Below are 117,450 nucleotides of genomic sequence, written 5' to 3'. Positions count from 1 at the left end.
ACTCGACATATTTTCGAAGTCTCAATAACTCTACGGTCTACCACAGGCTTATGGCAGGTGAAATGATGGTAATCTGGAAGTATATGGATGGTAGTAAACGCTTGTAATCTTTTGATTTCAAACTTTGTCTCGAAACACCGGAACTGGTGTTGTCGACGCTATGGCGACCTCGTATGACACCGAGCAAAATCTGATGACGTGCAGCAGTAAGACTGAGAATGATAACTTTGTGGCAGCAGCACCGATCGCAGGAAAAGTGCCGGTCAGCGTATCATGACGTCACAACGCATTTACATCTTGGGAGTACTGAAACTGGTTCGTAGAATAATTTTTTAGGTTAGGGGCCCAGGGGGGGGGGGGGGGGGGGGGGCGACGCAAAGCGAGCGCAGAGAGCCCACAATGGAGCCACACCCCGACGCTTGGGTGTGGCTCGGAAACCCTATCCTAAAATACCTTATAGTACGTTATTAAGGGCACTTTTGTTTAACGAAAGCAATAATGGGTATAGTCGAGTATACCATATCAGTATTCAGAGATGTAATGAAAGCTTGCACGCTTCGAGTGCTGATGTTATCTGCCCCCGATGCCCCGCCCAGAAGGACCACATTGCAACACGTGGGCCGCAGCTGTACTACACGCGTACGTTGTGTCATCAGCCGAAGGGACCGTGGACGACGTGCCAGCTTACCTTGACCGGCCCCAATGTTGGCGCTCATCCAGCGAGCAGGTTTTTTTTCTTCCTTTCAGCATACCGAAGTCAAACGCCACGCCGCGTATTTGGAGAATTTGACCCGCCTTTGGACTCTCGGTACCCCTTTGTCATTCAGACCGCGCCTGCTGCCCTAGGAATTTTCGGTGCAAATTAGTATTCCTTAGAATACCTATCGGCTGCATGGTCAGCGTGGTCTCGTGATTCGTATTCGTGGGGTAAGGGATAGCTCCGGACCACAAACCGTTGTTGAAAGGGACACTCAAAGAGAAACACGGAATATAGACTGATGTATTCTTTTAAGACTCTGTCTATTTGGTTAACTCCGATGTGATGGGTTGAACATTAGAAGAAAAAATAGTGGAAGTTCAATTTGATTTTTTTTTATATATATTCCTGCCAGAACTCCCGTCCCAGTACGTCAGCGTGATACACGGATTTCAAAGCATTTTATGTATTCGTAATTTGTTGACAATATCTCAAAGGTCTCAGAAACGGGACATTACATTTCTTATATTTGGGCCGACGTGGCTCACTGAAAGTTCTCGCAACTTGCCAAGTTCAGTTTGGCTCTTTTTAGAGTAAAACGTAGACTATACCGATAAAAAAAAAAAAAAAAAAAAAAAAAAAAAAAAAACTGGTCAGGATGTACAAGGGACGCAGCTGCACAGGGTGCATATAGCTACATAGGGTGTATGGGCACTATAGGGTAGAAAGTACGTTACCAGATACACAATTTAATTTTTTTTTTTACGCATTGGACAGCTTGCATGCCTAATAACTTAGGAGACAGCTGTTGGGGGGTATTACAGTTTAATTTGCAATCGTGCTAGCTATCTATTCGTAGTGGGCCCGTTTGTTCTGCACCGGGTATTTGGGCACTATAGGTCAAAGATGGCTTCCCTGCTGGTGCACGGTGTCTGAGACTCGTTTCCGCCGCTCGAGCCCGCCACCCTCGTAGATGCTTGGGGTACCTGCGCTTGCGATCCCTATGGAGACGGACACTTTCCGCCGCGATCAAAGGGTTTAGATATCCCTCTGTCTCGCTTCCCCAGTTTTTTCACGTCACTTCCTAACACTAACTGTCGAATGCGGGAACGCCATGTACCTCCGTAAGCTTGAAATTTCTGCGAAAAAAAGTTGCACGCTTCTAGGTCTTATAACTATACTGATGAGCATAGGTTTGATCTTGATGGATTAAAGCTACTATATGGCTGAGTGCGCTCCCTCAAATGCAACCCCTGACGCTCGGGTCGGTACACGTACTGCCGAATTATGCCTCTCTGAACGACGGGAGGCTAAATTTAGCTCTGATCGCGTCATGCGTGGCGCGACGACAGCGCCATCTGTGGACGCGACACACGCATGATCGAGTAATGGCTTCTTTCCTCTACAAGTCGATACCGAAGCAAGACGCGTGGGTAGTACGGTTGTAAACTTATACAAGCGATAATGCTATAATTTAACGTGTTTTCGCTATACGTGCGATTTTAGCAAGCGACTCCTTCTGCCCAATTTTAAACAAGTTTTATGTCAAACTGAAACTAGCAGGCACCGTCAAAAACTGTGACGTCACGGGGAACTGGTGCGGGAACTTGGAGGGGGCGGCGCCGTCCGGGCTCACCCTTGTCGAGTGACTCTTTTGGCATTGTGGAATGGTAATTTATTAATGATCCAATAATTATTTATTTTTGGTGTCCCTCGAATGTGCGCGTGAACCTAAGTGCACGAGTGTTTCCGGAAAGCAGCCGGGAATCGAATTCGCGACCTCGTGCACGTCATAACCACTACGGCTGGAGGCCGCGACACTTCACCTGAGCAGGGTGAAGGTGTTGATGCAGCGGGACCTGTACGGAGTTACGAAAATGTTTAGCTCGGCGTACATCGCTAACGCTGCTGGCGACACTTGGTGACTTCTTCCAACCAAAGAACGCTGTACTCCCATTAAAATTGACAGTTATGCTTGCGCAACAATCGTTCCCACCCCCCTCTGCATTGTTAGGATACTTATTCACGCACTTGCCGGTGTACATCGGTCCATCTAACCGTTTTCTCGCCAACTTGGGTCATGGTACGTTAGTCCATGGCTTAATGGGTAGAGCATTGAGGTGCTCTGCTGAAAGAACCGGGTTCCGGACCAACCGTCAGACCAAATTGCATCACAGGGTATGGGCCGCTCCTCCACGAACGTGCCGTCCTTTTTGTAGAGCAAACAAAGCCCACAGTATATATCTGCACCGGGGAATACCCACACCCTCCAGGCTGCCCCCCTTCTTCCTTCAGCATCACCATCCCCCCGTGGGAGACTGCGCAGATCAGCTCAGAGCTGCAGGGGCAGCGACGGCTGATCCAACGTGGAGTGGCGTGAACCAATGGAGCCCTGAACTAAGGGCCCCACCCTAACAAATAGGGTGGGCGTTGCATCCATCCTTTTGACGATTGGCAACGTTAAAGCTATTAGCAATTTATCTTATGATTAGGGCGTAATGATTATTATGAAAGGTGAGGTAGAACTAGTGAGCCAAGTTAGCATCGAAGAGGCTTATCTAAGAGCGGCACATACACAGTGACTATAAAGTTAACGTCAGGGGTTCATTCTAAAGCACCACATACTCACATACCAATTAAGCACTTATACATACCTATTCACCCATGTTGGTCCGACCGTTCGTTTTCAACACGATTCCCTGGGCACAGCAGCTCAATGCACTACCTATTTGATCATGGACTTCCCGGTGACCCAAGCTGACGGCAAAGAGGTTAGGCGCGGACACACAGATCATATTACATAACCCGAGCTGGCGGGAGATTCCCAAAGAATGCTAATAGCATTAATAAATGCTTATCTCTCTCTTTCATGCGTTACTTGGGTTACTGCGCATGTGCCGCTCCTCAATGAACTTGGGGCAATGGGTACGTGACGTACTTTTCAATTACAGCGAAACCTGCTTATAACGAACCTCAATATAACGAATTCCTGGATATAACGAAGTTTTTCTGTTCCCCGCCGTCACTCCATAGAAGCACATGTATTTGAGACCTCTCCGTAACGAAGTGGCAGCGGGAGACCCCCTCGAAATAACGAACTTTCCCCGCCGACAACCTAGAGATTTCGCCCCAAATTTTGTCATTTTTGCGCGAGCAGCAACCGGAAGCACCTTCTCCGCCGCGACGGAATGCGAAGCGGCGGCGTCGCGCTTGGTGCGCTCGAATTCATGGCGACTGCGAGGCGAGAGCGAGCGCACGTGTGCGTGCATGCGAGCGTGCGCAAGGCGGGCCTGCATCCCTCGACCTGGCGATCTTGCCGCCGCGGGCGTGACCTTTCCCACTCCCTTCATTCAAACCTGATCCCGCCGCTTGCTGCCGCTGGCCTAGCCCGCCAAGCCGACACTCTCCTTTTCCTGTTGATGTTGCCGAAGGAAAAAAAAACTTTTTTTTTCATCGCGCTGGCAGCGCCACTCTTTGGTTACTGCACATGTCTGCGCTTCACTTCACTAACCTGACACTAGGTGACACTATACGACGTCATCGTGTCGCTTCTCTCGCCTCGCGCTTGTGCGAAAGGACACGCGTCCACGCATCCAGTACCTGGTGTGACATTCCAAGAATTAATGCTTCGACGAAGAAACGCAAGATATTGACCTTGTCTGCACTTCGCTTTGAAGATAAGCCCGCGCGGGCGCACACTTTTTCCACATCGCAGATCGCTTTCAAGATAGGGCAGCTGCCGCCGAAGTAAACTCTTCCCTTTCTCGCCTCCCCCGCTCTGCCTAGCGGGTGCGACTGTTTTCACAACAAATCCGTCTAGGGTCGGGGCCTCGCCTCGATGACGTGGTCTCGCCTCGATGACGTATTACCATTTCCTTTTTCCCCCTCTCTGTTTGGCGGCGTTGTCGGTGTGTGGCGCCTCAGTTCGGATCAGCTCATTCCACGTGAGCGAGAAGTTGGCGCGCGTATCATATTCGCGGCGTGCGTTTTGTTTCGCTTGTGAAAGCGCGGAATGCAACGATTATCGAGCCTCCTGAGCGACAGAAAATGATCGAAAAGTACCTCCATGGGTTACATCATCATGAAGACGGCTACTCCCATGGCTACCCGAAGTCAGACGATGAGCTTAAGCTTTTTAAAAGGTCCTTGGCTGCCGTCAACGAGAGGTATGCTGTGCGGACATCAAGAGACCTGAACAAGCCGTCTAAATGTAAGGATGTATCGACTGCTTCTTAATGTTTCGCTCTGCGCGTAGATTTATCATTGAAAAACGCAGTAGTAATTTTAACCAGGGACTCAACCCGGCAGAACGACTTGTTTTCAGTTACGGTTAGTGCGCAACACTAGACAATTGATTTATCTTGATTCGCCTTATTGAAGATCGGGTTATCATTGTTCTGGTTATCGGTTCAGAGTTCCCCTGGCACCGATTTATTTCGGTTTGAGTGAAGTATTGTTCTTGTTACCACGACATGACCCGATCCTCAGAAATTTTGATAATCGTAAAAATAACTGCACTGTTATTTTTCGGTTTCAGTTACGATTAGAGCCGCGCACGCAAGCTAATTGTGACTTTAAAGAATGAGAAAGTCTGCCCCCTGTACACTTACATAAATGCTTCAGAGCTGCGCTTGGGCGTTTGTTTTGTAAGCATCTGCGCATGTCACGGGCCCTTTCAGTCTACTGTGCCGGATCACAAAGCGCACTCCTGCTAATCTATACCACCGTCACTGCCTTTCTTGCTCACTATAGGTAGCGGACTACGTCATTGAGCCAAACCGGAAGCCGTACAGGGCGCATGTTTGTAAACAGCGAAAAGGTCTATACTAGTCTTATCATCCACCACTCACGGCCGTCTGATCCCGTTGATAACGCGAGCGGACCGTCACTATGACCACTGACAAAGCGCGAAAAGGCATTATTACCGGAAAGGCATCGCTACAAAATACGGGCCCTAGTCTGTCGCCGTACCGAGCGGGCCACAGGCCCAGGAACGAGGCGACGATAACGAAGAAAGCCGCTATTTAAGATGGATTCGCTCGAAGGACCCGATTCCGCAGACGATTGGCGAGCATAACGAGGCTGGACCGCTGCGAATTGCGTTGCCGACAACTTATCTGCTTCGTCATCGTATGTAGCGTGATTAGGCGACACTTTAAGCCACGTAATGCTGGTCTGCGGAATTTGGTCCGTCGTGTTAATTCAGCTTGATATGTTGTATGTTCGCCGGGCCCAGCCAACGCCTCCTGATAGCACAAGGCCTGTGCACTTCGATCCATGACGTCATGCTCTACCCTACCCGACTGCAGAGTGCACAGGCCTGCTATCTAGGAGGCGTTGGCCCAGCGCGCCTTGGCGAAATTGACAAAGCTCCGGCGCGTCTTTTAACGTGCACTGGTGGCCGGAACCGTCCCATCGGAGCGTCACGGACTCCTGACGCGAATGATCGCACGAGGAACCCGATGCGTCGGCGCTGCCTCGGACGAGGTGTGGTTCTTGTAACTGCAGTGAAGCCGGCTCCCAGGAAGTGGCGCTCCGCTCCCAGGTGGAGTTGCAGCGGAGGCTTTGGAGTGAAAACAACCTGCCTGCGGGTCGGGCCGTTATCCGAAGGACCGCCGCCGGCCGGTAGTTTGGAGACCCCTGCTTTAGAGTACGAGCGTAAACTACTCCGCGAAATTAGTATATAGCCACACACGCAACTTCTAGGCGGCGGCGCCAGATGACGCCACGTGTCTAGACGTAAGCGCAAGAAGAACCCTGCTGCATACATGCATGCCTCATACATAATACGTCTCATACGGTACGTCACTACATTGCTTCAACGCTAATTTACATTAATGTAGACATTCATCGTGTGATGGGTTCTGCGGGATTTTTCTTTTCATACTTTCACGGGGCGCATGTGACGCATGCGTATAATTGGGACAGAGTTTCAAAATTGCCACTTCTTTTTAAGAGTGGTGGCTATCGTCTTATGGGGCTACCGTGACATTATGTCGCATATGAAGACCTAAGAAAGTGTACGGTGCATGTAAATTATACGTGACGTTAAACATTTTCGCGCCTCACTTCGCGTAGGTGATAATTGGGTCCATATGTATGTAAAGCACGCAATGTACCGTATAGGTTACACCAAACGCCGCTGCATTAATTTTGGTGCCTTTATTGCCGTGACAAAGAAGAAGCAGATTTCTCGTTTGCTTTGTTGTTGATCGTTCATTGATTTTATTTCAGTACCACTCTACAAACACACTCCGTACATATGACTCGCTCGAGTGCAAAGGGAAAAAAAAAAAGAAGTAAATGCCCCACAGCTTCAAGCTGCAGTGCAGTTGTGCGCAGAACATAGTTTCGCTTCACTTCTATGAGCAGTTTTTTTTTTTTTTTTTTCGGCGTGGCTGCTACAGTCATACTTCACACGGCAAGCGATGATGTGTTTCAGTGACTCATTAGACAACCAGAAGGCGCCTGAAAAACACTTTCCACAATAACTTTGCATTTTTAGTGCTTTACCACGCATCAACAATTCTGCTCAAATTATTCGGTTTAATTCTCGTTGATCGTCTGCTCAACGCATGGTTGTGTGCACTTCTGCGAATCGTCTGTCGCATCAAAGGCACTTCGGCGGTTTACACTCAAGGCGGAGCTGCTACATAGCTAACCATCCATTCTTGTTAGTTAAGCACACACCGCGCAAACGTACATACATTATCGTCAACACAACACACACACGGAACACGTGACATCTCTCTTCAGATCTTCCGCTTCCGGCCGTGTCCTCTGGACGCTTTGTCGTCTGCGGCGTGTTGAGCGAGCGCGCGCAGACCCAAGCAAAAACGCGCGCAACACGTGACACGTTTACACTCGCGTGATTAAAAAAAATACATATATGTATATATATAACTGGAACACCGAACCCTAGTGGTGAGTAACGTCCGTGGGACCTGTAAAGCGAACACTCTACAATGGTGTTGCCGCACACACAGGGTTGGTGCGTAGCCAGGGCGACCGGAGGCTGCCGGCTGTTCCCGCTAGGTGGCGCCACGAGTGCACTCATGAGTATCACTGCGCCCGGACGCTGTTAGATGGATCCCCGTAGTCCCCGATGTTTTTTTTTATTACCTCTGAATTAAATTACACACACATAAAAGAAGCGCGTAGCTGTGTTCGGGTTGACAGAAGCGGCTGACTTGGGGTACAGAAAAAAAGGCGTGACGAGAAGGAATGTTTTCTTTTTTTTTTTTTTAAACGGGAGGCCAAGTCAGCGGCTTCGTTTCTCCGGTCGCTTGAACAAACAAAAACTAAGGAAACATATGCGGGATCTAGAACTAACGGTAACAGAATTTGTTTGATGTTGGCACGAAGAAAATAAAACAAAAAAGGTCGTAAGAACATGAGCGTTTCGTTTCCGGAACCAGCGCCGAACCACGAAAGGCGGACGGAACGACTTGTTAGTTTAACATACTAGGCCACAGATCATGCGCATCATATTGTATATCTTTTACCACACACCTGCAATTAATATCGAAAAGGAAAAAAAATGACATATTTCTGGCAGGCTGTTTGGTTCTGCCAACTGTGCGTATCTCCAGGCACGTCAACTCAAGTTTGCAGCTCTTGTGTGTTTTGGTTTCGGTTCGAGAAACGCTCAGCTATCTACTTCCACATTTATGCCGGCACGTCTGGGAGGTTCGCAGAAGGGTGACGACATCGCTACACTGACAACTCACCGGCACCTCCCTACAACGCAACCTTGTTTACCGCTGCAAGCTGAACACTATACTCCATCTCGTAAGTTGTTTGCAGCGCTGCCTAAGGTACGAGGCGTACACAGGTAATATCCTTACGCAGCGGAATGTAGTTCCGGGCGTAACTGTCTCATTGTTGGTGGTATTAGAGAGTTTCATTTTTGCTTGATCTATGATACGATACAGCGATACGGGGCATGTTAGGACCTTTTCGCACGCGCGTCGTATACCTCGGATTACTCTGGCGGTGAGCAGATGACGAGGCGCAGATGAACACATCTCGAGGGGCATTAGGCCTAACTATTGGCTAAGGAGTCCTGCAGCTGCAAACGGCTTCTGAGATGGAGTACACAGCGACTGCCTGATGCAGTGGGGTACGCGGGAAGTTTGTTAGCGCGTATGCTCAGTCAGTGAACTATACGACTTCATTTGTACGTCCGCAGAAGGGACAAGTCACCATAAGCCTAGTCACTGACTCACAGCCGAGGTAGGGTCCAACCTACTGACGACAGACTTGTGACAGACGTGTCAAGCGAAGCTATGCGTGGACGGCGAGTGCAGTTCCGAGACTGTCATCTATACCGTAATTCGCCACAGCCGCACGATCCGGTAGCTGCTCTGCATGGTCGTGGGATGGCGCTGGGGTTGCCCTTAAACTAGAGTTAATATATACTGTCGGCAGTAACTCTACCTTAAGCCACGCCTTGTCTACTGAAAAAAAAAAAAACGAGAAACAACAGTACATCGCCCTAGATAGGCGATAAAGCTACAGAGATGGGGGACCCGACAGGGACGGAAAGTAAAATGATTAGAGCGTAAAAGTGAAGTGAGTGAAGACTATGTACAAAAGGGGGGAGGGGGAATTGCTGCGCGGGAGGATATTTTACATAGTGACGCAATCGGGCATGAAGTTGCATTCATGTTAAGTCACTCTCACGCAAAAATACCCGGCAGGCCATTTTCTTTTGTCTTCTTCTGCCTGCCACAAGATAAGAAGTTATAGCCATCTTTTATTTTTCAGCCGCCTATGTCGCACAACACATCTTCCACCCTCGGCTACTCGTTTTTTGTAACTCTAGCGGAAAAAGAACAAAAAAGAAATTCTTTTCGACCACGTGGTGCTGGCCTAGTCTTAGGAATGTTTCATTTCGATTTACTTCTTACTACATCTCGCACTGTGTAGGAGGTGTTTTTGGGCGAATCGCGATTTCTGCAGAAGTAAGGTTTTTTCATATTCGAAGGTATGGCTCTCCTATCCTACCAGGTCTGTGAACACGTCGGATGCTAAGCCTAACGTCTATTGTACACACTCTCAGCTTGGAGGCCGGATCTACGTGCAATTTCATACAGCGTTGCTCGCTGGTTTGTATGCGTACGACGCATATGTATGTCCCCGCTGCGCCGAGACTTTCATCAAAGGCCGGTGTACTCCGCATACGCGAATGAACCTACCCGCACTTCCGGGTGCCAAAAGGCGTGGTCTTAGCCTCTCTATCGCTCATACCCCAACACCACGAACGTCTTTTCCGAATCTTCGAATAGCACTAAGACTAACGCGATTAGAACAACGCTGCGGTACACATTTTTTTTAATAATACCCGAGCAAGGAAGTAAGGCTGCCCTTCCGCTCAGACTGGAAGAAGGCGTACCAGGACGGTACTGCAGGCTCCGTCAGCATCTTGCACTGCGCACTATTACCACAACGCTTTGCATAGGTGCTTCCGTGGAAGCCAGAGCACGTCGCTTGTGCATGCTTCCTTCTAGCCTAAGCCTCAGTAGAAACCGGAAAAGGGCGGTCCAACACAACGGAAGCGGACGCTAAAGGCAGAAGCGGAAGAGACACTTCAGCAACGAAACGCCGCTGACGTGCCCTTCAACAACGGCCAAGAAGCCGCTATTTTTAAGCCCGTATAGACCGATATGTTACAGGTGGAATACGACTTCCGGTCTCGTCTATCCGAGGTGGTGGTGACGTCACTACCGCCGGTGAAGGCAGCCGAACTGGGGGTGGTGTGTGTCTCGCGGTGTTGTGCGCGCGCGCGGCCTCAGGACTCTGGTCTCAGTATCCGTACGGCCCGTACTGCGAGCCGTGGTGGTAGGCGTAGGGCCCCGGGTAGGCGGCGTAGCCGTACGGCTGCCGCTTGTCCGGGTAGACGGGCATCAGGTACTGCATGTTCTTGGCCTGGTCGGCCTTCTTCTCGCGTCGCAGGCAGCGAGCGGAGGCCAGGAAGAGGATGCCGGTGAGCAGGCTGGTGCCGACGCCGGCCCAGGCCAGCATGTAGGACCAGCCGTAGGCGAAGTCGGTCACGCCCTTGCGACGCAGGATCTGGACCGCAGAAAGGAAGGGGGTTAGCCATTGACAACACACGCATGTACACACACATACAAGAAAAGGCATTCGAGAGCGTGTTCCTATAGGTACGCATGGTGTGATCTAGTTACCGGTCTCAAAAACCCCCCACAGTCCTTACAGCCCGTCCCCTTTGATCCATAAGGGATAAAATAAAGTGGGTGATCGTATTCAAAGAAACTTACTTATTCACGCAAATATTTATACATTCTTTTTCTTCTTTGCAATATTTGGCCCGTAGCCGTCCTTGCACCGCAAAACATTATATATAAGTTATTATATCAAACGACTGAGCTGATTAGTAAGAATTAATCACGCCTGTAATTGCACGTATACAACGCTTCAAAGAACACATGCGGTTTGCCTTCGTACAACATTCTGCGGCGATAAGATAGATGGCAAACTTTACATGCTTCGCCAATTCTCTGACAAAAAAAAAAAAAAAAATCTTTGCATGTCGCTCTGTTGTACTCGGCGCTTTCAGAGACCCTCGATATTGCGTCGGACACAACTTGGATCGTGATCCTTAGGACGTTACTTGAGCTCGAGAGGCTTGAGCAATATTCTGGTTTCGTTCTATCGTGGCTCTTTTTCAGGCTCTCAAGGTGGCAGCATCTGTTAAAGGCGCTTAAGAGTAACGGAGAAATAGACTCACGGCTGGCCAGGAGTAGACGGACTGGCTGTCGTGCAACTTCTTAAAGTCGTAGTATTCGACGCCGTGCCACAGTCCCATCGCACCCGCCACCGTCAGGGCTGAAACGAAAAAATAAATAAAAAATGATTGAACGGTCACGCGCAATGTCAACATTCTGTCATCCCTCTGCGGCCTTAACATAAGCCAGAGGCATGCAATACCATGTGTTTGTGGTAAGCACAGTTCCTTTGAATGATCCTCTGCGTCACCATTAGATGGGGAAAATATGCAAATTAACGTACTGTGGGGAACCGATGATGTGCGAACCATTTTACAGGTAGCTGGTAAACCAGCATCGTTTGGGGTTCGGCAAAGCGTCACCAGATCAACCAAAGTGTTTGTGTAAGACGAGCAATTGCTTATGAAAAAAAAAAATGTCGCAGTTTCGCCCTAAAGGCGAAGCATCAATTGCGATAGCAAATTAGTAGAGAGCTATTCGGAGTAGGGATAGTAGTTTTATCGGCTACATAAACTTGGACACATTCGCTTACTAACTGAATTAACAAGCGTGGTGTCAGCGCGCACAAGCAAACATGAATAGATCACACTCAATGATCGCAGACAACGACTATCAAAACGCTGACAGCAAGCACAGCCGCCGCAGCGGGCGAAGTTTCGTGCGGTCTATCGCTTCAACGGAAACTGAACGGCGAATGCACAGCGCATACAAAGGTCAGAGTCGTGTGGAGATAAGAGACGGTGCGGGCGACCGCCACAGCGGGCCAAAGTATGAGCGCAGTTGTTGGCAGAGTAGAAGCTGCGCCCCCCCCCCCCCTCTCTCTCGCGCTGCCTTCCCGCTTTCTTGCTTTCGCGTGAGATTGAGTGACCAGTTCCCCTTGCGCCCGGTTGCAAGATAAGCCTTTGGTGCCGCAGCACGCCTCCCTCCCTCCCTCCCATACCCCCACGGCCTATCGCGTGACGGTCGCGTTTGCTTTCCGCCGTGCGTTCGCTCTCCGTGATAGAGCACGTCCCCCGCGCGCTTTCGCACGCGCATACGGCGCGCGGCAACGATTTTATCGTCCTTGGACTTTATACGGAACCTCACGGCGACGGCAGAAATCCGGTTGAAGTGTCCATATAATTGCTATCGCAATAAAACGAAAAAAAAAGAAAAAAGAAAAACACATTACTGCAGAAACCATCTCACCATACACGTCGACGTTAATGCGATTAGCTTTGACGCAATTTCGCGACATGCTATACTGCCACCACCAAAAAACTCCCGTGCATTGTGCATTAGTTGCACGTCGAAGAGCCACAGGTGATCGAAATTAATCCGCAGTCTCGCACTATGACGTGCCTTATCATCAGATCGTGGCTCTGGCACGTAAAAACCCAGAACTTTATTACAAACTGAAAAGTGTCTCCTCCGTTGGCGATGGACTGCGTATTACGATGCTGCTGTTGGCACGTGAAGTTTCAGCGCTTGGCTGCCCATAGCGAAGCCGGAATGTGTAACACCGATCAACGGTGCCGTGCTGGGGGTATCACGTGTTCGGACACGACAAAAGCAAAACGCGTTTGCGAGTGGCAACAACGTGCCGTGTCAGGGCCGCCGGCGGGCTGATTGACGGGCACCTGTCCGCCCCATGTGGACGAAGGAAAAAAAAATAGACATCTAGAGGAAGAAAGAACGGGGCGCACTCAATTTAGAAGACACACCCCATCCGCCGACACGTATTGCATCCCGAGCGTCACGTGAGTGCCGGCCCGCTGCGAACGTTGGTTCCGCTCTGGTGCGAGCCAATCGTTCTCCCAGAAGAACGCAGGGGGCGCTCTCACTCACTTGCTCGCTGGAGCCCAATGCTGGGCGAAAAACAAACACCGCTGCGTATCCTGCCGCGAACGGCCTTTGTTCGTCCAAAAGGAAGAGAAGTGACGAGATGGGACACACATATCCGGTCGATTGTCGAAAATCGGAGGGAAAATAAAATACAGTGACAGATATAGACTACCGCTTTTGCTGCCTTTGATCTTTCGAAAGTCGCTTAAACGGCTGAACGGAAAGCAAACTATACTGCTGCAGATATATAATGAAATATTTGACTCGCCATGGTTATGGTGTTGGGCTGCTAAGCACGAGGTCGCGGGGTCGAATCCCGGCCACAGCGGCCGCATTTCGATGGGGGCGAGATGCGAAAACACCTGTGTACTTAGATTTAGGTGCACGCTAAAGAACCCCAGGTGATGTACAAAATTTATTCCGGAGTCCCCCACTACGGCGCGCCTCATAATCAGATCGTGCTTTTGACACGTAAAACCACATAATTTACAAGGAAATATTTGCTGCATATCAGTAAAAGGCGACCACTGCATAATCTGAATTTTAACAGTCGTATATACGATAATCGTATTTGACGTACAGTCACGAGTAATACAAGTCTGGAACCACATATGCTGCTAAAATATAAAGGGGCACACCTTACGTTCGCACGTTCGATCATTGTAGTGCGATAATTGTAGACTTCACGGCTGTGCAAGAAGAAATGTGAATTTTTTTGCTGATGCCGTGGCCTCCAGACTTTTGCTTCCGACTGTATACATGTTTTGTAATTGCTCGACGCTGTCTAACGCATAACGAATGTATGAACACATAAATATCAATTAACAGGAACGGCACTGTTCTTTCAAGCAGCAAAATCATTGGAGACGCGCAGTGCCTCATTTCTGCGACTCTGCGCAATCGTCTGCTATAGAGCACAGGAGAGCAGACGGCGCAAATGGCCTCAAAGGAATGCTAAGCACCGGAATACACTGATAATTATTCTCGATATTAGGCTGATGATTTAAATACTGGGAGTATAACTTTACACAGTAACCCAATTTTCACTGATACTTACATTAGTCCTCGCGCAGCGACCTTATATGCAGAAGCTGTACGCTGCATCGTAACGTATGATTCGACGCTAGAGGTCGCACGTACGCACGCACGGATGCATGCAACCACCTTCTGTCATTTTATTCAAGTTTCCATCTACCTCTCTACTGTTTTTCTGTTATTTTCTTTTTTCGCTCAAAGCGTTTTGCAACACCCTCGCGCGCGCGAGTTCGCTACGAATTGCGCGCCTTTCGAGCGTCGCATTGTTCTGGCGTGCTAAAAACCCTGCAGGCGTCGCCGTTCGCGCTGCCAAAAGGCGCGTTCTCGGGGTGTGTGTGTGTGTGTTGGCCTCGATGCAGACGAACAAAAACTGCGCTTACGCAGACGACTGCGGCAGCGGCGGCGCTGGTCACGGCTTCGTTACGCGCCGATGTGCGTCTGTTGTGCACACTGCGCCTGTGTCGGGCAGTTGGGTGCAGCAAGCAGACGACGGGTTTTCGGCGACGGACGACAGAACAGACGACAGAACAGATGGCAGAACAGATGACATAACAGGCGATAGAACAGATGACAGAACAGACGACCGAACAGTTCACAGAACAGACGACAGAACAGACGACAGAACAGACGACAGAACAGACGACAGAACAGACGACAGGAGATACGTCAGAACAGACGACATTTGGCTGACGCTGATATGGCTTTGTCATACTGGTGAACTGCAGCGAACGAGCAGACGGCAACTTCTTTCTTTTGTTTTGACGGCTGAAACAGACGATCTTTTCTTTCGTTGTACTCTGGAACATCATTTGTGTGTAGAGTTGCATTCAGGTACCGTCTTTGTTTCCATTCCGTATAACTTTACGAAAAGTAAGCGTGCCTTCCCTTTCGTCCGCGCGATACACTGTTGCAACAGTGACGCATTTGCGTGAGCTTTTTTTTTTTTTTTTCGACGGCTGAAACATACGATCTTTTGGCTGTGCGCTAGAATATCATTTGTGTGCAGAGTTGCATTCAGGTATCTCTCTCTTTTTTTTTTTTTTTTTTTTTTTGTTTCCGCGCCGTAACTTTACGAGAAGTACGCTCGCTTTCTCTTTCGTCCACGCGATACATTGTTGCAACAGCGACGCGTTTGCGTCAGCGTATTAGTTAATACTGCTCTCGGTTACTGACAATGCTTTCCCCCCACCCCTCCCCCTATTTTTCTCCCGCATTTGTGTTAGCGGCACTGAAGAAAATAGCAATACATATAATTACATCCTTTGTTATCTGCACACTATACGAATAAACAGACGCAGTCTGCAGCAACTATTCTCTAGGTATAAGCGCATGAATGGCTCAAGCTTTTGCTGACTTCGTACGACTTTCGAATGGCAGCGACGGGCACAATTTGGAACACAACGTGGTTGTTAACTGCTGTGCGAGGTCGGTCGAGTACTGCCAACCAATAGCGCATCTGGACGTCGACTTTTATTAGTTTCTACGTCGCCGTGTTTGGTATGCGCATATTTTACGCGTTGTCCCCATTCAGCTTGATGTAGTCGAATTACCTCAAGGCAGCTCAACAAGAATTATCACGCTATTAGCTGTTCAAGCTTCAGATGCATATATATATATATATATATATATATATATATATATATACTCTAATTGCTCTGGTCTTCCTAACACATATCCACACTTGAGTCTCTACGAAGCAATACGCCTTGCGCTGTATGCTTATAAATGCCCCCACTGCGATCAATGCGCAACGCTTTACCACATGGTATGGGCTTGCGCAAGCACACCAGAGCTAACACCCATAACAAACCCCACCACACGGCAATGGGAGGCAGCGCTGTCCGGCTCCGACTCGACGGAACAGCTCAACCTGGTCAATCGAGCTCTGAAAAGGGCAGCTAAGACCAATGGACTCCTGGACTAAGGGGACCATCCACTGCAGAGTGTAGGAGCTACCTACGCTCGCGTGCTCTTTTGTATAAAGTGTATTAATGCGAAAGCATCATACGTACCATGAGGCAGAAAAGCCGGCGTTGTAGGAAACGGGTGGTACCAAAGATCATCAGTGACGTCATACAAGAAGCTGAAGACGTCAGTAGTAATGTAGAATTAAAGTTGGAACAAGTTAGAGTAAGGCGTCTTGAGGTGAAGTAAAGTGAATGAACGTGAATTAAAGTGGATTAAGGTTGGTACAAATTAGAGCAAGGCGGGTTAATGTAGAGTTGTGAAGGACACGCGACAATGCATGACGTCACGTATCATGGAAGTAATTAATTAGAGAAGTCAATGTTTTCGCATTCAAATCACGTAAGCAATACTTAAGTGACTGACATTTTTTTGCTCTCTCTCTTCTTACCATCTTTGTTTTAGCACCGAAGACACGTGACGCTAAGTGTCCCAGCGACTTCCTAAACTTCCTGTCGAGCTTCTAAACAGCAGTAACGTCACCGCTTGCGGACATATAAATCGTTGAGCCAAGATTAGAACTTCGCTCGTTCTTTGAAGGATATGTACCTCTCTTTGTATAGGCAAATTAGGCACACATCCTCTATTCGCCAACTTTGGTCCTCAAACCGAGTATAGTCACAAATTTATAATACTTTATTTTCACGTGCAGATTACGCAGATGCAACACGTGAATGTTGCACGCAACTCGCAACATTCTACACGCGTATCTCCACGGCGTGTAGCGAGACTCGCGGCTCACGCCGACGTCTTTCTGAAATGTCAAGGTGATCGCGCGCGTTTTGAGTTCCCGACGATATACAAAAAAGAAGAAAAAAAAAGAAAATAAAAGAAACAAATACGTGGACCGGCTCCGGAGCGAGCTGGAAAAGCGAGGGGCGTACGCGTAATTTGAGCGCGCCAAACACCGATTTTTTTTTCGCGTTGTTTCTCTTTACTTCTTTTTTTTTCTCTCGAAACTCCGGAAAATACGAACTCATGAGCGCTTGCGCGCCTCCACCTTCAACTCGGCTCACGTTGCTTGTTTGTTTGTTTGTTCTTGACTTTATTGTTTTCTTCAGTTACTGTTGTCGACGTTTCGTTGGGCGCAGCAATCCGCCTCCCGGTGTTGTTCTTTCAGGAATGTTCTTCCAGCTGCGCTGCTGCATCGCTCCGGGCGCCCGGGACTATATACTACACGTATTACGCACGCGCGCTCAATCGATTTTACAAAGTCCCTGAAGTCACCAACGCCGCGGCGACGTTTGCGCGCAAATCCGTAGGCGTTCCGTATTTCTCTCGAAAGCCGCTGCGTACACACGGAGAGAAAAACAAAGAGATATACATACACCTATATAAAACGCTTTGCGAAAGCGAGCCGTTCCGATTGGGAGGTATACATATACAAGGTCGAGACAAGACGAATAGGACCCAAGACCGAAACGTCGTGTGTGTGCGCGTTTGCCGTAGTGTATTGTACCGTGGGCGCGCAAATCGCAATTGTTTACGCAACAAGCTCGCTCGCGTGTGTGTGTGTGCATTCAGACGGCGCGTTACGAAGGTCTTCTGCGTGGAATGCGCGCAGAATTGCGAAAGCTACATGTACCGTCATATGCGGCGCTGCTGCGCATGCATGCGTTGATTTCGCTAGCGCGTGAAGAAATAAAGAAAAATATAGCGCCGACCCCGATTATTACCGCATGTTGTGGAAGAAACTGCGAGTTCTTAAAAACACCGCAGCCTATATGCGGGCAAGAGGAATGGACGCAGTGACTCTATACGCTGTCGTGAAAAAAGAAAAAACTGCTTAGGGTTTAATTTGTCCCGCAACGATAATCGTGATCCCTGTTGCGTGCGTTTCCGTTATGTAACGCGCTGTGTCCGCTATTTTGTTCTGTCAGAAACGGGAAAGGTTCCGTACAGTTCGTTCCAGAACGGACCGCTCTGCGCATGCTCCGCCCGACCAAGTGTCGCCTAGCAACGGGACCCGCTCTGCGCATGCTCCGAGCAGCCAGGTGTCGCCTAGCAACGGAGACGCGCCTCTTGTGTATGTCATTTTTATTTCCCTTTGGTTTTTGCAGTACATGTTCTCTCTCTCTCTCTCTCTCTTTTTTTTTCAACGAATAATGACGCATTGTTACTGCCAATTTCATTTACTGTAACCTATCTATCTCGCGGTTACACGCAAGTTCATGTTCATGGCTGGCCAGAGCGTACGTAGTACGTTCCCTTCTGGAATGTATACTGTAAGGAACCTCTCCCGGCCAGAAACGCTCAGTCACGCTGAAGCATGCGTGACGCTCCTTCGTACCGGAGGATGCGTAGCGTGAAATAAACGAAAGATTGGCGGCGATTGTTTTGTAGGACCAAATAATTGCCTTAAGTGGTGTATATAGTAATTAGGAGTGCTCCTTGTTGGACTAGCTGGTGGAAAATAGCTGCTAGAAGAGGGGCGCGAATCAACACACATACACAGGCCAAGTATACACAGGACGAGCGCCTGTCTGCTTAGTATATAACAGTTTATAGTGATAGTAACTGTTCCTTCCATACTTCACTCTACATAGGTTTGCGGGAGTTCGTGAGATATTGTGAGCTTCAGTGTCTATGTGTGTCTGTGAGTGTGCATGCTGCTTGTGTGGTCACTTCGAGTGCGTCCGAGAGCGCGAGTGCAAGTGAGCGAACAAGTCGGCGAGAGTGGCATTTCGACGCCGTTTCAGTTTGTATGCGTCTACGCTATGCGTGATAGTGTGCGTTAGCGCTTGTGTGTATTTGTGTGTGTGTGTGTGTGTGTGTTTGTGTTTAGCGAATGACGCAGGAATGAACGTGATAATAGTACCTGCGAGTTGCGCGTGCATGTGTTAGTGCGTGTGAGTTTGTGTGTATCTTGTGTGTTTGTGTGTGAGTGTGTGTTTATTTGTGTTTAGTGAATGACGCAGGAATGAACGTGATAATAGTACCTGCGAGTTGTGAGTGAATCTGCGTGTGTGCGCGCGTTTGTGTGTGTATGTGTTTGTGCGTGCGTGCGTGGGTGTGTTTGTGTTTAGTGAACGACACAGGAATGAACGTGATAATAAAAAAATTAAAATGAAATTATGGGGTTTTACGTGCCAAAACCACGATCTGATTATGAGGCACGCCGTAGTGGGGAACTCCGGAAATTTGGACCACCTGGGGTTCTTTAACGTGCACCTAAATCTAAGTAAACGGGTGTTTTCGCATTTAACGTGATAATAGTACTGCGAGTCGTGTGTGTGCGTGTGCGAGCGTGTGTGTGTGGTGTGTGTGTGCGTGTGCTGTGTGTGTGTGTGTGTGTGTGTGTGTGTGTGTGTGTGTGTGTGTGTGTGTGTGTGGTGGTGGTGTGTGTGTGTGGTGTGTGTGTGTGTGTGTGTGTGTGTGTGTGTGTCTAGTGGATGACGTATATAGGGATGAAGGTTATTGACAATAGCCTCACCTGCGAGTATCTGCAGCAGTCCCGTGGCGATGATGTTGCTGTTGGAGCGCTTCCAGCAACCGGCGATGCCCGTGAAGAAGGACAGGAAGGCGAAGAAGAAGGAGATGATGAACAGGGCCACCACGGAGCGGGCCATGTCTGCGTCATCAGAGGAGGAGCATGGTATAAGGAACACGACGGCGATTGCTCGCTGATTTGCATATTCATTTGTAGCGCCTGAGCAGGGGCGGCTAATGAATGCAGTGATGACCACGCTTGCATACAACTCACGCGTGATATGTCTAACGTATTTTTAATGCGAAAGCGTTACAAGTGCCATGAGGCAGAAAAGTCGGCGTCGTCCGCAACGAGTGGTACCAAAAATCAATGTGACGTCATCAGCGTCTTGTATAGCGTGGTAATACAGAAGATAGTAAACAGTATAACTACGTTAATTAGTAGTAATTATGGGTAATTTGTGTGAATTACAGTGAATTAAAGTTAGAACGTACAAGTTATAGAGTAAGGTGACTTTTGGCGGAGTAAAGTGAATTGAGGTAAAGTAAAGCGAATGAAGGCGAATTAAAGTGGATTAAAGTGCAATAAGGTTCGTACGTACAAATTAGATCAAGGTGGATTAAGGTAGAGCTGTGAAGGACACCTGGCAATGTATGACGCCACGTATCATGGACTTAACCAATTAATTAGAGAAGTTATAATGCATACAAAATATGCGTGACCGACGGTGGAACCGAACCTCTGCTGGAAAGCACAGCAGCTCTAACCACTAGGCCACGATAGCTTTTTTTATTTCTTCGCTACCATCTTAACCACATTACGTGCACAAGTACAAAGCAGGTCACTTGGCGCGATCGTATACTTCTCTCCTTCCAAAAGACAACCAGCTCATTGAAACACGTCCGGCGCATGCGCCACCTGGCGCTTTCTCGTCCTCTTTCCTCGTGACAGCTCGCACGTCCTCAACACTTTCATCGTACACTGGGAAATAATTTACTACCCTAACAGTGAGAAATGGTGTAAACCAGTCCATAGGTCACACCCTTACACCTAAAAGGGTGCACATCTGCCCAACCTCACACTCTTTTTGTGTAAGGGTGTGAGTTATGGACAAATTTACACCCTTTTCACTTTGAAGGGTCTAAATTTTCTACAGTGAGCAGTTTTTCGCTACGTAGAAACTGTGCGACGTTCCGTAAACTTCACGATCGCACACGTTAATCGTGCTTTAACATTTATTCGCCGGAGTAAAAACGCTATCGTCGTTTATTTAAACATACACGACATAGCCATAGGCACGTATACGATTGTGTAACCCATAGTTGTTGATGACGTGCGCCGCAATGCGTGTTTCTCTCGCTTGCGATCATCCCGACACAGGTGACATTGTCTGTACACGCTGTAAACACTTGCTCTTCCGAACAAGAATCGGTGTTTTACCGTGCTTCCTCTGTGAAAGCGCGCGCGCATCGATGCAGGGATTAGCGAATCCTCGCTCATTGCAGTCAAGGTTATCAGGGCGTTTCGCTTCGAATCGCAGCAGCGGCCAGACGTGCACAACTTCTTAACATCCGCCGAACGAGAGCGAACACAAAGGGACAAATAAAGAAAGAAAGCAAATAAGGTAAAGTCGACATAGCACACTGCATATCCCAGGAACGCTTTGCATATAGACTGCCTTCCCGCTAGGCGCGCTGCGTTCCTGCGTACACATAGGGAGCCTATACCACGGGCGGACTCGCGGAGGAGAGGAAAGTCGAGTCCGGCCGTGCCTACACATACAACGCAGCGTTGCGCGTAGGCTCCCTAGTGTACACATAGGGAGCACTACATACAACGCTACTATGGTGTACACATTTACGCTCACGCCGTTCAGATATAAGCGCGAGTTCGAAGCGCCGCACTAACGTGACAATGGCGCCGCGAAGCGAACGGTGCATGCGGCGGCGATCGAAGGAATCGAGAGTGCGGCGCGTAGCCCCACTGTTGTTTCTCACGGCCACGGCGTAAACTATCTGAAGCGTTCATCTTCGGCCCGCCGAGTCACGCTGGAGCAATTTCGATTCTACTTTGTCCCTCGGAGATAGAGATCGAGGCTCGCGTGCCCTTCGCCTTCGATTCCGATGGCGTGCATCACGGTTGCTCGTTGAGCCTACCTGGTTAGTTACGTGACAGGGGCCGTCGGTTGGGGGTTGGCGTCGGTTAGGTGTCAGGAGGGGGGAAGGAAGGGAGGCTCCGGAGGTAACGTTACTTAGCTACATGGGTCGGTCTACATATACTACTCACGCGCGATTACGCTGACTCGTTCTCGTTGCAAACTCATTCGAAAGGCGTGCGATGGAGCGATATAGCGAGTGACGAAGGGGTGTCGGTGGACTTGAGTATGAATAGGGGTGATCATTGGTCATGACGTGAGTCCGGAATGAAGCTTAGCGACGGTGAGTCTTGCGTGGACGGGAGTGTCGACGTGAGTCGCTGTCGGCTGAGTCTGAGTGTATACGTGAGATAACGTGCGGATGCGAGAAAGTGCCGGTGAGTGGAAGCTGACGCGAGTACTGAGCGTGAGAGGGTGGCCCTCGCGCGATCGCAAATTTTCGAGATGTGCGCCATATCAAACTTGCGGTAAAAATGCACTGTCGTTCCACTAGGTAACTTTTTTTTCTTCTAACAAAACGACGTTTTATGCATTGGAACACAAAAACAACTGGACAGCACATGCATTTCTTCGCAATGTTCGAGAATTAATATCTCAAAACTGGTGTCATCCAGAGAATTCGTTCTAACTAGATCTGCCTTGCGAACTCCCCGGCTACAATTTGTAAGTTGAAACATGTGCCATAAGGTAGTTAGTTGAAAAAAAGCTTAATTAGATAATTTTTGGTAATTAGTCGATTATGCATTTCGATTTCTGGCGCAAGTAATGTCCGCCTTTTCCAGTAGACCAACTCAACGAGTAGAATAGCGCTATCTGCCACGGGCGATTTCTAAAAATGAATTAATGTCTTTGCAGAAACGCCCTGTATATTATTACGTCAAGTTTATACCGTGTGTCCCAGCTGACGTTAGCCAATCTGTTCAGCGAAAAACAAAACAAATACGAAGATAAATATTAAGAACACACGGTGCAGGATACAATTACAGTGGAATCTCGCTGATACGATCTTCAGGGGAAACCCGCCGTGGTTGCTCAGTGGTTATGGTGTTGGGCTGCTGAGCACGAGGTCGCTGGATCGAATCCCGGCCACGGCGGCCGCATTAATTTCGATGGGGGCGAAAACACCCGTGTACTTATATGTAGGTGCACGTTAAAGAACCCCAGGTGGTCCAAATTTCCAACGTCCCCCACTACGGCGTGCCCTCATAATCAGATCGTGGTTTTGGCACGTAAGACCCCACAATTTGATTTTAATGTTTTCTTCGGGGGAAGCGGAAAATAAAACATATCATCCGAAAATCGTATTATCCTAAAATAACCGTACATATGAAAAAAAATTGTATATAAGAAAAAAAGCGTGTTATCCCGAAAAACGTATTATGCAGAATTCCACTGCAGATTCCACTGTATAAAACCTACTGTGGTCGGTCGTAGGCGTTCTGACAACCGCCGAACACGGTAGGTATAAAAATTGTATCTCGCACCGTCTTTATATATATATATATATATATATATATATATATATATATATATATATATATATATATCGTTTAACATCTAACGCTAGCTGGGACACCCTATATGCGCTACGATGACTCGCCACGGTCGAATGAGAAACGAGCGCTTCACGGCGTGTCGCACATAGCCGTGATGGAGTGCCTCACAATCTGCACTTAGCCTATAACAGCAGCACCTTCCGGGCTACATTCAGGCTACACGCGTGGGCCCTCGCATTATCTACACGCTCACACGCTGTCGTCTCCGTGACGACACAACCGAGACCGGATGTACAAATCGCGTTCCGAGGTGGTTTCGTACAACACGGCTACCGCGCAACGTCGCCACTCTCATCGTGACACCAAGAAAAAAAAAAGAAAAAAAAAAACACCACGACGACGTACGACGCAAGCGTACACAGTCGTTCTCGATTTCAAGCATATTATACGCTATACACGACAGGAGTCGTATGGAACGCTCGACGCATAGCCACTTCCGCTACCGTGTCCCATGATAACGCGCGAAGCCCCGCATGCAGTCCTGGACAACGTCCATTAGAGGCCTTACACCCCCCAAACTCGCTATAGCCCTTTTTCCAATATGGCGCCGCATGTGTATGTAGTACGCATTGCGTGGACAATTGGACACGGTGCGGACAGTCACCGAGACAGGAGCGGGGGAGAAAGAAAAAAAAAATAGTGACCGAGCATTCCGTTGCGCGGGAAAGCGTCGCGAACGAGGCTGATGATCCGCGAGTGACGTCACGTGAGGGATAGCGCTTGTGTCGCTGTATGCGGAACCCATAGAGCTTCCTGCTAAAATTACTGCAGATAAATCTGGCGTCTAGGGAAGCTGCAGGTATGTACACCGGTTCAGCCGGCATGGGATATCTGCCGGATGTACGTACAGTACGTGGATTCGTCTAAACATCGCCTTTCCGGCTTCGTACGGCTTTGTGACTTTGCAAATTGGCGATTTTAACGGTGCCTCTCAGGAGCATATATGCCGTGTTATAAGTGCAACAATTCGCAATTATTTTGCAAGTGGCGCAGAGTCTACATTGACGTCATGCGTTTAGAAAAATGTGTTTGCTTGCATCATTATCGTGATATCGCTGAGCAATGGCAGCGCCCGATATCCCTCCTAGTAACATTAGTAGGAAACCTTATGGTCGAATGGAAGCATATCTCTGGCATTTACACCATAGAAATGTGTTACTGCGTGCCTATATAGTTCCGTACATTCACCAACGTTGATTATTGGTAAAACGAAGCGTACAGGTTTAAGGACAGGAAAACCCCCGGATACACCACGGAGAAGCTTCGCGTCGTCGACTCCTTCACGGCTACCGCCCCTGAACATGGTCGCGAAAATTGCGCGCGCGCCGACCAACAGCAAAATGTGACGCGCGTTAAGTGCCTGACGGGTAAGTATACAAGCAATAACGCCCCACAGACGACCTCACTGCCACCACTTCAGCTTTGATAAATCCAGGGTGTGTGTATGTATCCTCTTCAACCTCTCCAAAAGAAATGGGCTATAGGAAAATCCGCTAAGTGGACGTGATATACTCGTACAGAGAGCACCCGGACACACACATCTCGGCTTATATGTACGTGCATTGCCCCGAAATGCCCAAGTCAGCGTGTCGTGTTTATTATACGCTAAACACCTCGCGCTCGAGTTTTGTGCCGTAGACGTCATATAGAGGGAACAGAGACACCATATAAGGCACGTGTCTAGAACGCACCGTGAATATCATTTCAAGTTTTCTTGTCCACGCGAGCGTGCCTCTTTCCCGTACTCTGATGGGGTGTCTTGGCCTGCTCGCGTCATCTCTCCAGCTGTTCTGCGATGCGTGTAATCTATTTACGGAGAACCGCGCCTACGTAACGCACACCTTCCTTGCCTCTTCTCCTGCTAGGCGCGGAAAAGGTGATGGCTTCTCTGCGCGGCACTTGTTTGTTTGTTTGCTTGTTGCGATACTCTTTTAAGTTCTCGAACTCTCTCGAAGACTGTTTCTGCGAGAGGGGCACGATGAAGTATAAAAAAAGGCTTAGGACGAGGAAAAATGGCGCCGCAGGCGAGCAAGAAGTTCACCGTATGTGCACATTCTCTCTCTCTTTCTCTGTGCTGCCCCCTAGCGTTGGGTTCTCCTGAATAAGATCCGCACTGCCAGCGTTCCGGGCCAGTGATGATGGCCGAGACACGCTCCGGCGGTCCAATCCTGGCGCGCGCCGGCGCATGCGCACCTAAAGATATAGTCAGTATATATATATATATATATATATATATATATATATATATATATATATATATATATATATATATATATATATATATATATGCACACGTGCACGTGCTCGAACTAGAAGCGGGGTGGCCCCCTTCGCTTTTGCGGACAAAAAAGAATAGAACAAAAAAAGGAAGCAGAATAAGGAAGCAGAAAGCAAACATATCGCATTGCCGGAGCTATTGGGTCTTGATACATGCGAGCTAAGCCTAATGGCGACCACACGGGGGTTAACTTTCGGAAGACGATCGTTACAACCCATCGATGGCGCGGCGGGGGAAAGAGAAGACGCGCGCTGAAGAGGTGAGAGTGAAGAGGAAGGGAGTGATAGAAGGAAAGGGAATGCTAGCTATGCGCGAGGTATAAAAGTCAACACTATTAATGGATATTTCATGGTACGCGCGTACAACGAGCTAAGCCTAATGATGACGAGGGGGTTAACTTTCTGGCGACGACGTCCCGTTGCTGGCGCGCGCGTGGGGTTGCGTATGGGGGGAGTCATCGTATACGAGGGAAATGGAGTGGTATAGAGAGAGAAGTGCAGAAAGGATGAGACGATGAACAGGAGGAAGTAAGACCGTTATACGCGAACGACGCAACCTTCGGTGACCCAGCGTTGACCTTCTCGTCGGGACCAGAGAGGCACGCCGGGGAGGCCTTCTTTCTTTTTCGTATCTACAGCCGACGCAAACGTGCGCTTTCAATATAGGCGCTGAAGGAAGATCGTGCCGAAAGCGGGCGAGGGAGGAAATGGGGTGGGGGGGTTCGCATCGTTTCTCGGCAGCTTTGGGTCGCGTTGCGCAGGCATGCGTGTTCTTTCACGCGAGGATGTCTTTTCTTCCCTAATAACCTCGGTCGACGCTAAAAGCGCGCGGCGCGTGGAGGCGTTTAGTATACGAAGCGCGTGCTGAGAGAACGGGACGTAACGGTATAGAAAGGCGGGCGGCGTATAGTGTATAAGCTCGGATGATCGTGGCTTCTGTCGTTACACTGTTGTTTCCAGGGAAGAAAAAAAAAATACGAGGAGGTGGGCAGACAATGGGTTCCATCGCCAACTTTGGATGCGCTGGACGACACGACACAACACTTGGTGCTTCAGTTTTTTCCGTCGTTTCTTTCTTTCTTTTCACGTCTCTTCATTTGTTTGTGTTTCTACGGGATGCACCAGCCTGCATGATATAGACACGCTTCCGTGGGCAACCAAAGGCGGCGCTGCGGACGCTTGCTGCTTCTTTTTCTTTTTCATTGTCGTCTGCTTCTGCGTTATGGCGATGCGAATGTGGCGACGCTCAGTGGCGGATTGCGAACCTCTTGAAACAAGAGCCCCTCAGGGGAGGACTTCTGGAGTTTTGCGCCGGGGTATTATGTCGCTATTGTTGTTTAACGCTGAGTGGTGCTTCACCTCGTTGGCCTTTCGAGGCTGCCTCCGTTCTTGCATTGTGCGCGGCGCGCGTTACCGACAATGAGCTACCGTCGTGCCGACATCGTTGCTGTGGCCGGTGCTTTGGCGTGTCGTCGTCTGCTTATTTTTTGGCCTCTTTTCGTCTGCTTATTGCTTGGTTGCCTGTTTAGACTTTGCTTATAGGCGTCGTTTTTTGTTGCCGTCTGCCTGCCTACTCTTTCGTCATAGCGTACGTAGTATTTTTGTTTCAGTCGGCTGTGTAGATTTCCGTTGACTATTAGGATGGAAGTCTGACAACGACCTCTTATATGACAGCCGCATTAATGACCTGCAATAAAGGAATGCTTGCAGAATTTACTTAGATTTATCTATTTATTTAAATAACATTATTAAAATAAATGTTTACTTAAATACATATGACAGCGTCATTAATGATCTGCACTAAAGAAAGCTTAAACGATTGATATATGATTTTCCTCAACGTCATTCTGATATTGATCATTAACGTTTCTATTAGCAAATAACATTTTGTATATGTTGTTAATTGAACATTTAAGCTCGGAACTAGACCTATATCAGAGCAGCTCAATGTTCATGGCAAGTGATGCAAGAAGCACATACTCCTTACACAATGACGACTGTCCCTCTTGAGTATCACTCTTGGCGACACACGTAGGCCTGAACAATCGTCGTTTAGTTATTGCACGAAAGTTATGTTATGCTGAACACATCGTTGCTGCAAGTGAAAGGTAAGGTGGAGAAAATGTTGACAGACACATTCCGACAGTCTCCTACGGCTAACACGAAAAAACTAACGAAAACAACTTATGGTATTGTCAGCGCTATCATGCGTCCAAAAATACGTACCTGAGTAAAAGAAGCCGCAATTGAGTACGCGTTATCAACGGTCACTTAATCTTCAGGTGCTTCCCACAGTTCGATAAGTGGATGATAACAGAGCTAAAGATCGTGAGTGCCCTATGCAGGAGAATCTACATGAAACTCTGTCGTGCTAACATTTCGGATGTATCCAGGTATGGTTACAGCTATGTAACTTTGGGCGTGGCTCGTCTGGCCCATTCCGTAGTTCTCGCCTGCGCATTCTTTGTTCGTCTGCTAGTACACGTTAACCGTCGTCTGTTCATCCATTCTTCTACCCATCTGCTTATGCTTTACCCCTCGCCTGCGTATTGTTCCTTCGTCGTCTGCTTGTTACTTTTCTTCCGTCTGCTAGTCCTTTAACCGCCATCGTCTGTTCTTTTCACCGTCGTCGTCTGCTACGCAAGCACGCCGGGAGAGGCGTTCATTGCATGCGGCGCAGACGTGCTACATAGTCGCCATAGCGACCGCGTGAGGGCGCTGCATGCCGGGCGGTCTTAATGGGAAATTGAGGCCAAACGGCGCGCGCGGGTCACAGTGTCGGCGCTGTTCAGTCGCTCTTACGTAGTGCATACGCGGTGCGTGCAACCGGCGAAAGTGGGAGCAGAGACTTACGGAGACACTGGATAAAGCGGCTGGAATGCGGACACGGCGGAGAGGCCTAGGCTATCAGCGCCCTCTTACCGGGCACTTGCATAGTTAAGGCGAGGCATAGCCTCCGCGTGCAGTAAATTAATTACGCGATTATCAAGTGTTACGCCTCGCACATCCCATCTGCGTTTAATTGTTATGCATTGTTCTTTGGGACAGTAAAGTGTACCATTAGATTAGTTGAAATTTGGAAAGTTTGGTTTCAAAACTGGTTCTGTGTACTTGAGGGGGAAAAAAAAAAAGCTAATAAAAGGGTGATCTGGGCAAGTTGGTATTGATTCACGACGAAATATTCTGAGCTAGAAACACATACAGATAAGTAGGAAGGAAATCACAACACTGCTGTCTTTTATTTAATGTTTGATTGAAACTGACAACCAGAATTACAATTTTTGAAGTTCGCGCTCTATAACTGTTGTGCCAGTACGTCATTATGACGTCATGAATTTAAAGGCATTTTCCTGCGTTTGTACCACTTTTTTTCCGCGAGTTTCCAAAACTCGCTATAAGCTGAGTATTTTTGGTTGATTTAGAATGCAAGGCAATCACTGTTTATTGGTAAACTGTTTAGACCGGAGTAGAAGTCACTGAAATCATGACGTCACAAACAGCCTGTGCGGGAACTCCAGGCGGCGCTGCCAACGTTTTTTTTTTTTTTTTCGTTTATGTCCTTTTCTGGCTTGTTATCTCACAGCGCAAGATAAGGTTTATTTCATTGGTGTCCACGAAGTGAAGTTTACCAAACAAGCTTCACTTCATATTTAGAGTTAGTATAATCTGCATTATAGGCGGCATTGTCTACGACCTCAACTGTGTTTTTTTTTCTTCTTCTTCTTCTTCTTCTTTGAAGCGCGTGGTGCAGTTTGCGTCAGAACATGAAGCGGCATCAGCTCTAGCCGTGTTTAATCCGCCATTTTATATACAGTATAGTTCGTAAGACACCTCGTGATTATTTTAGATCCTACATCTGTAGTCTGCCTAGCAACGTTCCTTCACAACAATTAGGCGTCTAACGCTTGCCGCTGACTCACCGACGCAGTTTAACACATTTTGCCACCATTACTGGCAGCACTAATCATTGCTGCATAACCAGTTTACAGTTACAAATTATTTACCCGCGACCGCCTGTAGTGACCTAAGAGAAGACGCTACGACATTAGGCTGCCTACAGAAAATACTGGTACAGCTTCGGTACAGTCGGCCTCAAAAGTATATGCCGTACATAGGTATCGTGATAAATGTGCATTTCTGCTTTGTTTAGGCGATCCTATTTAATGAATCACTTCGTAAGGTCGCAGCTACTACTCACTGATCTCACCACTTTCAGAGAGCATGCGTAGTGTCTCTGTCGGCGCCATGATGACAGTAGTCCTCACTGCTTTCCCCCAGTGCACTTGGGTGGTAACATCGAGGGAAACGCATTTTACTGTATATGGTAAACTGCATGATTGCACGTTTACACGAAGAGCAACTAGAGCTGCTCTTCACCCCGCTAAGGACTACTACTACCGGCATGCTTTGCGACAGCGGTGGCGTAGTGAAACTCGCCGCGGAATTGGTCTATAGCTCCATCGCGAATCCCCTACGTGTCCCGTAAACTTTTGCGTCCGAGTGTACGTCTCGATTTAGAGGCGCAGGACAGTTCTCAGAAGTGCAGCAAGGTGGCCGAGTTGATAAAATTGCGTAGCGACGGATAAACAGCGCGAAGAACGACGTGGATTTAACGAAGAAATGGACGTTCTCAAACACGTGGCAAGTCTATACAACCGGAGCGTCTATAGGATACCTACAGTGAATGCAAAATAGGTCGACAGTTTTCTTTTTTTTTCGTTCTTCCTTTTCTCTACGCCTTGTACGCGTCACGGATACGAGGCCTCGCAGCCCCAGACAGGTCCGTCAAATGGTTCTTTTGTCTGCCGCCGTCGGCATCGATGCGATGTCAAAACGAACAATTGCTCGAGATTGACGACACTATAAAGGCCTTCTCGTGAATGCGGTATTGTGACACGTGAGGCCGGCCTCAGCGTGCGCGACCTCGTCACCGAGTCACCGCGTTCATTTTAACTGTCGAGCTGCGTGCTCGTCGGTTTGTTTTTTCATACCTATAGCTCTCTTTAGAAGTACGAGAGTTTGCTACCTGGACGAACTTATTTAAACGCGCATTTTTTAAAGCGATAGCTTTAAGGGCCCCGTTACGCAGAAAGCACGGCGTCGCCGGCGTTGACCGTGAGCGAAAATTGTCTACCAATCATAGAGCGGCGCACGCCGCGCACTCTTCTCGGTTCTTTAAACCATCACCAGATGGCACCCACCTCCGCGCATCTGCGGCATGCGGCGGCGCCGGCCGTGCGGGGGAAAGAAAAAAGAACCAGAAAGCTCGCCTTCGTACATAGCGTTCACCGCAAGCGCTTCCCGGTAAATATTACGGTTGCATAAGTTGCAGTTGCCGGGAAGCGTGAGAAGCAGTCAAGGACCTTTGAATGCTATCGCGTTCTACTCTTAAAGGCGAAACTTTTCTCCAAAGTTTTTTTTTCTCCCCAACAATTTGTGAAAGGAACAAGCTCCTTTAGGAAATTGTCTCAGCCTGAGCAGCGTTGTGCGTGGTTGTTGCTTTCTTTTTTCTGTTTGCGGTCGTTTATACATAACTCATCCTGACCACAATGGCTATCTATTGTTATAATTAAGCAAGCTTTTTCAACATTGTCCAGCGCATAACATGCATAACTCCGAAATGAAATTGTCATATACTCCCTCATCGCTCTGTATATGTAATATCTGTAATTTTAGTGCTATTACTCCTACGTCAAATGGCGCATAAGTGTTTAGAAGGGTAAATAAGTAAACTTTGCATTTCACTGAAGTTTTGTCAATATTTCTAATTTGTGTTCTCGCGCGAAAGCATATCTGGGAGAGGGGGAGGGAGGAGTATTCTGTAAGTGTCCACCTAGTGGACATGTCCATTTCGTCTGCCGCTGAAGTTCTGATTTTCCTAGTGTTGCTAGGTCCAATACATTTTCGTAAGTCTAAGGCAATACTATTGCCTGTAAGACAGGTAAACAAAAACGGCAATCGGCTAACTTTTTCTGATCAATTTCAACGAAAACAAACGACGAGCCAGCCCTTCTGTATTAATTCAGATAAGCCATACTGGGGGGGGGGGGGGGGGGGGGCGGTATTCTGTAAGTGTACATTTCGTCTACCGCTGAAGTTCTGATTGGCTGGGCTGGGGTATACGGTTAAGAAGGAGACAGGCGCCCATAGCCAATCGGCAGTTCAGCAGCAGACAAATGACATGTCCCCTAGGTGGACCCTTACAGAATACACCCCCCTCCCCCCTTGGTGGATGCTGAATCCCTATAACAGTGGACTTCTGTACACAGTGGGTGAAATGTATTTAGAACTCACGGAGTCGCTCCCAGCGCTGCTCGGAGAATCCGTCAGACTCTTCGTTCTCGGGTATGTAGTAGTTGACGTTGACGCAGTCAGTCTGCACTGGGGACATGAAGGTCTCCACTGCAAAGAGGGCACAAGAACAATCCATTATATTCACCGAAGAACGAGTGGCACGGCTTCGCAATGTGAAATAAGTTCAGTAGAATATGATAGCTTATGGTAACCTCTGCTGTCGGGCTAGTTGGTGCAATGGCTAGAAACGGTTTGAGGCACAAAATAAGACAGGGACTAAGAACTCCCGGGCTAAGACTAAGAACGGACTAACACTGTCCGTGTCTATTCTTAGTCAGTGTCTTATTTTGCGCCTCAGACCGTTTCTAGAGTATGACGGTCACTGCCTGTTTTAGCTTTGTGCGCTCTCTGGTTAAAATATGCGTCACAAGATGTTGGTAGCAGCGTTGGTGCTGCCGCACACCTATCCGGTAACCCGGTATCCCGAAAACAGCAATGTGTTTACCCGACTAGCTAAAACTCTCTGCTACTACCACCGCGTGCCTGTGGTGCTGGAAGCAACCACTGCAAACTGCCGAATCTTTAAGCAAACGCAGTGAAGCGAAGTTCTTCTCTCAGCAAACGCCTACAACCAAACAACGCGCACTGCCGCCCCTCAGTTACCTACAAGATCTCAGATGTTTTACGCGACTCTCCTGAATTGCCCTTAGGTAATTGTCCAGATTCCTGACACTGGCCCAGTCGGTACAGCCTCTAGTCCAGGTGTAAGGTCTGGCGACACTCACGGGGCCGAATAACCACTGACGACTTAGAAGCACATAGCACGCATGGTGAGTATAAGGTGCATTCTACTCGTATGTTTCTGCTAAACTGACCTGATCGACTCACGGTTATAGACATCTTTACTGGTATGAAAAGACACGCTAAGGCGGAGTAATTTCCAGCCTATAGCCTGCCAGTCTAACCCTGCCTCCAGCAACAACACCGCCACCAACACGATCACGTGCATGTCTAGTTGTTGAAATGTTCTAGAGTTTACTAAACTTTTATTTCTTTTTTTTTTTTGTGCAGCAGTTCGCATCGTAGAGATCGTATCCTATATAGCGAAAGAAATATTTGTGGAAAGGCAAGAAGAGAGCTGAGTTTAAAAAATTATCTGTTTCGTTAAAATTCTGAAAAATTTAGTACGGCGGAAAAACACAGAATGAAATTAAGATTGCTCCTTTTTTTCGATGGTAAAGCACTTTGCAATTCAATAGTTTGTTAACACGAACCACGGATCTTAAGGGCGAATAATAAACATAAAGGTAAAACACAACCAGCTTGCTGGCATCAGCCACCAATCCTTTTAAAAGAGGATGCTCATAAAATCCACCCATCGGTCCACTATTCCTCCACTATAATTAATCCATCCAATCATACATCCAATCAATATAATCAACCCGATCCACTTATCCGTCCAATTCAAATCATCCGCCCTTCGTTCAATCTATTCCGTCCCATTCGTTTATACCCTACAATTAATCCATCCAATCCAATCCATCAGCCCAATCCGTCTACGTGCCCTCAATTCTAATCCTCCGCCGTTCATCCAATAGTCCATCTCATTCGCTTATTGTCCAATCCAATCCATCAGTCCAATCCGTCCACCCTCCACCTAATCCAATCAGCCCAATCCAATACGTTGACCCTTCATTCAATCTACACTAATCAACCCCTCAATCCACCCATCCCATCCACCGATGATGATGATGAAATAAATTTTAATTTTCGAGACGGTGTTCCCGAAGCTGTGGATCACTCTAGGTGTGAGGGTCCCTCATTCCAGGAATCCTCTGGCCGCGATAGCATCTCGGGCTCTGGCGACAAGACGTCGTTGTTCGTCCAGGGCCGGGGTGGAGATCTTGGCCTCCCACGTCTCGGCGAGGAGGTTCACGTCTTCGGACGTTGTATGTTTGGTAACGGCGTCTTCGGGGCGCCACGGGCACTCGAGTAGCAAATGAGCCAGAGTGTCTGGCACGGCGCAGATCGGGCAGTTGTAGGTGTGTAGTGTCGGGTGGATGCGATGCATGAGGATCCCATGGGTGTACGTGTTGTTCTGCAGTCTTCGGAATGCGGTGCTTTCCCCTTTGGTCAGTTTCGGATGAGGTGCCATGCACCGAAAAAAAAACAAAAAACATTTCGACCAATTTTCGCGTCGGTCTTAGGGAATCACGCAATGGCCCACGACCGTAAGGCGCTGCAAGAGGACCGACCAAACAAACTCTCGCGTTCACACTGATCCCCGGGTATACTATTCGCAGTCACTTTTTCTTCTGCACGCGCCGGCGGCGACACCTCGTGTTGGAGAGAGAGAGAGAGAGAGAGAGCGGCGAGGATAGGCGAGAGCGACGCGGCAGCAACAATGGGGACTCGAATCGTGTTTAATAAGGCGTGTCCGAACGCAGTGGTGGCCCGAGCGAACCGCGTACCGTTCGCACGCCCGTGAACGCCAGCGGCGGGCAACCTTCGACGCAGCGGTGCACACAGCCCCGTACACCATGCGCGCATACACACACACACACATGCCCCTTCGGCGCTATATTAGTATTCGCAGTAACCCCGCTGTTGGTCCAAGGGCGCGCGCACAGCGTGTTTTGTCGCATGCCGCGGGGCGGCGGCGAGGAGCAGTCGTGTGACCCGGAAGTCCTTGCGTGTGCAAAAGCAAGCAGCCTCTTTTTTTTTTTTTCCGCGTTGTATACTGGGCTGAACCATATATAGGTTACAATGGCAATACTGCGTGGAGCAAGGAAAGAACTGTATAGGAGGGAGTGCGTAGCACGATAAATATTGAAAGCCAGAAGGAGTCGAGGGATTCCTTCGGGCTTCAATCACGATCATGACCCGACACGTCATGATCACGTGTCGACACGTGTCGACACGACACGTGATCATGTCGAGGTTGAATTTGGTGTCTTCCACCGGGCCGCGCTATTGGGACTGCAGACACATCGCGCGGGCGCCGCCGCTTTGGCAACTCTCGCAATATTCTTAGAACACACACACGCACACGCACACACACACACACACACACGCACACGCACACGCACACACACACACACACACACACACACACACATCAGCAGCAGCAGCAGCAGCAGAAGGAATTGCTTGGCGCACGTACGAAAAAGCGTCCGTAAAGATAGGCTTCGCTTTAAAAGAAGAAAACAGTGACTAAGTAAATCAAGGTCAGCATATCGGGGTTGTTGCAGTCCCGTGCAAACAGCAATCGATTACTTTTGCTTCTGTGGACAATGCCTTAGCAGCACGCATAGACGTGGCAAATCAGTTTTGCGAAAACCTTGGAAGTTTCGTAAGATCCTTTTTGTCAAAGCCGGATCGTGCGTTTGGAGTGGCGAATCGAGTAAGATTCGGGTGTAGCAACGAACGCACGACGATTGAGCCTATATAGATGCACGGACAAACCGCCCCGTCAGGCGTGGACTGAGAGGGAAGGGGGGGGGGGGGGGGGTCACGCTCTTGAACTCCCGCTAGGTAGCGCCTCGGAACATCATCGTCGCCTCCACGCTGTGCAGTCACGGCCGCCCATTATCGTCTCGGAAAATGACGCAAGCGCAGCCGCCGGAAATGGCAGTTACACACACGGCAAACCCGCGGATGCGTTTCTCGTTGTTGCTGTGCTCCACTTCCGTAAACACTGCGGCAAGATCTTATTTCCGTTTGTGTTTTCTTTCTCTGACTTTCTTTTTTTTTTTCACAGCGTCAGCTGTTTAAGGGACAAATGGCCTGCAGTAAGTTTAGTCTAGACCAGCGAAGTATTATAGGACACTCTTTGAAAGCCAAAGCGCCAGAAAACGAAACTATGCGATGGAATCGTCTGGCCGGAACTTTCCGGCACGTTTCTGAGTGATTCCGAAATACCTCACCAGTTCTTGACAGGCTGTTGGTCTATTTCCTTCTCTCCCTCTTTTCACAGCGTCAGAAGTTTAAGGGACAGTAAATAGCTGCAGTAAATTAGTCTAGACCGGTGACGTATTCTAGGACACTAGTTCAGGGACAAAGAGCCACAAAAAAAAAACGAAACAATGAGATGGAATCGTTTGACCGGAACTTTTCAGCAGTTTCTGACGGATTCCAAAATCTCGCGCCAATGCTCAACAGGTATTGAACGCTCATATAATTAATTCAAGCATATCCTAGTCGAAATGGCAGCCACACACATGACAACCCGCGGACGCATTTTCGGTCTTCCTTCGGTCCACTTCCTTAAACACTGCACGAAGATTTTATTTTGGCTTCTGATTTCTTTCTCTCTATTTTGTACAGCGTCAGCAGCAGGTAAATATGCAATAAGCAACAACACTATATTAATCTAGATTCACGGATTATTGCTGGGTACTCGTCCAGGGACAAAGTGTCAGAAAACGAAACTATGCGAAGGAAGCATTAAACCGGGAGTCCAGCCATTGCTGACGGATTCCGAAACCTATCGCCGATACCTCGACAGATATTTTTTTTAATTCATAACATAACGCAACCATAACTAGAGCTGGCCAAACCATGCGTAATGCATCAACCAGGTAACCGGTAGTGTGTTAAGGCAGCATAACGAGTACCGCGGGAGTGGAGCTGCAGTCGTGGACGACAGAGACCTCGGCGATGTGATGAAATAAGGAAATTTGCAGGCATAGGATCGGTTCTGCTGACTAAACACATCCCTGCGTAATCAGAGGTCGCTGGGAGAGATCTTCCTCTAGTCAGTCATCATCATCAACCTATATTATGTCCACTGCAGGACGAAGGCCTCTCCCTACGACCTCAAATTAACCCTGTCTTGCGCTAGCTGATTCCAAACTTGCGCCTGCAAATTTGCTAACTTCATCACTCCACCTAGTTTTCAGCCGTCCTCGACTGCGTTTTCCTTCTCTTGTCTTCCCTTCGCTCCAGTAGTGGAATTACAATTGGGCCGATGATGATTAAGAAACCAAGCAAGCAGAATGCATTCGCACAATGACAAACCAAAAGCGTCAAAGCCACGTTTGCGAGACAATGGACGCCTCCCACAACGTGAAGTACGAGGTTGTAAGTGGAAGTTTATCGCACTCGGAAGGGAGCAAAAGGCAACCGGCAATCTGCGAAATTGCCCACGCTTTTAGGAGAATCGCCCGCACTCTATCGCTCTGCTGTTCACAGCGATGCACGCATGCCTTGATCTGCAGAATAATATAGTTTTCTAAAAGGAACGAATAACACCGTGGCCGCGTATCGCCCGCACTTGGCCATCAAGCAAAGAGGTTGGCCCGAAAGCCCTGGCACCTAAATTCCCCGTTTCTTGAGCCCAACGTGCGAAAAGCAAAACGAAAAAGAAAGGGTAGAGACCGCGGGAATTCAACCCATTTATAGAGTGCGCTGCTATAGCGTCGAAAAACACAGAACCGGACTTCTTTTTTTTTTTTTTTTTTGTATTGGCACAGGAATGTCGTCTTTCTTTCTTTTTTTTTTTTTTTTCATACACACCCGTACACACACAAGCTCCACTCCTATGTAATTTGCGCCTCTTTCAAACGTCTGCAGGCTCGCTTCGGTCGTGTTCGAGCTAGCAGACGGCTTTTAAACGCAGACGACGCCATATTTCTTTTTTTTTTCACCCACGGAACAGACGGCCCGAAAAAGCAGACGATCTCTCCAAAATGGTTTCTGCATCCACTCCACACAGATCATACGTCTCGCTTTTATTTATGTCTTCACCGTATTTTTGTTTTCATTACCACCACCCCTTCGCCTTTCTTGTCTTTAGCCCCGAAGTCTGCGTGTCTATATATAAACTCCCAAAATACGCCGCATGCTTATGTACTGAGCGCGCAGGAGGCCGCACATTTGCTCTCGAAAAACGCCGAAATTCAGGGCCACTGGAAATGGGGTTCCCAGAAGAGAAACACACTCGCACACACACACGTAGATGGGAATGAAATTACGGCTCGACGAAGCAACTTTGAAAACGGGAATGGACTTAGCCACACCGCGCCAAACCTCCTTTTCAGAAGGCAAAAAACATATAAAGAAACCAAGCAAAAAAAAAAAAAAAAACAACAACATAGGTGTGTAGTCAAAAGTATGTACGCTAGAAGAGAAACGCCCCTTCTCCCCCCAAAGAAAGTAAAAAAAAAAAAAAATAGCACAGAAAAGCAAACAAACATGCTGTTAATAGCAATGAAAGATGTGAGAGAGGGAGAAAGAGAGACAAAGGGTTAGGCTTAGCTCTTTCTCTTTCTTTGTGTCGCCCCCTCTCGGCCACTTCGTCTCGCGTGAGGTGCCGTAAGTGAGCGCCACGTCGCGGGTGAAACTGCACGCGTCGCTGGGCTCGCAACAGCCCCCCGCGAGGCACAGACCGAGAATGAAACTAGCACCAAGGACAATGGAACGGCACACCACCGCCGACGTTACTGCTTCGCCCAAGGAAGGACCGGGGTCTCTTTCATGCCGAGAGAGAGCTCCCTTTCTTTTTATTATTTCTCCTCTTATTTATTGTTTGTCGCCCTGTCTTTTCTGACCGGGCTCTGAAACGTGTGTACTGGGCTCCACCGCCAGACCCCGTTATTATATGACGCGGTGGCCTCGCTTCTTCGCCTGAATGAAGAAGAGCCAGGCAGCTTTATACTATGGCAGACGACGCGCACGAAGAAAAAAAGCGCCGCTGAGCAGACGACCAAGAGAATACAACAAACGGTGGGCAGACGACGAAGAGAATACAACAGACGGGCGGACGGCGAGATGTGCCGGTTCGAGGGTATTCGCAACAGCAGACGACAGAAGAACGAAAAGCAGACGAAAACGGTTCGAAACTGGATAACACAAGAGAGCAACGGGAGGAAAAGAAAGCTTGAGTCCACGTGTCTTTCAGCGCCGTCTCCGCAGCGATGCGCGTACGCGGACAGCGGGTCGCAGAATTACGTTTTGTGGGGAGAGCGAGAGAGAGAGAGAGAAGTGTGAAAAACCTAAATCACTCCTGATGGCGGCTGGCTTGTCGCGTAGTTCATTGTTACGGCAGGTTATTCTGCGCTCGTTGCGTCGTGCGGTTACGCGTAAAGTGCTTCGCGCAGGCGCACAGCGCAGTTATGTGACAGGGCGGAGCATTCAGGCGCAGGGGCGTGTGGTCGGTGTATATAGCCGTTTCTTTTGTGGCCTAAATGTCGACTGGACACGAAGAGCTGCTTAGAAGCTCGACCCCGAAGGGGGTAGGGCGATGTTCGCTGTCGCGTCAGACGCATCCGGGTCTTGTTAGGAGTTGCGGAGAAAGTTCTGTCCATTCTTCCTTGCCTCTATAACGCGTCATTCCTTTCTTCTTTAGTAAGGATCGTGGAAGACATCCGTGTCAGTGAAAGAAAACGAAGTTGAAATGGAAAAACGTCGAGCAAGTAGCACGGAAGCGAGAGATTGTGGCAAGAACCTGGCACCGTGCGATGGTTACAATAAAGGGATTACTTAAGAAAAAGAGGAACGCGGGCTCGCAGGGACTTGGATCAGACGTGTCAGGCGAGACGTGTATAACGTGTATACCCGTCTCCGTGACGTTCGAGCGACAAGTGCGCGGGTCCGTATCAGCTGCCAAAGATCGCGAACCTGTCAAGTCCGCGCCTCATGGGAGCGTGACGTTCTTCTCGGACTAGTCGAGAAGTATCGTCTTCACGAACCAGAACAATATGAGTTCATTCTGTTTTATTTTATTTTTTTCTTGTTCCTTGGCTTTTGGTTACAGAAAAAGTGGACGATCCATGAAGCGCGGTTCTCAAGCCCCACGGATGCCGCTGCAAGTGACATATATAAGGTGTCCCAGCTAACGTTAGCCAAGGATACAATAGTTAAGAAAACACGGCGGTCTTAAAAACATCGTAGGGCTTAAGATCGCGTATATTGCGCCGTGTTTTTTAAATGCTTTGGTTCCCTGAACAGCTTGGTTAACGTTAGCTGGGACACACGGTAGTCTATAGATGAAATTGAAGAAGGGGGAACGGAGAGGGCTCAAATTTTGTTGGACACAACCATCTGAAGCCAGCAGACAACGAAGCCAAAGAATTTTTATTTGAAAAGTGTAGTAATGCAAAAGTGTGTGTGTGTGTGTGTGTGTGTGTGTGTGTGTGTGTGTGTGTGTGTGTGTGTGTGTGTGTGTGTGTGTGTGTGTGTGTGTGTGTGTGTGTGTGTGTGTGTGTGTGTGTGTGTGTGTGTGTGTGTGTGTGTGTGTGTGTGTGTGTGTGTGTGTGTGTGTGTGTGTGTGTGTGTGTGTGTGTGTGTGTGTGTGTGTGTGTGTGTGTGTGTGTGTGTGTGTGCAAGAGGGAAACGAAAGTGGACGAAAAAAAAAACAACTTGCTACCGGTGAGAGCCGAACCCACGACCTTCCGTACTGCGGAGATGCGTTGCACGTACGCCGTATCGTACACTAATAAACGACCTGAAGGGTTTCACTTTATCTTTCCCCCCTGGGCGGCAAGTTGTCCTCGTCGTCCACATTCATTTATATGACAATTCAACGTTGCGGAGAAGATATCATACATACTCGTTGCCAACATTTCCAGTCCACAATAAATAAAAAGCAAGTACCTGTCATGACGTGACAAGTACGCGTCGCAGACGGAAGGGCAGTATGGGGACGCTGGCATGATGAGCGGCATCGGAGCCAGCTGTGGAAGCAGACGACGACGAACACGTTAGCAGTGGCGCGAGCGCGTCTCTGTGACCACGTGACGTTTTACTCACGGAAGCATTGATCGACACGTTCTTTTTGTTTTAAGTTTGTTTGAAGGTCACTGTGCGATGAGGCATATAAGGCTTTTCGCCTTAAAAATAAATGAATAAACGTACGCCCAAGCTGAATACACTATAACCACTGCGTCCTCGTCTTTGAGATTTGTGGACGTCTTCTGGCTAGCGAAATGATATGGATTGAACAAGCGAACGTCGCGGCGTGAGGCAGTGTTTTATAGACGTGAAGAAACCTGCCAGGGCAAAAATAATCGGTCCGGCTTTCTCTCCGTGTTCTCGTGTTTTGAAGAACAAAAGAGAAAGTTTGATCTAAAAGAAACGGAAACGGACAGAGCCTACGTCGGAATTGTCGTTTTCCGGTCAAGCTGCAGATGTGGAAGCGTGCGCGTGATGAAAAAAAATGCAGCGCTAATCCGCAACACACGAGAGTACAGAAACGGAGGCAACAGGCGCGACTTGTGCTTCTTAGTTCCTTGTGTCATGCGTGTTAGCTGGAGTTGCAATATACGCGCTTCACCGAGCACACATCAAGCGTTCGCACATCGGGGCAAATGCCCATAACATTCGAATAACTATCAGCCGGAGCAAAGCCGGGAAATATATCTATATATATATCTCTATATATATATATAACTATATATATTACGCCATTAATTCTACCATTACTGTCACTTCGCCCCCAATGGAGGCTGGTACCATGGAGTCATCATACTGATGCTGTATATTGTACTCGCAAATTAGTGCTGCCATTGTGCTTGCCATACAGACGCTCCACTTTCCATATTGTTATTGTACTCGCATGCTGACGTCAGTTTTTCTTTTTTTTTTTTTTTTTTTTGTGTGTGATGTATTCTTGACTAATCATATCGGCGATGGATCCAAACGCTCTCACAGACATTTTGTATGTATTTTATGAGCTAGCGTCGTTATTTATTTTTATGCACTGTGCTTGCCCCTCGGCACTAAAATCGGATGTCGGAAAAACAAAATGTTTCAGCTGCAAGCCCTTCCTCTGGCCTGTATACGTACAGTGCCCTACGCGTCGCGCTTCCTGGCACACGCCCTGTACCATTTGACGTGCGATATCGGCAGGAGCATTGGGCGCCACTGCGTAGTAGATGCTCACATCCAGCGAGTTTGTGGGTGCAGTAGCCCGACTGGAGGAAATCAAAACAGCGGCAGTTGGTCCAAATGGGTGGAGGACGAACTGTACATGCGCGCAGGCCGTGGAAAAAAAAAAAAAAAGACACCGAGGATATACGGTGTACGCACTTTCCGCGCATCGACGCAGCTCTTCGACGGCCGGTGTTGACGAGGAAGGAAGCCGAGGCCCGAAACGAGGCGGGTGACCCGCTTTTTCGAGCGATCACTCAGTGTATAGGTGTACACGTGCGTTGCACCAATATAGCGCGCGCGGAGGCTAAATGCGAGCCAACGGTAGCCAAGCTCCACCCTGCGATCGGCTCTGTATTACCACCGCCCGGAGTGTGCGTAGGTGCATGAAGCGAGAAAAAAAAAAGCAATTCGGCAGAGACACTTAGGACTGCTTACGTGTGGGCATGCGCAAGCATTATACCGTTTGTAGACCTCGGAACGTCTCGAACGCGCTCATGTTAAATACACTCATGACGTGGCGCCACCTCCTCCCTATTGGCTGCGCCGTCACGTGCCCTATGACGCACGCACTAGCGGCACACGTTTAGTTTTGTTTACAGGAACCTCCCTGAGACATTTGACGTCAATCCGTGCCTTTCTTGGCGTGGTTTTTGCACCGTCGGCCATTTTTGGTACCACATTTCGGTCACGCCGACGGATTTTCGCGCAATAGGTCATATAATGCTTTCGCATTAAAACAGGAGGGAGGCATTGCGCTACGCGATTGAAGCCAAACGACAGTCGGCCCAACACGTGATCGTCACGTTGTAGGGACCATGGTCACGTCAGCTCCTGGGTCTGTCCGCGGCAGATCACGTGACCCTCCAACACCGCGGCGCGTGGGTCTAGTCAGCTCGGCGGGCTGGGCCACACGGTCGGCGCATGCGCAGTACGAGTCACCCGGGATGCAGCACGCCGTAGGCGGCGCCAACGGCAACGGCGAGCCTCGAGTGTCCGTGCAAAATGCTGTCGCACTAAAAGATAAAAGTGCTATTCCTCGGCGTTCCTATAATAGATCCTACCCTGACGCAAAATGCAGAACATGTACAGATAGGTGAACACACTTCTGTAGAACGCGCGAACCACGTTCTCAGAACTGTGCTAGCGATATCTGAAGGCATGTGGCCCGAAAGCGGCTGTATATGAGATCACGTGACTTCACGTACAGTTTCCACCGATTGCTCTCGACCTGGCGGTCGGCTTAAGCTTCGTTATACCAGCTTTGGCGCTCAGGAGTGTGTTCTAGACAAGTGTGTTGACCTCTGTACGTATGGACACTGTGGTGGTCGGTCTCGCGCTTTCAACGAAGTCAACGAAACCCAACACCAAGCCAACTAACCTAGTAGCCCTCTCCACTCTATTCCACCCCTTTTTTATGCACTGTGCGCACGCGCTAAAGAAGCATTCTTCGAGGAAGCTCAAGAAATTGCCCAGTTCCTCGGTCTCGACTCATAAAGACGGTCAAACTATGCGCGTACGCGCCCGCCAAGCACGCATGGTTCCCGGCTGGGAAAAAAAAAAGCTTTCGCCGAATAATCGCATCCTCGACGGGGGTGAACGCGCGCTTTTATTGCGGTCGTATAATACGAGACCTTCCCGTAACACAGTGTGTTGTTCCACGCACAGTCTTGAGGAAGATCAGCGGTCCATAAAGAACCGAAGGTTGGGGAACGTAGGTATATATGCGTCAGCGAACTGTTCCACTGCTGCCAACACTGACGGTTTCTTAGGTGTATACTGCGCTGCATTTCAGAGAAAAGACCAACCCAGCCTTTGTATTTTTTACGAGGCCGCCACGTTTTCGCTTCCCGAACGTGCAATTTCGCTTTCGTAGCTACGTATGAGTGGCGCAGATATGGCTTAGAAGCGAGCAAACGAACGCGAAAGAGGCACGGAACACTGCGTTTTAAGAATTGGGTCGAAGGGTCTTGCCGCGCGAAATACCTCTTTGTCAGTGTCACGCTGACGTGTCTATAGACCGCCCGGAGCCGTCAAGTTTGCCCTTGAGAAGCGGCCGGCTGTGGGCGTTATTTTAGTTATACGGTTTATATCTAAAAAAAAGTATGCACTAATGAGTCATGATTTCATTATATATAATATATATATATATATATAATATATATATATATAGACGCCCAACTGGGGCATAGAGTAAGCGGGACGATGCGTGAAAGTTACACATAACAATCATGAGTGAAAAGAGCTAATTTAAACAACTTAAATAATGTAAGCGCAGCAGGATCAATTGACGTAAACTTGAAGCGGACAATTAACATACACAGCAAATACATTAGTAAAAATGCAGTTAGCATTTTTATAGTGAGCAGTACAATGAAGATACCATAACACTACAAGCAAGCCTTCTATACATACGACACGATCATCTCTATCTATCTATCTATTCTATCTATCTATCTATCTATCTATCTATCTATCTATCTATCTATCTATCTATCTCTATCTATCTATCTATCTATCTATCTATCTATCTACATGTATGTATATATACTGCATTGCGAAAGAGGAATGCCACGCTACAACAAAGTATGCGACGCAAAAAAAAAAAAAGGAAGAAACAAATGAAACGAAAATAAAGAACTGCAATGAAAAGAGAACACACAGCTGTCTGTTGTTCTCGGTCAGAACGCTTAAGCGCTCGAGGAATGCGAAAAATGAGACGAGCCTGGGAAAACAGCTCGAAGCCTTGAGGGAGGAAACACGGAATATGGTGTGCGTATAAAGCGGGCGAAATTTCGAGGAAAAGATAGTAGAAAGGAAGTATCCTTATAAAAAAAAAAGGGGGGGGGGGGGAGGGGGGGAAGGTTGGAGATGCCGTTAGCCAGTCATCAAGAGATGCCGGCTGGACATCAGATCCAGCAGGCCAGCGCGAGGCGGCCGGTCTACAAAAAGGAGATACGGCTATGGCTGTGTGCGGACCGAAATCCGTCTCTTCAGGGTTAACTACGGAGAAAAGAGGAAGTAGGAGAAACGAAAAATAAAAGTAAGGTAAAAAAAACAACAACAACAAGAAAGAAACCCAAAAGGAATTCCTTCTCTAAACCGGCCGCCGCTCGAATGTCTCGGTCGCCCGCGAGGTGCAGGGTACCGTGTTTACTCGTACAAAACCCACACCCCCCGCTTTATACGTCTAAAGCTTGGCGGAGAAAGAAAAGAAAAAAGGTTCACCAATGATTCGATTTCTTTTTTACTGATATGAATTTTAAAGGAGAGATGGCGCCGTTAGTGAGAACTTACTTTCGTTCGAGGTAGGTTCGATAAGTAAGTGAAACATACTTGCAAAAAAAAAAAAAAAAAAGAATGTTCCACTTAATAAGAAGAACATGTCATTGAGCTTCGGCTATTCGGTCAAGCTTCTTGCCGCTATTGCTGTATGATATCACCCTCAATAACATATGCTGCACTAAGTGGAACATTATAATCTCGTCACACGTACATAGATTCCACCAGCTACGAGAAAAATATTTGCAAAAGTGTCCCACTTAGTGGAACTCATCTGGAATGAGAGGGTACCGCCGGCTGCTGGCTCTTCGCATGCAGGCAGACAAAACTAAAAGCACTACAAACGTTGAAAAACACCGAAAAAATGTCACGGACATTGACGAAGTTCCGCACACTAGTAAGCCACAATAGAGGGCATATGAAGGACACTCAGATAGTTCCTTAATCAAGTGATAGCGCACAAGAGAGTTCCGAGTCTCCCCCATTTCTAATGTTTTTTTTTTTTTTTTTCTGTGTATAGTCCTATGCTTCGTTGTATAAAATGCCTTGTTTAAATTAAGTACGATTTCTGCAAGCAACTCGTGCACGTTAAAATTTAAAATTATTTAATTTTTCCCCCTGACAGTTTTTAACTTTGGGACAACCCTATCGCGCTACTTATTTTGTACTTGCTCAAATGGAAACATTACTGAACAAATCTGCTGTAAATCTGCTGAAAGCACGCGTAGCAGTTGACAGTTTTTGCAGACAAGACGGCTAACGGCTAAGATTGGATTTTGAACGCATGTCGTTGTATGGGTATCGGTTGATGCGAACCCTGAAAGTGTCCTTAAGTTGCTGGAATAATAACACGCATGACAGCACCGAGTACGACCATATTTGGGAGCGTGCCGATGAGGCATATGTGTATAACAAGCTCCGTTGGGAGTGGTAAAGAGTTGGTGAACAGTTGGTAAGCAGGACTAATTGGTTCTCGCGCTGTTAGTCGTAGTAAACATGTTGTAGTTAACGTCGTAGTTGTAGTTGTAACGTGATGGAGTCAGCGTGTTGCAGTTAACGATGACGCTCATGGTTAACAACAGCGGCAACGAACAGGGACGGAGAGCGAGTCAAGAACGACAGGAACACGACGCCGACTCTATCAACTGACGAATTTATTCGTGACTCTGCAAACTTCTATTGGCATGCACCTTCACGTGCTAATTAATTCTGGCCATTGAAAAACTTAGTTTCACCACATTTCTAGCATCTTTAGAATCGCGAAGAGCCTACAGCTGCAGAACACATCGACAATTTGGAATTCTTCAGTGAGTTTTGTACAGTGTGGACACCGTGCGACAACTCTCTCCTGCAGGAGCGTAATATGAACTGTGTCATGGCTCTCGCATACTTGGAATGCACCCATCCAGCCACTTGACATATATGTATATATGCCTGAGGAAAAAAAAATAATAATCGAAGAGAACCCACCACATGACAACATACTGACGTCGCGAGAGCAAACGCCCACTCATCTAGTCTACATTCCGAAAACTCGTTTTACTAAAACACTTTACGCGCATTATTCAAACTTGCCACGCAGTTCCAACAACAAGAGGCGTTTAAAGGTGTGTGCGACACACTTTGAATAAGTCTATTTCTGTCGCTGGGCTTTTTTTTTTCTTTATTTCTTTTGATGCACTACCTTGGCATGCCCAATTGTGGACACAGCGCCTATAGTGAAGGGAATGTGTGCGCATGTGTCCTCTTCACTTTTTCTTGTGTTCCTTCCTAAGTGTTTGGCGACGAACACGCGCCCTGCAGTGGCACGTCAGCTATAAAAAAAAAGGAACAGCGACAACGAATGAATTCGTCAGTTGTTGATCAGCGCCCTGTAGTTCTTGCATCATTCTCCGTGCCTGTTTGTCGCGCTGCCAGCACTGCTGATCCTACACAGCTCATACTACTACACCCCACCCTACCCTATAAGCTACTTTCCACTACTACTGCTACTACTACTATTACTATTACTGCTACTACTACTACTACTACTACTACTACTACTACGACTACTACTACTACTACTACTACTAATACTACTACTACTACTACTACTACTACTACTACTACTACTGCTACTACGACTACTACTTACAACAGCTACTTTAACTACACGACTTGTGTTACTGTCGATCTTGAGCCTGGCTCCGTCCCTGTTTATTACGCTTTTGTTAATTACGAAGCTTTATTGGCGACGAGCGCAACACCCGCGAGCCCGTAGAGCGATGAAGGAAGCAGCGGAACGTGATCAGGTGGGTGCTGAAATCTCGAACAAATGTTTGCGCACATAGTGCGTAACCAGTGTCCGGATTATTCTGTCGATCATTCGATCGTGAGATATCGTACGCGGTTTTAGACGGATAGACATATACTATGCACGCCACTCGCGCAAGAAGTCGCACCCAGGCGATCGAGATTCCGAAACAAACAAGCAAACAAAAAATTCACCGCCCACGCACCCAGTACAGATGGTAAAAAAGCGAAGCTGAAATGTGTGGCCCCGGTATGAGCCACACTTTTCTTTCTCTCTCTCTTTCTTTCTTGTCCCTGGCTCATAACCGCATATCCCTGGCTCATACCCGCATATCCAATGCGGGTATGCGCCACACGTGATTTTATTATCGTCAATCGTGACGTAACTGCATGACGAGCATGTGACGTTAATGATGTGATGACCTACCAGTCATGTTAGTCCTACATTCGTACCCTTCCATGCCAATTTTGGTATATTCCGGGTGAACGAGACGCGAGCTTTCGATAGGTTTTCGATAGGTTTATTTCCACCGGAGGGTTTCTGTGGCCGGACCGCGAGTGTTTCAGCCTATAGTAAACACTACTATACCCCACCTTACCAGACAAGACACAGCTTCGCTGTAAAGGACGCTGTGGCTCTTACGCGAGCAAATACGGTATATTTATATACTTTTTTTTTTTTTTCTCCCTGGAAAGGCTCTCGGCGCGTCGTTCGTGAGCAGCGTTCTCGTCGTCGCCTGCGGCCGAACCGACGAAGTGAGCGAGGCGCCCCCTGGCCGTCTTGGTCGTCGGCTCGCTAGGAATCGGGGTGACCTTGTTCGACGGCCGCCACCGCCTCGCGGGCTCTATAAAAACCGGCATTTTAAATGCGTGCAGCGCTGCTGAGAGTAGCGCATCTCTTCACTGAAACCCTCGTAAAGATGCACGTTAATGAGTTAACGGTACCTACAACAGTCGAAGCAAAGTGCGATACGTCCTCTGTCTTGGGTATTTGGATGGAGGAAGCAAAGGACAGAACTAGAAGGAAACATCGCTCAACGCGATTGCATAGATCCATACGAGTCGGCCCAACACGTGGTCGTCACGTCAGTGCGCGCGTCATGTTTTAGTGCTAGGGCAGAGCCACTGCAGGGCTACCGGGGCAGCTAGAGAAGTGCGCCCCCCCCCCCCCTCCCCTCCATCGGGCTGAACACTGCCGCGAACCAAACATTCGCGGACAATACGCGTGAGTCTCGGAGGACACGTGTTGGGCCGACTTTCCGACGAAAAAAAGCGACCGGCTGGCTGCGTGGCTTATTTCCTTACTCCGCGGGTATTTGCGTGTGCGCACTAACTAGATCGAGTCCTGGGAGTGTTAGCCAGCGCCTCTGGCGGCGCTGGCTAACACTTCCAGTTGCGTGCGCGCAGCCGTCGGCGATGGCGGCGCGAAACGTAATACTGCACTCCCATTGGTGCTCTTTGCGCACGTCCACTACGCGTGCGTGCATGCGTGCGTGCGTGCGTACGCAACTTCGTACGTGCTGGGCAGTCTGCCCACGAGTATACACAGTAAGCAGGCTGAGTGCGGCGTACGACGTGCACGCCATTGAGACCGACGCAAGTTTCGACCGAGCAAGAAAGAGCAATCAAACCTCCGGGGCAGCTTCGGCGACCGGCTCCATTTCGCGTTGTAGCACCGAGCTAATTTCTTGAGAAATAAGTCAGTGGTTGCGTGCAAAAACGGAGTGGTCCGGGCTTGCGACTTAATCCCGTACCACCGACGATATCGCCATAAGGGTAGAAGCGGTGTTTAGTTGGTGGTGGTAGATCTAGCAAAGTGTGGCAATATTTAGTTATGAGTAATAGTTCAGCAGCGTAGTAGCAGTAGCAGAACGCACTAATGACGCGGTTTAACGGTAGCAGTCTTTAGTACGAAGCAGTGGCAAAAAAAAGTGCACCGCAACAACCTATGACAACTACGGCTACGTACTACTACGACGTAGTGCTGCTACCACTGCTGCTACTACTACTATCACTGTTTGCTAGTGCCACTGGTGTACATGCGAATGCCTTTATTCCCAGGGATGTCAGCACAAAAATCAACGCTGCTCGTAATGGAGTAAAAGAAGAGCAAAAATATCGCAAAGGCTTCACACGAACGAATGCATTATTCCCCCGGGGCGTTATAACTCGCTTATAATAAGCAGCTGCTTCGTCATACCAAAATTTTATTGCGGTTGAATAAGGCGTAACCCCGATTCGAATGCTTATCGGCCACTTCGAAAGCAACCGGTTCTTCCCTCAATGTTGCGGTATATAAGCGGTCAAAAACAAACAAACAAACAAGAGACTACCAACCGGGAGGCAGGAATGCCTAAAAAAAACTCGTTCCACTAATTACAGCGTCAGCCTGTAACAACACTCGATGCGCGGAACCGGACTGCATTCCCATTAGCGCGGGAAATATTTTCATCGCCGAACGACGTCGTGGTGCAAGGTGGACCTGACCTGCCTCGCACCTACGGTTATACGAAGCATTGCGCCGCTGGAGGGCATCCTCGTTACAGTGGCCGTACGCCCTCAGTGGTACCGTTACGGCGCATCGACGCCCTAGGCTTATATGTGTAATCGCCGGGCCACCGTTAACAAGTGGCGTGATAACGAAGGAGTCCTCGGCTATATCGATCAACATCGCGAAACGAGCGATACAGCAATGCCTATACGATCGCATTTGCATCGTAAGCTCGCGAGCTACGTCCAGTGCTCCGTTTAAAGGAGTTGTTCCGAGTCCCCGTTCTTATACGAGCTACGTGTTGGTAAACAAGCATGCACAGTGCAGACAACTAAGGGCAGACGGCCAACGTTCACGCTACTTCTTAAAGCGATAGCTTTATGGGCCCCGGTACGCAGAAAGCACGGCGTCGCCGGCGTTGACCGTGAGCGGAAATTGTCTACCAATCACAGCGCGGCTCGCGGCGCGTTTCTGTCAATCGTGGCTTGCTACTACTATCAATCGGTTGCTTGCAGCACCACCAGATGGCGCTCGCCTCCGCGGCAGCGGCGGCGCCGTCCGTGCGGGGGAAAGAAGAAGAACCAGAAAGCTCGCCTTCGTGCATAGCGTTCGCCGCAAGCGTGAGAAGCAGTCAGGGATCATTTCATGCTATCGCGTTCTATACTCTTAAAGGCGAAGCTTAAGCGTCTCTTAAGTTTTTCGGAAACTTGTCCACGCATCCATTAAAACTGCCATCCTATGACGTTGACGCCATACATTTGCCTACAAAAATTACTAGAAGGGAATATAGCGCTACCTGCCTGGTGGAGCAGCAAGTATACTTGACCTCGGTGATTGCGTATATATATACGCAATCTCATGGTTCAGCCTCCATGAAAACGAACGGTAGACGTGTGTGTGTGGATTTGCCTAAACTCCGTCCTTCCGACTCCAAAAGGGTTCTTAACTTCGCAAACTGACGCATTTCCGACAAAAAGTTGCGTTATAAGTGCGGTAATTCGCAACGACTGCTGATGTGCGCAGAGACGTTTTGCCTTCATGCCTTTAGAAATGTATGAATTCTATGCAAGCTTAGAAAAACCGCCACCGCGGCTACAAGAACGTCTGTGCCCACAAGCACCAATATCAGACAAATACACGTACACCCGTGAGCAAAAGTATACGGACCACAGGGTCGCCGAAAAAAAAAGATAATTTCTTCGTAATTAATACGCATAAACAAAAAACTCACGAGTGCACTAGAAAATTCGTAATGCCAAATTTGGACTGCAGTCTTTCATTTCAAGTTGAATTCACAGTCGCGTTTTCTCCCTAAACATCCTAGGACAAAGATGTTGCTCTTACCGCTGCTCTGTTTTTGCTCAAGTTTCACAGAAAGATTGCATTTTGCGGTCCGGATCGTTTAATATAATCCTTGGCACCGAAGAAAACGAGTTTTATCGCACAATCCCTGGTCCGTATACTTTTGCTCACGGGTGTACATATTTCTGTGCCGCTACTATCGTCTCTCGGATGCCTATCCAATGTGCACATTAAAGGGACACAAAAGACACAGGCTTAATCAGTTTAGGCTGATAAAGTATTCTTCTAAAACTCTATCTTGGTTACTTCGCCGTTATAATTTATTATTTGATACTGTTATTTGATACTGTTAGAAGTGTAATTTAAAGATACAGTACAAATTATTTCTCTCTTTAGCGTCCTTTTGAAAGGCAAACGCTACACCGAAGCAAGACGTCTGGAAGGCGTATTGTGAACGCTCATCAGCTCTTGCTTACCAAGGCTTTTCCTCACAGTAGAAGTGGCTTATTTGATATTCTTAGAAGCGTAATTTACAGATACAGCTCAAATTAGTTTTCTCTTTATCGTCTTTACAAAAAGGAAGAACGCCACACCGAGACACGCCGTCTAGAAGACGTCTTGAGAACGCTCAGCAGACTACTTGCACCTGGAGCCTGTTTCGCGTAGGTTCGTGCGCGCGCCCGTATAGATAATAGCGGACGCAGGCGATAGAACTCGAAGAGGGCCGAAGCTAGCGAACCGCGTCCCGCTAGCTGTTCTGGAGCAGCAGCAGCAGCGATTAGCGGAGCTGCTTGGCGCCACCACGCGCTGCCGATTCGGTCACGAACGAGGCGTCTCTCAACGACCACGTATACGCGCGTACACAGTGAGAGGCAGCGCGTAACTCAGACAACGGGAGGCTCCTCCCTCCCACCCCACTCCGCGCCATCCCTTCCCTGCCTTGACCGACGGACGCCTGGCGTATAGTACGCGCCTTGTAAGACTGGTGGCCTGCACGAGATGTGTGCTTGCCTGCCGGTGTCTTTCAGACGGTGAACAATGAGGTCAGATCGTGATGAGGTATCGAACGGCCACCGGGTAATGGACTGTCTTTCTATCGCTGCGTTATTGCTGGAGCGAACGGTATATGGGAGGCACTCAGTGGTGCACAAATTGACCATTACAGCTTGTCAGTATATGCAACGAATACATGGACGTGCGTTTTCTCCCTAAACATCCTAGGACAAAGATGTTGCTCTTACCGCTGCTCTGTTTTAGCTCAAATTTCGCTGAAGTATGGCATTTTGCGGTCCGGATCGTTTAATATAATCCTTGGCACCGTTACTTTCAGGGCAAAAACTACTAATGTATGTACGATCGTCTACGCCCCTCATGATGTCCGTATTGTTTCCCCTACTACACCTTCCTCATAAAGGAATGCTTTATGACCGCCTGGAGTTGGCCTGAATCTATATGCACGAACGGTTTTGCATTTCATCGCCATCGAGATGCGGCCGCGCCACGGCCGGGAATCAAACCCGCGACTTCGTGCTTTAGCAGTGCAACGCTATATCCGCTAAGCCACGGCAATCTGCAAACAGGTCGGCAATGGTCGGCAATCTAAGCTAGGTCGGCAATCTGCAAACAGGTCGGCAACGGTCGGCAACCTACGCTAAGGTCGGCAATCTGCAAACACCGGTGTTTTTCTTTAGTTTTGTTTTGTTTTCCTTCGTCTTGTTCTCATTTATGGCCCGTCGTCACCGCTGGTCTATCTATCAATCACACACGAGCTCACGTGTTCGGCGCTGACATACTTCCGGGCTGCAGTTCCAGCGGCGGAAACGCTTTCTGTTTCCGCGTACGCATCCCACAATCGTTTACGTGAGCTCCACGTTCTGCACGCGCAGTTATGTGGGGAGGTATAGACGCTTACGCAAAACAACGAAATTCGCTATACCGGGAGATGGGGTCGAGCTCAGAGCTAAATTCTTGCGTTGCCTACGCGCAAACACATCAAGGCGGGAGGATACATATGCATACGTGTAACGCTGTAGAGTTCTGTGTTGACGCCAAGTAAAACACCACGCTAGCAGGAGTGCATTTGAACGGAACTTAACGTGTGTAGCAGACAGTTCACCTCAGTTTCCGTCTGCTACCCGTATACAACGTGTCACTAATGCGTTGACTCATGGTGATGGCCGTGCCTCGAAAATACTCCTGAGCTGTAAGGAGGCCGCAGTTGAAGTTTCCGGGTTAAGTGCGACTACCCTGGTCTTTTAAAGGGACACTAAAGACAAACACTATACATTAGTTTAGACAGATAAACTAGTCTGAAAACTCCAGCTCCGGTACGTTAGTGTGACGTCATAGATTCCAATGTTTGTTTGTGTGTGTGCGTGTGTGTGTGTGTTAGAACCATTGTGGCCCAGTAAAAGTTCTCGAAACTTAGTAAATGCAGTATTTAGCTCTTTTAGAATACAGTCCAGTCTCCATCTTTACTGAAATTAACTGGCCTGCACAGACGCCATCAAAAATATATGACGTCACGGCAAGCTGCTACGAGAACTTCAAGGCCGCGTCGCCAACCAACTTTCGTTTTTTAGAGCGATAGCTCTACTACATATTCCAGGTACAAACCCAGAAAACGCCTGGTTCCGTAAATCTGACCTAGAAGCTCAGCCAAGCTCAGACTGGGACTTAGCCTGCCACTACCAGCGCCTGCTGTGTACGCCGCGTGGTCGCCCTATCTTGAAAGTGATCTGCGATGTGTACAAAGTGCGCCGAGTGCTGGTAGCTTCGTATGTGCTGTGCTTTTGACGCTTAGTTCGCGTTGAAGCGAGACGCAGCATGAAGGTCAATTCGCTCGCTGCCGCGCCGAGCAGCATCTGTGTGTTGTCTCGTGGTGCAATTGTAGATGCGGTAGTTGCTGACGGCGCCGAGCGGCGTCTTTGTCCTTTCCCGAAGCAAGCAATACCGTGCTATCGCTCGACAAACTTGGTTTAACCGCGTATTTTTTTTTTGTCTTCTCCCGATAACGGTGACTTTCTTTTTGTAGAAGAGTTATTTACTAATAAGCTCAAATAAACTATATGACAAAGGGAAATTGATCTCTTGCGGGAGTAATTGTGCGTCCCATTACCGAACTCCCTTTTTGAGTTCTTGTACACCCACGGAGAGAGTACTGTATAACTCCTTTCTGCGGGTAGTAACTACTCGCCACTCCCATCTAACTCTGAGACTTCTCGTGCTCCACACGTTGTAGAAACATTGGTGCACCCTCCAATATGGAGTATGCGTACGAAATTACTCCTGCTGGACACGAGCGGAGTAAACGTACTCCGTCGGGGAGTACTAAGGACTGCATAAAATGGAGTAATGTGTGCGGGAGTCACTATACTAAAGTAACTCTCACAAAGGAGTTGCCATGAGCGTAAACGAGGTGTCATGACTCTGTTGATCTTCAGATGTGCGCACGTTTCCCGTTCCTATAGCGAGAAACTCCATCAAAACGTGTCACATGCGATTGTGACACTTGCGCGACGCGAAAAGAACATTCGCTATAACAATAAGCTCCCTGTGACGCACGTTTCTCTGTGAATCGCGCGTGAGTTTGACGGTGAACTATACATTTGTTCACGTATACATTGTTTCAGGTGTCGGTAAGCGTTCTGCTCCGGAGCTTACGCGGCCAAGACCTCCCGAATGCTGGGTAAAGCAATCCCATAGCATACTGACACAGAATCCGTGGTTTGCTGGTTCTAGCTTAATGTTGCGTAACGCCAATATAGATCGCAGCTCCGAATTGGCAATGAGGCAGCTGACCCAGAGCGCTGATATACGTTCACGAGGTAGCTTACCTACAAGCGTGTATACGTGCTCTATGAGTCGTGCGGTCCGTGCTCTTACCGGTATTATATGTTTTGCCGGTCGTTCGAACATCACTGTCAACCATCGACCCCTTGTCCGCGGTCATTGCAGACCTACAAACTATAGCGAAACAAAAACACACGCCGCTATTTAAACGCTCGCAACAGGGGACACCCACTGCCAGAGAAAGAATGTAGTAAAAGGAGGACGATCCCCCCCCCCCCCCCCCCGCCCCCCAACCGAGGCCCTTCACGAACCTTCTTACAGTATTGGGGTCTCAAAAGTCGCTCAATTTTTTTTTCTTTTCGACGTGTTTTTTCCACCCACCCCGCGACTAAAGTGAATGCAACCGCGAGCCTTTTTCCTCCGCGACCTTTAAGAAAAAAAAAAAAAAAATCGGTTCCGACTGCGCAAAGCTCGAGAGAGAGCACGGCCATTGCAGCATGCCAACCAACCAAGCGGTCATCGTTCCATCGCGCAATGTTACGAAGGAGGAGGAGCAGGTAGGCCTACTTTTCCACGGTTTCGTTTCCCGCCACCACCACCACCGCCGCAATCCGCCAGACCGCCCCCGCCAGGCCAAGCGAGAACGGGTAGCAGCAACCCGCACGTTCAGTTCTGCCACAGCTGTGTGTGTGTGTGTGTATATATATATATATATATATATATACTATTGCGTACTTCCTTGTTTCTTTTGTTTCATTTCAAACCGAAACAAGAACCTATATACCCTTCCCCCGCGGCGCATCCCAGCGTCACGGTCACGAACTTCGCGTGGTTCCCTCACGCAACGCCGGGCGAAATGGACCGGCCTTGCAGTTTACACAGCGGCCCCCGCCGACGCCTTGCAAGGAACGCGAATACCAGCATCACAGCACGCCCGCAATCGGCGTCGTCTGCATAATCATCTCAGCAGCAGACGACGAGAAGGTGCAGACGTGTTTATACGCTCCGAGGCCGCGGTGCAGACGACAGACAAACAAAAAACAGACGACACGCTTCTGTTTCCTTCTGCGTGCTGGCTGTGGGGTGTATTCAAAGCGTTGACTCGGAACGATTGCGTTTTGGCTGCTGGCGTGGAGTGACACAGATTGGAGAGGTACGTTCACACGACGAATACTCGCTGTGTTTTTGCGTGCGATGATGGTCCGGCGAAAAACCGCGCCGCCATACTCGTAAACCGTGACATGGGCGCCCGGCCCGGCAGTTACTACATCGCACGAACCGCGTAATAGGTGCCTGGCTATAAGCGAATGCCGTTTCATCATAACCCACATTTTGCGCGGTTATAGACGGTTGTCTTTGTCGTTAATCCTACAGTTGAGCTAAACTACTTTCCTGTTCACATAGGCTCACTCACTATACACTATACACGCATTGAACGAAGCGACACCATTGTGTTCAGTCGCGAAATTAAACCTTCAGGCGAGTGTCTTGAAAGTGCGTTCTCCTTTACTGCGGTAAAGCAGCGAATTACATCTAGCGTCGTTTCAGCCGCTCACATCAACCAAAAGAATGAACCAATATAAGCCGGCTTTCGGGCGAAAGTTGCCAGCGGGCATAACGGTCTTTTTTAGTACTGCGGTTACGCTGCCCTAACTTATGGAACTGGTTTGCGCGAGACCCATACAGTTTGCATACCTTGAACTAGCCGCACGGCTTTAATCGATATTCGTCGGCCTTACCTTCAAGACGACCAAACGAACTCACTCATCATGGGATTGAAAAATACTGTATTTATTCGGTTTTAAGCGTCGACCACTTCCTTTTTTTTCCCTTCGCATTCACTATTGCATCGCGTAGCTATAATAATGCGCAGCATAGTTACTTAAGTACGAAATATTGAAAAGTGAGCGTTAAATGTCACAAATATACAGCCCTCTCGGCATATTTCTTAACTGGAATGTTCCCTGGCTTACTATCGAGTAGTTTTATATGCGCTAAGATTTACATCGCGGACTAATGTTCCTATAACATGATATTATACGAAGCTTATCATACATGAATAAGTTCCGTTTGGATACAATCACATATGGCCAAACTGGACGGGAGCTAAAAACTCCTTACGGGTAAAATGGTTCCCCGGTGGGCTACAATTTGTCGAGCGTGATTTAGTGAACCCGGAGAGCAAGCAATTGCTTTTGCAGAATGTCAAGTTGCAGAAATTGCTGCCACCAAAAACAAAGTATCCTGATATCCATTTCATTCGCATCATCCCACCGAGCTCAATCTACCCCATATCACTCACGCCGCACAGTGAGGCACGGTGTGTAACAGACAGCTTGCGGACATCCATACCATTTTTAAGATTAGCGTGAAACTGCCGCGGAAGGTACTGCTCCGTCAGCCAATCAGGAGCACGATCGTTTTAACCACGTGTTCCTCCGCGACAGGTCGTGGTCGTGTGCTCATTCTCGACTACCAGGTCACGTAAGGTAACTTCCAGTGGCTACAGTGTCACATTATAGAGAGTTTTAGTAGTCTGCCTGCATGGAACGTTACCATCTACGGAATACCGGAGGTACAGGTGAGCAGCCACACTAGTGGCGCCACCTTGTGACTCTGGGTTGAACCACAGTGCACGCAAATATTATTGCAATGGTAGAGTATACGTTCTGCTTTGCCGCTGACGAAAAGCGTCGACAGAGACAATCATTCAACGCTACTACTTATATTTGCCCCCTTCGGCATGATCATTCATGAGAGACAATAACGTTTGTAAGGGGCTGTGGTTGACCAAAGCGCTACAAGGTGTCGCTATACCACGAAGAGCTACCGCTGCCGTCCACTTATCGGGTGTTCTGGTATTCTGTAAAAAGGTAACAGTCTGCTGTTGGGCTAAATGGCTCACGGCCACCTACACGGATAGGATAAAACTGTTACTTTGAAACGGAGCGCGTTTATTTTCAACCTGAGTGTTCCACAGCGATCCAGACACGACCGCGCAGCTAGTAGCAACGATCGGCTGCGTATCGGCGCTATAGAGCACGGTGGCTATGCCCATATATAAGGGCCCACGGAACTTACAAAGCATCGTTGTATGCGATATTTTTGTTCTTTCTTTTGTCGCCCCTAATTGCTTGCTCGTGTGGCAGCATACACGCCTTATGCAATTAGCCGCTCGATAACCCCGAAGGCCGCGACGTGATCTGGAATACTCAAGCACGAGCGATGCAGACCCCGATTCAGAGCGGTGAGAGCGTGAGCTCCTTGAGAGAGCGTGCGCAGGCCGTCCCGAGTTATAACCGTGCAGTGCTACGCAGGCTGAGTGCTTTCCGAGGCAGCAATTGTATGAATGCGCGGGGGAAAAAAATAGTGCCGCGTTTCAACGCTACTTAAGCGCTGCCCAGTGTATACAAAAGCCAAGATGCAAGTGTGCTTCGTTTAGCCGTGAGCAGAATAACCTTCCTTTCTGCCCAAACTCTAGAAATACGCACTTTCGCGACCCGAAGATGCGTGTTTTCCAGCGTCGATCGTCCGCTAGCTGCTCGTCGACAGCAGAAGACCAACGCACTACAGAGGTGTCGTCTACTTCTTCTCAACAGCAGAAGTGGCACGCCAGCCCACTGTCCTCTGCTAACGTTTCTCGACAGCAGAAGTTATACACGGTGCACTGTCGTCTGCTTAGGACACAGCCGCGTAGACCCCACGCACTTTAACAATTCTGCACCGTCATCAGAAGACGATAAAAGCCTGTGCGCGCATGCGCGCACCGCGCGGAGTAACGCCGTGCGCTGTCATATATATACACACTGTCTCCTCTTTCTATTCAACGTCATCCCTGCATTCTACGATACTGTACAGAACTTGAAGAAATATAGGGCGGGTAATAGAGGTCTCGCCGTTTCACGGCATAGGCGAGTCGAGCGCGCGAGAGAGCGTCTTGTGTGCATAATACTGCCGCTAAACAGTGGGCGAGCCACGGATGGTTTGGCCGCATCGCAGAGATGGGGGGCGAGTACCGTCCCTGGAAAGAAGATGGCGGAGCAGAAGGGAAAGGTGGCCGTGGATGGGTGGAGTCGTTACAGCCTATAGCAGGCGCGCTCGCGAAGCGAGATATATGCATACGCTAGAGGAAGTAAAAGAGAGAACGCGGGAGATGCTTTTCTGGAGGACGTAGGCGTCACGCCTCCTTCGCGAAGTGCTGTATACGCTGCTACGGCTGGATGGAAGTAACGCGTGCAGAGAAGCGCCCTTGGAAAACGACGGGGCGATGTGCGCCCGAGTATAAACGTCGAGAAGTGCGGAGACCGTTTGAGATTCGCGGTCGATAAGCGACGCCATATTGAAACAATCGGCTGTTATCATATGCAAAGTCCCAGCGGCAGTGGGACTACTTTCTTTTTTTTTCTTCTTATTTCGTCTGCTAACTAACCGCAGTATACGACGCTGTCGGTAACGGCGCAAGCGCAAATGTCTCAGTGCTGGAAAAGTACCAGAGTGCAGTTGGCAACTCGACGCGCCAGTTTAGGCTTTACGTTTCAGCGTGTACGCACAAGTTGTTGTCAAATGCAGCGTAAACAAGATGCGGAGGGTGACGTCACTCGGGTTGCCTTTATCGGGTCTTTTTTACCCGACGGCCTAACAATCATTTCTATTTAGATGACTGGGTAATGGCATGTTTCGGTGACCCATTAGGGCACAACCGTCCCCAGTAATATCTATGGTCAATGCGATAAAAATTAAAGGATTAGAGGAGCTCCATTTTTTTATTAGTCACAACCACACGTACGAGACAGGCAGTTAAACCAGAGAAACATAGGGTAAAATAATGGTTACGTGAAATTGAAGTGTAGAAATAATAAGGTAAAGGAAAATGAAAGTGGACAATAAGGTAACTTTCCGCGTGTGGGTGGGAGTTGAACCCACATCCTTGGCATTACACGTACGTGCAAAGCTTTACCAATAGTCGACACAACGTTTTAACGACCAAGTTTGCGTGTTTATTGTTTATATTAGACGAATGTCACGAAAATTGCACTGAAAGTGTGGTTGTGACGGCGCTGCAATCGGAAACCCGAAACTAAACGTAAATGTACGCGGTATACCGTGTGTGGCGTTGTATACCGTACCTCACGGTAGCACGCATTGCGTTTTTCTGCAAACGGGGTATACCATGGTAGTTGTACGTATGCACATGCGGGACTATTATAAACGACAACACGTGATTTTGCGTTCGAAAGCTTTTGCCTAGGAGTACACCGCAGGAGCCTATAGATACAGTAGTACGCCTCTACAACAAACATCCCGATACAACGAAGTGACCCGTATAACGAAGCATTTCGGAGGTACCGAGCGCTTTGTAGGGTACAAAACGTTTGGCTGTGTTCAGCAGAGAATGTCGGCAGATGTTACACTACCCTTTCTCCAGGAACTCATGCCACTATAGATAGGTGGCCAGAAGTCGGCGCCATAGGCCGACATCTCTGCTTTTGTCGCAATAAACGGTCTGGTTCTGTCCCTTTCCTGCGGCTTCGTTCGTATTAACTTGGTTTCGTTTGTGCAAGCGTTCCACACGGCGGCCTTCAAGAATCCTTTCAACCTCAGCCGAGGAATGTAAAGAAGTAACGATTCTTACGGCCGGTCTGTGCGCTGTGAACTATACGCAGCGAGAGAAAAAAAAAAAATATCGACGCGTGACCGACCGATTCTTGCCGTGCGAACGGGCGCGAAGGTCGACGGCTCGACTACCACGCGCGGCCGCGGACCGAGTGACTCCGCCGGGTAGTGACAACGCGGAATGCGCTATTTTCGATCGAGTGTCGAGATATTCTCCACACGACTTCTCGGCTGGCGAACATCGCTATACCACCGACGTCCTGCCACAGGTGTCATCGTATAGCTTACCCTATGTTTCGACGATGCTTACCCCATGTTTTCGCGCGCTAAACGAAGGTCCTGGACCTCGACACCCTATAAAAATAATGCTAGAAGCCTCAGAGCGCCTTGAAGGAAGTGAATGTGCTAGCTATTCCACAGCCAGTTCTTCCTTCGCTTCCCAGGCGGTGACTGTGCCGTGACGTCATATGACAAAGAAGGTGGACACGTGGGAGCAAGAAAGACATCGCGACGTTCCTTGCACTCGCTCCGGCTCGGTCATTCACTAATTGACTTATCCTCAAGGGAAGCGCACCACGTCACCGCAGTGTTACACCCTCGTCAGAAGGTGCGGCCTTACGAACTACTTAAACAAATATAAAAAAAAAAACTTTCGCTAAATTGCCCTGCTGTATGCTCCGCTTCTAGGAACGAAGACGAACCCGCTAACCTTTATTTTCTGGCCCACCTTTTCTTTTACCATTCCTCTACTAATGTTTCTATCCTTTTTATTCTTCTTTCTTCTTTTTTTTTTTTTCGCACAAAGAAGGATCAGTGCCCGTCTCGCATGAGGAAGCTTGCGTGCGACCTACGACGCGCAGTTCCGCGGAATGCCAACGTCGCCGCCACGTACGACGTCACATCCTGCCAAGGATGATGGCTGTTGGAAAGCGACACGGACAACAAAAGTTGCAGGTATGTTGTTCCCGTGAGAGAATCGCTGGCAGGGAATGTCGTAACGTTGTTGAAATGTGAACTGATACAGGCATGCGCCAGACGATACACAGACGCAAATGTGACAAACAGCCATAAGGGTTTTGTGCTTACTCCGTTTACCACGCAGTGGCGCAACAATCGTTGTCATCACCCTATATACGCCTGTTGGAGGCATATTAAAAAAAAAAAAATTCTGGGGTTTTACGTGCCGAAACCACGATATGATTACGAGGCACGCCGTAGTGGGGGGACTCCGGGTTAATTTTGACCACCTGGGGTTCTTTAACGTGCACCCTATGCACGGTACACGTATTTTTTAATTATTATTAATTTTTTTTGCATTTCGCCCCCATTGCAGTGCAGCCGCCGCGGCTGGGATTCGATCCCATAGAGTTAATATACTAACTCTATGTTCGATCCCGCAACTTCGGGATTGGCAGCGCAACACAAAAGCCACTACGCCACTACGGCGGGTAGAAGTGTACTACAGAAGCCTTCGATAGACTTCTTGGAAAATTGTGGTTTTTAACGACAACGGACATAACACTTCAAATTAGCTTTTGGGAACATTCAACGCCGTCTCCCTCTAAGCGTTTAAAGCAGTACTGACACTTTTTTCAAGTTGTAGGACCTCCCCCACACACTTTCCGCACGTAAAATGACATCACTTAGCAAGTATAAAGGTTGGTAAACGAGAGTAAGATAACTTAATCTGACACTAAAATTACAGAATTCGTTCCAACTAAGTGCCAGCCATGCATGCATGGAGTCATCGACATTACCATCACGTCATAAAACAGAGCAAAATTTGCGCACGTTGGCGTTAACACTGAGGCTAGGTATGACGACGTTGCTCATAAAAAATAATAATTACAAACAAGCCTGTTGCGCGCGTTTCTTCTGGCAGCGCTCGCGTGCGCGGTAGGCGTAGCAGTGGCAGGAATGGAGAGTCTGTGTGTCATGACGTCACAGGCACCCACCTAACGTCATAGGTACCCAGCTTCTGGGTGCCAAAACTGAAACTGGATTGTAGAAAAGTGCTATGCGAGTTATTTAGGCCGTTCTGACGCGTGTCGGTACGCTTCGTAGCGTACAGCGACTTTGGACCTTCATTGAACGCAGAAAGAAAGAAAAATAAGGCAAGTCATTAACTTTACGCGAGTACACCTTTAAAGCAAACAAGAGGCAGAACGTTATCCTCAAGATCCATAGCAAGGTCTGGTACGACGCCACGCATACGAGACATGTGACGTCGTATTATTAATCGAAACGCAAAGAATGTGAAGAGATGTCTTTTCTGTGTGTGTGTGTTTTTCTCGCTTACCGCGCGACGTGAGCGAATTAATGTTGCCGAAATGAATTGAGATTGGTTGTAACTCTCTAGAAAAATCAAATTAAGGATGCGTCGCGCAAGCTGTGCAGAAGCGACGCAACTGCTCACGCCAACAAAATACCTCCACTACGATATCAGAGTCCTGTAACACAACAGTTCAGTGTACACCGTCAGATATCTGCGCTCAGTGCAACCGACAACTAAGAAGGAAAGATGACAAATGCCACATTCTGCAGCATTCAACTTAAAGAGAACGACGTAGCGCATTTATGACGAGGCAGAACAATTTCGAAATAACTATAAAGGGGTGTGTTTTTCAGTTTCATATCACGTCTCGCTGTGCCATTTGCCTTCAGGCCATATCGTTCGTACTGCACGCGGTAACAGACATCGTACAGAAGGACATACCTTTCCCAGAGAAAAGAAAAGAGAAAAATAAAATGCAAGCGTCGCGCTATAGCGGCCTGTTTTGTGCCACCCACGATCGGCTCTCGGTCATTGCAACACAGCCGTTGAAGGAAGCATTTACTACGCCGCTGGCATTCCCGCGTGTCCTTATCGTGCACCCCGAGGGTTGTCCAATCACGTGCGGAGTTACGAAACGTGTCGTAAGGCGCGACGGTCAGGATTGTTGATTGGTTAGAAAATTAGCGACATCGTATTGTGGCGTCACCTGGGGGCAGGCAAAAGCAAACGGGGCCCGCACGATACAGCGGAGTTTCTGACAAAGACGGAAAGCTGGCGCCATGGTGCCAGATGTAGCCGGACAATGAAGTATTTTAGCACAGCTTTATCATTCTACCATTACAGATGACGTCTGCGACCGAACGCGCAAGCGCAGCGTTTACCGCGCCTGCGCAGTTGGGTTTGCGCAAGGTGTGGTGGTAACGATAGGAAAGTAATTTCACGTTGAAGCGCTCTAATGTGGCAGTTTAGCAAGCATGATGACGCGAAATCTTTGTAACTCTTTAGCACACACATTGAGAGAGACATGCACGATATTCTTTTATTTCTTTCACGGAAGGCTCCGACCCAAAGTGTAACGCCGGCCGACGTTCTAATTAAACACATTAACAGGTTCCCTAGATCAAGCACGGTAGCTTTCTTTCTGTTCTGATGTGAAATTACATCAAAACAAGTCAAATATACAGAAGGTATTCGACGAATGTGCAGATTACGAAAAAGAAAACAAATCAAACAAAAACGGAACGGCAACACGGATGCATTGAAAGCGAACCTCCCGGATGCGGACTATACACGATCGCGGAAAGAAAGATAACCAGTCGCCAAGCAAACAAAACGACGAGCTTTTTTTTTTTTTTTTTTCTTTTTCCAACCAGCTAGGATGCGCACGTACTCCCAGTGGTATTGTCCCGCTATCGGTTCTGAGGAAAGCCGGTCTCCGTCTAGCTCGTTCTTATTTTTTTTTATTTTTTTTTTCCCCGTTGAACTCTTCATCTCTTGCACGCCGCTCACGCGCTTATCTGTCAAGGAACCTAAGCCTTTCACAACGCATATGTGCCCGCCGTCTGTTCAAAACAGGGCACGGAGAAAAGCCTCTTTCCCTGTCGTCTGCTTCTGGCACGCCACGTCATCTGCACGGCAGGTGGCGCGGAGGAAACCCCCTTTTCCCGCGTGTCCTTTTCCCGCTCCATTTCGTGGAGCTGCTGAGGGAGATATATCGAGACAACCAAGTACAAGTGGCATGGGAAGGCCGAAAAGGAAATGAAATGGTGGGAATTCACCAAGGATTGAAGCAAGGATGCCCTCTGTCACCATTGTTGTTCACGCTTTACGTCAAGGGCATAGAAAGACGACTGGAAAACAGCGAATTAGGTTTTGATTTATCCTACATGCGTAATGGACAAATGGTGCAACAGAAGATCCCTGGACTGATGTACGCAGACGACATTGTGCTACTAGCGGACAATAAAAAGATTTACAGATACTTGCGAATATCTGTGGGAACGCAGCGACAAATCTAGGCCTTAAGTTTAGCACAGAGAAATCAGGGATTATGATCTTTAATGAGCACACGAGTAACTTCGTGGTGTCAATTAGAGCTCTGCACGGGCCCGGGCCGGCCCGAAAGCCCGGGCCCGGCCCGGCCCGCGGGCCGGGCCGGGCCGTCCGAAGCGTTTTTTTTGGCGGGCTCGGGCCGGGCCCGGGCTTAAAGCCGCGGGCCCGGGCCGGGCTCGGGCTTGAGGCCACGGGCCCGGGCCGGACTCGGGCTTGAAGCCACGGGCCCGGGCCAGACTCGCCGCTCATTAAAGGACTTAAGTAGGCCTTCGAGCACACGCAACCGTTATGCATTGCATGGTTCAATGCATTCTGTGCCAAGCTGAAGTCACACGTGAAAAATGACTGTCATCATCATCATCAGCCTATATTTATGACCACTGCAGGACGAAGGCCTCTCCCTGCGATCTCCAATTACCCCTGTCTTGCGCTAGCTGCTTCCAACTTGCTCCTGCAGATTTGCTAAGTTTATCACCCCACCTAGTTTTCTGCCGTCATAGACTGCGCTTCCCTTCTCTTCATATCCATTCTGTAGCTCTAATGGTCCATCGGTTATCCATCCTACGTATTACATGGCCTGCCCAGCTTCATTTTTTCCGCTTAATGCCAACTAGATTATCGGTTATCCCCGTTCTCTGATCCACACCGCTCTCTTGACTGTATATCTTATCGGATGACTGTATACCTTATCGAAGAAAATAGTAAAACAGATGGTGTTCTCATTTTAACAGCCGAGCTGTTTCAGCCGGGCGCAATGTGTCTGCTGAATCCAAAAAAAGTGTGCCGATCCTGGTAGCAGTGTAGAAAGGGTCCAAGCGCAATGGCACATACACCTGTGAACTAGCGAAACTGAGCCTGGATATGTCTGGCTAAGAATGGTGGGGACTACTTAAACTTAGGCAGTCATCGATAGGCAATTGATAGCCAATCAATAGCTAGTCGATAATTGATCATTAACCAATAAATTCCGGAAACTTTTGTAGGTGACTTGGTAGTGCTTAGCCTAGCCCAAATATGTGGCCAATATCTTGCGATAGAAAATCGAAAGCCAATAAATAGCTAATCGATAATCAATCAATTATAAATAAATTACGGGGAATGCTGGGGATGACTTGGTAGTGCTTAGCCTAGCCCAAAAGCCAGGACTAGCTAGGTGCCCATCAGGTCCGCTGTCTCTTTAGCATTGCGCCGGCAGTGCTAGGCTATTTTTATTTTCCACTAAAACAAACATTGTTTCCGCGTAAGGAAAAATAAATTATACAAAGAACCACTCCTCAAACCATTTCCATGTTACCGCTTTTGCGATTGCACTATTACCAGTGTCGATACTACTGCATTATTTTAGCGCTAAGGCCAGTTACTTTTGTGCTTCAATGCATAAAACAGCGTTTTCCTCAAAAAGTTAACTGGAACACCCATTCATTTCGTCGTACACTTTGAAAATTAATATGTCGAAACTGGTTCAGTCCTGAGAATTCATTCCAAGTGGATACGCCTTGCGAACTCAGCGGCTATAATTCGTAGATTGAAAGATGTGCCATAAAATGAATAATTAAAAAGTTAATTAGCGTAATTATGTTAAATATTCAATTACGCGTTTTGACCATCCATTAGGCCAGCCGCGTCAGAATTAGCTTGGAACTACATAAAACAATTATCCTCCTTAGAGCGCCGTCGCATTATAGCGAACACAAGAGATCCTGAGGTATGGTCAATTCCATACTTCAGAACACTCTATAAGCATCAATCATTAATACATAACCTACCATTCACTTTGAACAAATACAAAAATGTCGATAATTTCAGTAAGAAAGAACTCAGCCCATAAGTTGGTAGCTTGTAATATATCTGATGTGATTATTATTCTGCCTTCGTGTATGGCTCTGATTATATAATGTACATCCTGTTTTGTTTTATTAGCAAATGTTAATGTTGTAAAATTCAGTCTCATGCTATGTTGTATAGCTGGTGTTGCCTTGTTTTGTATAGCTAGTATTGCTATTGTATATTTTATATAGGCTGATGATGATGATGATTGCTATTGTAGTGTGGTTTAAAATGCATTCTGTTAAAACTTTTCCCAATTCTCTTAACTCGCCGTGACGGAAATATTCTGTTTTTCCGTTCATAACTATTTGGTCCGTGAGGAATTGCAGCGACAGCTGCAAATATATGTGAATTATTGTACATGTGCGCACACTGTTTGCTGACGTACTATTGCCTTGCCTGGTGTTTTGGGTCACGTCAAGCTACGTATGTAGCTTTTATTCCAAAATGACCGTCAAGCATGTAAATTGGAGAATAAATTGATTTGATTTGATTGATTTCGTTGGACACTTTGAAAATTATCTCGAAACTGGTTCAGTCCTGAGAATTCGTTCCAAGTGGATACGCCTGCGAACTCAGCGGCTATAATTCGTAGATTGAAAGATGTGCCGTAAAATAATTAATGGAAAAGTTAATTAGCGTAATTATGTTAATTCTTCAATTACGCGTTCTGTTTTCTCCTGGAAGTAATGACCGCCTCATCGAGTAGTTAAGATCAAGGATTATTATATAATTGTGCAATCTGCAACAGGCAATTTTTAAAAATTTGGTTCAGCAAAAATGAAACACCCTGTATATTTGCATACTAAATGACATCATAGAACCATATCGTACAAATCAAGGTAAGTGCATGGGTACCAGCAGAAAAATAGCAGCACAGGCAATGGGCCGGATTACTGATGTTCCCGTGGGAGAAACAAAGATTTCGGTCTTTTATTGCTTATATACTGCAGCTGATTAAACCTCGAGAACGTGAGGCTGAAAGATACGGTACAATCTGTAAGTAAAAAAAGATTTTTTTTTTCTCTTACAGGACGGGCCTGGTCATGCACACGCGGGCCCTACTTAAGCTTAGTAATGAACGCCCGGGCCCGGGCCGGGCCCGGGCTCAATAGCACGGGCCCGGGTCGGGCCCGGGCTTGGAACCACGGGCCCGGGCCGGGCCCGGGCTCGTCTCGGTCGTGTACGCCCGGGCCCGGGCCGGGCTCGGGCTCTGTATTACGGGCCCGGGCTGGGCTCGGGCCTTGTAAAGCGGGCCTGGGCCGGGCTCGGGCCGAAAAATCCGGCCCGTGCAGTGCTCTAGTGTCAATTCAACAGCAAGTAATACCCATAGTGAAGCAATATAAGTACCTCGGCGTACACATAAACGAAGGAAAGAATTACTCAATCAACCACCAAGATAATCTGAAAATAAAGGGGAAGCGGAATGCAGCATTAATGAAACACAGAGCACTGTGGGGCCACAATAAGTATGAGGTGGTGCGTGGAATCTGGAAAGGAGTTATGGTGCCAGCGCTAACATTCGCAAATGCCATTATATGCTTAAAATCGGATATATTGGCGGGTTTGGAAGTTAACCAAAGATCAGTAGGCCGGTTGGCTTTGGGAGCACACGGTAATACGACAAATGAGGCAGTGCATGGAGACATGGGTTGGGCCTCTTTTGAAGTCAGAGAAGCACAAAGCAAAATTAGTTTTGAAGAAAGGCTCAGGAACATGGATGAAAATAAATGGGCAGCTAAAGTGCACAAGTATCTCTACATGAAAAGCGTGGACACAGAATGGAGGAAGAGGTCAAGGAAGTTGGCAACCAAGTACAGGATAATCGAAACTGTAAATAGACAACCAGGGGTCATCAGAAAGAAAGTGAGAGAAATAGAGACCGTGAATTGGATGCAAAGAATGGAAACGAAAAGGACAATGGAGATTTACAAGAATGAGAAGAAAGAAATTAGAAAGGAAAATCTGTACGATAACACAAAGGGCAGTGCCTTGCTATTTGAGGCTCGAGCCGGTTGCCTAAGGACGAAAACATATCGGAACAAATATTCGGAATTAGATGAGACATGTGTATGCTGCAGTAAAGATCCAGAGACCACTCAGCACATCCTAATGAAATGCGACGGGATCCACCCAGCGAGAACCGTAGGTAACGTGCAACTCCCAGAAGCGCTTGGGTTTAAAGTGGAAGGAAACATAAACAGATCAGCCGTAGAGATCAGCAAGAGACGATTAGAGTACTGGTGGAAAAAAAGTAGGGAAAAGATGGATGCGACCTGATCTCTTAAAATCATAGGCAGCGGTACAAGGTAAATTTTTGAAAAGAAAAATAATGATAGGTATACAAAAATGCAAGATAAAGAACATGTATAGTATACCTGATTAAATCAAGCAGGCTAGGTGACTATTTGTCGCCGCCCCGTTTCAAAGGGGATGCCAATAAATCATCATCATCATCATCATCATCATTTCGTCTGCTTCTGGTGTGCCATGCCGTCTGCACGGGCAAGAAAACTGCTCTTGCGTTGTCTAGCATAGCGGAGCGTGGCCATGCACGTTTGGTGCGCTAAATAATTTCCCCGCTCACAGCATTCGCTTGTGGTACATGGGCGGCGCAAGCCCACTGTAATCAGCGCCCCGCATCGACAATCGAGAGTTCTAACCTGTCCGGGAGCGTGTTACATACAGTTGACACGGAACTTCGCAGGCATGAGGTCTAGCAACTTTACCGCAGCAGCGCTGAAGGCGCCATCCCTCTTGTAACGTATACGACTTCCTGTGGCGTTGACAAACGCCTGCCCTGCGTCAAAAGGGATCAGGACCACTCACTTACCCACTTACTTACTTCCAGAAGTACTTGCGTTTAAAGTGGAAGGAAACATCAACCGATCAGCCATAGAGATAGGCAGGAGACGATTAGAGTACTGGTGGAAAAAAAAGCAGGGAAGAGATTGATACGACCTGATCTCTTAAAATCATAGGTAGCGGTACAAGATAGATTTTGGGGGAAAAATAAAAAGATTAATGAGAGGTATACAAAAATGCTAGATAGAGAACATGTATATTACACCTGATTAATTCAAGCAGGCTAGGCGACTATTTGTCACCGCCCCGTTTTAAAGAGGATTTCATTAAATCATCATCATGTGACGCTGACGTCAACCAAAGCACACGAAATTATAGTTACAACGGTCACGTTTTATACCTATATGCCGGTGCAAAAGCGCTACAGCAGCGATGGTTGACTATATATATATGCATGAAAAGCCGAGCTGGCAATTTTTAAGAATTTTCGAACACGTTCGCTGCAACGCCCAGCGTATCACACTAGAGTCATGGACGCTATGCTATTGAGGCGCGTACTGTCGCGTTTGAGTCCGTGCTCCACGCTTAAAAGGCGAAGATTTCTGTAACTGATAGAAGACCAATCAAGAAATTGCTTTTGCGCTCACGCACGCGCGCACGCGCATGTACACACACACAAACACACACACACACACACAGTGAGAGAGATAAAGAACGCTGTGCGGCAGACGACCACTTCAAGCATGAGTACCCTTCTGTAACCGCGTGCCCACATTCCATGCAGTTAAGTCGTAATTTAAATCTCCTCCACATATGTTACCACTTGTGCCGCGAACAAATCCATTGGGACTTTCATCTGAGAGTTAACGCTGAAAAGCCCAGTGTCAAGTCCTGGAACCATCTCGCGTAGAAGAACAGGAACGAAAGGGGTTTTTAAAGGGCTTTCTTTTTGAGCGTAACGATCGATAACGATGCGCGCGCCGCCTAGCGGAACGCTTGAGCACAGAGCTCAGCACTTAATTCCGCAATCTCTCTCTCTCTCCCCTCGCTATTCTCTATCCAGCCTCGCGCTTCACCACACACACGCGAGTGCCCTGCATGCAGCCCGCTAACAACATTCCTCCAAACCATGCTCTATACGGACAACTGAAGTACCGCGCAAGAACACACAAACAAAGGCACGCACTACACGAAGCACGCGGAAGGCTCTTCTGGGACGTAGTAATCTTCCGGTTCACTGAACTGTCGCCGCGAGTTTGACGCTGCTTGCCCAAAGAGGCCGGCAGCGAGCCAGAGCCGTCTGCAACACGCGCGAGCTCGCAACGGGAGACGGACGACAGAAAGAAATAAGGTCCTGTCGCCGCCGTGTTTTGTCTATAAAAGTTGTCCCGCTGTAAGACCACCGTGCAGTGCAGCGGAAGGCTAGGTCCCCCCGCGTTCAGTCAGTCACGTGGGCAATGGCGGCGGTGCAGTGTATTCCTCCGCGACACCCGCACGTCTGCTACACCGCCCGTCTGCTCGAGAAAGCAGTAGTAAAACAGACGATTTCAGAATCGATCTGCACTGACGAGTTACTTACTCATTAACTTACTTCACTTACATTACCCTAATTGCTTACGCCACTGACTAGTTCACTCTACTTACTTACCTTTACCTCACTTTACATACAGCCCCGTACCGACATTAATCGCGCGGCTCACTTACAAATTAAGCAGCTGTTGACAATACGCGTTTACGTAACTTCTGATGACACAATGAAACGTACTCCTCACCGCGTCGTAGAAAAACGTCTGCATCAAATCCGACTGGACTAGCAAAAGAACGTTTAAAAGCAGTTCACGAAACAACTAAACATACACTGTAGTAGGAGTCGCTAAACGCATTTCGTCAGCGAGAAAAGAAATCAGTATACAAAGCGATGTTGCGAAATCTATACGAATACGCGCTTCGGAGGGTGCCAGGCGCCGCCGAAAACAAGGCACTACTTTCTCTCGCGGAATAACACGAGCGACCGTGCCCGAGCACATCTCCTAACCTCCAGCTACGCTGCACGTTCTCGGTGGGGACAGGATTTGCAAGCCGCATAGGGCGGTCGCATGATGCGAATTAAAAGCACTCTCCCGTTCCGCACACTGGCCCGACCGAGCGTGCGGATTGGATAGCAGCCGTGCGTGGTTTTTCGTCGGCCGAACTATCGCTACCAAAACGAATGTGAATGAACAGCCGCTCAGGAAGTAGGCCCCGTATTCCTCCGCGCAGTGTTTCTTCCGGAAACAGTTAGGACACACAAAGCACTCGGGGCGTCTCGCAACTGCCTATGCCGCGCGTTCACCGGAGCGGATTACAGATTACCGAGATTTAGAGATTAAAAGGCCTTCTTGCGGCATTGCTTCATGCCAGCTGGGTCGGGACGTTCGATCGAAGGGCGGTGTGCAAATGTGATGAGAGGGAAGGGAGATGGGTTGGGTTGGTGGTGTTGAAGTGTGTATATAGTTTGCGCAGTGTTTTTACGTGCGTTATATAGGCAGAGGATCAGCGGACCGTGGTAATCCCATAGCCGCCGCCGACCCGTGTTATCCGAGAAAGTTGTTACAACACCGGCGGTAGGGGACTTAAGTGTTCAGCGAGAAGGGTAACAGCGCAAAGCGCAGTATATATAAAGACGCACAGCTTGCTTCAGTTAGCGGTAGCGTTGAAGCGAAGAGGAGAGGAGAAGCAGACATTCAGAGAGAGAGAGAGAGGCTAGTCGGCTATGGTTCAAGAGAAAAGGGGCTTAAGGAAATGTGTCGCGTTCGAAGTCGCAATAGATGGATCTCGATCGCTTACAATGCTGTGACTATTCATGAACCTTGTTAACACGAAGAAGCGAATACAGCGTGTAGGCGAGAGTGACGCTGCGAAGCTTGCAATGAACTATAGTGGAGCAAAGCTGCGCAAAACCCTGCTCTCCGATACTGTTTCCACACACAGGCAAACACACTCAAAGAAAAAAAAAAATGCCGTGGTCTCACATTGCTGAGGTACGCCGGTAAGAAGCATAGTTTCGTAATAAAACTATTAGATGTAACCTCGGCGCTACAGTCGCTGGACTGGCAGAAGAACTGTTCCCCTTGAGCGATTTAGACGATTTAACTAGCTTCATAGATTACAGGCCTTTTTAAACTTCAATATATAACTTTAATAGTATTTCGCATGCAGTCCGGATGCTAAACTGGGCGCCGATGAACACGAATGTATACTGTACACATTTCGCGCCATTAATTCCTCTACAGCGTCGACACTGCAGTTCCTCAGCAACTCTGCATGTCATGCCGGTCAGATAAACCCGTCTAGATACTTTTCCAACAACCAAGCCATCACTGCTGCCCGGAAAAGAAAGGTAATGTGTGCCGGTCCCAGAGCGTATAACATCTCCTGACAGACCTGTCAGCCGAAAACAAACAAACGCATAAATAGGTCCAGACACGTGATGACCGTCTGCGGCTGGCCGAGAAGATGGCGTCCGCAAAAGACGGCAATAAAGACAGCGCGTTGCGATGACGTGCGTTGTACGGCCGGGGATCGTGCTTTACCATCGCGCGATGCACGAACGTAGAAAAAAGAAATCTTACACGGTTACAGTGCCTCACGAAAACGGTGTCATGTTGCGGAAGCTGCAACTGCAGCTATGACGAATGAGGAAGGCGAACGTTGCGCGTCGTCTGCTAGCCAGAAGGGAAGCAGACGGCGCTGCAGAGTTACGCAAATTGAGTGTTCCCGGACGCGTCCAAAACGTTACCTTCAAAGTGTAGATAGTCACGTGCGCGGTTAACTATACTATGGGTTACAAGTATGTCTAACATATTAAGCTGTGGAAAAGTTTTACTAAACTAAACATGTTAATCACGTCGATGTAGCATTAGGAATAAACCGCAAACACATTGCTGTACCAGCACTTTTAAGCTACGCGTGTTCCTGGTCGGTACTTCGCGTAGTAACTATCACACATGAACGCAAACAGAAATTAGCTGCCCACTAGCGACCGCCTTTGCACCCTTTGCAGCCCTATCAGAGGCTATACAGGAAAGTCATCGGGCATCAAAAGGATGACCTCGATCGTGCATGCATCAACATACTCGTATAGAGTAGCCAACCGGACACTTCACCTGGTTAATCTCTCTGCCTTTCACCTCTTATTTTCCTTCCTTCCTACTCATATATGGTCGCTACTGGGTTCCGGCCGAGACGTTTCAATTTGATGGCGGGCAATGCAAAATCCCGCACCTGTCCTTCTGTTTTGTATGTTTTGCATAAGATTGCAAAATGTAATAAAGACTGAAGACCAGGTGCGTCAACCCTGCATCAATTTTCTTCAAAGAATTAACCTTTCTAGGTATTAACACGCGCGTCGCATAAGAATTAGAATCATGATCTTTAGCCTGCCAATACACGAAACAATTTTAAATGTTTTTGTAGTTGTCGCTGCTAAGCGGCTGTTGCTGCGGTTGTTGTTGCTTGACATTCGCAGTGGACCACTAGGCCTGCTATAAAAATGGTCACACGCCTTAATTAAAACGAACTACTGCGAGTTATCGCCAAGTGTGTATTGTCACTTCGTTTGTCCACGTCCACAACGCGATACGTTTATTGCTCGCAAGGATCGTCAACAAGGCCAAATAGCTACATCAATGAAATATAAGCGTCCGGGTTTCTCTCTCTATACCTCCCCCCCGCCTTTTTTTTTTTTCTGGCCTTTTCTTCGCGTGCGTAACACTACATAGCTCTACCTGGCGCATTGCTGCAGCTCCTCCGTCTGCTATGTGACGTAAGAAGTTTTTTGACGCGGAATCACGCTTACCGTGAGGCGAGAGGAACAAGTTCAAGAGAAACACATGCCAAGACCCGGCCACAGTGAGCAGAAGATCGCGCGGTGAACAAAAAAAAAATAGTAAACCTCGCTCAAAAGGCAGAAGCTACTAGTCGTGAGGACGCATTACGTGATCTCTGAGCTCCCGGCCTTTCCTGCGTGTCACGCGCAGTCAGGTAACGAAGAAAGGAGGCGACGGAAGGAAGTCATGTCGAGACAAAAAATGCATCAACGCGCCGGTCGTGCGTGCACCAGACGACACAAGCGAGCAGCCGCAGAAAGGAAAGAGGATCGTCGTTAGCGACACTAGAGTGTACTCTACCAACACGTAACGCACAAACATGGCGACGCCCTAAACCAGGGAGCAATGGCAGAAGACGCGCGGTGTCGTCTGCTTCGCGCACGGGTTTTCGTCTGCTCGCATGCAGGTTTTCGTCTGCTCGGGTTCACAGGCGTCGACCGGAAGCGGAGCAGGCAGAGGCGCTGCCTGTCGGTGGCGCAAGCCGAAGTGCGAGCCGCAACGCACGTTTTCCGTCGTGATATATAACAAACAGTAATAAACATACGCGTCGTGCGCCCGAATCAGGCTTCCGTGGCGGCAGCCAACGACGAAACGCGCCGAAGAGGTGTCTCTTGCGCCTATATTTGCCGGTCGCTGCTATCTAAACCAGGGGGCAACGGCAGACGACTCGCAGTGTCGTCTGCTTTGCGCGCGGGTTTCGTCTGCTCGGGTTCACCGGCGTCGACCGGAAGCGGAGCCATATGTTGGAGCCCGCGGAGCGCTGCCTGTCGGTGGTGCAAGCCGAAGTACGAGAGCCGCAAGTCACGTTTTCCGTCGTGATATGTAACAAACAATAATAAAAATATGCGTCGTGCGCACGAATCGGGCTTCGTTGGCGGCAGCCAACGCCGAAACGCGGCGAAGAGGTGTCGTCTCTTGTGCCTATATTTGCCCGGTCGCTGCTATCTCTCTCTCTCTCTCTGCTTCTGCCTTGTCTGACGGACGGACGGGCGCGAGCAACTGGTGTTGTTAAGGTCTCTCGCATTTCGTGTATCGCTAAGCTGCCCACAATAGGAGCTTCGCCTTCGACGTGGGAGGTCCCGAACTGCGTATGGATCAGGCACGTCGTACGGCATCGTTGTGCAAGGCTCACGCGACGTGAGCGGACTGACACGTTATTTGTATCCAATATGAGTCAGGAACTCCCGATCTTGGTAGTTCGTGACAACGGTCGCCTAGAAAAACAGGCGTGCAGGAATATGTCCTACTGCGCAAAAGGTAAAGTTAAACCAAGCATAAAGCATAAATGAATTTGCCACACCCGCCAAAACCAACTGGCAGAAGCGGAACTGACAAAGCTTGTCGTTAGTAAGAAAAGTCCAGCCGCCTTCGCTAGTAGTATTTTCTTGATCTGTTTTTATTCACTTCGTCCTCCTATCATATCTATTTGAAAGTTTGTGCGTTACGTTTTTCGTTAACGTGCATCTCCAAATATCGCTTGTATCTTGTGTTTTTATGTGATGCTATCATAATTTCTCAAAGTTAGCTTTCTCTTTTCGCGTTAAATTATCGTTGTACTTGCCCCTTACCCAATGCCTCAAATAGATGCATGAGGGTACTTCGAATAAATAAACAAATAAATAAATAAATTGTACTGGTGTTTATTCCAACGTGGAAATGACAAATATGATACCGCAAGCTTGGTTAAAATGGTATTCACAATCGTTAAAATAGTATAAAGATGGAGTCCGACCAAGCATGGCGCTAGAACGCGTCTCTTTCCTCTTCTTTAGAAAATAACTATGTGCGACATCACAATCGGCAGACACCTGTTCTTCCGAACTCAGCTCGAGCGCAAGTTTTTTTTTTTTTTTTGTGTGTCTGTGAGCGCGTGAGTGTATGACTACGGACTCAGCTTGTCAAACAACGCAACAAAAGTTCACACAGGACCACGGCGTAATACAGTGAAGACAGAGTCGTTCAGAGCGCCTTGTCTCTCGACATGGACAAATTGAAGCTTGCCGCTTTGAAATCACAATGAACGATTGAGATGCATTGGGTGCCGGGAAAAAAAAAGTGAAGGACATATGAGTCGTGATGGGAACGAAGCATCGAAGGAAGCGCGCATTAAGTGGAAAGAAGGCAGAGAAAACGCCTTGAAGAGCCAGCGCAGTGGAGGCCGCGAGTCGTCCTCCAACAACCGCCAGGGAGCCACACAGGCGCTGTCCACATCGTTTTGAGCAGTAGCGCGCAGTACATATCATCCGCATTACAGTCGCTTCAGAAAGTGTCACGGCCAGTGTGTGGGCGACAAGACAAGCGACGTCTCCGTACACTCCTATTTTGACGTCGTTGTTTGAGATGCTGCCCCGTTGAGCTGGATCAAAAGTACAAGCATGGGTGACCCGGATTTGAGCATGCGATCACACATCGAGAGAGACAAAAGGAAAAACAACAAACTAAGACGCTAGTAATCACACATCACACTTTTCAAAACTGACCAGGCCGTAAGTTATAAGCAGCTACTTAATTCCATCGCGCTCATTAGCTCGCAAACACACGCCGACGCAAGCCGGAAAAATGGTGCCCAACGTGGGGGAGTAGCAGACGACACGGCGTCGGTGTCGTCTGCTCCACAGTGGTGTATGGGCTGGTGTACGTAGCCTTGTGCATACTTCGAGGTACCTGGTCGAAGCTGGTACATCCCCGTAACTCACGGCGCGCGGCGAGTCTGCAAATATAAATCGCACCACGTATATACAATTCCGATTGTTCTTTTAAGATATCGATTTGTATCGAGTACAGAAATCTGGGGTACACGGTCGCTTGCACTTCGCCCCCGTAGGGATGGAGGGCCACTGGTACCGCGAGAAATGAACCTGCGACATTGTGCTCAGCGGGCGCTTTTTGCAAAGCGTACGCAACTCAACCTTCCGCGCGTCGAGTTGTGTCTCGAAGATGAGGAAGAAAAAAAGAAAGAGAGGAATAACTCGGAGTCTGCAAACTCTGTCAAAGACCTGTCTACGGCCCAAGACTAAAGCAGTTCAGAGGCGGTCATTGGAACCGTCCGACTTGCGCGCAGTCATGCGGGTATATATGTGCCGCACCCCTGCTGGTACGAATTAACAGCTTTTTTTTGCAGATACCTGCTTTATTTTAACGCCTCGGCAGCTAGTACCCGCGCTCGCCTGATAAAATGAAGGACCCCGCGGAAATAGGACGGACTCAAATCTCAATACTGTCCCGTCGACTGTTTGATTTTCCGCGCGAGTGAACGAGGCAATATGTAGGTGGGTCACGTCCACCAACTCCGCGTTGTCCTTTTCTTTCTTTATTATTATTTTTTTATTATCGTCAAAGAGTAAACACCGGATATGTCGGAAGGCAGACCCTTCTTCTATACGGGGCTTTAACCCGAGATTCCCCATATCCAATTTTAACGGAGTTTATGTGCACTTGGACTATAGGATAACTTGGACATCTCAGCGGGGCTAGGAAATGAGACTATATATGCACACATCTGCATAACACGAGTCCACACTAAACCTTTTGAGTATCGTTTTGTATAGAGGTATAGAGGCAGAGTCGATATTCATTTATGTTATTTTACGTCGCCTCAGTATAACGAATGTCGCTCTTTAGATGGAACACAATAGCACTCGCTGAAAGTAATCTTGCGCTCTTTGCAGCAGGTACACCGGAGACGCTAACGGCGCATACAGAAAGCGCCCCCTGTTCGCAATTTAAAGAAGCTTTCTGAAGTTCGCTCGACCCTCTTTAATGAAACTCGGAAAAGGTCTTTGAGGGTTCTCGAATAAGGAAGAAGGCTGACGAAACGTCAACACAGCCTTTTGTGCCGAGGGCCATGGGTAATAATAATATATTTCACGGAAGTTCGCGAGGGTATATAATAAGCTCAAGGATTCAACGGCTTGTGTTACCCGCTGCCATGAAAAACCACGGCCATCGCGCTTGTAAACAAGAGCTTGTACCTAAATCCGAGAGACAGAAGCAAAAGCTTATATCAAAGAGTATGTGAAAGGTCAGCTAGGATTATGTTAATATACTTGCTTCATCCAACCGTAAATTACATACAGTAGGCCATAAGCGTTTAGTCGGATACGTCAATTGCGAGAGAAACAACTGAGTTTTCGTAATAACTGGGCGCATAAAGCTGTAAAGAAAAAGACAGCCTCAAGCTATATGAACACATGAAAGACGAAACAACACAGCACCTGTGTTGTTTCGCATTCACGCGGGGGCGCAGCCAGAGGCGGCAAGGTACACCGAGCACGAGCACGCACCACTCCCCCCCCCCCCCCCCTTCCTTCAAAATTTCTGTATATCAGGATGCTCCGCTGTGACTCCAATGTAGAGTCGATTTAGAAGAGTGTATGAAGGTTTGTCCACTTGGCTTCGTGTTTTGCAGCCAAACGCACTGCGTGTCTCATCGCTTATCTAGAGACTTACTCGTACAAACCTTCACTCACGGGTCTTGTTTGCACGTTGATAAGTTGACAGGACGACGGCGCTAAGGGAAACGGTGCGAGTGCATCTCGACTATAGTATATCCGCATAATCACTACCACAAAATTGACAGTCACTTAAGTATAATTAGGTGATTTGAATGCGAAAGCATTATGACTTCTCTAATTGGTTACGCGCGTGATACGTGACGTCATACGTTGCCACGTGCCCTTCACAACTCTACCTTAATCCAAACCTTGCTCTAATTTGTACCAACCTTAATCCACCTTAATCCGGCATTTGAATCCACCTCAATCCACTTTAGTTCACCTTCATTCGCTTTAACTCACCTTAATTCACTTTACTCCACCTTAAGTCACCCTATATACTCAAACTTGTTCTAACTTTAATTCTGCACTGCTGCTGACGTCGTACAAGACGCTTATGACGTCACTGATGACGAGATCTTGGGTACCACCCGTTGCCTACAACGCCGGCTTTTCTGCCTGGTGGGACATATAATGCTTCCGCATTAATACCAACGGTCTTGAAAGGCGCCTTGCCGCCGTTCTCTCCGCTGCACATAATTGCTCGAGGAAGGCGTCGCAGCGTACTTCGATGGGCCTCCCCTCGCAGTCCAGCCACACTACTCATCGGCGGCTTGATGCACTACGCACGCATCGTACGGCCTCGCCGCCGCCGCTTCGAGCGCGTCGCTTCACGAGTCACCGCGCGTTCCTTTCTTTTCGGTTCAAGGTCCGCGCTTGTCATTGTTACTCGCACGGCGCTCGCTGCCCGCCCGCCCGAAGAACGGTAAAAGTAGAGGGCGCGTCGAGCGCGGCACCGCTCCCGCACCCTGGCGGCAGCACCTGCGCGGAAGGCTTGTGGATCGAAAACTTTGGAGGACGGCTTCGCCTTTGAGAATGGAACGCGATAGCGTTCAAAGATACCCGAATGCTTTGCAGGCCTCCCGGCAACTGCGGCTTTCTTTTTTCTCCAACTTCGCCTCCGTGCGCGGCTTCCGAGGAGGCGGGCGCCATCTGGATAGTGTTTTCGCAAGGAACACCGACCGGGGCGCGCCGCTGTGTGAATGGTAGAAATTCTGAAAAAGGGGTTTGTGTTTGAGTTTATGTTAAGTGAATGTTAAGTTAAGAGAATTATGTTTTCTCGTATATTCAAAATTACAATCCGACGCTATCACGTCTGTAGGTTGTGGTTAAGTCGTACTTTACGATTTTCCTGACGCATTTTTCTTTGAGAAATTAAATTAGTTCACTAATGCCTTTTGCGCCACACAGAGGGCCTGCGTGGTCGGCATGATTTTTTTCGGCCGCGGACGATTTTCTGCGACACGGGGCCTTTAACGCTATCGTGTCAAAAAGGTTGAACGCTGGCAGTTGCAAAGGGAAAAGCGCCATGTCATCATCATCATCATCATCGTCAACATCACTATCAGCGGGAATGACGGCTATAAGCTGCACTTAATAATCGGCCCGTAGCGAGCTTTGAAGTATAGACTCGAACTCCACCTAAGACGAGCACGGCACCGACACGTTTAGAAAAGTTAAAGAAGAAACAAAACCTACACACTTGTCCTTGCGTGTGAGAAGAATTACGGCGTGATCCTATTATATTCCCTCACCAGCATCCCCTAGCGTTATGTTTTCAATGCGCATTGAAGCCACTTGCTCAAGTCAAATTAGGATTTCAGTTGAAGGTCAATAAAGAAAAAAAATGCTTTGGATCCCGTTTTAGTGTAGCATAAGGAAATCATTGGCTCACATATGAAAAAGCGTCTTTACTAACGTTTGGGTCGTGGTACTGCCTTCATTTGCTTTGTGTTGTGCTCAATAAAGTTTCTCTCTCTCTCAGAGTAAGGAGCTGTGTTAACGAGGGAGGCCGCTTATATGACTCTGTTATCGATTACGACACAAACATTCCTCGTGGTCTCAAAACAAGCATAACAGGTCCGATAAGAACAATAATAGTACATGTTATATATATAATCGACAGAAGAAGGAATGCCCAGGGACTCGATTTTTGTTAATCACGACCATATAAAGCCAATACAGACAATGAAGCCAAGGCAAGCATCCATGAAATTAGCTGTGGTTGAAATTGAAATGTAGAAAATTATTTTCTACATTTCAATTTCAACCACAGCTAATTTTCTTGGTCCTTTCCTTGGCTTTATTGTCTGTTGGCTTTATATGGTCGTTATTATATATAGACTATTTTACGGAAGCGTTTAGGTGCCGCCATCTTGGGCTGTTAACGCTACTGATTTCTGTCTTTAACAACGAAGTGTACGTTACTACAGTCGATTCTCAAGCATGAATACAGTTGTATAAATGCGTTCAGCGTTTTATCACCATAGTACGTGACTTCAATTCTCATAAAACTTAGAAAACTCACAATTCTCATAAAACTTGTGTAACCGCCCAAGATGGCGGCGCCCACGAAACGAATATAAAATCGTCTATATACATACATATGTGTGTGTGGGGGGGGGGGGGGGGGGGGAGGGGCTTGAGCCTTCCCTTAACGCAAATAAAATATGCGCCAAGTCGAAAGTTTCATGTCGGCACTCCTTCAATAACAAATTGCAGCATCTAAAGCTGAGGCAGCCTGTCCTACGCAGATGCGTGCAAGTGCGTAAAAAACGTAAAAAACGCTTCGCGTTTGTTTGCCCTCTGACAACGCGCGCCTCTTTCGACGCGATAAGGAAAGGGTTATTATTGTAGCGCAGAGCGAAGGCCTCTTCTTGCATCGACGTCGTAATTGCGGGTCTTGGACGGCCGCCCGCATGCATGCAGAGAGGTGCGTTCGGCCAAAGGGCTTGCTTGAACCGAGAGCGCGTGGATACGTCATCGTAAACGGCGGCGCGAACCTTGAAGCTCGCCCGTCAGCTCCGATTGGAAGCTTCGTGGCTTCTTGCGCGCCTCAACGTATCTCGTTGTTCTATCCTACGTGTGTGTACTCTAGGCGAAGCTGTTACTAATTCTTTTGTCCGTCTATCAGTCGCACATACGGGCTGACTTTGAAGCCGATGCCGTTCGTGGGTCTGGCGGTGTGCGGGACTTTGTTCGCTTATTAATTGTAAGTGAAAGAGACGTTGGCTTACGTGGGCGATGCCGGCTACACCTTTTGTGTTAGCTATACAAAGGGTAACACTGTGCTTTCACCGCCATAACCATGACATGGCGAGAGGACAAATAAGAGATGTGGAAAATATTTCACTGAGCAAGCTCAATGCTTAGTTCGCACTACGTAGGCCTCTTTTTCCCCCCCCCCTCTTTTTTCGGGCTCCAACGAGCGCGCCGGCCTTGATTATACTGCGAACAATGTTATATGTCTGTGATTGGCTAAATTATTACAACGCGACCCTGACAACGCCCCACCAGAGGCAGCTTTCGCCGCATGTGGTTACTACGCGTATGCAAATTAACGAACTCTCGAATGCGATTGCCTTGACGTATACAACTCGCGTGCAAAATTCGCAACCAGATACAAAACGAATCAACGATACACATGAGGTCTGAGACTATATATGGCATCGCATAACACGATTCTATATAGCACGCGAAAATGCCTTGCGAGCTCTTCAGAGACGTGACCGTGCGCCCAATACCGTTGGATGACAATTCTTCGCCACGATGTCGTGTAAATTTATCTTACAACACGTACAGTTAGCACAAGATGCTCGGATATGCCGAGTGATGTAGCAGTCGAGCGAATCACGAGCAACAAATGTTATAAACCTTTATTGCAGCACCTCCATCGGGAAGAAACGGCCTGCCAATTCACGAGTCGTTCACCTAATAGGGACAGTGGTGCGGCGAAGGTCAGCAAAGGGCTTGTGTCAGCGAATCAGTGGCAAGTGCACGCCGGTTGCATTTGCTACACAAGGATGGAAGGCTCGCCCATTGTTCGTTACTAATTCCTGATGATGTCGATGAGTGAAGTCTCCGTGGAAACGGGGCGGTGGCATGCACTCCAACACGCCTCTTAATAAGGGTAGAAATTTCGCCTTGTTGGTAAGACATAGTGCAGCTGAAGCGTAGAGAAACAGGGACAGACGGAGGGCTGTAGCGCATGTGTTGTATACCCTCTGTTTGTCCCTGTTTTATAGCGCTTCACTCGTATGCAGTACCTTTTAGGTTACTATGCAACTTTAATGTATTTCTAAACGTTTTAAATTCCACGTTCCCTGCAGTTTATAACAAGCGCGCGAAGCTTCAGCAGATGCCTCTGTCGGCTCAACGCCTCCTCACAGGCAAGCTTCCGCAAAAGAACCCGACGCCCTGTCGGCAAAGACACTCGCCCCATGCGTCTTCGCAGGTTCAGGTGAACAAGCCGGAAGACGGATGGAACCTCTTTTTCCCGCCGACATTAATGGCTGCCGAAAACGCGACCGCGCGCTCAGCGAGGCCCTCGCCCAGCGCCTGCCACCCCGCCGAAATTGCCGTCTGCTTCTTCCCGCAGGGCGGCCGCCATCTTGACTTCTTTTTCTTATTATACCGGCGTCCGTCTGCTCCGCATCGTCGTTTCGTCTGCTCGCGCTCGGAGGCGGGAGCAGACGACGCAGATAGAAGCGAGATGCAGCAGAAGGCGTCCCACAGCCGCGAGCGAGCGAGAGATCCGGTATTCCGGGCCTGTGACGTGTACACAACGCGACGTATATATGCGCGGTCGCTTCCTGGTAGGCATGCAGCAGAAGTGCCTTGGCCGGCAGGTATGTAGCGCCGAGGGCAGCTAGGAGGGAGTGCTTGGCCGGCGGCCGCGGTATGCGACATTACGAGAAACGGCTTCTTCTTTCAATGGATCGGTACGGCTCGTTAAACAGCAGAAGGCACAGCTGGGTGGTGGCATTCCGGTCGCTGACGTCATCTAATTTTGTTGTTCTGCTCGCTGCGCTGGCCGCACTCTGCTGATGAGTGTATACCTTTTTTACTCGTACCATAGTTGCGAAATTCATTTTCGAAGGCCGGCCGTGTCCCGACGAATATAATTTTTATTTTTTATTTTTACAGCGAACCTGTATATATGGCTAGGTTCTGACCAAAAGTGCGAGTGTCGACAGGGTGTGTAGAAAAAAGTCGCGTCGACAAAACTGAATCCACAGTAGCCTATGTATCAAGTTGGTACCTTAGCATAAGTGTCAAAACCAGTGATGGACGACCATTCCATCACAGTCTAACCACCAATCCAACAATTAAGATGGATGGAGGACTAAGGTGGATCAAGGAGGATTAGGGTTGATTAAGGAGGATTAGGGTGCATTGAGGTTGGGTCTTCTTTCGAAGTCAGAGAAGCAGAGGAAAATTAGTTTTCAAGAATAAATAACATGGATAAAAATAGATGGGCGGCGAAAGCGCACAAATATCTGTACCCAAAAGCGTGGACAGGGAATGGAGGAAGAGGTCAAGAAAGTTGGCAACCAAGTACAAGGTAATTGAAAGTGCAAACAGACAACCAGGAGTCATCAGAAAGAGAGTGATACATAGACGGTAAATTGGACGCAAAGGATGGGAAGGAAAAAACACAATGGAGATTTACAAAAACGGCAAGGAAGAAATCAGGAGCGAAAATCTGTATTACAACGCAAAGGGGATTGCCTTGTCATTCGAGGCCCGAACTGACTGCATGAGGACAAAAACATACCGCAGCAAATACGCGCCACGGGATGAGGCGTGCGCATGCTGCAAGTAAAAAAAAAAAGGAAAGGAAAAAAAAGAAAACACGAAAGACTCGGCCAAGATACCCAGCGAGACTCCTAGAAAATGCCCACGTTCCCGACGCGTTTGGGATTCAAAAAAGATGGAAGGATTAACTGGTCAGCAGTCTAGATAAATAAAAGACGGTTAGAGTATTGGCGGAAGAAAAACAGGGAAGAAATTGATACAGCCGCAGCCATTGCAAGTGTAGGTTATACACTAATGCAAGTTCTGGCGGTTTTAATGCGTTTTAATGCGGTTTCATTCAAAACCGAATCTGTTTGTATAAGCAATGTACTCCATCTTGCTTTATTTTATTGCCTGTGTTTGTACACTGATATATTGTACTTCCGCCCTGCTAAAATACCTTCGGGGATTGCAGTATCTGTAAATAAAAATAAAAGTGTAGGTAGTACAGTATAGTAATTTATAGGTTCTAAATACGAAGTGATGATCGAGATCAGATAGGCAAACGGCTATAGATAGCGATAGGTGTAGTGAAACCTCATTAATTCAAGCGAGCTATGGTGATTATTTGTCCCCGCCCCGTTTCAAATTGGATGCCAATAAACACGATCATCATCATCGTTTCAGTGAGCCAAGCAGTCATCCAATGTAAATGAAACGCTAGACTCGACAAATTTCATAAGTGAGCTCACGCGCGCACATACACGCACACGCACACACGCAAAGGTTCTCGCATGGAGCGCTCTACGACATCTGGTACGCAGTTAACCGCAGCTAACCGGCACTCAACCTCGCCGTTCGTCCGTATAAGTGCTGGTTGCCCTTGGACGGCCGCCTTGGCTAGATTTATGTCCTACATCCCGATGTGCTGGCGTGTGTTCTTATACGAACACCTGTCACGTAACAATTAATTGTGAATATTTTTTGTACCTTTGCTTATATTTTCAATACATTTTTGTCCCATTGAAAAGTGGGGGACAGTGCCTGCAGTAGAAAAAGTTGTAGTAGTAGTAGTAGTAGTAGTAGTAGTAGTAGTAGTAGTAGTAGTAGTAGTAGTAGTAGTAGTAGTAGTAGTAGCAGTATAGTAGATGATGACGCCGCAGACACTGCTTCACTTTCCAGTGGGACAAAAATGTATGAAAAGTATAACCAAACGTAAAAAAAGTAAACAAAATATTAACGAGAAATTCTTGTAGTAGTAGTAGTAGATCGTGACGCCACAGATACTGCCCATTTTTCAGTGAGACAAACATGTATGAAAAAATACTACTAAATAGTAGTAGTAGCGAAAGTAGAAGTAATAGATTATAATTAGTAGTAATAGCAAAAGTAATTAGTAGTAGTAGCGACTGTTTGTAAAGTAGTAATAGCAAAAGTAGTAGTAATAGTACTGCTGTGCTGCTACAACGACGACAGCGTCAACGACGCTCTACATCTATGTCAAAGCATTACATAAATGCGATGATTGAGCGAGTGAAATTAAAAATTGTCGGGTTTTACGTGCCAAAACCACGATCTGATTATGAAGCACGGCGTAGTGGGGGACTCCGGAGATTTGGACCACCTGGGGTTCTTTAACGTGCACCCAAATCTAAGTACACGGGTGTTTTCGCATTTCGCCCCCATCGAAATGCGGCCGCCGTGGCCGGGATTCGATCCCGCGACCTCGTGCTCAGCAGCCCAACACCATAGCCACTGAGCAACCACGGCGGGTAGCGAGTGAAATGGGTCGCAGTTTGTAAGTGGGGAAACTGTTTTCTTCCCTTCTTGTTCTGCTTGTCGCGCAGTTCGCTCGTCTATCTGCTTAATGGTAAACAACAAAGGGCAGATTTTCCAAGGTCGATCCATATACCTTGGATTTTCAGTGTATACGGTTGTATTGGTACCATCTAATACATTATTTGCGATTCATCCTTCGATAGTGCCGAGACATGTCGATAATGCCACAGACATGTCGAAGGCATTCGACTGTCCCGTAACGCCAATGTCTTATTGTTATTTATTCTAGTACCCCCACCCCCTGTTCGTTACACAACGATGCCGTGTTCCACCAGCTACTTTTCCCTTTTTTTTCCGACACGGAGATCCTTAATGCGCATGCGCGATTACAGCTCGGGACATAATACGAGTAACGCAATGCGTGTGACGCAATAGTGTTTTCTGCGCACTGCGCAGAAGGGGAAGAACGGAAGAAAAAAACAAAAAGGGACCGAGCACTCGTGAATGCAAATGAAACGAAGCACGACGGTGCCACAATTAAGCAATGCGCGTTGCCGCAGTTACCACAACGCGTTTCCCGTACGTATACGAAACTACCCCATACACGCCGTGGTGGCGTAGTGACTTAGGGCGTTGCGCTATACTAAGCACGAGGTCGCGGGATCGAATCCCGGCCGCTGTGGCCGCATTTCAATTGGGGCAAAATGAGAGAAAAAAGAAAAAGAAAACAACGCCCGTGTGCTTGCGTTGTAGTGCACGTTAAAGAACCCCAAGTGGTCATAATCAATCCGGAGTCCCCCACTACGGCGTGCCTCATAATCAAATCGTGGTTTCGGCACGTAAAGCCCCAGAATGTAACGAATTAATTAGACTCCCAATGACATAACGAAGGAGCCAAGCAAATAAAAGATATTAAGCTCGCACTAGGTGAGGCCTGCACTCTTGAGAAGAGAGGGAAAATCCGCGCACGTTTTGACTTATTCGTCCAATCGATTGATTGATTGATTTACATAGTTAAACGCCATAGTTAAACGCTAAGGAATAATTTTGACCACCTGGGGATCTTCAACTTGTGTGTGACCTATTTAATAGCCAAGACTCGTATAAGCCTTACGGGCACGTTGTATTCGCGTGGACACGGTACTCCGGGTTAGGCGCGCAGCTAGGTCGCATAATCGGGACGCAAACCGATGTGGGCGCTTTATACGAATGCGCGATACACATGCATGTATATACCAAACGTTGGCGCGCTTCCAAGATGTCTTTCAAACTCGGTTGGCGAAAGGTTCCCGCGTGTTTATTTGGTTGTTGTGTTATGCTTATAGGCACCCTTTATGAAAAACAGCAGGAACCCGTCTTGCGGACGAGTTTTCCATGTATTCCGTTTCGTTTTCTCGTTAGGTCACGCTACTACTTTTTTTTATCGCTCTCTATATGCTTGAGCTAGTGTACGAATAGCAAAACCATATCCACGCAAGGATAGGAGTGGGCGCAAAACAGGAACACCTGAAATGCAGCGCAGAATCGAAGCCATGCGGAGTGGACGCCTGCGGCTGCTGCTGTGTCCATTAATTATTCGCTTGAAGAAAAGAAAAAGAAAGCTCTTCTTTTTTTTCGTTATTTTTATGTTATTTTGTAAACGAAAGAACGGAGTATAGCGTCGAATAACGAAATACAAGGCGCGGGCATTACTGAAACGACCAAGCCCGGCTTACGCAATTTGTTTGTAGTGTTGCGATGAAATCAGTTTATTGAGTTGAAGTGCTTTAGCGCATGTTTTCTCCGTTCTACAAGTTTCATAAAAATGCTGTATCCATGTTGCGCGTATGCATGTTTTATTTATGCGTTTTACACGCTTCTATGTACTGTGTGTCTATATACATGTGCTTCTTGTATACTGTTTTCGCATATGCTTTTCGTGTACTGTACGTACATAGATTCGCTACATGTATGCGCGAATATCTGACTGATATTTGTCCCAATGTTTTTGAATGTATATTGTATTTCACACTGAACTAGTATACAGTCGCACGCCTCGATATGCTGGTGGCAACCGGACTCATTCGCTATACAGGTGACTTCGTTGTAAAGGTCGCACACCGCACAGCTCACAAGAGTACCGGGACGGAATTATCCCTTCGTTATACAGGTTATTTCGTTGTAGAGGGGTTCGTCGTAGAGGCGCTCCACTGTATATGTAGTTGCGATGTGCCTTGCACAGGGGTCCGGATGATGATGACGAAGCCTAATTTAATGGCACAAACCCACTGTGGGGGATAGGCCGCGAACCGGGTGGTAATATGATAAAGAAGTGAAAGTAAATCAATAATCGAAGATGAGAAAGAAACCGCGGTAATAAATGAAATAAAATAGTGTATAATGTATACGGTAGTCGGAATCTCTGTCAAGCGGAATACCATCTACTTTTTCTTCGGGCCTTCCTCCATTATTTATGAGAAAAAAAAAAGAAAAAGAAAAATACTGAATTGAATTCAAGGTTCACACAGTTCACACTGCTGAGTTGGCCAGCGGAAGGCAATGACGTCAGCACTTTGTGAGACTGCGTATAACCAGCTGCATCTCCTTTGTGTTCTGCACAGGCGTAGGAGTGTAGCACACTTTGGTCTGTTAACACCTTTTTTTTTTTTTTTTTTTCTATAACTGCGTTACAACCAGCTCAATGTATTATGCGGCCGATTCGTATGCGTGGAAATGTATTTAGAGGTCCGCGTCCGGCGTTTCACGACCCGCGCTAATTCGACATCACTACGCACGAAGTTGAGAATATTGTTCGCATAATCAATGCGGTTCATCGCAGTTCGAATATCAATAACATCGTTGGTGTATCACAGCCCAAGATGGCAGATTCTGCGCGCTAAAATAAAATCGTCAATAATGCTGCTAAAGTCAGCTTTCGAGAATCGAAACCGGATCCTCCCTCGACAGGAAAAAATAAATATTAAAGAATAGAACAAAGTTGGATAGACAACTGTCAAGAAAAGAAGCAAATCTCTCATTTCATTGGAAATGGAGAACGCGCGTTTCTTGATTATCAACATTTCTCTCATCGAAATAACGGAGGGGGGGGGGGGGGGGGATGAAAGAAAGCAGAAATTTCGATGGTTGTAGTTATTTAATTATCATCTTTGTTCCCTTCTTTTTTTTTAGTATCTTTTTTCCCTTCTTTCTCTAAAGAAGGGTCTGCATTCGTTCCGGAATCTTCTAGCTGTCATGTTCCTCAGAGGCGACATTTCTAATATCATCAGCCCGGAAAAAAAAGTAAGGAAAGAAAATAAGTTGAAAAAAAAAAAAAGCTGAAATTAGGTTTTCGCCCGTACACTCCCGTGACTTATTCATGTCAAGCGGCCCCCTTTGATCAAAACAGTATGAAGGGGCCGAAAGAAGGAATAATACGAGCGAGATAAGAGCGTATACGTGCGGAAATTGATTAGGCCTCGTCGGAGAACAGCCCTCAGAGCTTTGGGACAGGAGTGCAATGAGAACCGAGTCCGCGGAGATCGAAGGAGTCCGCGAATTATCCTACGAATCCTGCGAGCACATTTGTAGAGGAAGCTTTCTTTTTTTCTTTTTTGATAAAGTAAAAAGTGAGAAAGAGACGAGGCAACAGAGAGCCGATATGCGCTTCGATATGGAACCGTGAAATAAGAGTCGTCTGGTTCAGTACCTGAATAAGAAAACACTCGGGCGGGTCTTCGACGACTGCCGCGTTTATTCGAATATAATCCGACACCTTGTTTCGACGATGCCTATATATACGTTGGTGGGCATAAAAAGGTTGTACACTGTATACGTTGCGTTCTAAAGAAACCAAAGGTTCAATCTGGAAAGTTCGGCAGCTTTATTATAAAACGGACGAAGTGTGAAGAGATGCTTTGAAATATGTGACGTCATGCTGGCGGCGTATTGGCGCTACTGAGTTCTCGGCGCGAAATTTACGAGAATGTTGTAATTTGGTTTTAATTCCTCCAGTAATGTTTATTGAACGTTTTCTTTTTTTTCTTTTATTAGAGTAAAAATAGGAGTGAGAATAAGTAACGAGTAAGTAAATAGAGTCATCGTGAAACTTAGCGCTAAACAAACGGGGACACAGAAAGAAATAATTCCAACTAACCCTGCTCGCAGTGATGCTTCAGTTCATTTCTAGTTATTCTGGCTTTCTGATTTCATGTCCCCGACCTAGACTTTACTAAAACTGCAGTTCTGGTGCCTATCTTCACGGTATGCGAATGCAGGCCACAAGCGCTCGACCTTGTAGTCTTCTTTCTGATGTCCCCGTTTGTTTAGCGCAATGTTTCACGATAAATCAATTCCAATTAGGCCGGCTCGCGGTGAAGTAAATAGAAGTAAAAATAATTTACAAAAATGAACTTATTATCATTATTTTTCACCGAGGCGGACAGGATAGTAGGCAGGTGAGGAGACACTCCTGCTAAACTGCTACCATCGCGACCTTCTCGATACATGTGCGTCTTAAAAAGCAATGGACGGAACTGTGGACACGTCCCTACGTGAGGAACGAACAGTGACGAGCATTGATTTCTATTGGTGACGAGAGCAAATGAGGTTGTTGAGTCACGACAAAGAAAATTTTATCAGTCGCGCGAAGCCACCCAAGTCATTTGCGAATGCAGAGTGTGATAAATGAGAACTTACAGTGATTTAACTGCTATTCAATTATTGAAGTGCATTGATACCCTGGTAAGGCTATATATATGTATATTCGAGGAACCTTTCTTTCATTTGTCTGTAATTTTTTTTTTTTAGTTTTCCGATTTCTCAGTGTCAGTTGAACACGGTTGTTTTCTCCATATGCCACCACATGGTCAAACTTTGTATAACGGCAGCGTTCTCGAGCCAATCGGAGAGGTCGTAGCAGCCTTGTGAGCCAATCAGAACTGACAAGATGGCGAAATTCGACAATGTCCAGAGTACCCCCTCAGCTTACAATCGAGTAAATGCGGCATGCGAGGAACGCAACACCGATGGTCGAACTTTGATTCAACCTGGTGCATTAAAAAAAAAAGTTAAGAGATTGGGGGGGCGCTGTTGCCGAGATTTGAGATGGTGTATAAGCACAGGTTTATTCATGAGGCCCGACAGAGGGATTCCCGCACACGGTGGGATCCTAAAGGACTCTGTTTCGCATGCTTTATAAAGTCACAACTGTATAATTCAGTAGCTAGAAGAACATCGTTAACGACGCAAGTTTACCGTATTTGCCGGGTGAGAGCCCGCGCCGACCCATAGAACGCGGTACAAACAAGTCAGCGCTTTCGAAACAAGCCTGCTGACTATACTATAATATTACAACGCGCTTAACAATTCAAATATCATGCCGGTTGCCGTTCTTGACATTGTCAAATTACATCATATTGTCGAATTCGACATCTTGTCAGCTCTACTTTTTCTGACTGGCCCAGAGGGTTGTCACGGCCTCTCTGATTGGGCCAAAAATGTGGCCATTACAGAAATGACAAAATTTGAGTTTGTGGCTCAATTTAAAATGTCCAGAATAGCACCCTCCGTGAGGGTGCTATTCTTAGGCACAGTTCATAAAAACTCGCATAATGCAGGACAGGCGTCCTCGAAACGACTTCGATGCTTACTGGCATTTTGCTTTGTTTATTTATTTCTTTTATCGAGGCACTTCTGCAACCGACAAGCGCAGGACTATCTGATCAAAGACGCTCTCGAAGCTGACAAATGGTTTCGCCGAGTTGCTGCGCAATTCCCGATGCGCAAGCAAGAATGGCGGCGCCCGGAGGCGTCAAAACTAAGAACAACGAAACTATAGGCATCCCCGCCTAAGCGCGCCAAGAGCCACAGACAATGCCTTATCTAACTGTATGCGCGGAACAGAGCTTAAGAGCTCCCACAGGGCTTCACTTTAAACGCATGAAGCGAAAGCAAAGTCACGACGCTCTTCCGTACCCTGTATCGTTTCTTTTCTTCTCGGCTCTCCGGTTTGTTTCGTTATCTCACACCGCCCCGCAGCCTCGGCTCCACGCCTTTTTTACCTCGAAGCGGCCGAAGGCCTCCGAAGAATAAGAACGTTCGCTCGCATAGAGTTGGCCGCTCTCGTTGCAGACGCCACTGAGAACAGACGACGTATAGCAGACGACGGACGGCCGAAAGAAAACGCGCGAGCGCTGGAGCAGACGACAGTGAACTGGGCTCGCTGCAGCCATCCAGACGACGGCGATGAAAACGCGCGCAGGGTGCAGACGACAGCGAACTGGCTCGGCTAACAGCAGACGACAATAACGCACGGGCCTAGCTAGCAGACGACGGCGAACTGGCTCGGCTACAGCAGACGACAATAACGCACGGGGCTTGGCTAGCAGACGACGGCGAACGCGGACAACGGTGCGTGAAAGCAGCGTCGTCTGCATGCCGCCTACCGTTGGCCAATCGTCGTCTGCTACGAGGTGGAAAAGGCTATAGATGAAGAAAGAGAAAGAGCGAGAGAGTGGAGGCTATGCAAATTCCAGCGCCTTATGTACCGAGTGTTCGCCCTCGCAGGAAAAAACCGGGGCAAGCCTTGGGAGGAGCGGGTCGCGTTTTTTGTTAACGAGCGGCGAGAGAGAGAGAGAGAGCGGGTGACGAGAAAACAAAGGATATCGCCGCCGGCGCAGAAGGCACCGAACGGCGTTGCATTGCGGAAGCGGGTCGCCACTTGCGAGGGGGCGCCACCGTACATGCAGACTTCGAGGGCCGCTGCCGATACGGCGGCATTTTGTACCTTACCTTCGCTCTATGCAAAGAAATGACCCCTGAATTGTGTAGGTTTACTCAAATGCCCCCTAATAAAGTACCTATGACCTCGTTTTTCGTCTTAAAGCATTCGTCTGTCGTTATCACTGTTTTAGCGTACATACTCAAACAGCGGGTTACGCTAGAGTAATCAGCTGTTGACTATGTCGACAGTCAGGGGAGGTTAGGTGTACGTTATGCCAATCAGATCAATGAAGATGCTAAGACCTTGCGAAAAGTGCGACAGAGGTAGATTAATGCGCATAGCGAAATCAGGACACGAGAATATCAAAATTTACCTTTTCACAATATTTTCGGTTCAATAAGGCAACCGCATCAAGCTAAGTTAGTCTGGTCAATACGTCTGCTTAATATTTTGATGGCATGTGACTTTTTGTCTGGCCAGAGGAACTGAAGTTGTTGCCCTGCTTTTTTCAGTACGGGAACAAGCAGAAAAAAAAATATTCATGGCTTAACGCAATGCTGTTCCTGTTTTTTTTCTTTTTCCTCTTGCCATCATAATACTTTTTCTTCCGTTACTTTATAGGCTGTAACACGCCGTACATAGGCAAAGATGCATCGACTTGGCGGTTGGCAACAGCAAATTACTTTGACATAACAGGGACGCGTGATTATTGAAGCAACTGCCTTCACGACAAGACATCGCTGAGAGTCACGTTTTCTTTTATTCTTTAACGACATCGTATACTATATATATCACATCAACACGCATTTCTTCCAAACCCTACAATACTCCAGAGTTGAAAAAATAAATAAGACAATATATATATATATATATATATATATATATATATATATATATATATATATATATATATATATATATATATAAGGATATGTACATTCGATTATACTTACAAGTATACCCCTGACATAGAGGGTCACATTGTGCGTGAACGGTAAGATTTCTCTGTTCCCAACTAAATGACAGCAGCCATCACGTCGGTTCGTAATCGTTGACAACGCTGACAAGCTGATCGTTACCGCTAAAGCTTGCGCGCGCCATGTTTTTATTTAAGTGTGATGGCCCTACCATTGCGGGCTAATTAGATTCGTACATACGAGTAAAAAACTCAGCGACACCATTGGTGCCACGTGAGATCTGAATCCCTTGGATAAGTAGCAAGCATGCCGACAACTACAGGTCCACCATTCACTTCATTCGGACAGCGAAGTAGTTTATGCGCTTCTAAACTGCTGGTCTCACATCGAGACCACGAGGTTATTTATATTCGTCTCTTCCAAATATGTTGTCTGTACTGACTTCACCCAACAACGCGCCTTGTTATCCGGCTCTTCCATTGCAACCTTAATTGGTCCACTTACTTTTGTCCCTGACTGTACTATACGGGCGTCTCTGTTACGACGTGTGCGCCTGCTTTCTTAACCACTGTTATGTTTTCGTGTAACTGTTGCAGAATACAGCCGCCTACTCGGCTTTAATTTCCCGCGCGGAACACAAGGTCCACAAACTTGCGTCCCCGGCTGCACGTTTTTAATTATGGGCGCCGCGGCCACAATCCAACTCGCGCGCCTACTTCCTCGATCGCTTTAACTACCCCGCGCGCCTGGGGATATAACTATTCAAGAATAACGTTTTTTTTTTTTTTTATGTTGTCTAAGAACGAAGCATACACTCGGCCCACAAGGCTACCCGCAATCGTTTGTATGTTTTTCTCTTTGTTTCTCAAAAACGTTATTCTCCCACGACCTTTCCCCTTCCGTGGGAGAATGCCGCAACCAAGGCAGGCTCACCGTTCGTTTAAAGAAAGAAAGAAAGAAAGAAAGAAAGAAAGAAAGAAAGAAAGAAAGAAAGAAAGAAAGAAAGAAAGAAAGAAAGAAAGAAAGAACCTCTTTAAGCCTACCCAACCCAATGCCTCGTCCTTTATAAAGCCGAGGTAAAACGCGTTTCCGGTAGCCTCCGAAAACAATGCATTCTCGAGACTGTGGAATCAAAACAAAGCAAGTAAAAAAGAAAAGAATGACTAAAGAAAAAGCGGGCGCCATTCTAAGCGTCCTCTATATAAGTCCTCCTTTCCTCCATAAGAAGGTATGAGAGAGGGCCTGCGATCCCTCCTCCTCCGGTCAGGCCGACCCACCGAAGCATCGCGCGGCAAATCGCCTCTCGACCGGGAGGACACAACAATCGAAATGAACTTCTTTTTTCCCGACCCGCGCCGCTTCTCGATTTCCATGTGGGTCAAGTTTCCCGCCGTTTCTCTGCATTTTTTTCCTCTCTTCGTTTTTCTTCTCCACTCTTCCCACGTCCGCCGTGGTTCACCGCTTCGGCCTCTTCGCGACCTTAAGGCCGTTTCACATGGTGCGATTTTGCACTGCGATTATCGCACCGGAAGTGCGATTTCCGTCGCATGCGACGAAAATCGCAGTCGCAGGGCCGTTTCTGCGATTTTCGGCTGCGACCAACCGGTTGGTCGCAGCGTCGCAACGTCGCAGCAATCGCTGCGATTTTTCCGTCGAAATTGCGCCGAGAGGTATTTCGCGGTCTGTTTTGGAAAATGGCGGCGGTCGCTCAACGCAACGTTTATAGATACTTTTTTGTCAATAAATATTGGATCAACGAGCCTCGAACAGTGCAACTAATTGAGTGGAGCCTTGGATTACGCAATCGGTACGTAACATCAGCACCGACACACGAATAGTGCAGATAAAAACTCGTAGGTCAGATTCGGTTCTGTGATTTCTACGAGTTTGTTGACACGCTACGTTGCTAATCTGGTTAAATTAAAGAGAAACTGAGACGTCCACCCAAATGTAGCAATTCGCTACTATGGAAACCCAACCGGGTTCCTCGAAAGAAAGCCTCGCAGTTGAAGAAAAATTCGTCCTACTATGGAAACCCAACCGGGTTCCTCGAAAGAAAGCCTCGCAGTTGAAGAAAAATTCGTCCTGGTCCGGGACGAATTTTTCTTCAACTGCGAGGCTTTCTTTCGAGGAACCCGGTTGGGTTTCCATAGTAGCGAATTGCTACATTTGGGTGGACGTCTCAGTTTCTCTTTAATTACTTATCTCCACCTAGCGGATTTCCGCTGAACTATTACACCATATACGTTGCTAATCTGGCGACGCTGTTTTTTAGGTTAGCTTCGGGTGCTGATAGTACGTACTTTTGCGTGATTTTCCGTTATTCACACGCGCTGCGAGTTGGTAAATACTACGAGGTGTCCCTCACGGGAAGGCATGGCCTTCGGATGTCGTCCCAATTTTCTGGTTCTGGAGACAACTCGCGATATACGAAAACGCCACAGTTTTATCGCCGTATGCTTTTACGGACGGAACAATTTAAAGAATATGCAACTACGGACAAATGCTGTGGTCGCGCGTATAGCGTGACCAAATGCTTGGTCACGCTATACGCGCGACCATTTAGTTGCAGTTGGTTGGTTAGGGCTTTCATGCGCATTTTCCCCAATGAATTATCTCATTTCAAGGTTCTGTTACTTCCGCTGCGAGACGCAAAGCGAACGTGCAAACTGGATATCGTAATGAATGTTCTACAATAGCATATTTCACGCTTTGACTGGGAATAAGCAGTATTGCCAATTTATTTTCGAAGCAATATTTAAACAGTCTTTTTCTAATTTTTCTGATGCATTATTTTTCTCCTGAATAAAAAAACCAATAAACATTCAGTGTGTTGCAGACTTTGTATCCTTTCTGCATCTGTATTAACCCTCACATTAAAAGGTAATTGCACATTTCGCTTACTTCAATGCATCGAATTACTTTTGTTTATGCTGGTTGTAACATATCGCAGTACTCTAAGAAACTACTTAGCCATAAACATCCTTGCCTTTTCTTGCTTCTCTGTCTCTACTTCCTGTAAAACACATGCAATAATGCGAAAAGCAGGCGAACACCTTGTTTTTATAAGCAGTAGATAACTCATTAAACAAAAGCAGATCAAAATTGTGCAGTGAAGTCAGCCGGTTGCATTCCTTCGTATGAATGATAGTATCTTTTCAAGTGTGGGTGGGTCTTGCATGTCCACAGCTCATAAAGTGAGGCGTAGGTATAGCCCATCAAGATGGAGGCAATGTTGCTAATGAGTCTGCACTTACATGTATTACTGCATAAACTCGTATAACCATATCCCATCATTACTCAATCGAGCTTGCTCAGTCATATTCACCAAAATTCTACTTATCCGAGCTTGCTCCGACTCATATTCACCAAAATTGTACTTGGCCGAGCTTGATCTCACTAACATTCACAAAAATGCTACTCAGGCAAGCTTGCACCGAGTCATATTCACCAAATATCTACTTAGCCAAGCTTGCTCCGACTTATATTCATCAAAATTCTACTCAGGTGAGCTTGCACTGAGTCATATTCACCAAAAATCTACTTGCCGAGCTTGCTTTGACTCATATTCACTAAAATTATACTTGGATCAGCTTTCCCCAACTACCACATGACAATATTCACTCAAAGTTTACTCAACTGAGCTTGCTATTACTCGTATTCACCAAAATTCGACTCAGTCAGGCTGAAACGAACTCAGACTCACGGTTAGTTCGAAGTCTTAGTGAGCCGACATTTGAGTGAGTTCACCGTGCTATGTATGCATTACATTATGTGACCTGTGCGGTGAATAAGCAAACATTGTCTATGAGTATGTGTTGCATCGGGTGAAATAAGGACAACTGTAAACACTGCAGTTAGTTTTCTAGAGTTCAACTGACCGTTGCGTGAAAGCTTCGCCTCATGTCGATTCAAGCAAGTGCATTGGATCTGCATCATATTTTTTGACAATCCTGCTGTCTGTCCTAACCATTACTGGGTGGCCACATTTTGTACATTTCAACACAAAGTTTAATAAATGACTGTAGTGCAATATATTAAAAAAAAAGATTCTTGCATCACTGTACGTATAACAATCAGAACATGACACAAACACATGCACATAAGATGCACACAAACGATAAATACATAAACAGATGAAATCAGCTAGCCACCATCTATTGAAAAAAAAAAAAGGACAGGACTACGTATAACCATTCCCCTTGCCAGGTACATGGGCTATAGGAGAAACACACGTGCAACCTAGCAGTTACCTCGAGGTAGTAGCTATGGACGCTTTTGCATTCGCAGCTGGCCACTCAACCACTCAAGTGTGTTCAGTGTGCACTTGTACTTAGGCACACTTTTTATTGTCTGTATCTCAAAAATTTAATGTGGCTCCTCAAAATTTTGAGAATGTTTGGATTCTGAGGCTTGCAAAGGTAAATATTTTTATTCCATTTTCGTTCAAGGTGAAGGCTCATACAAAAGATTAGAGATATTGTCAGTGCCCTTCACTTTCTCTCAGAACATAAGTGGTCTGTTATTGAGATACTAGCAGCTTTTCAATAGCAAGAAAGGGAATCAGCTTCCCCTGTTTTCAGCATTGGGTTAATGCAGGCACTTCAGGGAGGCATAAAGTTTTGCTATAACAATAGGTTCGGGAATACCAGATTAGACTGTACCTTGACACTTTACTTGCACTTTCTTATTTTGGTCAAATAACCCAGTTTGAAATGGCTCCAGTTAGCATGCTCTAACATTGGTCTAATATAGGTTAAGAACATGACTAGCTTAACAGACTGGGATGCTGGCTTTCATTTCCAGGAAAGGAATCATAGCACCTGCTCCAGTTGCATATGTTTTTGGTTATCAGGGGTATTCAGGGATATCAGGGATATCAGGTGTTATCAGGGATAACGTGCTGAAGCAGCTAGAAGCACACGCATGCCATTAGCGGATAGTTTCGATAGCTTCTTACCTTACACTTGCCACCATGAATACAAAATTTTAGCGTTCGATTTTGTTATTAAACAAACAAACGTACTCCTAACAAGGTATTTTAATGTTAGCCGTGTGGCTACGCGGCTGCGCTACGTACTGCAGCATATTAACTTAAGCTTCTTGATACAGATTCACAGCACACTAACAGCGCAAGAAACAGGACGAGAAAATAGACGACGCCCATGTCTGCCAGCATGATACGATTCTACGTACACAAGTGACTGCAGCGCCTAAAAAAAAATGTGGTGTCGGCTTTTACTCCTTTCTAAATATTCAGAGAGCACTTGTATGAATAATTACAGTACAGGCGCCGAGACGGACGAGCCAGGCTGGCACTAAGATAAACGTTCACAACACAAACTCCATTGCACGTTCAGTAATTACACACAGATCATTTGCGGCTTTGTTCAGGGGCAGACGTGAGCTTTTGGGTTGGTGCTTGCTGCTAAGTTTTGTGCAAGAATATTGCTAGGAGCAGGAACCACTAATGCGCAATCACGAGCAATACACACACACATCCGTTTTTCAGAAGCTGACGTTAATCACGGGTAGCGCGAGGGTCTCTGCGTTGACATGACGACTCCGCCGAATCCCGAATACTGCATATGCGATGACAACAGCTATAGGGGCTTGTTGATAGGTCCTCTTGTAATTTGTTTAACCGCAGGTAGAACGACACAGGCATAAAACACACACGAGACAGCACACAACGCTGAACGACGACCTGCGAACAGCTGTTTACGTCCGCCATTTCTCCTCGTATTGAACTTCACAAACCGCTGTTGCGCACTCCAAAACAAACAAAACTTTGAAGCGTTTTGAAATTACAAAACGCACGTATTATTTGATCCTAATAAAGAGAGGTCAATTATATTATAACGCGCACGTCTTTTTCATTACATTAAACGAATTTATGCGGCGTGTGCGACAAAATCTGGCAGCAAGCAACCCTGGGCGTCGCATAATCGCATTGTTGACATCGCACCATGTGAAATGGCCGTTGCGAATTTCGCATCTGCGAAAATCGCAGCTGCGATAATCGCAGTGCCAAATCGCACCATGTGAAACAGCCTTTAGCCAGACGTCACGGCAGATATAGTATACGATCTTGAAGGCTATACTTAGGTCTGTTAGTGACACGAATAGCGTTCGATACTATAAACTGGCGAGTACAACTTTTGTCTCCTCCTTCCCCATCGCTCACTGCCCCTTTCCCAGTGCAGGGTAGCCAACCGGGCTCAGCAACCGCTGCGGTATAATGGCTATGGCGTTGCGCTGCTGAGCTTGAGGTTTCGGGTTCGACCCCGGCCGAGGCGGCCGCATTCCGATGGAAACGAAACGCAAGAAACACTCGTGTAGTTCGATTTAGGCGCGCGTTAAAGAACCCCGGGTGGTCAAAAATAATCCGGAGAACTTCACAGGATGCGCCCCACATTGTATTCCAAAGTAAGCCCTAAACCGAACGTAGCAAACTTCCAAGAACTATTTTAGTGAGCCGCAACGGCCCAAATAGGTGGTGCCCAAATCCACGAGCAAGCAAACGTTGCTCCCCCTCTAATAACAGAAACGGATCTCATAGGCTATGCTATTGCGCATTGCATGCGCCGGAAGTGAATGCGGAGCCAGAAACACGTCACGACCGACACGTTTTGGACATCATTTATACGGAAAAACACTGCCATTCGTGACGTCACACTGACGTACCGGCGCTGGGATATCGATTCGAAATTAAAAAGTGTGATTTTTTCATCATTTTATACTCTGTGTATTATACTTAACAATCTGTTATCACAAAATTAACCAAAATATAGTTTTTAAGGACTAATTTATCAGTCTAAACTGAGTTGTTATTTCTCTTTATGGTACCTAGCTCTTTAAACAACAACTAAGAGTCACTGACCGAACCGCCGAACCGTGCATAAACCCGACCACATACCGAGGTTGCCAGGGGCGACCGCATCCAGAACTCTCGGAGGCGACGCTTAAAGGCTGTTCCGGTGCTGAACATTGCATGATACGATTAGTTGGCGGCGTTTTTTTCAGTTTTCTCGGGGAGATTAAGCGAGATGGGAAGCGGTTGCGTGGCGCACGCGAAGGGAAGAAAATAAGAATAACAAAAACACAGTTCAGCGCTCAGACATGGTCGTAGTTTCTTTTTCGCCGAAAACCGCGCAGCTTGTTGCAAGAGCTAGCGTTGAAGCGCCAGCGGTTTAACGGAAGAATTCACGGAAGAAAACTCCCACTGCGGACTCAGACGGCGGAAACAAAAGAAACACACACAAACACACGTGTATTTGTGTGTGTGTGTCACGCGCTTCAGCACTTGCTGGAAGAGACAATCCTTGAATTTTCGTGAAATTTAACGATTTCCAGCGACTTTCATAAGGAGGAAAATACCATCCTTTTTGTATTTTTTTTTCTAGCTCTTTCTCCTCGTTCATAGGTTGTTCCGTACGCTTACAAGGTTTAGCCGCCTGGCATGTCCCCTGCTAACTCGAAAGCAGTCCGGCTTGTGACCGCGTTTACGCATAGCGCCCGTCAATCACTCGCCTATGTGCCCTCATCTTGCGTCATACGGCGCCGGCTCATAAAGGGCCACACCTGCATCGGACGTCGAAGTTTGCGCGCAGGGGGTCAGGGGGATCAACGTGTCACGCTGCTGACTCAACAGATCGGCGGCTATATTCACGAAAATGCGTGCGGGGTTGGGAAGGCAAACGCTGGGGACATCGTCTAAAATCGCAGCTGCGTCGGACCCCCCTCGGATGTCGGATGTCAACTGATTTTTGCGCAAAAATCTACGACTTTTTTTTTTTATGACCAGCGCCAAGTTGGCAACATTGCCATAGACACTAGCGGCAAAGTTTCCCGTAGAAATTTTTGTACGAAGCTTAGTGGCAGAGCCAAGTCGATTTTCGGCCAATCTTGAAGAGCTCTGATCCGATGCGCCGCCGGCTTTGCGAACTACGTCTAACCTAGCATAGCCTCCGAGATGATGAAGTGACGCGCATTGCCCCTGATCTCCGAGGCCGTGAAACAAGTCGGCGCGGCGCAGTGAAGGTTAGGACTCGTGTCAGCCAATCAGCAATGAGAGCCAATTGTGCGTTCTGGGAAGAGAGGGAGCCCGTCAATTGTGCGCCACCGATACCTTCGCGAAGCTTCCATAAACACGGCGTTGCACGGAGCTCGGAGATCCGAGGACGCGGGAACAACGGAGGAGCGCCCTTCTTTCGGTTCTCCATTGTGATTGGCTGAAACGAGCAGTCACTTTCGCGCTGCTTGCACCGCACGCTGTTGTCGGTGAGACGCATGATTAGTCGACGCCTGCTGCACGCTTTTCAGGAGGCGAAATGCATGAAAGCTGGTTGTGGATGCTAGGCCCCCTTGTTCGTTGTCTGCTCATTGTTGCTTTCATTCTCTTTTTTTTTTTTTGTCATAGTTTCGTAATCACGATCGTGCACGAGCTTACATCAGGGCAGCGTTAGCGTGCAGCTGGGCTTTTCAGCCATCGGAACGCGAACAATGTGGCCCGCGGTCCGATCATATATTATCCGGAAATCGACATGCGGTCGAATCTGCTGAGTAATGGCCGGTGTTGCACGGTGTAGCACCCCCCCCCCCCCCCTTCCGCTCCCTTGCCCCCGCTCTGTGGAGAATCTCAAATGCACCGAAATGGGCGGCGTGGTTCTCAGGAGATTAGTAATGTATGAAGACAATTCGCGTGGTATGTATTGATCTGTATCTATAGATGCATTCATATGGAGCCGACGACCGAGTTGGCGGCGGATGCCCGGTATTTCTCTCTGGAGTTGCGCGTCGGTAAACTGGTGCACGTACATATACATAACCGATATATAACCGAATTTTCTAGGTATTACGTAACGTTACCCTTCCCAAGCGATTGGAAGCAAATAACGTCTCTCGCACTCTGCTCTGAAGAGTTCAGCCTGCCCCGAGCGGTAAATGATTGCACGAGTGCCCAATAACGGAAGAAGCAATGAGAAATAAGTGCCTTTGTCTCGCGTGAAACACGTACACGAAGTGCGCGGAACCTTTTGGCTGCGCTTGCTGGTTATTTTCGAATCATCTTTTCGTGTCTCACTTAGCGTACATACTGAACTGCCTAAAGGGCTGGGCGTTCGTCTGCTAGCAGACGCCGGAAGGGAGAGAGCGCCCTAGCGGTGGAAGGGGGGAGGGGGGTGCAGTGAACCGCGAAAGAGCTAATACGCGCCCCTCTGCTGCTCCACGTGGGCGTCACTGACTGTTTGAGCGACATATCTCTCCTCTCCTCGCCGGCGAAGCGAACGTAGGCGTCACGCACGCCCCAGACGGAAGTGGAAATGCGCCGTCTGCATCCGTCCACGCAGCAACGCATTCCAATGAAGCTTCATACTTTTCCACCGATCCTTCTCCTCACGGCGTATTACACGGCGCACCAGTCACGAATCACGATGCATACAAAAGGCTAAACAGACACACGAGCAAACAGCTGGAACGTGCCGTTTTGTGGCGCAAATTGGATCCGCAACCCAAGCGAAACTGCCGCGGATATATAAGCAGACGATCGAATCGGTGGCCACAACAGCAGACAGCGTTCTTGTCAAGCGGCCAGCGCGGCGGATCGTCTGTTTCCCGCCGCCGCCTGGCGACGGGGAAAACGCTATACAGAGAATCGTACAAATTGCGGAATTCCGCTTAGTAGTACTAGGTCTGTCATTTCCTTCGATCTGTTTTTGGTAACTAGGAAGATGGTTGTCGCGAGCACGTATACGTGCGACTCTCTCACGAGGAAGAAAAGGCGGCATTCCTTGCCCATGCAGGCGTGCAGTCTCCGGGTGCTACAATTCGGCGCAGGTGTGATTTCATCCGTCTATACGACGAAGACCCTGCACTTCATCGGTATCCAAATTTCGGACCAGTCAAGGATGAATGAAACAAGATGACTTAGGGTGTTTGTGCAAAGCAGGATTAAAGCTACCAGTCTCATATGTGTGTCCACTGGTCACGGTCAACGTGACGCCTGTACGAAACATCGCTTTAAATTCTGCTCGTACACCACGACCATTTTTGGAAGCTAGGTAACTTTCCCGGCAACTACAAGCCAGGAACACACCGAATTTCACAGCTGTGAGCAACCGTTCGTCGTCTGTTCGCCACCATAACCCACGTGACAATTCGCCGACCTTCAAACACTCGTCCAATTAGCGCTCCTATAGGCTAGATTTCGCAAGTCCTACAACAGTAGGCCCGTCGCAATGAAGCAACGCGACCGCGCAGATGTCGACGACGTAACCTGTTACACACAATGAACAACAGACGGCATTTCTTTCGCAGCGGACAACGGCGGATCGTCTGCTTCCCTTCCCGCAACGGCGTAGCAGCAGTGCAGCAGACGACCGAAAGAACGACGCCATCAGCGAACAGCAGACGGCATTTCTTTCGCGTATAGAACAACAACAGCAGACGACGATCTGCTTCCTTTCCTGTCATGGCGTCATAGCAACGCCCAGCAGACGACAGAAACAGACCTGAAACAAACGACCAGCAGACGACCGAAACCAACACATCGTCGTCTGTTTCTCTTGTCGTGGCGACGCAAGCAGAGAAAGCGCCGCCATGACTGCTGCTGCTGCCGCCGCTCCACCGAGGCAGCCCGGGTAGTACATACATAGCGGTTGTTCTTTCCCCGAAGAGGAAGCGCAGGGGTGTGCGTGCCCGCTTTGGGCCCATCCTCTAATCTTGAAGAACAAGTTTCGCGCGGCGGGCCTTACTTTTGGAGCGTGTCGGAGGAGGAGGCGAGGGGATGCCCGCGAGTGAGCGCGCGGCCACTTCCTCGTCGCCATGCCGACCGAAAAGCTCTCACGCCGGGCCTACCTTGGCCCACCAGCGGTCCTCCGGCCGGCCGACGAACGACGTGCCGCCGTGGCACGAATCGGGGGGCGCTGAAGTTATAGCTGGCTAAACTCGGATGTTACATTTTGGTAGGTCTCTATATACAGTTAGCTCGGAGGAAACAAATCGTTTATTAGTCAGGAAAGAAAAAAATTAAAAAGAAAGAAAAAAAAAAAGAAGAGAGAACATGATGTTCAAACGAATTCAGCGTATTGCCACGAATTTCGTGCGTTTTCGTGCCTTTAGTAATTTTGCAGGTTTGTGTTTACTTTTGAATGCCAAAATCGAAGGCGTCACAAAGAGTTGGTTGGAGAACTTCCAAGGCGGCGTAGCGACCCATGTTTAGCTTTTCCACCCGTTTACTGTTAACATCAAACCTTTAGTTTCCGCAGCTACTACAAGTTTACAACCCCTTTAATACTGCAGAAATGAACTTGCGATTTTACTATAATATTGTCTCGTTAATGTAAAAGTGCTTTTTCCTTCCTTTCTTTTAATTTTTGCTGGTGGACCACTACCTTCTGGTCGAAATCGGTAACGGGATTTGCGTAATTGCCAGCGCATATTTTCATCATTCTGGTCTATTTAGCTTGGCATGAACAAGTCACCACGAGATGCTCCGAAAGTGTTCATCAGGCACATGAGCGTTTACTTGCTTTTTGATTGTGAAGGAACCAACCATACGTTTTTGTCTTTTTTTTTCTTTTCCCGGACCCGGAGCTGCCTTGAAGCTTAGATGAATACAAGGGATCGAGTTGCACAATGTACGTGACGTCCCACCATATTCACTATGCGTGGGCCCACGTATAAGGCCGGTTTCGCCCGAGTCCCAGGCGTTAGAAATTGAGAGTTCCTCGTGTACGCAGTATATCTGGGTAAGACCACAACGTGTGCTTCATATTCGCATACGGTATTTTCTGCCAGAGACGTACAGTACGGTCCACTGTTAAAGGGAACACCAAATTGGCATTTCGGAACTGGTTACAGCTCGATATCAACACGAACGCCTCGGCAACAATTCTTAACCGACATAGGTTTATTTAAACGGTCACATCCAGCACTTGGACCCTGTGAAGTGGAGGACACGTTCGAGTTATGTTGGTTTGGATACTAATTAGGCGTTCTCGTTAACAGCGGTCCATATTGTACATCTGCGGCAGTTGTCCAACGCCTTTCATGAAGAGGTAACGGCAGTAATATCAATTTTAGAAAGTTATACAAAGCATGCGCCCTTTCTTCTAGAAGAAAACTGGATGTTAATATCAACCAGGGAAAACCGAAACAATGAGGTTAGTGATTTGCTCCTAAAAGGCGGTTTTTTTTTTTTTTTTTCATAAAAGAAAACTCATATACAAAGGGAGGAGGGATATCTCGATTGATGCAAGCAATGAGCAACCCGGTATAAACTGACGGAATACTATTAACCGAATGCGCAGAAGGCAAAAATCTGAGAGAACTGGCCAACGAAGTAAGTAAGTACAGGACACCTCAAAAACGTCCAGCGCCTCGTCAGATACATTCCTACTCTTTCTTTAAATGCCTATCATGTCACGCACAGAAGTCGTCTGGCATTCTTGAGCCGTGTGGGCGAGAAATGGCGAAAATGGCCTCGAGATTCGTGGAAACAGATGCGATCGGCAGATACGCGGAATTCCCCCACCGTCTGCTAGAAGAAAACGCGCCGCTTCTCCTGCCCGGATCTGTCGTCTGCTGGTTTCGCTGCTCTGGTGCAATCGCAGAAAATAGCGAAGAAATAGAAAACTGACTTTAGTGCACTCGTTTCTCGTACTTCCAACTAGTAATCTGTAGGCTCTATCTACCCTATACCAACATCAAACCTATTGTCATTTAGAGCGTGTCAGTTAGGTCCTATAGTCGTGTGCCTATTATAGCTGTTCTGCATAAGTTAGTCGAAGAGTCCGGAAGGTTACGCTGCTAGGGTTGCCAACTTTATTGCGTAATTAATTTTTATTTTTTGCGGAGTAAGTCATACCAAATTAAATGTTATGCTGAAGTTGCACAATGTCTCCTTTTTGACTGTTTGTTACTTTTTCGTCATGTTGTTTGTAGTGTGTATCGATACCTACAGTGGGGATAATTGTGGTGAGGCCGCAACAACAACCCTTTACATTTTAAAGGAACACTAAGAGGTGTGTTAAGCGGCATCAGTTAATTGCACTTCTGCTGTTAAAAAATTAATAATAAAGAAATGAAAGAACAAGCTCCCGCTTTAACCATGAATAGAGGATTGGTAATCCGAAAAAGAAAAACGCGCAACAAAAACAACAACAACCTTAGTTGCGTACATCCCCTTGAAGTTCATGCTCCAACTCGTCATGACGTCACAGATTCACACGGGTCTAGTTCACTATTAATCGGAAAAGGACGACTACATTGCGTTCCAGAGGAACCAAAGGCTCGCCTTGCAAGTTTCGAGAACTTTTATTTTTTTACTGCAGAACAGCCGATATACAAGTAGATACTTTATGTGATTTTTTTCAGCCCTAAGCACCGAAGTGCGTTTGTGTTGTCCTTATTTCGTTAACGCTTAGTTCTTTTTACTTTCCTTCCGCACGTGCTTCAGTGCTTCGTGCTGTAAAAAATCGCGCCACGAACTTGGACCAAATCGCCCAAATCGCTATTCTCATCCAACGAGATGCGGGGAAAATCCTTGAGGCCACATTGGGTGCATAGATTTAGGCGCGATACTCAAAAGAAGAAAAAAAAAAGTTTCAGAAGAACCTTCATTTCCTCAACTAGCAATGATTATTGAACCATTTTCCGCCAAATGAATGCAAATGTGGTTTCGAAAGAAAACTTTACCGATATGAACAGATTTACTGTTGAGATTTAGGGTGCCTTATAGCTGTCTTCTGCCGAATAACATATAAGTATGCGTCTGCTGGTCGCCGGTAGGTACTGTCCAGTCATAAATGCAAACCGTAAAGGTTCCCTCGTCTCGAACAACAAATGACGTGTTCTTGCTAATAACGTCTACTTGTTGTGGCCCTTCCGTTCCTTTTACTCACTTTTTTTTTTTGGTCATGTAATCAATGATCGCATTACGGTCGCGTAGTGCTATATAAGATTACGACAGCATCAACAGTGACCATCCACGAAGTACGGACGTTCGGCCTTTGTTTGTTCTGACGCAGTAATGTCAGATTCGTTTGGACGTTTGCCGTTACGACCCTTCTGTTCTAGCCGTATGTAACGAACGCTATACGGCGCTTCTATAATCCTGTTTGTGTGCCTTCCGGCCGCGAAATGCCAGAAATGGTCCAATCACAATTCAGGCTTACGGATCTCTCGTCTGGAACAGAAGGCCGCATTCTCTTTAACGTCCGTCTTGAGCTTTTAACGGCTCTTCTGTATCCCACGGTGCGTAAAATGTGAGCCAGCACCAACAAGATATCCATTTTGATCGACCACGAAATAACTAGTAAGTAACGAACTAGCCATAGTAACGAACCCTCGTCAGTCCTTATTAGCTATAACAGATCTACCCACACCAGCCGGTCACCGAGAGGCTTACACTGCGTCCGCTGCAGGCGAGAGAGACTTGTTGTGCTCTAGTTTTTTTTTTTTTTTTTTTTTCGAGGCAAGAAATAAAACGAGTAAATGAGCTCGATGCATTTGCAGATTAGAAGCGGTTCGACAACCGGCGTCTATGGCTTTCGCCAACACCCTCCCCCGGCGCGCAACCCGGAAGGTCGAACGATCGACGTAAAAACGATTAATCCTCGGGCCAGGTTGAAAAATTGAATCGGCTTAGCGCGGAGACCTGTTCTGAGGAGTCCGACCCACAAACTAGATCTTTAGTCAAGCCGCTACGACTGCCGATGACTCTTCGGCATTTTTTTTTTTTTCTGTAAGGTGGAGAGCACCTGTTCGAACTTCCATCGCCGTGCGACTGCGCATATTTTAAAGGAGCACATTTACCGACTCATTTTTTTTTTTTTCGAAGAAGGTCTAAGCCCTCCCAGCCATAGAAAACAGATTGGCTAGCGACAGAGCACCTTAAATTGAAAGCGCTCTGACGCAAGCCATTTGTTTTTAAAGTTACTTAAACAATTCACTATAATGCTTATTTCTGAGAACTAGTTTCGGTATGTGGATTAGTCGTCACGTCATGATATATTGCGCCGTTCCTGCAAGCGTAACCAGATGCAACGTGGAACGCTGTACCTAGCCTTAATGACGTCATCAAGTACCGCTCTGAGTCATGACGTCACGGTGGTATCGATCACTCCCGGTCCAGCGTTTCGAGGTCAAATTTAGTGTCAAGTTAAAGTGTTTCCAAACGCCCGTATTTGCGAAGTGTCGTTCTCTTTGCGCTCGAGAAGCGTATGGTAGAGTGTCTATAACTTCGGAAATATGTTTCAGAACTCCTTTAAAGCACGGCGAATGAATGCAAACACTCGGACCAAGCACGCGTGCAATGTGCGCAGAGCTGCCTTTCTTTTCAATTTGTTTTCTCCGTTCAATCAGACTACAGGTGCAGATAATGACACGCACAGGCAGAGCGCCGGCACGCATACCATTGCTTGTCAGTGAACTTCTGTTTTGAGTCGGTTTGCAGACAACCTGCAGTCACCGTACCAGCGTACCTAACTATACAGCTTGCCAACCGAAAAAAATTTCAGTAATGGGATCGCCGTGCGTGTTTTATCTGACAGTCTCTTTTCATGTTTGTTTCGCGTTCATCTTTTCAGTTGCATTTTCCGGCTCTTTAGAGCGCAGGTTGTTTCTAGCATTTCGCTATCTCAGTTTTCTAACATCATGCTAAGCCGCGAATAATCTATGGCATATCGTTCGCTACCGGATTCACAAAGAAGTATAGATCAGGAAAGAAATACAGGCGAACCGGGCATTGAACTTCCAGACGATCCACTTGTACGATCCTATGGCAGAATGCTTTCCCAAACGTAGACAGTTGGCATTTGTATTCATATATACGGTTGTACCACATGGTCCTATAAGGATGAAGACGCAAGACATAGTTAAGTGAAGATCACTAGGACAGTCCTAGCCTCGTCCTGCAGAAGTCATGAAATATGCTAACGATGACTTTACTACGTGGTTCCACTATACTACCAGCCATGTTGATAGTCATGGAGCTATGGGCTATGCAAAAACAACCGGATTCCTGCTAACCGTTCGATCATTCAAACGAGTATACTCACGTCCTTTGGGCTTCTTCTCGGGGAAGCATATTCTGAAGAGACCCGTGTCCCTGCTGAAGTACTCCATTCTCGTCTCATACGATCGGTATTCGTCTGTGTCCTTCTGCAACGTCTGTCTGATGGCTGTCCGGTTGACGCGAGTCTCGAGCCAGTTATCCGTGCCGAACGAAATGGACAAGCAGGCCAGAGCCAGCACGGCCGTGATGGTCGCTATCGACAGGGTTACCGCTGAGCAGGCCATGATGCTCTGTGTTCTCGCCGACTCTCGCGAGGATTCTTTGGAAAGGAAGCGCGGTTTTATAAAGCACAAAAAGACACGGCGTGGAACAGACGACGTTTATGCAAGACGTCTGCTAGCAGGGTGTCTCGCAGAAGGAAAGGAACAGGAGGCACGGGTTGGGGCACTCCTGTCTTCTGTCAACCAACGTAGAGCAGAAGTAGCGTTTGCTTTTTTTTTAACAAACACTCTCCGATTCTCGGTAGCAACACAACCGGAGACAGACGGCGATCGGTCGAAGTTCGATGGTGCGGACGGTGAGGTAGTTTACGAAGGGTTTTATGACGATGATAGGGCCGCTTCGTGCCACTACCTGTTGCTAGTTCCGTCCGGCTCGTTCGTTCGCGCAGCCCCCGTCGGTCTCCGAGGTGGTCGTCACGACTCCCCCACTCACACGCACACACACAAAGGAGAGATTTGGACGGTCGGAGGGTTTTGCCCGGGGTAGCCTGCCCTGTGGCAGGCAGCGCCGAGCTTTTCGGCGGCTTCGAGACGTTGACGCCGGGGCGCTGCTAGCTCGAAGCGATTCCGTTCTCTTTTTCTCTCCTATAGCACACCGAACTGCACACGCACAGCACACTTGTTCCCAAGAGTTGGCAGGCCACCACGCTACTAAGCGAGACACCGCTGGCGTCACTGCAGCGGCAGCGGGCTTTGGTGGAGAGAGAGGTAGAAGGGGAGGGTCTGGGCAGGTTTTCTCGTCGTCGACGAAACTTCGTCGTTGGCGCGTAGGCTGTGTACGTTGTACGCAACCTGGACGAGCGGTGTGTGGTGGGAAGGGCCCGGGGAGGGTGGGACCAGCTTTGCCAGAGGCCCGAGTGAGAAGAAGCGTGCTTGTGAGAAGGAAGGACGAGGGTTTGGAAGAGAGGACCCCCCCCACCGTAGTTCACGGCACGTACTAGGAGGTTATGGGGGAAGGAAAAAACGGGGGGGGGGGGTGATGGGGGGAGGCAGAAAATACCTTCTCAGGTCACACTCTTCTGCGGTGCAGGAAAGGAGGTTGCCGGGCGCGACCGCTCCCCTCTCTCTAAAACTTTCTGTCGGGTCTTCTGGAAGCCTTCTGCTACGTCGAACGCCCGCCGCATAGCTGCGCCGTTCTTTCGGTCGTCTGCAAAAGTCACGTGCTGCCACCTGGTGAGCACCGGCGGCATCACTCGCACGCGTGTGTGTGTGTGTGTGTGTGTGTGTGTGTGTGTGTGTGTGTGTGTGTGTGTGTGTGTGTGTGTGTGTGTGTGTGTGTGTACAGGTGGGGGAAAATAAAGAAAACAGAGGAGAGAGAAGGCACGGCTTTGCCAGGACGTGCGCCGCACCCTCCACCTGTGTTGAGTGCTCACCGCCATGGCGTCATACTCCCGCCGGTTGGTGGAGCTGGCGGGCGTGCGTCTTGCGGCGTTTTTTTCGCAGGAGGAAAGCTCCTGGGGCCATGGTGGTGGTGGTGGTGCCGGCTTATTTCGCTAGCGACGGGCATCGTGCCCTCTTTCTCTACATCTCTCGGTGACCGAGCTGGGCCGAGTGGCGGCGGAGGCTGCGAGCAACAGTTGTTGGTTGCGCGATCGCGGATGAAAAAACAGAAAAAAAGAAACCCGAGCATGTAACGCCTGCGTTGAGCGCTCCAACCGGTGTCGCTGTCCTAGGGGTGACGAAGTGGAATCCCACTGGTATACATTGCGGTCTACTTTTAAAGGGAACACGCATGGGTAGAGAAGCACGCGCGAACTTTTCCCGCTGGCGTGTGCACAATCGCCCGTCTCTTTGGGAGATCACTTGTGGTTGGAGGCGTAAGCACCTTTCTACGCACCTATTCAGTGTACTGATATAGCTTCAGCGGGCACGCGCACCTAGGGAGTCAGGAAAGTGAGAGTCACATATCGTATCTACATTGAACCACAAATGGTCGCCGGCGCTGTGAGTCCGGTCTGCCTGTGGTGACGGTGCCCAACGTTGGCATATGTGACGCACGCTAGCGTCGACGCCATGTTGGAGACGCCGGCGCGTTGATTGGTCGAGGGGAGTTGAAAGTTTGTAGTAGTTTCAGAATCGCAGATAATTGGAGGGCGCGTTGGTGTACGCACATTCGACCTCAAAAGTTTAAGGGGCCCGGTTTCCGTGAAAATTATGAATTTTCGCTCCGTTAGAGCACGCCGATTTCAATTAGACGAATCACTGTATGCGTCACATAAGACTGCGGCAGACTGCAACTCTGAATTCGAGGCTGCAAGTGCCCGGTCTTCGCGGCAATTCAGCTTTTCGCAATCCTGTGTCCCGTAAGCTTTTTACGCTGACTGTATTCTTCAGTACTGAAGCAGTGCGAAAGGACGAACATGCGTAAAGAAGGCGTAAACCCATAGCGCTGACTGAACTGGATATTTTTGTTATTAGAAAAACGAAAGGCATAATACAAGTATATAGTATATCCCGTCACCACTGACACGAAGCTATGCGCTTTGAAATACTTTTTTTTTAAGAGTCATCAGGTAATAAAACATGCTTCCCGATTATTTGGTTAGATCCTTTTCTCTTAACACATTCCTTAACGCACACACACACACACTTGCTTACACACACACACACACTTGCTTACACACACAGTGTGTGTATTTGTACACAAATACTCACACTTGCTTACTCTATATAAGCAGTACTAAAGGCTAATTATTCTTTTACGCTGAGTGGTGCTTGCGCCGACTGTTTTCTCTTTTTTTTTTCTTTTTTTTGCGTTCATTTATGTCGACTGTGGAATGCGTGAAATGCCATCAATGCAACCCTCTGTTAGCTATGAAAAGATGCCCGTGAAGTCATTGTCAATTGTTATCACCTGTATTTACGCTCTTGTAAAGACCCTCTATTGAGGCTAACAGTATCAGCGAACAACCAATAAGTGAGATAAATTGTCGCGAGAGTAGCGCAAATGCTTTTTACAAAAATAAAAAAAGAAGTAAGAGAAGAAAAAAAAAAAGGCGGTGAAGTTGCACATTCAGAGCATCAAATATCCACTTGTTTCGAGCATGTAGGAACCTGAGTTATACATTTTAAAACAGCCGAACAGCAGAAACCAACGTTTAGAGATGGAAATAAAATTCACATTAGTTTTTTTTTTTTTTTTTTTCATGGTATATGGAAAAGCAGGCGTGCAAAGCAGCGGGCACAAGTGTAACGAGAACCAATCAACTTGCTCAACGTTCGACAGTTCTAACTTCGACTTCTATAAGGTGCATGTTGTGCATTATCATCATCATCATCATCATCGTCACTCTTCTACCTCCAATTCCGCCTTCCCCAGCGCAAAGCTAGTAGTAGGCCATAGCAAGCTATAGCTCAGGCCTATCGACCTCTCTACTTTTCTGTATATAAACTAATCATCATCAGCCTATATTTATGTCCACTGCAGGACGAAGGCCTCTCCCTGCGACCTCCAATCGCCCCTGTCTTGCGCTATCTGATTCCAACTTGCGCCTGCAAATTTCCTAACTTCATCATCCCATCTATAGATTTCTGACGTCCTTGACTGCGCCTCCCTTCTCTTGGCATCCATTCTGTAACCCTAATGGTCCACCGGTTATTCACCCTACGCATTACGTATACATGGCCCTCCCAGTTCCATCTCTAGAATATCGGCTATCCCCATTTGCTCTCCGATCTACAGCGCCATCTCTTAACGTTACGCCTAACATTTTCTCGTTCCATCGCTGTTTGCGCGGTCCTTAACTTGTTCTCAAGCTTCTTTGTTAACCTCCACGTTTCTGCCTCATAGGTTATGAATAAACTCATTTCTCTCTATAAATATGCGGAAGCAACTTACCCGCTGCGAAGTTATTAGCAAGGTTTCTGAGGAGTGTTTGAATTTCAACTAGCTTATGCCGAAACGCGCTCGTCAAGAACAGCACAGGACACGTGACCTGGGGCACGGCAAGGGCGAAGCTCCAACAATTAAGCCTGCGCCGTTTGGGACCTCGACTAGGTAAACCTTTCTATAGAACTCTTTAGAAATGCCGTCGGAAATCGTGCCGCAAGATTTATTCCTTCCGATTATCTCAAAACCTCACAGGGTCTCTTATGTTATCCCTATAAGATGACTTGAAGGTGAAAGCCCAAGCGCCGACGCGTTAAAGACGGACACATGACGTACCTATCCCCCTTAATTCGCTTGGTCTACTTCGCTTAGTCATCCCTCGTAATTCGCTTACTCATCCTCTCAATTCGCTTGCTTATCCTCTTAATTCGCTTGGTCATCCCCCTTAATTCGCTTGGTCTACTTCGCTTAGTCAACACTCGTAATTCGCTTACTCATCCTTCTTAATTCGCTTAGTCACCCCCTTAATTTGCTCAGTCATCCCCCATAATTCGGTTAGTGTACTTCGCTTAGTCATCCCTCTTAATTCCAAAGATCGAGGGTTCGACTCCCACCCTAGGTCGCAGGTTCGAGTGCCTTAATTACCTTATTTTAATTAACTGCGCCTTAATTAGCTTCGCCTTCATTAACACCAAAGGTCGAGGGCCACTAGCTCTTTTTTTTTGTACCTTTCGTGTCGTAAACGCGTTTTCGCTCAAGGTCGACTGACTCGAGACAAATAAGCCTTTTGCCTAAAACGAAAAATCAGAAAAAAAATCACTGCGTTATCGAGGGAAAGCCGTATCGTATGCGGCGCCGGGTTAGTTTTGACCACCTGCGGTTCCTTAGACGTGCACCGAAAGCGCGATATATACGCGAGCGATTTCTGCATTCTGCAGTCCCGTCGGAACGCGCCCGGGAGTCGAACCCAGGACCTCAGCAGCACAACGCCACAGCCACTGAGCCGGGCCGCTGCCGACATTTCCGATTATTTCTATACCATACCATGCAGAGTCACAGCTCTGAAAGCTATATCGAGATAATTAACCCAACAACGGTGTCGTATGAGCTGGTTGAGAGAGAAAGAGAAAGCTCTTTAATGAAATGCAGATAATAATTTATAATCAAAATTAATTAAATATAGGTATAGTACTGATCACTAACTTAACAGGAAGCAAGGACCCCCCCTCTTTTGAGGTTACGTTCCATAGTTGAAGAAGTATTGTGCCGGCGCACACGTAATTGAATAACGTCAAATTTTAGGATAGTATAGCATTCAAGTTGATATTAACGATTAGAATTCATCTCATTCTTAAATAAGAAAAACATATTTAAGTATTTTCCCTTTTCTACCCACTGCCGCCCGATTCATGGCCAATCTTCCGTAATGGGTTGTGCTATACTATAGGCACCAAACCAAACACGTAAGCGCCTACGCGCTACTTTGTAAAGGGAAAGACATCGGGAGAGAGGGAGGGGAGAGCGGAGGAAAAATATACCGTCATGGTATGTATAGGTGAGATAATGCTGATGTTGTTGGTGTAAATAGCTTGGAGCACGTAAATTAGGGGCTCTCGAAGGAATGAAAAAAAAAAAAAAAAACCTAAAGTTGACGTCGGTAGGGTGGCTGAAAGCGGTGTGGGTCAGTGAGTGAGTGAAAACTACATTCAATAAATTCAGTCACTTAAAATGCGAAAGCATGGTGATTTCTCTTAGTTATCATCTTAAATTAAAATCTACCTTAATCCCCCTTGCTATAATTTGTAGCTACCTTAATCCACTTTAATCTACCTTAATCCATTTTTGGGAGTGGGCCAGGTCGGTCATTTGGGCGAAACTCCCAAAATTGGATTAAGGTCGATTGAAGTGGATTATCATTCAATCAATTTTTTCTATTATTTCACAAAAAAAGTTTTTACAGATAGAGGTATACAGACGGAGGTCCCATTGTAAAGACTGTATTGGGACCTCGATAACCTTCATCGTTAACATAAAAGTTACAATGGCAAGAACGGTAGCTGAATCAGTACAATTACAAAAATGATAAATAATGATACAGATATAAGTAAATAAGGATATTAATAGACAACAATGCATCGGCAGTAAGTAATATAGTGAAACTAAAAAGTTAAAAATGAACTTAACCAACATGTTGACGTACATAAGAACGGCAGGTCTAAAACGAAATCGGGTTATACAGTGCACTATGTCACATACATATCACGTAACAAAAAATGTTCAATTCAAGGCAAACTCTATGAGCTTTCTGGAGTTTTATGACAAATGGTAATGCATTCCATGATGATATGGCTGTAAAGTGAACGGTCTGTTTGCAATAATTAGTACGTACTTTGGGCAGAATCAAGTTATTATGCAGCGCAAAACATGTTGGGTTAGTGTTCGTTAGAGATGATATAGGAAATGGTGACAATGAGATCTTGTCATTTATTAGTTTCAAAAGAAAAGTGGTAATGTTGAACTTAATTGACAAGGGCGGCAACGTCAAGAATGTTGTCTTCTTGTAGTAACTGTTTAGCATTGGCTGTGTGTGGGGACTCGACGTGATTATTTTAATGGCCTGATTCTGGATAGTTTGTAGCGGTTTTAGGTGAGTATTGTACGTGTTACCCCAGGAGATCATGCAGTAATTAATGAGAGAGTGAACAGACGCGAAATAAAGTGAGAGCAACACAGGTTGTGAAAATAAGGTACGTGTCCTAATGAGAATTCGTATTCTATGTGATAACTTTTTTTATACGAGTTATATGGCGCTAAAATTTTAGGTTACAGTCAATAATAACGCCTAAGTATGTGCATTCTTCACTTGCTGATGATAAATGGTTACCAATGGAAATGGGCGGAATGCATAGTGATGATATATTTTGGGATGAGAATAGAAGAAATTTGGTTTTAGTGGGATTAATGGTAGGTCTATTCATCTTGCACCATCCTAACAAGTTATGAAGATCACTATTAAGCCTGGTTACTACCATTGACAGACGTTCATCAGAATTAATAATTGTGGTGTCATCGGCATATAGTATACACTTAGATGTGAGGCAGTTAGGTAGATAATTAACATAAAATGAAAAGAGTAACGGGCCCAAAATGGATCCTTGTGGTACACCTAAATTAGTCATTTGGGGTTTAGAATAAGCATCGGAAACACTAACAACCTCATATCTATCTCGCAAGTAGTTGGGCAATAGTACTAAAGTAATGGAGAACCTCTTATATCTATTCTATCTAGTTTAACATCTCGTGGTCAATGCTATCGAATGCCGTTGAAAAGTCTACAAATAAAGATCCTGCAAATTTACCGTCATCAGTGGCTTTCTTTAGTTGGTCAGTAAGAGATACAAGC

General features: G+C 47.5%; 1 protein-coding gene across 1 annotated transcript; it reads right to left on the bottom strand.

Annotated features, from left to right (window-relative positions):
- Positions 1 to 6,916: 6,916 nt before the first annotated feature.
- On the bottom strand, positions 6,917 to 111,124 carry LOC119453008 (transmembrane protein 114). Its single transcript, XM_037714984.2, has 5 exons — positions 109,981 to 111,124; positions 31,985 to 32,092; positions 19,706 to 19,843; positions 11,451 to 11,548; positions 6,917 to 10,771 (listed from the first exon to the last, which is right to left on the bottom strand). Exons 1-5 carry the CDS (start codon positions 110,219 to 110,221, stop codon positions 10,505 to 10,507), a joined length of 852 nt encoding a protein of 283 aa, XP_037570912.1. The 5' UTR covers positions 110,222 to 111,124; the 3' UTR covers positions 6,917 to 10,504.
- Positions 111,125 to 117,450: the final 6,326 nt, after the last annotated feature.

The sequence above is a fragment of the Dermacentor silvarum genome, chromosome 5, assembly GCF_013339745.2.
Source record: "Dermacentor silvarum isolate Dsil-2018 chromosome 5, BIME_Dsil_1.4, whole genome shotgun sequence".
Classification (NCBI taxonomy): domain Eukaryota; kingdom Metazoa; phylum Arthropoda; class Arachnida; order Ixodida; family Ixodidae; genus Dermacentor; species Dermacentor silvarum.
This window is presented reverse-complemented; position numbering and strand designations above follow the sequence as displayed.

Coding starts and splice junctions, on each gene's coding strand:
- LOC119453008 (XM_037714984.2), bottom strand. CDS start 110,221: ATGGCCTGCTCAGCGGTAACCCTGTCGATAGCGACCATCACGGCCGTG. Junction 32,093..109,980: donor CGAGAAGAAGCCCAAAGGAC/GTGAGTATACTC, acceptor CCCTCTTTGCAG/TGGAGACCTTCATGTCCCCA. Junction 10,772..11,450: donor CCGTCTACTCCTGGCCAGCC/GTGAGTCTATTT, acceptor TCTGCGGTCCAG/ATCCTGCGTCGCAAGGGCGT.